This window comes from Lissotriton vulgaris, chromosome 9 (assembly GCF_964263255.1).
Source record: "Lissotriton vulgaris chromosome 9, aLisVul1.2, whole genome shotgun sequence".
NCBI classification, from domain to species: Eukaryota; Metazoa; Chordata; class Amphibia; order Caudata; family Salamandridae; genus Lissotriton; species Lissotriton vulgaris.
In genome coordinates, this window is record NC_141697.1 from 430,325,858 (window position 1) to 430,470,036 (window position 144,179).

At 45.2% G+C, this 144,179-nt stretch overlaps 1 protein-coding gene across 2 annotated transcripts; it reads left to right on the forward strand.

The window, feature by feature from the left end:
• The first annotated feature begins 38,700 nt into the window (after nt 1-38,700).
• On the forward strand, nt 38,701-104,386 carry EIF5 (eukaryotic translation initiation factor 5). 2 transcript variants are annotated; one of them, XM_086937852.1, is made up of 12 exons: nt 38,701-39,035; nt 39,232-39,428; nt 49,226-49,505; nt 49,585-49,666; nt 56,877-57,049; nt 62,022-62,133; nt 69,528-69,652; nt 70,435-70,593; nt 79,719-79,880; nt 80,396-80,560; nt 100,753-100,884; nt 104,000-104,386. In XM_086937852.1, exons 3-12 carry the CDS (start codon nt 49,434-49,436, stop codon nt 104,087-104,089), a joined length of 1,272 nt encoding a protein of 423 aa, XP_086793978.1. In that variant the 5' UTR covers nt 38,701-39,035; nt 39,232-39,428; nt 49,226-49,433; the 3' UTR covers nt 104,090-104,386. The 2 variants fall into 2 exon arrangements, with proteins under 2 accessions (XP_086793978.1, XP_086793979.1); XM_086937853.1 differs by lacking the exons at nt 38,701-39,035; nt 39,232-39,428 and adding an exon at nt 39,522-39,846.
• Nucleotides 104,387-144,179: the final 39,793 nt, after the last annotated feature.

Below are 144,179 nucleotides of genomic sequence, written 5' to 3' on the forward strand. Positions count from 1 at the left end.
GCAGTGTGCTTTGTTGTGCCATAGGCCTCACCCAGTCTGCCATGCTTTCATCTATTATGCCCAGGGGTACTCAGTGGTGCATGGGCCTAGTCTTTCTGTGGGGTGTCTTGAATTTGAACATGATTGAGGGCATGGATGGCATTGGATTGTGGTGATCTTTGTGTGTTTTTTGATTTTTGGGGGTGGTGATGGGGCCTGTCCATGTGGGTGGGGGCCATTTTGAGGACTGGTACAGGCAGGGCCTGGCCATGTGGTGGGGGTCTAGGGGCCATTTTGAAGCCAGGCAGTGTGCTTTGTTGTGCCATCGGCCTGCACCCAGTCTGCCATGCTTTCATCCATTATGCCCAGGGGTACTCAGTGGTGCATGGGCCTAGTCTTTCTGTGGGGTGTCTTGAATTTGAACATGATTGAGGGCATGGATGGCATTGGATTGTGGTGATTTTTGTGTGTTTTTCGATTTTTGGGCTGTTGTTAGGGCCTTTTGCCCAGGGGTACTCAGTGGTGCATGGGCCTAGTCTTTCTGTGGGGTGTCTTGAATTTGAACATGATTGAGGGCATGGATGGCATTGTATTGTGGTGATTTTTGTGTGTTTTTCGATTTTTGGGCTGTTGTTGGGGCCTTTTGCCAGGGGTACTCAGTGGTGCATGGGCCTATACTTTCTGTGGGATGTCTTGGATTTGAACACGATTGAGGGCATGGATGGCATTGGATTGTGGTGATTTGTGTGTGTTTTTTGACTTTTTGGGCTGTTGTTGGGGTCTTTTGCCCAGGGGTACTCAGTGGTGCATGGGCCTAGTCTTTCTGTGGGGTGTCTTGAATTTGAACATGATTGAGGGCATGGATGGCATTGGATTGTGGTGATTTTTGTGTGTTTTTCGATTTTTGGGCTGTTGTTGGGGCCTTTTGCCCAGGGGTACTCAGTGGTGCATGGGCCTATTCTTTTTGTGGGGTGTCTTGGATTTGAACATGATTGAGGGCATGGATGGCATTGGATTGTGGTGATTTTTGTGTGTTTTTCGACTTTTTGGGCTGTTGTTGGGGTCTTTTGCCCAGGGGTACTCAGTGGTGCATGGGCCTAGTCTTTCTGTGGGGTGTCTTGAATTTGAACATGATTGAGGGCATGGATGGCATTGGATTGTGGTGATTTTTGTGTGTTTTTTCGATTTTTGGGGGTGGTGATGGGGCCTGTCCGTGTGGGTGGGGTCCATTTTGAGGACTGGTACAGGCAGGGCCTGGCCATTTGGTGCGGGTCTAGGGGCCATTTTGAAGCCAGGCAGTGTGCTTTGTTGTGCCATAGGCCTGCACCCAGTCTGCCATGCTTTCATCCATTATGCCCAAGGGTACTCAGTGGTGCATGGGCCTAGTCTTTCTGTGGGGTGTCTTGAATTTGAACATGATTGAGGGCATGGATGGCTGGCATTGGATTGTGGTGATTTTTGTGTGTTTTTTGATTTTTGGGGGTGGTGATGGGGCCTGTCCATGTGGGTGAGGGCCATTTTGAGGACTGGTACAGGCAGGGCCTGGCCATGTGGTGGGGGTCTAGGGGTCATTTTGAAGCCAGGCAGTGTGCTTTGTTGTGCCATAGGCCTCACCCAGTCTGCCATGCTTTCATCTATTATGCCCAGGGGTACTCAGTGGTGCATGGGCCTAGTCTTTCTGTGGGGTGTCTTGAATTTGAACATGATTGAGGGCATGGATGGCATTGGATTGTGGTGATTTTTGTGTGTTTTTCGATTTTTGGGGGTGGTGATGGGGCCTGTCCATGTGGGTGGGGGCCATTTTGAGGACTGATACAGGCAGGGCCTGGCCATGTGGTGGGGGTCTAGGGGCCATTTTGAAGCCATGCAGTGTGCTTTGTTGTGCCATAGGCCTGCACCCAGTCTGCCATGCTTTCATCCATTATGCCCAGGGGTACTCAGTGGTGCATGGGCCTAGTCTTTCTGTGGGGTGTCTTGAATTTGAACATGATTGAGGGCATGGATAACATTGGATTGTGGTGATTTTTGATTTTTGTGTGTTTTTCGATTTTTGGGGGTGGTGATGGGGCCTGTCCATGTGGGTGGGGGCATTTTGAGGACTGGTACAGGCAGGGCCTGGCCATGTGGTGGGGGTCTAGGGGCCATTTTGAAGCCAGGCAGTGTGCTTTGTTGTGCCATAGGCCTGCACCCAGTCTGCCATGGTTTCATCCATTATGCCCAGGGGTACTCAGTGGTGCATGGTCCTAGTCTTTCTGTGGGGTGTCTTGAATTTGAACATGATTGAGGGCATGGATGGCATTGGATTGTGGTGATTTTTTTGTGTTTTTCGATTTTTGGGCTGTTGTTAGGGCCTTTTGCCCAGGGGTACTCAGTGGTGCATGGGCCTAGTCTTTCTGTGGGGTGTCATGAATTTGAACATGATTGAGGGCATGGATGGCATTGGATTGTGGTGATTTTTGTGTGTTTTTCCATTTTTGGGCTGTTGTTGGGGCCTTTTGCCCAGGGGTACTCGGTGGTGCATGGGCCTATTCTTTCTGTGGGGTGTCTTGGATTTGAACATGATTGAGGGCATGGATGGCATTGGATTGTGGTGATTTTTGTGTGTTTTTCGACTTTTTGGGCTGTTGTTGGGGTCTTTTGCCCAGGGGTACTCAGTGGTGCATGGGCCTATTCTTTCTGTGGGGTGTCTTGAATTTGAACATGATTGAGAGCATGGATGGCATTGGATTGTGGTGATTTTTGTGTGTTTTTCGATTTTTGGGGGTGGTGATGGGGCCTGTCCATGTGGGTGGGGGCCATTTTGAGGACTGGTACAGGCAGGGCCTGGCCATGTGGTGGGGGTCTAGGGGCCATTTTGAAGCCAGGCAGTGTGCTATGTTGTGCCATATGCCTGCACCCAGTCTGCCATGCTTTCATCCATTATGCCCAGGGGTACTCAGTGGTGCATAGGCCTAGTCTTTCTGTGGGGTGTCTTGAATTTGAACATGATTGAAGGTATGGATGGCATTGGACTGTGGTGATTTTTGTGTGTTTTTCAACTTTTTGGGCTGTTGTTGGGCCCTTTTGCCCAGGGGTACTCCGTGGTGCATGGACTGAGTCTTTCTGTGGGGTCTCTCTCTTTCATGTAAACATCATGGAGGGCATGGATGGCATGGGATTGTGCTGATTTTTGTGTGTTTTTCAACTTTTTGGGGTGGTGTTGGGGCCTTTTGCCCATGGGTACTGAGTGGTGCATGGACTGAGTCTTTCTGTGGGGTCTCTGTCTTTCATGTAAACATCATGGAGGGCATGGATGGCATGTGATTGTGCTGATTTTTGTGTGTTTTTCAATTTTTTGGGGTGTTGACGTGGACTGGCCACGTGGGTGAGGGTCATTTTGAGTGCTGGTACAGGCAGGCTCTGGCCATGTGCTGGGGGGCAAGGGGCCATTTTGAAGGCATGCAGTGTTCTCAGGCCTGCACCCATTTTGCCTAGCTTTCATCCTTTATGCCCAGGGGTAGTGAGTGGTGCATGATCCTATTCTTTCTGTGGGGTGTCTTGAATTTAAACATCATTGAGGGCATGGATGGCATGGGATTGTGCTGATGTTTGTGTGTTTTTCGACTTTTTGGGGTGTGTAACTGATGTTCCTCTGTCTTCCAATGCTTTTAGGTGCACAAGAGAACCACCAGTGCCAGGAAGAAATCCTGCAGCGGTGTGTGCAGCATAACGTCACGCGACGTCACGTGTGGCCACAGACAAGACAACTCTGCAACTCGTGCAACGGCGGCCTGCTGTTCTGAAATCTGAAGAAGATGGCCACAAAAAAAGTTCCCCGTAGCTCCTCTAGCAAGAAATTTGCCAGTAAGGAGCAGAAGAAGCAAGTGGCACCACTTACCAAGGAGACTGGTGTGCAGCCCGCCACGTTTTTTGGGATTAAAAAAAAAAGTACGCCTGCAGCAGCAGCGGGATCTGCTGGGGACCAAGCTGGGAGCAGCACCCCCGCTCCATTGGGCTCAGTGCCACCACCACCACGCCAACTTAAGTCCAAGCCCTTGAGTGCTTTAGAGGCAGCCAGTCTAGTTGTTCAATCACCATCGACCAGTGATGTTGGCTGATCGCAAGAAAGTACCAGCATCCCTCAATCAACACATGTTGTTGTAACTCATCTGACGAGTGTTCAACAACAACAGCCGCAACAACAACCACAAGTGCAAGTAAAAGCCCAAGTACATGTGGAAGGAGAGGCAGCGCAAGGAGATGCGCAAGCAGAGGTGCATGGAGCGGCACAAGTGCCCACAATAGTTAGACCACCTTCAGGAAAAGCTTAAAAACCCATCTGTTTTCCCTGTAATACCCTACATTGGTCTTTGACTTTTCTCCACAGCGCGGGGACACGCCGCGATGGCGTCACCAGGCGCTTTACAAGCTCCTTTGTTGTTGTTGTTGTTGTTGTAGTTGTTCCTCTCGAAGTAGGGGCACATCAGGAAATCGACATTCAAGCCGAGGTATCATTTGAGGAAGCCACTCCTCCTGATCATTCATTGTCTTCCAGATCCCTAGCAAGTAAAAGATCAAGGATGGTGTCTACATCTTCTTCAAGCCCCCTTCCTTCTGGTGATATGGATCTAAATTGGGAACCACCACAGCCGTCTGAGAGTGAGGCACACCATGATCTGACAAAGGTAGCTAAGCGTAAAAGGAAGGTCCCCGAAACTCTGGTACTTATGGGGTGTGATGATGACGCTGAAGAAGAAGTGGCGTATACTACTCCTGCTGATGAAGACTCTCACGACGACGACGCAGTCATCATAAACGTCAATACAGGCTCAGCGGGCATGCAGCAAACAGACATTTTTACCCTAGCCCGAAAAGCTGCTGAGCGTGATGTTGTCGACGAGGAGGCAATGGGACCACCACCATTGCAGTTAAGTAGTACACCACCACCTACCGCTTCCATATTTTCTCACCAGAAGGGACCTCCATCCACCTCGACCTCCATCTCCTCAATTAGTGGTGCTGCAAGTGCACAACGTAGTAAAGTTCGGCAACACACATCCTCCACTTCATCTGGCATTAGCAGCATGACCAGTATGGGACTTCTTTAGTGTTTGCACAACACGGGAAAATATAGACATTTGTACCATTTGTAAGCTTGCAGTTAGTCGTGGTAAGCTTGGTACCAACTATGGTACCGGAGGCCAGAGAGGTCATCTTGAGAGACAGCACACTGTCAAATGGCATGCGCACCTAAAGGAAATCAAGGAAGCCCAAATTGCAAGTCAACCAACTGTATCTGTTGATGTTTCATCTGATGATGACGAGGAGGAAGAAGCGTCAAACACTTCACTTACACCCAGTACCCCTGTCAGCAGCACACTCCCTGTGAGCCACACTAAGAGTGTGGGAGAGAGTGAGACACCAATGCGAAAAGGTTCATCATCACCGAGCGTAACTGGGTCGAAGAAGTCATCATCATCATCATCCTGTAAAATCATGGTCCAGCCCACCATTAGGAGCATGTTGTTTTCAGATGCGCCATTTGAACGCAACCACCCAACGGCGCGTCTGTATAACACTAAGCTGGCTAAAATGCTAGCGCTGGACCTTCTCCCTTTTTCTTTTGTGGAAGGGGTTGGTTTTCTTGAATTAGTGGCAACGCTCTGCCCTAAATGGAAGGTTCCTAGCCGGTTCTATTTTGCCAGAGTTGCGGTTCTAGCACTACATTAAGATGTGCTGGAGGGGATTGGGGCAGCTTTGCAGAAGAGTGCTGTTCACACTATACATCTGACAACAGACATGTGGACCAGTTGCGCAGCCACTGATTACATGTGCTTCACTGCACAATGGTTCTCTTTTTCAGGAGTTACAGCAAAGCTAAGGGCAGGTGTTGACCCGGACAACGTTTTTAAAGCTGCTCGGAAACATGCAACACTAGCCATGTTTGGCATGGAGACAAGTCATACAGGAGAAAACATTTTGCAGGAGTTTAACACAAAGGTCTTTCAATGGCTGTCCCCAAGAAAACGCAAGATTGGTTATGTTTCCACGGATAATGGCGCCAATGTAGTTAAGGCCATGGATATGGGTAACTATTTCCGAGTGCAGTGTTTGGCGCACTGTATAAACCTGGTTGTTAAAAATTTCTTGAGTGAAGAAAGTCCAGTGTGCAAGTTACTGACCACCTGCCGAAGAATGTGCACACATTTCAGCCATTCTTTTAAGGCCCGGAAGCATCTGAGGGGCCTGCTACATCAACATAAACTGCCAGTGAAAGCACTCATCCAGGAGGTGGCAACACGTTGGAACTCAACCTTCTACATGCTTGAGCGTCTGTATGAGCAGTGTGCGGTAGTCGATCAGTATTTCTTTAGACAGGGTGCAGCTATGAAGGACCTGAGGATACATGCGGAGCAATGGAAGCTAGTTCAAAGCCTGACAGACATGCTTCGTCCTTTTGAGGTCTTCACGCGTGCAGTCAGCAGGGAGGACTGTACTTTGGGAAAAGCTATCCCATTGTTGCGCATGCTAGAGCACCAACTGAAGGCGGTGTCTTCTACGTTTCAAAAAGATGAAGAAAAGCAAGAAGCTTTTGATTTGGCGGAGAAATTATTAGAGCGCCTACTTTGCGATGAACGTCTTCAAAAGATCCACACAGGACAGCATTACATTTGTGCTACTATTCTGGATCCACGCTACAAAAAGGCACTGGCAGGCAGAGTATTCTTTCCTTTTGGTGACGCAGAAGTTTCAAAGTACAAACGTTGGCTAGCTATGTCAGCCATGAGGTTTGAAAGAGAACGGCAGGAAATTGAAGGAAAAGGCAGTACATCAGCATCAGCAGCCCATCCGGTGTCAAAAGAATCCACTTCTGCACCTGTGGCTGTGGCAGAAGTGAGTGATTTTCCCTCTCAGCCGTTAAAGACACCAGCAACCGGATCATCTGCACCAGACACAACAGTAACATTGTGTGAAGAAGAGGACTGGCTAACTCAGCTTGGGTTTGCTTTTCAAAAGGTCCCAGCAAAAAGTAAACAAAGTGGAGGAACCGTGGAGAACCTTGAGTCGATGGTGCAGGACTATCTGAATGACTCAACAGAGGTCTATGTTCATGATGACCCATTGGCGTATTGGCATGGGAAAAAAGAATTGTTGCCAGAGATCTCCAACCTGGCTATAAATTACTTGTCTTGCCCACTCGCAAGCGTGTTTTCTGAACGTGTTTTCAGTGCTGCTGGTGGCATTGTAACTTGCAAAAGGACCCGCCTCTCGCCCAAAAATGTGGAGAGGTTAACAATGATCAAGATGAATCAGCACCTCATACCACCAGATTACAAAATACAAGAATACACGCAGGACGAAGACGAGGAGGACACCAACTTAGATGAGGGAAGTTCTTCTCTGTTAGGTGACCTACTCCCGCCTGAATTTGCAGAGTATGAGGACGAACTCTTCTTCCCTGACACCGAGCCCTGAAAATGAGCCAATGAATCAATAACTTTCTTTTCCGTCCTTATTCACTTTTATTCCTGTGTGTCTGTCTTTCTTTGTTTTGCAAAGTCTATATAAAAAAATGTAATCACCTAATCACAAAAACAAGCCCATCAGCAGAACTGTCTTCACTTATTTGCTTATTGATTTGAAGGTGCTGCAGTCTGCATTCCCCAGGTTCACAAATTCACAAGAACATGCTCCTCTATCCTCCAGACTCCTATTTCCCTCAAAGCAGATGGCTGGATTGCGCCCAATGAAGAAAGACTCTGCACTTGTGGGGGCGTTCTACTTCTTTGCGGGTGAGTTGACGGCTCTGGGGCCATTGCTGGGAAGCTCTAATACCGGATACAAGTGGTTTGGAGAAAATCCATGAGGAAAATGGTTTTGCCTTTTTGCTCACTATCGTGTTTTCGGGGGCCTGTTTGGGTGGGTTCCTGGTGTTTGGGGGTGGGTTTTGGGGTCTGGGAGCACTGCTGGCACAGTCTAATGTTGATTGCATTTGTTTCCAAGGACATACATGGTGGAAAAGTGGAGTTATGACCTAGCTGCACAGCGCGTTTGGACAGAAGGCCGAAAAATATTGTAAGTATGAGATTTTCCATTTTTGCTTTTTGCCTGTTTGGGGGTGTTGTGCTTTTTTGCGGGTGGGTTGGCGGGTCTTGGGGCATTGCTGGGAAGGTCTAATACCGGATAAAAGAGGTTTGGAGAAAATCCATGAGGAAAAAGTTTTTGCCTTTTTGCTCACTATCATGTTTTTCGGGGGCCTGTTTGGGGGCTTCCTGGTGTTTGTGGGTGGGTTTCAGGGTCTTGGAGCAATGCTGGGTATGGATACTTTTGATTGCAAGTGGTTTGAAGCAAATCGATGGTGGCAAAGGGGAGTTAGGGCCTAGCTGCAGAGCGCGCGTGGAGTGATTTTGGAAATGTGCCTGAAAATTTCTAAGTGCCCATTTTTGAAGTTTTGCTTTTTGGCTGTTTGGGGGTCTTCTACTTGTTTTCGGCTGGGTTGGCGGCTCTGGGGCCATTGCTGGGAAGGTCTAATACCGGATAAAAGTGGTTTGGAGAAAATCGGAGCGGAAAAAGATTTTGCGCTTTTGATCACTTGCCTGTCTTTGGGGTGCTGTTTGGAGGGCTTTTAGGTTGTTGTGAGTTGGTTTTGGGGTCTGGGAACACTGCTGGCACAGTCTAATGTGGATTGCATTTGTTTTTCAGGAAATCCATGGTAGAAAAGGGGAGTTAGGGCCTAGCTGTACAGCGCGTTTGGACAGAATTGAAAGAAGGCCGAAAATATTCAAAGTATGAGATTTTCCATTTTATTCTTTTTGCCTGTATGGGGTGTTCTGCTTTTTTGTGGGTGGGTTGGTAGGTCTTGGGGCATTGCTGGGAAGGTCTAATACTGGATAAAAGTGGTTTGGAGAAAATCCATGCTGAAAAGCGTTTTGGCACATTAACTTAGGGCTCGTAAGGGTTAGCACTAGCAGCAGGATTGCATGTGTTTCGGGGTGTTCTAGATTTTTGCAACTGAGTTCTGGGGTCTTGGAGCACTCGTGGGAATATGTAATTTTGGCTGCAAGTGGTTTGAAGAAAATCCATGGTGGGAAAGGGGGGATTTGGCCTAGTTAAAGAAAGCGTTTGCCACTATTCTTAACTTAGGGCTTGTTAGGGTTAGCAGTATTGTATTGCATGTGTTTGGGCGGGGGGCTGTTTGTGGGGGGGTGCGAGTCTTGGAGCGATGCTGGGTATGGATACTTTTGCTTGCTTGCAAGTGGTTTGAATACAATCCACTGTGGGTAAGGGGGGATTTGGGCCTACTTTACTTTCAAAGTACGTTTTGTCACCATTTTTCTACTAGGCCTCGTTTTTTGAGATCTGATTGGGGGTCTTCTACATTTTTGCGACTGGGTTTAGTAGGGGTCTGGGAGCACTGCTGGGATTGTCTAATTTTGTTCTAAAACACAGTTTACAGTACACCTAGCTTGAGGGGAAAGATCCGCTAAATTAATTCGCCCATACTTATTTATCCTTCAAAAGGAGACTCAGACAGAGTACGCACTTCCAAAAATATTGTACTGTCTATTAGGAAACTCAAAGTGTGACTTTTTGCACTACACAGCGTACATACCTTATATTTATTTGTCAGTGGTGTTCTAATATCACTTCCTGTTTTTCCATCAATAATTACAGGCCGGGTTTCAGTCTGTGCAATGGGAAAAAAAGGATAAAGTCAGGCTTCACATTAGCAAGCCGCAATTTAGCATCCGCCAGGCAGACAGTGGACAGGGTGTCTTCTGGTCACCAACATTGATGGACGGAGCGTCAGCTGGAATGGAGGAGTCCCGCTAATAAGAGGAAGGCTTGATGCATGCAACTTACCAAACCAACAGGACAACTACAACAACATACAGATACAGTATCCGTTCTTTTCTAATTATCTTTTAAGTAATGTTATTGCTGTGAACTTCTATGAGTGTGACTCTGCATTTCTTTGATGTCTGCTTCTAAATTCATCCCTACAGCCATTCTATAGGTTTTACTTGTGCTATTTTTTAAACCTAATTTAATGTAAGAAGTGTTTATCTGAGTGCAGAGATAGGCAAGTGAAAACGCATAATTATTACTGCAGCCCTGTACTGTCTCATTCTTTCATTCACGGTTGTCAAAAGTACTACTTACTTTTCAGTAACCATGCATGCAGTAGTGCATGCACTTCCTTTATGTCACTTAAAAGATTTATGGTTAGCTTTGCACCCAAAGATTTCTTTATCTTCAATTATTGTTTGTCCATGCTGTGCTTTTTTTCTTCTCTCAACAAAACTTTGCCAAAATCCCCCATTCCCATCCATTTTCCAAACCCTAACCCTTTTCCCCCGGGCTGTGTGGTTTTGATTGATGTGTGACTAAATGACAGCAATAATTCCACACACTTGCTGGGGAGTATAAGGTCATAGCAACAGGCTGGTGAAGGAATCCGAGGATATATTCTATTCTTACTCAGCTTGACACTCAGTCACTATTGGCAAATGAAAGCAGATTTTCATGTGCGCCATCAACTTGATTGGTCATCAAGAACATCCTCCTCCTAGATGTGGCAAATTATTACGCTGCTGTATCCTTCACCTTCGGTACTATTTCTTGTAGTAGTAGCCAATGTCAAAGAAATTCAACGCAAGTACTAGTTATACTTTCAATACTTTACCATTTGTTAGGCTACATTGTGACACTGTTCTAGTGTACTGTCACCTGCTATATTCTCTATCGTACCGTTCTAATGCTACGGTAAGGACAAACAAGGTTTAATTTTCTTTTTTTTCAGATGCTGCAACTGCCACTGTGTAACACCACAAGTACCACCGCAATGATGACATTTCATCCACCCAGGATTGCCAACCTTAATCGCCATTTCGCGTGCAGGCAGCCCTTTGCCTAGCCCTATTTCCAAACACAAATTACAGGTAAGATAAGCGTTTGGGGGGAGGTAGTATAATTGAGTATTAGGACTCGGAGAGACGAGAGACTGACGGTCCTAGGTCTATTGAATTCACTTACTCTGTGAGAGGCACTTAGTACTTACACAACTTGAATCAAGATGCCACTTAAGTTTCTGGACTGTTAAACCCCCACCCACCAGCCTCAAAAGCAGTAAAAAACACGTATGCTAAGATAAAGTTTAAAGTATATTTATATATCCCTAACATAAATAATCTCCCGCAAGACCCAACCCACCCCCCCTCCCGAACCCCAACGAATGTCCCTGAAAATGAAGTCCAAAAAAGTAGAAAACCCAACTCCCAATTCCCACCCCCCAGAAGTCTTTAAAAAAGGGGCAAGGGACAGTCTCCTCCTACTCCTGGCTGCTGTTGACTTTTCGGGCCACGTCGGCATGCTCCTTGCGGAGGGTCTCGAGCAGGGTTTTGGTGTTGAGGAGCTCCTGCTCGAAGTAGGAAACCCTCAGGGAAAGGCAGTGCATCCTTTTTTTGAAACTGCTGTGAGGGGCAGCGGATTTCTTTGCTGCTCGGCGGTGGCTGGTGACTGCGGTACCCCGGCTTGTACCGCTGGAGACCTGCTGCGCTGACTGGCTGACCCAGGGAGCGCAGAGGAGGATGCAGGTGTCGCCGTGGATGTTGTTGACGTACTAGTCTGCGTGTCCTCCTCCTCCTGGGCCACCAGCCGCCGATATTCGGCGACAGTGGCCTCCAGCCTCCGTTGCCGGGCCCTTTTAGCCAGCTCCTTCCGTGTTGGTTTGGAAGGAGCATCTATATGAAGAAAGAAAGACATAGTCTGTAACCAATGCTCTTTAAGATTAACACAAAATGATTCAGCAGAAAGTTGTGTCACAGTAGAACTAACAACTTGCAAGCGCAGTACATAACTATTGTGGCCAGTATCTATCTAACCTCCCACTTCTTTATCCTTTCTCTAACATTAGTGGGAGTTTAAGGAATCAATTCTACGAGCACTATGGACTCACTTCATTAGAGTCGACTATGACAGTACACCACTCTTATTCTTCTTCTTCTCTCTTGTTTAGCAAAATTGGTACGTTAACTTCTGCAAGCCTTCATAATGCCAGCGCAGTCAACTTACACCCGAGAAAAACAGACGCCCGCCATGATGAGTAAGACAGACTTGCGTTACTGTACCAGTCCAGTACATGCAGGTGGTGATGCTCTTACTTTTCTATTATGGGTGGCACTGAGAATACTCTGTTACAAGGGCTACTGCTTAATTAATTTAACTTTCACCCTACAGTGCCAATGAATACTAGAAAAGGAAAATGAAGAAGATAAATAATCTGATTATCTATCACTGCACATGGTATGTATTTGCTTACATATGGGATGACTTTAGGTGCTTTGGTTTTTATTGAGTGAACAGTGATACATCCACACATGAATGACCGAGTTCTACTAAACTTATTAACAGAGGTAGTGAGTGAGTGGCCATCGTAATAGCCGGATATATGTTATGTTATGTTAATTTCGATTTATATAGCGCCAAATCACCGACAGGTCTCTTAGCGCTTGCTTTGGGAACCCGTCCTGGCTTTCCCTGTGAGATAACCCCTACTGGGCATCCCCAAGGTGAAGACCAGGCATCCCATCGCGGTAGGGCCGTAGTGGAGATTAAGCAAGCTATTGCCCAGAGTTGCAGAGTGTGAACCCATGATTCGAGTAGGGACCGAGGCGAGAATTATCGAGTCTGTGGACATTTTGAGCTCAAGACCCTGCCGCGTCGGGAATTGAACCCTGGTCCCGGGTCTGACCTCTGCATCAGGGTCTGCCTTCTCTAACAAGTGAGCCACACTTCTCAATATGCTGTGCTTTCAATACAAACTACTGCTACTATTCATGGTAGTATTCGGACAAAATTACAACTTCTTTTCCTTGCCTTTCCTACACTGGGACGGACGTGCGGGTGCGGTGTTACATGCTCTTCAAAGTAACACTTAGTTCATCCAGTGACCGTCTACTCTCTCTAGATACACATATGCTATCTAAGAGTCAGATAGTACCATGATCCAGGCATCCATCCATTCAAACTATATGTCAATCATTCTTCTTCATGTCTCTCATCTGGACAAACCTTACGTTTTCTCACAGGGAGCACACTATGCAGTCTGCAATCTCAATAAGTAAGGAATATAAGAGCTTACCACTGCCCGCCACTACCGTGGCAACCCGCACAGCAGTTTGGTCCGGCACTTGCACCGCCTCCTCCCCAGAGCTTTCCTCCTCCACCTCCGCGCTGGGCCCAGCACCAGATGTTCCACCTACAAAGTACATTTAAGAATGTTAGATTTCATAGACATACACTACTCACTAGTATTTTGTCTAGGAATGAAGAAATGTGAATACAGAAAACAATCTAATAATTTGTCACTGTCTACCTAAAGTAAAAATGTCCCTTTTTCCAGGGAAGGGTGTTGTCTTGCTGCACTTTTTGGCACAACTGATGAATGCTTGCTTTTTAACACGCACCATTTTTCTCATAACAGACAGAAGCTTCACTTCTAAGAACAAATCATCATCATCACCACTAGGACAGAGGGACCAACGATTCAGCACCAAAAAGAAAAATTAAAGTTCAAACCAGGCGAGGGCTCGGCTCGCCCACAATAAATGTGTGAAATAAATCACTATAAGCACTTTTCCATTTTTAATAAACCGTTTATGTTTTATGACAAGCTTGATTTTAATAAATATGTTTACTTTTAATAAAGCTTTAAAACTTAAAAAGACTCTGTGGTTTTTGGTCAAGAGTGAATGAGCAAAAGGTTTTGCAATTTGCAAGCATGAGTCCGTGCCTCTGACACTTCTGGACTCTGACTCCGTACTCTTGTCCTGCGTTGGATAATCATCATTGGGGATCAATCATCAATGAATTTGGGAGCTAAATGACTCTGCCACACTATCTAGTCAGTAAGGAGATTGGGGGTTCTTCAAAGACTGATATCACTGAGGTATGTGAAAAGTCTGACTGCGCCTATTATAATTGATAAACAATGCACTATTTAGTGTCCATAGTTCAGTTTGTGCAGATTTGTCCCTGCAACAGTAGTAGTATGGATTGTCCTCCTATCCAAACCAAAAGTAAAGTAGTATCTTATTCCTTCTTTGTGGTCATTCACCTTTTTATTGTTGGTAATTATCAAAGCATAAACATTTAGAAGACTTGAAAAGACATTATGGACAATCCCAGAGGACTGCACTCAGTGCATAGAAAGGGATGTACGACGTTACAACGCATGGTTTTACCACGCGTACCTTTACAACGCGTTTTTACAACGCAAGTCGTTACCACCACGACTTGCGTTGGAGGGGTGCGGACTTAGGAATTTTTTTATTTACTATTCCAACACCAGCCTACATACAGTAGGGAAGGTGTTGGATAGTAAATTTAATTATTCCTTGTCCTGTAGCGCCCTCCAGCGCAAGTCGTGGTTACGACTTGCGTTGTAAAAGACGCGTTGTAAGGGTACTGCGGAGTAAAATCCGCGTCGTAAAGGATGTTCCCCATAGAGAGCTATTGCTGTCTAGAATGGGAGTTTCGTTTAACACCTTTTGCCAAATGTGCAATCTTAGTTAGCTACACAGACAGACTAATAAGAATAATCTAGTAATACCACAGGGAGTCATAGTCGAGGCAGGATAAGAATTTAGATACAGTCTACAAGAATATCAAAGACGATTTAGAAAAAATCGAATGAGGAACGCTAAGAAAAAATAGGTACTCTATATTAAAATTAAAACCTACCGGGGCCAGCAAAAGAGCCCTCGCCTGGCCGATCCTGGCCTTGTTCAGCAGCAGCAGCTTCCTCCAATGTCCTCTTGCCCCTGGGGGGAGCTGATGTACAACATGAAAGAAAGAAAGACCCAAAAACATGGATAATTGTGGTCAACCAAATCAAACATTACAAAAGAACAATAACAAAATATTTTGGCGAAATAGCAAATAGATAACTATTCCACGGGATATATTGACCTATCTCATGTGGTCTACTACGATATTAGTATTGCTTGATTTGCGGACCGTCGACTTGGAAAGTTATGTAACTCACTAAACAAACTACTAAAAAGGTTCGCCTAGGACTGGCAGGCAGCAGTCCGCAGCACGCGAAGTGACGGACAAACTCCATCGTGATTGCAGATCAGCGACAACACTAAAAAGTTTCCTACTACATTAACCAGTCATTAAAATACTCAAACTATCAATCCACCACCACTATTTCTTCTTATTGCCAGGTGTACAAAGGAAGGACTTGACTTGAGTCTGTAGGGGCAGATTTACAAGCCCCTTGCGGCTCTTTTGCTCCGTTGTTGCGTGACGCAGTGGCAGAACAAAAGAGGCGCCATGGTGCTGCGTATATTAACAACGTGACGCATATGGGAGATGCATCACGTTGTAAAGCCCTGCGCCATCAGGGGGCGTTCCGGCACAAGGGAGCATTGCAAATACGGCGCACCATGGGTGGTGGTGGCGTGGCGCACAATTACTGGCGCATCCCTGCTACTTTGCAGGGATGCGCCAGTAATTAAAAATCTGACCCTTAGTGTCTAGCATTACACAGTTCTTTAAACTACACTCATACATAATTTCTCAGGCCAATGAAATGAACACAAATTCGAAAACAAATAAGCATAGTAGCAACGCTATTGAGAAGGAGAGCAGTGCACCTGAAATGCACAGAAGATTTTTAAATATAATTTACCTACAATGTAATCAGCAGCATTATTGCAGGAGAAAACAGAGTAGTGAAGAAATAGCTACTACTACTCACCAAGCCCAGGGATCTCGAGGCCGAGCAGGTCGATCAAGTCGCGTTCCCGGTCCAGGAGATCCGTCCAACAGTGGGTGGCCTGGTTGTAGGTGCGCCGGACCCGAGAATGTTGGTAATGGCCCGGCACACCTTCTCCCACCGCTTCCGGTGCTCCCGGATCCCGTAGCCGCTAGCGATCTTGCCGCCTGACATGATGGTCCTGGGGAGGCATCGCTGGACATAAAAGACTAGTGCGGCCACCCCCTCCGCGCTAAAGATCTCCCGGGCTGGGACTGTCTCTAAGCATGAGCGGAAAATCCGTTCCGCTCGCGGATTTCGTGGATTTTCGGTAAATTCGCAATCCGCGAGATTCGCGAATTTCCCGCAAAATCCGCGAACGAAAATCCGTGAATGGAACGGATTGGGTCAAAAGTTCAAGCTGACTTTTGTAACTCTTTTAGAATGGCGCCAGCAAGCTGCCAGAGCCATTCTAAAATAGTTACAAAAGTCAGCTTCAATGGGAAGCTCTAATATATAAAGTAAAGCAGGTGCTGCTCAAATTCAGTTACACAATCATTAATCACCCCAAACTTGGGGTGATTAATGATTGTGTAACTTAATTTGACCTTCAACTGGAGCACCTGCTTTACTTTATCTATTAGTGCTTCCTGTTGAAGCTATTTCTAGCTATTTTAGAATGGCGCTGGCAGCTTGCCGGCGCCATTCTAAGTGGGGCTGAGGGCAGAAGGGCACAAAAGTAGGACAGAGGGCAGAAGGGGACAAAAAATGAGTGGGGCAGAGGGCAGAAGGGCACAGAAACAAGTGGTACAGAGGGCAGATGGGCATAAAAAACAAGAGGGTGGCAGTGATTAAGCAGGCAAAACCCCCCCCCGCGAAATTGCAAAGCGCCTCGCGAACACCCGCGAATACGCAAAGCGCCTCGCGAACACCCGCAAAAATAAAAAAATCTGCGAATTCACGAATTTTGCGGATTGCCAATTCGCAAATCCGCAAATTCGCGAATTGCCAATTCGTAAAATTCGCCCATGCTTAACTGTCTCCCCCCTCAAACGCCCGCACGGGAGCCGGGCACGGGGAGCGGGACCCTTGCCCTTCTCAGGCTGCTTCCCGGCTCCCTTTACCATGGTCTGGGCAGAAAGGAAGGTAAATAATAAAGAAAAAATAGAATAGGTAAGAAGAAAAGAAAAGAGTTTAAAAAAGTAGTTTAAAATTAACCAAAAGTAGCAGAAAACACAAAAATATAGAGCTAGAAAAATAGAGGGATGGATAATAAGTAAAATAGATTAAAAAAACTTCAAACAAGCAAAGGATGGCAGAGATTGACAGAGGATACAGAAAGCATGCCCAGAACCATAGCAATGAATGAAAAACAAGAAGGCCGCGCCCGTTCACGACCGCGTGGGTAAGTTTGCGCGAGATTTTCCTCGCGATCACGCGCAAACTTGTACTAGCGAGCCGCACACTTTGCGAGATTACACATAGCACCCGGAAACGGAAATACGTCACGCAAACAAAATGGCTGCGCCCGTGAACGACCGTGAGGGTAACTTCGCGCCGCTGCGCTACAAGCGGCTCGCTAAAACGCACAAAACCTTGCGAACTAACACCACGTAAAAAAACAAAATGCATATTTGCACAAATTCGCGGCTTCCGAATTCGATCTCGCGCAAATTCGCGCCCCGCGAATCCCGTGAAATTGCAGAAAACAATTTTTGCAAAACTGAAAGCACTCAGCAGGTGCGAAAGTTCAACCTCATCATTAGTAACCATTCCCTGTAGTGCTTCCTGAGGGCCCCCTCAAGAGTTCCGTTGCTTACTTGCAACTATTCTATGACCCTGCTCTGACCCTCACAGCAGGCTCAGAGAATAGCTACAAGTAGACCACAAAGGTCCTGTGAAAAAAAATTGCACTGCAACAGAAAGCAATTACAGATAAGGAAGCAGGTGCCAGACTCAGTGACACATTAATCAACCCCAAATTAATTCATGTCAGTTGAAGCAGGGCAGGTGTGATGCCTTTTCCCCCCATAATCTACAGTGATGAACCAGAGGATGGCAGTGATGTACCAGAGGGTGGAAGTGATGTACCAGAGGGTGGAATGGGTGAACCAGAGGGTGGCAGTGGTGAAACAGAGGGTGCTGTGATGAACCAGACGTAGAAACAACATAGTTGCGACCGTTGCGACCCGACAAGTAAGTTTGCGTTTGCGAACTGGTACAAAACGCTTGCGAACTGGCAGAAACCCTTGCGAACACAAAAAAAAGAAAGCATCCGCAAATTTGCGAGAGTTCGCTGATTTTGCGGATTGCAAATTCATGAATACGCAAATCCGCGAACCGCGAATTCGCAAAATTCGCCCAAGCTTAGAAACGAATTCAAATGGTCCTCTGTACCCGACCAGAAACAGAGGACGTCGTCAATATAACATTTCCATAACGAAATATTGCCTAAGTGTGGATTGGACGGGTGGTTGACCACATTCGCCATGAACTGGCCCACATAAATGCAGGCCAGACTCGGAGCAAATGTGGCCCCCATCGAAGTACCCGATGTTTGTAGGTACAGTTGGCCCCTGTGTAAAAAAAAGTTTCTTGTTAGTGCCAATTCAATGCACTGCAGTACAAATGTCTGTGGTGAGTCATAAAACCATTCCAGTTCCCCCAGGGCCCTCGCTGCTGCCACCAGCGTGGTATCCTGGGGGATACTGGTATACAATGACTCAATGTCAATTGTAACCAGAAATTGGCTTTCAGGGTCAAACACCGTATCTTTCAGGATGTTGAGTATGTCGGTGGTATCCTGCACGTATGATTCTTGTGTCACCACGGCCTCCCTCAAAAAGAAGTCCGCGAACTGGGAAAGGGGTTCGGGTATAGATTGAATACCAGAAACGATTGTGCATCCCGGGGAAGGGCTCTTGGGGCTTATGAATCTTTGGCAAGATGTATCTTTGTACAATTACATTTAAAAGTGGTTAACTCTTAGGTTAAAAGGACGTATTGAAGACAATACATTGTCTGTGCAATCCAATTCGAAGTGGTAAAGTGCTTGTGCTTCAGAGTGCTGGTCTTGATTCTAGACAGGCTGCCTCTGTGATTGACAAAGGGATTTTAGCTGCATGCTATACTTTCTGGACCTGTTTTATAAGTCTTTGAGTCTGCTAGCCACTATATTAAAGCACTTTGTTAATCGGCAGTTTAGTTGAGTTTCCTCTGGATTGAAACACAGCTTCACAGCTTGCCTGCAGCTTCTTATTCCCTTTTCGTTCCATTCTTATCGTAATAAGGCACACCTTAAGTCCACCAAGTTTGGGCAAATACAGATTATGTGTGTTATGTCCTCTTTACCTATCCCACAGAGGCGGCAGGGCTGTTCTCCATCTCTCCTTTTCCAGGGTGCAATATGAGGAAGGATTGGTAGAACACCGAAGCGCAATTTCAAGAAGTTTGCTTTTGTCTTCCATGTTAGTCCCATATTCAGATGTGCTTGGGATTTAAGCATTTTATAATTGTTCAATACTGCCCAACCGTGTGCCCTCTTGGCCAGAATGTTCTTGTCTTCTATTATTGATACAATTTTGGTTACTTTTGTTGCTATCTTTTTAAAGCTTTTATTATCTGCAGATGTCTCCCGGAGGTTTGTTAGTTGGTTATCCGGTCTAGTCTCTGCCCATCCAGGAATCATGAGGGTTTCTTTGTCCTGTTGCAATTCACTATCATTACTTTTGATTTGTTTAAATACATTTTTTGTGCATTACGTTGTGAAAATGTATTGGTGGTGTATAAAAGGTGTTGAAGTCCAATTGGTGACCGGCTTGTTAGAACCAAGTCGTCTGCGTATAAAAGATTGGATAACAAGATATTTCCCAGCCGTGGGGCATGAGATTTGATTATGTCCAGTTCCCCTGGCAGGTCTGCTTGAAAGAGGTTGAACAGCATGAGGCCAAGAACGCACCCTTGTTTTAAGCCTTTGGTGGTGTTGATTCGCCTTGAGAGGTGCGTCCCTGATCCCAGCTTGATTTTGACCCAGGTGTTAGTGTGCAGTTGAATCAGCTGTACCAGGAGAGGTTTTGGTATTCCCCACTTGTCCAGTTTTTGTCACAATTTGGCGCGATCTACAGGATCGAACCCAGCGCTATAGTCTATGAAACATAGGAATAGCGAGCTCTTTGCTGTTTTGCCCGCTTCTATCAATAGGGTTAGCGCCATGATGTTTTTTGTTGTACCCTGTCCTCTGCAAAAAACTGTTTGATTTGCGGGAATGATATTCTTTAAGGTAGCCCACAATATTAATTCCTCCAGGAGCAGCCCCGCATAATACTTTGCCTCTGTGTCGATTAGGGCAATAAGTCGATAGTTGCTAGGATTACTCCTATCACCTTGCTTATGAATTGGGCTGATTATTGAACCTGTCCAGGACAATGGACATTTTGCAGTTTCCTTGATTCTCTTAAAGACTGGTACCAATATTTTACTCCAAAAATCAACATCATGTTTGAAGACTATTGGAGGGATTCTGTTGGGACCGGGAGCTCCATACACTTTTCCTTTTGATATTCGTAGCGTATTCTTTTCCCTCCGGCTAGAAGTTGTTTCTGAGCCTTTTGTTCCTTCCTCCTCTTGGTTAGCATGTTGGGCTGGGTTCTCAACCTGGGTAATGCCTTCACATTTCACATGTTTGTTTCTTCCTGTGTTCTTATTACTTGAATTGTTCTTGATAAACACCTATGTAGAACACCTACTCGGGGAACTCTTTGGCAGAGAGGTATTTTCATCCATGTTTGCGGTTGAGAGGGCCCACAGAGCCCTTGGATAGAGACCAGAACCTGGCACTCCACCACGCTTGATCATCGCAAAACATCTTAATTATCATGACTGAGACACTGTTCTATATCTTGCCTGCAACAGGGAGCAAATACAACACCAGGGTATGACTGAATCCTTTTTACCTGATTACACCCCAATGGTGCAGGAAGCGCGTCGTACGTTTTCTGATATTAAGCCCACACAACAGCATAATTTTGGGTCCTTATCACCGAATGGTGGGGGATCCGCTTCTCCCCCCTCTTGTGATCCAGGCCTGTGATCCTTCTCTTTGCCTGCTTATGTTCACCAATAAACTACTAAGGGTTGGCTCTAATCAGTATGGCTGAGCCTGCATAGAACATAACAAAAGAAAAATTGCCAGTACTGATAACACCACAGTAACATAAATTCAAAACACAGTACTTGAGGAAAGATTCAAGACTGGATGCTAGTTAATAGCTTTTTATTCTTATTTATGATTTTATCAAAAGGTACTTTTTTATTTTTTGAAGACAAACATGTAAAGAACAATTCAATGACCAAACTCAAAACTGAAGGTAATCATTCATCATATCACTCATATCACAACCAAACGATAAACAATCATTCAATGGGAGAAGGGGAACACAGAATAGAGGAACTACAAAATTTATCAAAACATACAATATTTACAATATAATAAAATACTATACATGAGACAGGAGAAGCCAAGTGTCTGCAAAAACACTTAAATAAATTTTTTCAATAATCAATCACTTTTAACGTACATTCCTATAACTAAGTGTTTGAAAGTAATTCTTGGGTTTTTAGAAAAAGGATAATGTACAAGGATTAGTGATAAGCAACAGTTGTTATAGCATTTACGCTTATCACTAGAGCACTCATTTCCTCAAAACACAGAAGAGAACCCCAAAGGCCCTGAAGAGAATCCCTACAAACCATTGGGATTCGAAACGCGTAGGCCCCAGCCATCTTACTGTCTGCTCTAGTGATAAGCGTAAATGCTATAACAACTGTTGCTTATCACTAATCCTTGTACATTATCCTTTTTCTAAAAACCCAAGAATTACTTTCAAACACTTAGTTATAGGAATGTACGTTAAAAGTGATTGATTATTGAAAAAATGTATTTAAGTGTTTTTGCAGACACTTGGCTTCTCCTGTCTCATGTATAGTATTGTATTATATTGTAAATATTGTATGTTTTGATAAATTTTGTAGTTCCTCTATTCAGTGTTCCCCTTCTCCCATTGAATGATTGTTTATCGTTTGGTTGTGATATGAGTGATATGATGAATGATTACCTTCAGTTTTGAGTTTGGTCATTGAATTGTTCTTTACATGTTTGTCTTCAAAAAATAAAAAAGTACCTTTTGATAAAATCATAAATAAGAATAAAAAGCTATTAACTAGCATCCAGTCTTGAATCTTTCCTCAAGTACTGTGTTTTGAATTTATGTTACTGTGGTGTTATCAGTACTGGCAATTTTTCTTTTGTTATGCTTATGTTCACAGCCACACTGCTGCACCAGACTGATCACTACTGGTTTTGGTTGTGTAACTATCTACTGTGCTCAGCATCAGTGCTCCACCTGTCTTTATTACTCATGTTCTAGATAAGGCTGTTCATTTCCCTGTCAAGATCATGGGCATTTGGCGCTCTCCTCTGAGTGTTGCCTCCCCCATAGGAGTACTCCACTTGATTTTTTTTTCCTTGTTCCTTGGGTTATTATGGGGTTCATCGAATGCTGTTTGTTTGCTATCCGATGTGGGTGGGGGTATGTGTTTTGATATGTTCTGCTATATTACTCTGGCTATTTCATTCCTACAGTGGATTGATTCCGTTACATGCAGTGCACTATTTTACTACTCATATACCGGCATTTCCGCATTCGATACTCATGCCTGGATAACTCCACCTACTAGAGGAACTGGGGCACTAACACTGAGGTGCATGATGTGGAACGTAAGTGGACCGACTAATCAAAGGAAGTGACAGCAGGTGTTGTCCCACCTTACCAGACACAGTGCCCAGTTAGCTTTCCTACAAGAAACCACTGTGCTCTGAATTCCCCCAATCGCTATGCATCTAGCTGGGGCAGTAATCGCTTTTTTGCTAACTATAGCATCTACTCCAGGGGTGTCTATATCCTAATCCATAGGGCAATCCCTTTCAGGGTTCATGAGGTTATTGCGGACCATTCTAGTGCGGTATTTCATCTAGTGTTCTGAGATACACACATCAGCAGAGATGTTCTTTGTCAATTAGAGTCCAGCCGTGTACAGATTTAGTGTGAATGTTTTAGTGAGGGTGAAAATGTGGTAGTATGTTTGGTGTAAGAGTGGTGTGAATCCAAGGGGTGTATTCATAAACTGTTGTCTTGTATATTGTATATATGATGTTTTGCTTTTTTCTATTTATATGAATTATGTAATAATGTATTTTTGTAATGAAAAATGGTACTACTTTGTTGACACTAAATGTGAAATGAAATGAGATATTACGAAGGAAAAGAATGAAATATACTCTTTTTTTTTTTTTAAAGGAAAAAAGATTGGTATGGAACCTAAGAGGCCTTGAGAGAAGGACAAAAAATAAAAAAAATATTTTGAATAAATATAATATGAAATGATGTATCTTGGGTGTTTGTCATCATTGTACTTCTGAGATGTATTATAAACAAGCAGATGAAGTATCTCATGTTTGAATGAGTATGTCTAAGAGGGAAATCGTTTTGTGCTGTGTTTTTTTCATTCCCCTCCTTCCTGACCTTATTGAAATTTGAGGGGGTCCCACTAATTCTGCTATTAGCACTAACACTGAGGTGCATGATGTGGAACATAAGTGGACGGACTAATCCTCGGAAGTGACAGCAGGTGTTGTCCTACTTTACCAGACACAATGCCCAGTTAGCTTTCCTACAAGAAACCACTGTGCTCTGAATTCCCCCAATCGCTATGCATCTAGCTGGGGGAGTAATCGTTTTTTTGCTAACTATAGCATCTACTCCAGGGGTGTCTATATCCTAATCCATAGGGCAATCCCTTTCAGGGTTCATGAGGTTGTTGCGGACCCGGAGGGCCGCTATCTGTTAGTTTCAGGCACATCGGCCACCACTTCACTTTTACTGGACTATATCCCTGATTTCTTTTTTTTTATTTCTACGCATATCACCCGTTTGCATGCAGAATGCATATTAATGGGGGCCAACTTTAATGTAACTCTCTGGCATTCCCTGGACTCAACAGGTACCGGACATGTGACCAAGCCCCGATCTACACAGGCGCTTTCATCCCTTTTGTGGTCCCTTCACCTCGCTGATGCCTGGCGCCCCAGATATCCGCTCAATAAGGGCTATACTTTCTATACTTACCCCCACAGTACATGGTCACGTATTGACCATTGGTATCTTACCACTGACTTGTTACTTACGATTACTGATGTCGAGCATCTTCCCCCAGACCTTATTGGACCACTCTCCGGTACTCTTTTTTTTTTTGTTTCCTTTTATTGAAATATACAAACAAGCAAGGCATGAAACATGTTATACAAAGGGCCAGTTCAATTAAGGGAGGAAAAATACACTGAACAGCATTCGATATAAAGAAAGGGGATGGGGGGACAAGGGTCAAATGTAATAACAATACAATAAAATGGTCAAAATGCATGGGTCAGGGGGAAGTTGGAGCATCAATGTTATCGACTGCAGGCAGTATACTTATATTCCCACGATAACTATTCCAAGGTCCCCACACTCTACACCTCTTCCGGGGACGGCCCCTGGCTAGGTACACAGTCTTTTCCCTGAACATACACCAATCCATGTTTTCCTTCCATAAGTCCACAGTAGGAGGCCTCTGGGACCCCCACAACTGAGCAATATCTTGCTTAGCAATCATGGCCCCCAGGGATGCCCACTGAGTCTGAGCTACATTATAATCCGTAGGTTCCCAGATGTTCAACAAGCAGCGTCTGGCCTCCGGCAGGAGAGCAACACCAGTCACTTCCTTCATGACCTCATGGACCCCACTCCAAAAAGCAGCAATCTCGCGACATTCCCAAATAATATGAAGAAAGGTAGCAACCTGCCCACATCCTCGCTTACATAATCCCTCCTCAGAAAAGCCCATCTGGACCAAACGGGGGCCCGTGTTGTAAATTTTGTGGAGGATCTTAAGTTGTACCAGTCGGAGTCAAGCTGGAATCGCGACCTCCTTGGGAGAGGAGATCGCAGATTGCCAGTCCTCGTCATCCAATTCCAGGCCGTCATGGGTCCACAAATCCTGGAGATGTAGCAGGAAATCAGGCCTATTATTAATTATTTTCTTGTAAACAGGGGAAATGGTGCTGTCGGGGACATGGCCATGCAACAGTCTATCCTCAAGTGGGGACGACTCCGGAATCACCTCACCCAAAGGGATGACTGACGTTAAAGCATGGTGAACCTGGACGTAGCGAAAGTACGCTGTGTCACCCAATTCAAACTCTGTCTTTAACACCACAAATGATTTCACCTGACCCTTCACCCAGAGGTCGCCCACCTTACTAATACCGATAAGGTCCCATCTATCGAACCCCTTGGTTTTCCATAACTTCACAAGCCTGTCCAAACCGAAGAGCGGGGTCGCTAAGGTTAAACGATCTTTCCACCCCAGGGAAGTATTAGCGTCCTGCCACATACGCAATGCCGTCTTTGTAGGCCCGACAGAGTCTTGACCACCGATTTTGAGTAGTGCGCCCTATAATAATTACCCCCCGGCAGCAGCCATCTGTCCATAACGAAAGCAGGATGTACTGCAGGACCATACATACCATGGTTGATGGCACCCAATTAAGCAGCCCAGTAATAGCGTTTGATGTCAGGGAGAGCGATTCCCCCGTCATACCAGGGGAGCGTCAATTTGGCAAGAGCAATACGAGGTCTACCGTCCCATATCAACTTCCTCTGAAGGTCTTCGACAGCACAAAAGTAGCTAGCGGGGACAATATCAAGAGTTTTCTGGAGAGCGTACAAAAAACGAGGCAAAGACATCATTTTTAATAGGGCCGCATGGCCAAGCGGCGAAAGCGGAAGTTTACGCCAACCCGCAACGTCCTGTTTCCATCTAGCCAGAGGTGGGAGAAGGTTCTGTTCATAACGGGCCATCGGATCCAACGAGAGAAAGATACCGAGGTACTTAAATCCCGTCAGAGTCACCTGAATAGGGCAGGTACGTGGGAGAAGAGAGACATCACCAGAGAGAACGTATAAGTAGGATTTCGCCCAATTGATAATCAAACCAGAATTCCTACCAAGGGAGGCCAAGACATCGCACAGAACCATCAATGACTTCCGGGGTGAGGTCAGATACAGTAATATATCATCCGCGTAGAGCGAGATGCGATCCTCGAATTCAGGAGACCATTGAATACCCTTCATCGAGGGTTCCCATCGGATCCACGCAGCAAGGGGTTCTAGGGCTAGGGCAAACAATACCGGAGACAAGGGACAGCCCGGACGAGTGCCTCTTCCAAGACTAAACTAAGTAGAAACACGACCATTCACTACAATTTGCGCAAGGGGGTCTTCGTAGAGAAGCTGCACCCAGCCAATAAAACCAGGTCCAAACACGAACTTAGCCAACACGGCCCATAAGTATGGCCATTCCACGGTATCAAAAGCCATCGTGGCATCTAATGACGCCAAGACGGCCGGCTCACATAACGTCGCAGCTCTCGTGAGAACACCGTGTAGACCCCTGAGATTCAGAGCAGTATTCTTATGCGGAATGAAACCGGATTGATCCGGGTGTATCAATTCACTGATAACGGTGATCAAGCGGTTAGCCAGTAATTTTGCAAGGATCTTAGGTTCAGCGTTCAAAAGAGAAATCGGCCTGTACCATGTACACCCGTCTCTCGGTTTCCCTTCCTTATGGATCACCACAATGGTCGCAAGACGTTGATCGCTGGGTAGAGAACCGCACTCACAAGACTTCAAAAACATATCTCTTACATAGGGCGCTATCTTGTCAGGCCGCAATTTGTAAAGTTCAATAGGCAGGCAGTTAGGACCAATATGAAAAACAAAAAGAGAAAACCAGGTCGAAGGTAGTGTCTTGTCCTGAATAGTGAACGGCAATCACACGGGCACATATGTGTAAAGGAATAAAGAGTCTTACTGGGCTATACAAGTCCCATCAGATCACCCTCATGGCGGCGTTTCATCATATGGGGATAAGTAGTCGCTCCAGGCGTCGCCTGAACCATCTCATGGCGGTGCATAAGTGGAGAGCGGCAAATATAGCCACAGTAATGCTCAAAAAAATATAATGATAGGAAAGATTATAGAAGGTAGTGCAGTGCTATTGAAAATGTGCTAACTAAAAATGGCTACCTAGACTGAAGACATTACTACCAGTGATCAGTCTAGGTGTCAAGATTAAAAACACGCCTAGTAGTGGGTGAGTAAGACTACATTTAGGCGAAGTGCAAGTGGTCAACTAGTTTCAGCTAACAGGAGTATTGCTCCAGCTTTCGTCAGGACCTAGAAAAATTATATATAATAAGCTACTGCAACACAGGTAAGCGGGTGCATACACATGTAAAAGAGGATCAACTGTAACAATAACATGTAGTATACTCAAGGAAGTCATGGCTCCCCCTCACAACTTGGAACCCCAGTGTCCACTGTTCACAGGAAAAAAATCTTCTTCCTGTCAAAAGACAACAAAGAAAAAATTGTATTCATTCGCACACATGAATCCATATAACGCCACACACACCACCAAGACAGAGGACACATACAGAAACAATTTGCGTTCTGCACAACATATAAGCATATTAGCTTCGTCACTAAGAGGCATTTCCTCAAAGTGAAACTCACCCAGCTTTGTGTGGGTGAAGACCTCACCTCGCCCGGCAACTGCTCGGGAAATGGAGGCCCCGCTCTGGTGTGTAAAAGAAAAAGACACATTTAGCGCACATGACTTATGTGTCCAGCCGAATCGCTCTACACACACTAGCCCAGTACAAGTGTGAAAGACTCATATCCATCCCGTCAAAATAGCTCCCTACTTCGCTCTCCCAATGTAAGTTCATGGTAGAGTAATGCTCTATGACGGAAACTTAAGATGTTATCAATGCCTCCCAAGTTCTTAAACAGTGTTCAAGTCTGGATATCTGTAATGCATGGTTGCCCTGAAAGGGAAAACTGAAATCAGAGTTGTGCCATCAGCCACCATAGATTAACCAGTGGCCAATGCTAGATATGACTCAGGGTACTCTGTTGTATACTGATAGAAGAACAAAGTCAAAGGACTCTGATTACATGGTATTGCAAGCGCCAGTTAGGATTGCTGCAAAAGGATCCTGAGAAACCAATATGCCAACGCTACTATCAATGGTATCTAACACCCCTCGCTCTCGGTACTGTTCATCCAGGGGAGAAAGCGCACGCTGCAACATAGTAAAAGTTAGTTCTATGAGCTTACCTATCCGTCGGTACCTTGCGTCTAAATCCGAGCGGAAGGGGAGGCAGCGGCGAGTCCACCCGAGTCACTTTTAAATAAATGCTGAATCCCTCGTCAACCAGTAGGGGCGTGGAACGTGGCCACGTGGTGAAAACACGAATCTCAAGAGAAACGGCTATACGTGGGAGAGGTGCTCTCTTCTGTAAGTGAAGGCGGACGTTGTTGTTGTAAGTACGAACACTGGTCTTAGCACGCATGCGCGGGAGTGTCAGAAAGAACACTCTTACCTCGCGCATGCGCAGGACCACTTGAATACGTCTGTGGTTGTATTCAACTGTTTAAATAGTAGAGCACAATGAATGGTGCTCGAGATTATCTTTTATACCCATATTACAAGCGGGGGCATAAGCTCGTGTTTAGAGCCTGTGTTGTAGATGGGAGCACACTTATCCTTCTTCGTTTGATGGATGTTATTTAATCAACCAACAGTGTAATGACACTGTGTACGCTGTAAACAGTATCGGATCGATGTGGTTTGTGGGGCTGTCCAGAATACGATAAAATAAGGCTACTGATATGATACACATACAACTAATTTCAACAAGGTGTTAAAACCTGTAAAGTAACAGTAGAATTTTCTGTTACTTGAGCTCAAAAGGGTATTGCAATGTGGCACGACAATTTAGTGAAGTGCCACTGTACCAGACAAACCCGCCAGAGACAACTATTGAGGCGGAAGGGGCCGGGGGCAACAGGCGAAAAGAGTCAAACACACCTAGACTGGGAGAGCTCAATGATGCAAACCAGGATGGGTTTGCATCTGAAACATAGACCCGCAACAGGACGTTGCTCTAAATACTCAAAAACACATGTGCGGAGGGTCAATGGGGGAAATAATTTTACGACCTGTCAACTCATGCCCCTTGGAACAACATGAAAAACAAAAAGAGAAAACCAGGTCCAAGGTAGTGTCTTGTCCTGAATAGTGAACGGCAATCACACGGGCACATATGTGTAAAGGAATAAAGAGTCTTACTGGGCTATACAAGTCCCATCAGACCACCCTCATGGCGGCGTTTCATCATATGGGGATAAGTAGTCGCTCCAGGCGTCGCCTGAACCATCTCATGGCGGTGCATAAGTGGAGAGCGGCAAATATAGCCACAGTAATGCTCAAAAAAATATAATGATAGGAAAGATTATAGAAGGTAGTGCAGCTTGTGAGGGGGAGCCATGACTTCCTTGAGTATACTACATGTTATTGTTACAGTTGATCCTCTTTCACATGTGTATGCACCCCCTTACCTGTGTTGCAGTAGCTTATTATATATAATTTTTCTAGGTCCTGACGAAAGCTGGAGCAATACTCCTGTTAGCTGAAACTAGTTGACCACTTGCACTTCGCCTAAATGTAGTCTTACTCACCCACTACTAGGCGTGTTTTTAATCTTGACACCTAGACTGATCACTGGTAGTAATGTCTTCAGTCTAGGTAGCCATTTTTAGTTAGCACATTTTCAATAGCACTGCACTACCTTCTATAATCTTTCCTATCATTATATTTTTTTGAGCATTACTGTGGCTATATTTGCCGCTCTCCACTTATGCACCGCCATGAGATGGTTCAGGCGACGCCTGGAGCGACTACTTATCCCCATATGATGAAACGCCGCCATGAGGGTGGTCTGATGGGACTTGTATAGCCCAGTAAGACTCTTTATTCCTTTACACATATGTGCCCGTGTGATTGCCGTTCACTATTCAGGACAAGACACTACCTTCGACCTGGTTTTCTCTTTTTGTTTTTCATGTTGTTCCAAGGGGCATGAGTTGACAGGTCGTAAAATTATTTCCCCCATTGACCCTCCGCACATGTGTTTTTAAGTATTTAGAGCAACGTCCTGTTGCGGGTCTATGTTTCAGATGCAAACCCATCCTGGTTTGCATCATTGAGCTCTCCCAGTCTAGGTGTGTTTGACTCTTTTCGCCTGTTGCCCCCGGCCCCTTCCGTCTCAATAGTTGTCTCTGGCGGGTTTGTCTGGTACAGTGGCACTTCACTAAATTGTCGTGCCACATTGCAATACCCTTTTGAGCTCAAGTAACAGAAAATTCTACTATTACTTTACAGGTTTTAACACCTTGTTGAAATTAGTTGTATGTGTATCATATCAGTAGCCTTATTTTATCGTATTCTGGACAGCCCCACAAACCACATCGATCCGATACTGTTTACAGCGTACACAGTGTCATTACACTGTTGGTTGATTAAATAACATCCATCAAACGAAGAAGGATAAGTGTGCTCCCATCTACAACACAGGCTCTAAACACGAGCTTATGCCCCCGCTTGTAATATGGGTATAAAAGATAATCTCGAGCACCATTCATTGTGCTCTACTATTTAAACAGTTGAATACAACCACAGACGTATTCAAGTGGTCCTGCGCATGCGCGAGGTAAGAGTGTTCTTTCTGACACTCCCGCGCATGCGTGCTAAGACCAGTGTTCGTACTTACAACAACAACGTCCGCCTTCACTTACAGAAGAGAGCACCTCTCCCACGTATAGCCGTTTCTCTTGAGATTCGTGTTTTCACCACGTGGCCACGTTCCACGCCCCTACTGGTTGACGAGGGATTCAGCATTTATTTAAAAGTGACTCGGGTGGACTCGCCGCTGCCTCCCCTTCCGCTCGGATTTAGACGCAAGGTACCGACGGATAGGTAAGCTCATAGAACTAACTTTTACTATGTTGCAGCGTGCGCTTTCTCCCCTGGATGAACAGTACCGAGAGCGAGGGGTGTTAGATACCATTGATAGTAGCGTTGGCATATTGGTTTCTCAGGATCCTTTTGCAGCAATCCTAACTGGCGCTTGCAATACCATGTAATCAGAGTCCTTTGACTTTGTTCTTCTATCAGTATACAACAGAGTACCCTGAGTCATATCTAGCATTGGCCACTGGTTAATCTATGGTGGCTGATGGCACAACTCTGATTTCAGTTTTCCCTTTCAGGGCAACCATGCATTACAGATATCCAGACTTGAACACTGTTTAAGAACTTGGGAGGCATTGATAACATCTTAAGTTTCCGTCATAGAGCATTACTCTACCATGAACTTACATTGGGAGAGCGAAGTAGGGAGCTATTTTGACGGGATGGATATGAGTCTTTCACACTTGTACTGGGCTAGTGTGTGTAGAGCGATTCGGCTGGACACATAAGTCATGTGCGCTAAATGTGTCTTTTTCTTTTACACACCAGAGCGGGGCCTCCATTTCCCGAGCAGTTGCCGGGCGAGGTGAGGTCTTCACCCACACAAAGCTGGGTGAGTTTCACTTTGAGGAAATGCCTCTTAGTGACGAAGCTAATATGCTTATATGTTGTGCAGAACGCAAATTGTTTCTGTATGTGTCCTCTGTCTTGGTGGTGTGTGTGGCGTTATATGGATTCATGTGTGCGAATGAATACAATTTTTTCTTTGTTGTCTTTTGACAGGAAGAAGATTTTTTTCCTGTGAACAGTGGACACTGGGGTTCCAAGTTGTGAGGGGGAGCCATGACTTCCTTGAGTATACTACATGTTATTGTTACAGTTGATCCTCTTTCACATGTGTATGCACCCCCTTACCTGTGTTGCAGTAGCTTATTATATATAATTTTTCTAGGTCCTGACGAAAGCTGGAGCAATACTCCTGTTAGCTGAAACTAGTTGACCACTTGCACTTCGCCTAAATGTAGTCTTACTCACCCACTACTAGGCGTGTTTTTAATCTTGACACCTAGACTGATCACTGGTAGTAATGTCTTCAGTCTAGGTAGCCATTTTTAGTTAGCACATTTTCAATAGCACTGCACTACCTTCTATAATCTTTCCTATCATTATATTTTTTTGAGCATTACTGTGGCTATATTTGCCGCTCTCCACTTATGCACCGCCATGAGATGGTTCAGGCGACGCCTGGAGCGACTACTTATCCCCATATGATGAAACGCCGCCATGAGGGTGGTCTGATGGGACTTGTATAGCCCAGTAAGACTCTTTATTCCTTTACACATATGTGCCCGTGTGATTGCCGTTCACTATTCAGGACAAGACACTACCTTCGACCTGGTTTTCTCTTTTTGTTTTTCATGTTGTTCCAAGGGGCATGAGTTGACAGGTCGTAAAATTATTTCCCCCATTGACCCTCCGCACATGTGTTTTTGAGTATTTAGAGCAACGTCCTGTTGCGGGTCTATGTTTCAGATGCAAACCCATCCTGGTTTGCATCATTGAGCTCTCCCAGTCTAGGTGTGTTTGACTCTTTTCGCCTGTTGCCCCCGGCCCCTTCCGTCTCAATAGTTGTCTCTGGCGGGTTTGTCTGGTACAGTGGCACTTCACTAAATTGTCGTGCCACATTGCAATACCCTTTTGAGCTCAAGTAACAGAAAATTCTACTGTTACTTTACAGGTTTTAACACCTTGTTGAAATTAGTTGTATGTGTATCATATCAGTAGCCTTATTTTATCGTATTCTGGACAGCCCCACAAACCACATCGATCCGATACTGTTTACAGCGTACACAGTGTCATTACACTGTTGGTTGATTAAATAACATCCATCAAACGAAGAAGGATAAGTGTGCTCCCATCTACAACACAGGCTCTAAACACGAGCTTATGCCCCCGCTTGTAATATGGGTATAAAAGATAATCTCGAGCACCATTCATTGTGCTCTACTATTTAAACAGTTGAATACAACCACAGACGTATTCAAGTGGTCATGCGCGAGGTAAGAGTGTTCTTTCTGACACTCCCGCGCATGCGTGCTAAGACCAGTGTTCGTACTTACAACAACAACGTCCGCCTTCACTTACAGAAGAGAGCACCTCTCCCACGTATAGCCGTTTCTCTTGAGATTCGTGTTTTCACCACGTGGCCACGTTCCACGCCCCTACTGGTTGACGAGGGATTCAGCATTTATTTAAAAGTGACTCGGGTGGACTCGCCGCTGCCTCCCCTTCCGCTCGGATTTAGACGCAAGGTACCGACGGATAGGTAAGCTCATAGAACTAACTTTTACTATGTTGCAGCGTGCGCTTTCTCCCCTGGATGAACAGTACCGAGAGCGAGGGGTGTTAGATACCATTGATAGTAGCGTTGGCATATTGGTTTCTCAGGATCCTTTTGCAGCAATCCTAACTGGCGCTTGCAATACCATGTAATCAGAGTCCTTTGACTTTGTTCTTCTATCAGTATACAACAGAGTACCCTGAGTCATATCTAGCATTGGCCACTGGTTAATCTATGGTGGCTGATGGCACAACTCTGATTTCAGTTTTCCCTTTCAGGGCAACCATGCATTACAGATATCCAGACTTGAACACTGTTTAAGAACTTGGGAGGCATTGATAACATCTTAAATTTCCGTCATAGAGCATTACTCTACCATGAACTTACATTGGGAGAGCGAAGTAGGGAGCTATTTTGACGGGATGGATATGAGTCTTTCACACTTGTACTGGGCTAGTGTGTGTAGAGCGATTCGGCTGGACACATAAGTCATGTGCGCTAAATGTGTCTTTTTCTTTTACACACCAGAGCGGGGCCTCCATTTCCCGAGCAGTTGCCGGGCGAGGTGAGGTCTTCACCCACACAAAGCTGGGTGAGTTTCACTTTGAGGAAATGCCTCTTAGTGACGAAGCTAATATGCTTATATGTTGTGCAGAACGCAAATTGTTTCTGTATGTGTCCTCTGTCTTGGTGGTGTGTGTGGCGTTATATGGATTCATGTGTGCGAATGAATACAATTTTTTCTTTGTTGTCTTTTGACAGGAAGAAGATTTTTTTCCTGTGAACAGTGGACACTGGGGTTCCAAGTTGTGAGGGGGAGCCATGACTTCCTTGAGTATACTACATGTTATTGTTACAGTTGATCCTCTTTCACATGTGTATGCACCCCCTTACCTGTGTTGCAGTAGCTTATTATATATAATTTTTCTAGGTCCTGACGAAAGCTGGAGCAATACTCCTGTTAGCTGAAACTAGTTGACCACTTGCACTTCGCCTAAATGTAGTCTTACTCACCCACTACAAGGCGTGTTTTTAATCTTGACACCTAGACTGATCACTGGTAGTAATGTCTTCAGTCTAGGTAGCCATTTTTAGTTAGCACATTTTCAATAGCACTGCACTACCTTCTATAATCTTTCCTATCATTATATTTTTTTGAGCATTACTGTGGCTATATTTGCCGCTCTCCACTTATGCACCGCCATGAGATGGTTCAGGCGACGCCTGGAGCGACTACTTATCCCCATATGATGAAACGCCGCCATGAGGGTGGTCTGATGGGACTTGTATAGCCCAGTAAGACTCTTTATTCCTTTACACATATGTGCCCGTGTGATTGCCGTTCACTATTCAGGACAAGACACTACCTTCGACCTGGTTTTCTCTTTTTGTTTTTCATGTTGTTCCAAGGGGCATGAGTTGACAGGTCGTAAAATTATTTCCCCCATTGACCCTCCGCACATGTGTTTTTGAGTTAGGACCAATAGTCTTTCCCGAATGCAAGGAGCGAATCGCAATAGCCACCTCGTCTGCAGTTATTGGAGCATCCATATGTTCCCTATCCAAATCAGAAAGACGCGGTAAAGCAATATCACGCAACAATAGATGTGAATCTTCCTCCGGCCTATCCGACACAGAGGCATATACTGACTGAAAGTGATCTGTGAAACACTGAACAATCTCTTCAGGGTCAGTAACTCGACAACCACTCGCCGTCTCGATCACGGGCACCACACGACTAACCCTATCCTTCTTATCCAGCCACGCTATCAATTTGCCAGCTTTATCTCCTACGTCATAAAGCCGTCCCTGCTGTTCTCTACTCATTGCCTTAGCTGCGTCAGTAACCAGCGCCCTATACTCCAACTGCTTGAGCCGCAAAACATGCGTCCTAGCACACGTAACTTTCCGCTCCAGGCTAAGCTCAAGATCTGCTATCTCCGCCTCAATCTTAACCACCTCCTCATCTCTCCGTTTCTTAACACCTGCGATTAACGACAGGGCCTGGCCCCTAAGAACAGTTTTGAAAGCCTCCCAAAGGGACACCGCCGACTAAACCGAACCCTCATTCTCAAGAAAATAGTGGTCGAGAGATTTCACCAGATCCGCACGAGTTTTAGGGTTCCGAAGGTACCATGGGTTGATCGGGGCTGCCCGACCCTCCGTCCCAGGACTGGACCCCATACAGAGCCATAGTGGAGAGTGATCAGAGATCCCCCGAGCGAGATGCTTGACCTCAGTAACAGAAAGCGCCTGTGCAGCCGGGACCAAAAGATAATCAATTCTAGAAAGGCTACCATGTGCGCCCGAGTGAAAGGTATACTGCCGCTGAACAGGATGCAACAACCTCCAACAATCTACCAAGCTCAGAGTATCAGCGAAATCATGAAGCCAGTTCTGCGCCCCTTAAGATCTCTAGGTGGGTGCTGATCCACCATACCGGAAGCAACAGCGTTAAAATCACCACCCAATAGCAATGACCCCTCGGGGAGAGCGAGGACCACCCGTCCCAAGTCTGCGAAAGTAGTTGACTGTAGGCCAGGGGGGACATAAACGGAAACCAGGGAAAGAGTTCGACCCTCCCACCTACCCGTTAGAGCGACATAGCACCCCCTGTCATCTAGGACCGTTGCAACGATCTCCAATGGGAGAGAAGTCTTAATCAGAATACCAACCCCCCTTGAGCCTGAGGAAAACCCGGCATGGGCGACCAGACAATACCCCTTCCTATTCATGGCATGACAAGTATTACCAATCAAGTGAGTCTCCTGAAGAAGGACTACATCTGGGGAAAGGCGTTTCAACAATTGCAGCACTACCCCGCGTTTAATCCTATCCCCCATTCACATTCCAACTCATCAATTTCAGCCCCCTACCCCCATCCGAAAGTGAAAGTTCCAACCCCAACGAGAATCCAGCACTTCGGTCAGAAAGTCTGACAATACATTGCCTTGCAAGAAAAAAAACACACACCCCAACAAGAACCCCCCACTCCCCCCACCAACATCCCGTTACAAACCCCCCCACCCTGCACAAGACTAAAAAGCCACCCCAACTTGCAGTGTGCATGTCGCCCCCACATCAACTAAGCTATAAAAAAGTAAGTCAGAGGAGGAAAGAGACCCACCAATAGCCCTGCAACCCCCCCGGATGTCACAACCATTAATTTTACAATAGTAGCGAACCACATTTCGAGGCCAACTGGGGGACCCCAGAAACCAGGCAAAGGTGTCTATTCCTGTTCCATCGGTCCGCCTTCTGCCCCTCCAGATTGTTCCTCTGGTGCAGGATGGTTCGGTAGAGTGTCAAGCCAGTCGGCCACTGCATCAGGCCGATCGAAAAAATAAGTGCACTCAGCGTGTTCGATTCTCAACTTGGCCGGAAAAAGCATAGCGTACTTTAGGCCCATATCACGCAGTCTCCTCTTTACCCCCAGGAAACCAAGTCTCTGCCTTTGAACAGATTGGGTAAAGTCCGGGTAGAAGTTGATAGTAGTGTTCTCGAACTTAGTAGGTCCACTCACCCGCGAAGCCTGCAGGATAGCGTCTCTGTCACGAAAGTTGAAAATCCTTGTGATCATAGGCCGCAGTGGGGCACCCACCTTTGGCTTACCACCCGGGACTCTATGGGCCCGCTCGACCATGAAAAAATTACCTAGTCCCTTGGGTGCAAGATGGTTAACAACCAAGTTTTCGACGAAGAGGTCAGCTGCAGAGTCTTCCGCCTGCTCCGGGACACTGATAATGCGAACGTTGTTCCGCCGAGCCTTCCCTTCAAAATCCTCCAGACGACGAACAAAGAGAGCATTGGAGGCCCTCAGATTGCGGACCTCCGTCTGCAGGTCAGCAACATCGCTCGTCAAACTGGAGGCCTTAATGTCCAACGACTTGACTTTCTTGTTAGTTTTTGTCAGGGCCGTACGGATCAGATTAACATCGATCGCCACAGTGTCGAGTTTATGGGCGAGGGTCTCCATTTGTTGCCCAAGGGAGGACTCGATCCCATCTTTGGCGGCCATAATGTCTTGTAGGGTCGGTTACCGAAGTCGGAACATTTCTAGTGTCCTCCAGCGATCTGCCCGGTCCACTAGGAGATCCCTTAGTTTGGGCATAACGGTCCATATTGTTAGTCTGGGTATAGCCACCCCGCCTGGTTGTCTTGAGCTTCTGCTTTTCACCCTCTGGTTTCCCCGCCATTACGAAGTACAGACCGACGTGAGGCAGACAGACTAGGTAGGAAGATGGTGGTTCCAGGACCTAGGGCCGTGGCCCACCGTCACTCAGGAGGGCACATACCAGGTATCAAAACAAGAGTCTCAAAGAGGTGAGGAGGTACACTCGGATGTTGCAGAGAATAGCCGACCTCGGCACTAAGGGGCCGCTTGCTGTCGAATCTCCCTCAGGGAAAGGCCAAATCGAAAGTGAAAGTCAACCAGATCGGTCGACCCCACCACCTCAGGCCCATGTTGTTCAACTGCAGCTCGGGCACTGTGCCAACTCAACAGCCAGGCATCACGGAGGCGTAGGCCGCAGTCTTCAGAGCACCACAAATCTCGCCTCACCCGTGGTTCATCTTCACAGATATGTCAAGGAAGAACAGGATAAACGACAGGATAGATGTGGGAGGCTACGAGGGTCTCGGGAGCCCTGTGCTCACGCGGCCATCTTGGTCGCGCGCGAACCTCCTCCTCCTCCACTCTCCGGTACTCTTACCCTACACTTCCCCAACATTGAACCACCCTGTGCGACCAGGCGTTTGCCCACAAACGCAATACTGGATGACGTTTTTCGGACGGAGGTTCGAGGCTCAATTGTGGAATACTTTGCTCTTAATACTGGTACCGTATCGCAACATTCCCTACTCTGGGAGGCTTTTAAAGCTTATGTCAGGGGAATCTGCATTGCCAAGCACTCAAGAGTACTCTGGTCCATACATGGGGAACTAGCAGCTATTGAACAAATGTAGTAACCCACCTACCTATCTAAAGAAGATACAATTATGTGATCTGCATATTGCTCGATGTGCTTTGCAGTAAGCACATTACACCTATATGATACTGTGAATCAAAACTTTGAGTAGACAAATCACTGATCTCAGCAAGTACCATTATTTTAAATTGCTGGACACAAAAAGATGTCGGCAGCATGGGCCTCAATACTAAAATAATTAAAAATGCGGGCTCTTTGTGACTAATTTAGTAAGCCAGAAAGGATCTGCTTTCACGTCTGTCACTGTTTCCAATTTACTTGTTGCATAGTTAGCTTTAAAAAAAAAATGTTAGCCTAAATTGACTGTCAGACTGCGCTTTTTATGACTCCGAGCCCAGTGACGCCATCCCCTTCCCACTGTCATACCTAGACCTCTAATTTATGGGTTCCTGTAGTACATCTTTTCCAAACCCAGCACCGATTGTAACAAGGGTACGAAGAAAAACACGTGCTGTGCGCGATGCCATTACTGTGCTTGACAGTACAGAATTGAAAGAGAAAAAAGAGAAAATTGCTGGGGGTACGTTTTTTAGAAACCCACATAAATCTAAATAGGTGCTTTTCCCACACCTATAGGAGTTTGTACACAATACGTAACCCTTTGTGTTACGCAAGTAGTCCTCTCTCACTACAACCCTGTTATTATTCTACATTACGCAGGGACGTCCATGGTTTTGGGGGTGGGTCTTGCAGAGGCGTGCCCCTGTGTATTCGGTCTGTTCTGGAAGAGCATAGAGCGATGGCGGCGATTGACACCGACTCCGCCCACTCCACACAACTAAACCACGGGACCTGCACTTTCAGCTGGGGAGTAGGTTGTCGATTATTGGGCGCTGCTGGTTGTATTCTGACGGGCTTCTTCAACGGCCAATAGCAAAGCCGTAGCTGTCTGTCCTCCCCCAATAGGCGCATGCAGGCGGAGTCGCCTCTCGGAAGCGGGTGGGCTGTGCCTGACCTGGCTGCTCGTCTGGCATCGCCGAGCTATCGAGCGAGAACATTCTTGAGGTGAGTGCGATTAAGCGGCTGCTCGCGCCTTTTTGACGAATCAGAAGACGTCTTAATTTCGACCATAATGTTTTAATCAGTACTAACCAGTAAATATGGAGCTCAGATGTGTCTCTCACGGCGATTTGCACGAATAGCTATGTTGTCGTTTTTGTATTGACCTTTAATTAATTAACTTGTTTTCCCCTCTTTCCAGATTCCCTGGCTCGAGGGCATCTCATCCACCGAAGGATTATCAACACGTGCTGGATTAGAAGGCTTGAACATCCATACGGCACGGTGGTGTGCCGCTCCTAACCAAGTCTTTTTTAAAACGCCACACGACACAACCCTTCAGTTCATCACACTCCAGGGCGAGCAGTGTTGTGTTTATGTCTTTATTTGACGAAAACGGTGAGTGCTGATTTGGCGCGCCAGATGGGCCGAAGCACGGGGCAATGGGCAGCTGTTATGGGGATGCCAGGACGCGGGCGCCATTTTCCCTCCGGACTCTCCTGCGGCACTCACAGCTGCACGGCAGCTACACCGCTCTTAGGACGCCAGTGACGCGTCCTTTTGGGGGAAATGGCGGCTGCGCAATATGGCGGCCGCGCGCGTTCCTCGTGACGGGGTGTGTACGCTATGACGCACTTCTCCGTGCTTCGACCATAAGCGACCCTCTCCTCCCACTTTCCGGTTACAATTTCCGTGTTAAGCACACGAGAAACTCCATACTGGTCGGAAGAGGCATAACAAGGACATGGTGTTTGATGTCTGGGCTCTGGATGGTCACCGCACAGTGGATTGTAACCAACGCCTCGTCACCGACGTGGTAAACCGTGTGTTTAGGGGGACTACGGCGAATCCGATTGATCTCGGGTGGGCCGGGTTGTGTATAACCGTGGTGCGCATGCGTGTTGAAGAATTTCTTTTAATTGCTGCAGCGATGACTCACTGGTGATTGGGAGCGCGTGCAACCTGGGGGAGCTCTGGGAGGGGGGAAAGTGGAGCTCCGCGTTCATGCGGCGGTAAGGAGGGAGCGGGTTCGAGGCTGCCAGGGGTCCCAGTGGGCTAGGACATCAAAAGTTCGGCGTGGTATCGAAGAGCTGTATGAGAACCGTCAACGCAAACTCGTTCCCTGCATTTTTTAAGTAGAAACGGCATTCCAGCCGAAACTGTGATGACATGTGGGTGGTGTTCGGATGATGTTTCATCACCGAGGCACGTCATATACGCCCGAGTGCAACGTGCTGTGGTCTTAACAGAGAAACGACTCGTCCGTGATCTCCTCTTGGTTAGTTAGTGTTGGACTTTTTTTTTAGCTTTATTGTTTAGTTAATTAGAAGTCCTTGAAGCTGGCTGGAAACGTACTTATGCCAAGTTCAGTGCCTTTATAAAGAGTAGCGAGTGGGACTTGTATACATCTGGAATCCAAGATGACCGTCCTTTCAGTGGTAGCTAATAGTGTTGCTGCTCGTCTGCAGTGTTTCAGTTCCTTTGATGGGTTTTGTACAGATATCAGGCACTTGGGTTTATTTATTTAATGCATTTTTATATAGCTCGGACTTTACTCGGTACAATAGAACCAATTACGCTGTACAATAGAACCAATTACGTTACATGATATAAATGTTACAAATAGAACGTTACAAAAATGAACAGGAGACTAGGAGAGGTAGGGTAAAGCATAGAAGGAAAGAACACAATATCAAACGGCAAACAAGGGTGAGGAATGTACAGGAAAATATTACACATTTACAATGAACGATCGTATAAGCACAGTAACTCAAGAGCCTACGTGTCAGTGGTGACAGTTGCATTGCATCCTGTTTTAGGTGTGCTGAACAGTTCTGAACACGGGGCTTTTGTGGATGTGCTGCACTGGGTGTCCCTGTCATGGGTGTACCTTTGAGGCAAAGAATATCGGGTACCACTGCTTAGCCGCGCAACCAGTGTAACGGGAATTATTTCGCATATCGGTTAATTCTCCCCAATAACACATTTGTTGAAAAACACACCTAATGCAATCATCTGTCGAACTCGTCACGTGAACTTGTTTCTGGTTTAAAAAAGAAACCCTGCATAACAGACGGAATCCTACAGCAACATTTCTCGATTGGACATAAACAGGACCCCGTCCTTTTGGTGTCCGCTGGTGTTAATCGATTGAATTGGCTTTGCACCTAATCGTAAATGCCACCAGATGCTCCTTGGTGAACAGTTTTTGCAGTCTTGGGAAATGTTACTACTTGTAGTTGCTCTGGAAAGTATGAATTTCGTCATGGTTGCATCAGTTCAAGGTGGTCAATTTTGTTTGAGTGTAGTCCGATATTACTAGCAAAAAGTGGACTTGTGTCGATCCTACGGTCGTTAACCTGTATTATGGGCCACTTAAGCAGTTTGGAAGGCGATTTTTTTTTTTTTTTTGTATATACCCCGTTCATGAGTTTTTGTTCGTTGTGGTTCTCCTCGGGCTGTGCTGCAGCCTGCCATAACTGTTGGCTTGATTCAGTGTCGTTGATTCTGCAACTTTAGTGTTCTGGCAGCTTTAAGCTCGTCCGTGCAAAACAAATACCATGGCGATGCATGTTGCGCTCTAAAAGAAACACAGTGCAAACTACCAAGTGTTTGAAAAAAAAAACATACTAGTTAATGTTAAGAAGTAGCCAAGTGTTTGATAGGTAGAGATCCCTTTTCTTGCAGGAATAGGCTGCTTCTCTGGAGAAAGTTACTTCCTAGAGGATCAAGGCCACAGTGAGGCCAATGACATTGTTTTCTCTCATACATCGTATTACGAAAGAGACTGCATCACTTTGAGCAGAAAGATAAATAAATGCACGACCATCTTGGTTAATATTAATCTGATCCAGTTTTTATTATGTTGCCCACTGGAAACGGCCTTTGACACCCAAAACCCTAACAGCATCTCAGGTTAAAGGGGGACTCGTGTATGAATCTTTATCACTAATATTGGCGCATTTTGGCTGTTCAAACACCGTGCCAGCTTTTTGCTTTCTTTCTTAGACTAGAACTTTTGCCTGTTTTGTAGGATTGTTTGCCCCTTTCGTATTACAAGTAAAAGAATATTGCAGATAAAAGGGGGTTCTAGCTAATCTGGGAGTCAAATAACATTTGAGTCTTGAACCAAGGACCACCCGCTTTCCGTCCAGATCTGAATATTTGGACCTTGTCCTTTGCTTCAGCAACATCGCGGGAATCCTCTGTCGGTTGAATGTGATTTAGGGTCGGTCGTAGTGGTATCCGGCAACTCTTGGAATGTCAGTTATGTCTGTTGTACCCTTTTTTCAGGCGCTGGACTAGAAAGTATATTTTTGCTTTAATCATGCCAGTTGCATGATCCTCTTTAGCAGCGAAGGCCCCCCAGGAAGGGTTTTGCTGTTGTCGCTGTCTGAGCGAGATCAGCGTACTCTGCGATGTTGATTGGTTCAATCATATTTATCTGAACATAACGGAGAGGTGTAGCAAAGACTGCTTCATATCTTTTTATTCTACTTCCATTGCTCGTATCCTTGCTTCTCTTTAGCATGGCCCAAGTATTTCTTCCTTGCCTAGTGTCCTTTTCTCCTTTTGCAGCAATGCATATGTTTGCAGGCACTCTCCCCAGCGAACTCAATGTTATTGCTTGCCCTGTCGTTTTTTTGTTGCTTACCTTGTACTCCCCATCATCCCGCCCCGCTGTTGCTTCACTCTCCTTCCATAAAATACTCATTGGTAGAGCCAATAGGTCTTGCAAAAAGTGAGCGCCATGGGTGTTAATATATTTTTAGCCATATTGTACAGCAGCACAGCTACTATGCCCCCCTTTCCCTAATCCACATCACAGAAGCCTCACAAGCTCTGTAGTTGCTTTTCTGTTCTCAACACTCTTTATAGTGCGGTTAATTGCTTTCACTGATGTTAATGGTACCCCTTGTAACATAATTGGACACAATCTTTGGAAACGTTTGTATTTGCTGTATTCCTTTCTTGGCAATTCTTGTTTTGGCCCTATGATGGCCCTCAAGCCACTTTTTTTTTTTTTAATAGAATATTTTCGAAAGTTATCTGGCATTGCAGTGCTTTGTGCGACTGAAAACCATTGGTAGTCACATATCCCCACGTCTAAGTGGAGAAACTGCTCCATGTGATGTTTTTGCACATCTTTGTTACAGTAACACATAGTCTTAGTGTGCCTGTTACCTCAAAACATCAGTGCTATTTTTGGTTGATATCATTGTCACATAGTTCCACAATTGAATGTCCTTGACTTGTTTCCTGTTCTTTGAACAGCCTGAATTTCAACTAGGAAAGTAAGGGCACTTCTTTTTAGGTGGATGTGCACATGTGATGAGGAAACTGCCAAACCTCACATTGGAAAATAGCCAGTGGGTGAAGTAAGCATGTATTTCCAGTGTGGTTGTTTGACAGCTAAAGCAGTCTCATACAGACCTAAAAAAGTTAATTGCTGAAAGTTCTCTGTGCTCACAAACTTCTGGCAGAATTCAAACCCTTGCAACCCACCTAGCTTTAACAGACACAAGTTGGGGCAGTTATTTGATGTAATAGACTTGCTTTAAAATGCTGTGAATTACCATAACATACTCTTAACAATTATTGGTGCTCTAACGGCAATTGTTTGTAAATATCACAACCGTGACTACGTCCTCCCAAATTTTTCTATTGGGCTGTGTCCAAGATATTGATATGGGGGAAACGGAAGGCCAAGTCCCAACAGGCAACTTGAACAAGGCGTGCACAACTATAAAAGAAGTATATTGGCAACGTGACAATAGCTCAAGTAACAATTATTAAATAATTAATCACTTGTTCCTTTGATTCACATATTTTTTTAATAGGGAATATTTTTTCAATGTGCAGTGGTCAAATGCAATCGTACAAACTATATATATATATATATATATATATATATATATATATATATATATATATATATATATATATATATATATATATATATATATATATATATACTCTCATTACACTCCATAAACTAGAAAACATTCAAAGGTTGTGTGCCCAACGTATTTCGGGACCCCAAGTCCCTTCATCAGGGCAAAATTGCAGACGCGCAAAGTTGTCTGTTTAGCGCTGAGACGAGACTGGCTCGTACTAACATCTGGTGTTGCAATAAACCGTTCTTACGGAGAGACCTGTGAGTACCTCAAGTGGCACAAGGCTGCATTGTTTGACTGCAGAGTATGCCGTCTTGACCGATTCGAACCATACAGTGGTGTTATAGGAGGTCGCCATTTACACACCTTTTTAGGTCTCGTCTACGCAGCGCGTATGCCCTGCATAGGAGGAAACCTTTAGTAATCTATTCCGTTTTTGGCCCAAAAATGTGCATGCATTTCATTGGCAACACGTGCACGTTTGGCGATTCCCTTGCGGGAGTGAGCTTTGAAACCATCTGTTTGTAATTAACAGATGGTTCCTGCTTCTTCCTGCAAGGGAAACAGGCGCAGGCCCCCCCCACCACCACCACCACCACCTCCTCCACCACCACCACCACCACCACCACCACCACCACCACCTCCTCGCGGGGCGCGAGTGCACTTGTTTTTCTTGTGAGCAAACCAATTAAACAGTCCAGTGGGTGAGAGGGGAGAGAAAGCCTTTCATATGCTAATCAGATCGTCTGACTGTTGATGGGTTAAAATTGGCAATCCACGACAAACTGGCAAAAGGCACTCTTTACCTTCAACAGTTAACCATGTCTGAGAAGAAGTTAAAAGGTAAAATGGCGTCTGCACACCCAGCGCCTAGAAATCTACGCGCTGTGTTGAAGTGCAGAACGTGCTGCAGGTGAGGTCTTGCGGGGACCACCAGCGCTCCTACGCACTAGTGTTCTCTGCTGGCACAAGCACCTTAGCGCCTCAACGCGGGTAATAAAAGAAACTATAAAAACGCAATTACAATATACACTGCACCACAGAGCACATCGGCACCCCCGTTACTCCCTGGGACAGAATTGAGAGAAGCCACACATGTGGGACCCTTTCTCTCTCTCCCCCCCCCTCCTCTAGAGCCACATGAATGCTCAGGGGTACCCTACCCCCATGCTATGGAACACTGGAAAATATTCATAGCCCACTTACCCACTCCATGGGTCTCTAGGCGCTGATGGCCGATTTTTAACTATCACCCACTGTAGTTCTACTACTTTTATGCCAATCGGCAGGATGAAAGGACAAGCATCAGATAACGTAATATAACATATCAATACGTGTATTTGTTGCGCACGTTCACCCACAAGGGTATCTTGGCGCTGAGTAACATGTTTATTGCCTACAGTTGTTTATAAACCTACCTCTGGCAAGGGCAGTGTTCAGGCGAGAGCTTTGAAACATCCACATAAGATGAAGTTGCCTTATGAAACTCGTATACAAGGCCAGTGGTTATAGTAAAAATGACACGGATCCAGTCAACTTTCCTTGACCTACTCGCAATTGCGAACATGTAGGTGCGGTGGGCAGCAACCATCTCGCACTCGCGAGATTACAAAATTTGCAATTCTGCACAAGAAATCCACTAGCAAGCAACATAGACCTTCTGAAAATGATGACTTTTATCAGAATAACTCATCAGGTTGACATACCTAGGTGTGTTCAAGAATTCAAGAAACTGCGCCAGAAACCATCAGTCCGTGGCAGCTCCTCTGCGAAGATGGAAGGAGCGCCGCCCTACTGAACAATAGGAAAAATAAAATGATAATAATAAGCGTTATAATCTTCGTTTTCCTATTGCAGTCAGTGGCTCCTGGGGCAGGGCTTGCCACAGCAGGGGGAGGAGAGGTTTACACTCCCTAAGTGCGCATGACTGCTTGGCCGGCCGACTTGGGCCAGTCAAACAGTCATGCGCATTATGCATTTTCCCAACCAGGCTGCATTACACAGCCTGGTGAGGGACATGCAAAGCTTCCCAGTCACCGTCTGAGTGCCGTAGATTGGACGTTCAGACCAATCAGAACGCTGCATTGCAGCGTCGCGGTGGCCCAGGGGAGCCCGGGTGCTTCCTGCTGCTTACCGGAACTGCAGGAAGAAAGAAGATGACGACGTTCCAGGTAAGTGGGTGTTTATTTTTTCACCTCGTCCCCTCCCTGCCTCTCCACAGGGGTCCGGTAGTGGCCGCTACTGCCATTAGTACATGGTCAATTACTTTTCTCCAGGATACGCCACGGTTATCAAACAACTACAAAAAACAACCACTGGCAATCCAAAAGTTGTGGGACTGTCTTCCATAGTTTTGGCATTTTCAATGCATGTTTTTTGCAAATTTTTTTTGTTGTAAATCTTTATTTTCGTGGAGCAAATAAGCCCTCGTCAATATATAACCAGCATTGGCATAGCCAATAGGGCTCGCTTTTGGGACCTCATAAGTATTTAGTTATGCAGCACAATATCCTTGTTGCAACATCATCAACTGTTGCATGGCTAAACACTTATAAGGTCCCAAAAACAAGACCTATTGGCTATGCCAATGCTTGTTCGATATTGATATGTCACATAAAGGCAGATGGTACACTGCACTGAAGCTCTTTTCAGAGGAGGGCGCCGGCAGTGGCAGCTGTTCACTTAAATCACAAGCCTTCTGAAAAATCTTAATACCAGATTTTGCACATTTGAAAAATCTTGATACCAGATTTTGCACATTTGAAAAAAGGAGAACCTTCTGCGGCAGACCATGTGTAAAAGGCCTCATCCATTTTTCGGTTGAAACAAGAGACAGTAGTGAATTTTGGACTGTGGTAGCACTGCCCAAAGGCATTAGTGCACTTTACATGAGCACCACCGGTTTACATTGAACAAGGTCATTATTTTTATTTTAAACATGGTTAGGAGATTTTAGTGATTTACCCGGAGCGAACATTGGGGCTCAAACCTGGTTCCCCAGATCCCAAAATAAGTTTGTCAGAAGGTCCTGCACAAGTGGAATTGTGTATGAGTATGTATAGTAAGTGAGCAAGCAGTATGATGCACAATGTTTAATGTTCAATATGAGCCTGAATTCAAGCACTACTCTTTCTGCTGATTTATTTGGATGGCAGGAGGGGCGTTGTTAAAGGGCTTTGGGGATTCATTTCAATGGGATCAGCCAAGTGCTTTTCCAAAGCAGGAAGCACTAAGACTTGTTTTATTGCTAAGTTGCATGTCCGTCTTTAGGACTTGGAATGGTCAACAATTGTTTTATAATGCATACGAACAAGTAACGCTTATGTTTGGTCCAGTGAACAAAAATAAGATTTAATGTCCTTAAGTAATAAAGCTGGCATGCAGCAATTTAGACAAAAATAAGGATTTTACAAACAAAAACTAATTAACTTAAAAGTACATTTGTAGAATTATTTCACTCTAGGTAATTGCAGAATTCGCAGTTGAGTATTTTTCGTGTATTGCGTGCCTCTGTTTAAACAAGGACTAATAAAAAATGAATATTCCGATTTGATTCATCCTCCTAGTTGAGGAACCATTAGCCTTAAAGTGGCCTGTATCATGATATGATCTTTTTTTCTTTTTTTTAAATCGAGTGGCTTAATTTTTAAAACCATAATGTGAGCGGATCAAAGCTTTGGCCTAGAGTAAAGTATAAACGCTTGTTTGGTATATTTGAAGTTTGTAGCTGTATGGTTACGACTGTATTGTGCACTGCTTTTAGAAGAGGACCGTGAAACCTTCACCCCCACACCCCTTCCTCCATCCTCTAATCCTCCACTATTGCACCCACACCAGTCACTTAAAAATAATACAAGGAGTTGTCTGTTGAAAAGTGACATGATTAAGATTGATTTAAATGACTTATTCTGAAGAAAGCTTCCAAGAATTATGTATTGTAATCCATTTTATTTAAGGACGTTCAGCCAACCAGAGACGTAAATTACAGATTGTGAAGATGACTACACAATACCCTTTGGTGGTATCATTTAGCTAGAGCACTGTGTAGTCCACTAATTTTCAACTGGATGACTACTAACCAGTTTAAATAAATGGGGATAAAACTGAGGTCCTCTTACTGGGAAGAAACAAGGAACTCTGGAATCCCTCCCACTGGCCGCCTGAGCTGGGTAATTTTCCCTCTCCAGCTACACAGGTAAGAAACCTAGGGGTCCGCATAGACAATACTCTGTCTATGAAACAGCAGGCAAACAGTCGCAGGACTCTGCTTCACCATAATAAAATGGCTAAAGAAAATCATGGGGATGCTTCCCCCTGTCACGCAAAAAACCGTAGTCAACGCACTAGTAACATCGCGTATTGATTACGGAAACATCCTCTACCTTAGCTCGAACTTGACTCCAAATGATCCAAAACTCTGCCACAAGACTCTTGTGTAGGATTCCAAAGTCTGAAAGAGTATCAAAACACCTGAACAACTTACATTGGCTCAGGATTGAACATCGGAGCCGCTTCAAAACCCTGAGCTACATGTTCAAAACCAAAACGGCTCCCACCTATCTGCAAGCTTTAGCCTTCCCCTACCTGCCAACAAGAAACCTTCGCTCCCAAACAGCATCGAACTTCGCCGTCCCCAGATTTAAATTACAAAGAACTGGCGGGAGATCTTTCTCAGTCAGAGGACCAATTCTATGGAACTCACTCCCTCCACATATCCGGAAAGAGGAAAGCTACGCTAGTTTCCGGAAATACGTAAAAACCTGGCTGTTCCAAAAACAACTGTGCTAAAAATACAACTCAGCATTTTCCTTTGTCCAGCTTAATGTCAAAGGCGCTGGGAAACCCTTGTTGGGTAGCTGAGCGCCATACAAATGTAATTAATAAATAAATAATTTTAACTATGTATGTTAGTTACTGATCCAGTTTCATCTTATATGGGTCCTTTTAAATAGCAGATAAAGCAGTCTTTACACTGGGAGTCTGAAAAGTACTCTAATTTAGTCACTCGAACAGCATTTGGGGTGAGAAACTGTGATCCAAGGGCAAGTCACCTCAAGTTATTGGATGCTGTTGTATAATTATACTTCCAGTAGAGTGCTTATGCTGCACTTATGGGGAGATATTTTACATTGAATTAACTGCACAGGATCATCACAACTAGCTACTTCATAGTAGTTCTCTTAACCCGAAAAGAATAGCTTATAAAAATGCAAACCAGACTTCTTGACTTTGCCAAAGATTGTTTAAAGTTGTAGTAATTTGCAATTTGTAATATACACACTTCTCTTTCCCTTGTAGAGCTGTTGCGCAGCCATTGGTACCTGTATTGGGGGAACATAGCACACAAGCAGGAAAATATCTGCCTCTGTGGCGAAAACATTTTCATGTCAGAGACCGAGCACTCTTGCAATTGTTTATGTCATCCACTCTTCTCCAGACAGAAGATACCAAAAAGTTGCAATCAAAGATCTTTTCATCTTGCTGAAAAAGTTACTAATAAACCAAAATGTCTGTCAACGTCAACCGCAGCGTTTCCGATCAGTTTTATCGCTACAAGATGCCCCGTCTGATTGCTAAGGTAGGTTAATAGTTTTATAAAGTACAGAGTAACTCTATAATAGAATTATGCAAACTTTACCACTTACTTTTTCTTTTAGGTCGAGGGCAAAGGAAATGGAATAAAAACGGTGATAGTCAACATGGTTGACGTTGCAAAGGCGCTTAATCGGCCTCCAACATGTAAGTATAGTGTGTGTGTATATATATATTCATATTCAGCATTTTTGGTGAGGTTGTATATTTTCATTAATAGCAATTCAGAAAACATTATGCTAACTGGAAACATGTAATAAAACGCGCCCAACCTGTGTTGGATGTGTTTAGCTCCGCATACCTATCTTTTCCGGCATGAATGAAGATAAGAGTTTGATTTCTGGAGCATTATCTACAATTAATGTATGGCCAAATGGAACCTTTGTTTCTACGAGAATCGTGAGGTTTTCTCCCTCCAGCATAACTAATCTAAGCCCAGCAGAGAACCATCATTCTTCAGATTAAAATCACCCTGTTACTTGACACGTTTCCCAAAATATGATCCTCCTTGAATCCAGGAATTCACTAAAATGAATGCATGTCAAATTTTAGTACTTACCACAAAAAATAAAATCCCAGCAAGGATGCTTCTTTTACTGTCCCACCTAAATAGTCCCATTAAACAATAAATTACGTTTTGTGATTGGCTTCACCCTGATTATTAATTGCAATAAAAACCAAAGGAGTGGTCACTCTTTGTAATTCTTGAACGAGGTGGAGTGGGGCCCTTGCGTCAGTCTGTTAAACTCTTTCGTAATCTTGCTTAATTAAAATATCATGGGCAGTCTTAACTGCTTTTAGGTTACAACACTGGCTGTGACAAAAAAAATCGCACCTGGTTTACAAGCTTGTTAATAATCTAATTGTACTAACCACTTTTCAAACTTGATGTTTAGAGTATTTATAAAGAAGACAGTACCTTTTATGGATAACACCATGTTGCAGTAATACCCAAGTTATTAAAAATAATGTAGGAATATTTGTCAGTGTGCCATATCAGCTTAAAAACTTTTTTGAACATGGAGCATATATATATCAGTGTATGTTTTCATTACACATACGGTTACCTCTTCGTTCATTTTAAGTCATTTCACTTTCGGTATACAACAGCCACCACAAAAAAACAAACCTTGGGAATGCCAAGATGTGTCTTGTATTTTCATATCTATTGGCTTTGCCAGAGCTTGTTTGCCCTGCTCTTGATTCACTATAAATACTGACTGACATAGATGTTGTGGCGTTTCCTCCTAGTGGCACTAAAGTGCAACAAAGCTTAAGAACAGACATGCAGCCTTTTCTTGTAGGCCATTCATGGTCTGTGGTTACAGGGTAGTATCTATGTCACGAATCCTATTGCCCTCTCAGTTGGGTAACCAACATTGCCATTTGGAGCTGTTAAATACGACAGTCAGGTCATACTTTGGAAGACCGCATTACAAAATCATACGATAAACTAAATTGCAAGTTGGTGTTAGTAGGCACCCTTTAGAACTTGTAGTGTTGACCAATCTTTCCTCCTTCAACAGTTTGATTTAAAGTGCACACAACTCTGGACTATACTGGGTCCATACCAAAAGTGCATAAACTCAAAGTGTACAACCCTATATACATAAACAAAAGCAGTATACCTGAACGCTTGAAGGCCACGTGTGGGGAAGAAGACTGGGAAACAATCCCATATATGTATGTTCATAAGATGTATTTTCATCCTCCCAACCTCCACCCTCTTCAACATCTACATGAGCCCCCTCGCCGCCATCGCACGCCAACACAATCTCAACATCCTCTCCTACGCCGACGACACTCAGCTGATCCTCTCCCTCACCAACGACCCAGCCACCGCCAGAACTAACCTCCACGAAGGGATGAAAGACTTAGCCGAGTGGATGCAGCACAGCCGTCTGAAACTGAACTTAGACAAGACAGAAGTCCTCATCCTGGGACCATCTTCCTCCGCCTGGGACAACTCCTGGTGGATCCCCTGCCCTGGGGAGCGCACCCAAACCATCGGACCACGCACGCAACCTGGGCTTCATCCTGGACTCCTCCCTCTCAATGACCAGACAAGTAAACGCCGTCTCATCTTCATGCTTCAACATCCTACGCATGCTCCGTAAGATCTTCCGATGGATCACCACCGAAACCAGGAAAACTGTCATCCAGGCACTCGTCACCAGCCGACTGGACTACGGAAACACCCTCTACACCGGAACCACAGCCAAACTACAGAAGAGACTCCCAACGCATCCAGCACGCCTCCGCACGACTCATCCTGGACATCCCCAGTCACAGCCACATCTCCAGACACCTGAGACCTGCACTGGCTCCCCGTCAACAAGAGAATCACGTTCCGACTCCTCACCCACGCACAAAAGGCTCTCCACGACCTGGGCCCCAGGTACCTCAGCAACCGCCTGACCTTCTACACTCGCACCCGCCAGCTTCGATCGACCAGCCACGCCCTCGCCGCCGTTCCACGCATCCGAAGAACCACCATGGGAGGAAGATCCTTCTCCTACCTGGCAGCCAAGACATGGAACTCCCTCCCCATCCACCTCCGCCAGACCCAAGAACACCTCTCCTTCAGGAAGCAACTCAAGACCTGGTTGTTCGAGCAGTGGCAGTCGTGTCTCCTCCCCCCCCCCCCCCCCCCCCCCCCCCCGCCTTGAGACCCTCCGGGTGAGTAGCGCGCTATATACATTTCTTGATTGATTATTTTCCAAGAGGACCAAACACAGCAAAAATGTAGGTCCTAGTTTTCACTTGGATCTGATGTTTAAAAAAAACGTCAGCAACTATCCACTTCCCTTACTGAGATCTGTCCGACTTTTTGAAGTTTCTGGGTGCTGATCGTGGAAGATAGTCGATTGGCTGGCTTTCAAGAAAGTGGTCCTCAAACATTTGTCCCCCACCAGTATGCTGGACCATATATTTAAAGAGCCCCATGTCTGTTAAAGTAGCAGCACTGCTGACATTTAACAATTTATTCCTTCCTTTATTTGTGTGGGAGGTACGTGTAAAGATGACACCAGGTACTTCTTAAAGATGTCTCTTTATTATAAGTTACACGACACACCGGGTGGAGGGCCCGATCACCAGCTCAATCAAATGACAGATCCAACTGTCAACCGTCCCTACAACTGTCAGAAGCCGGATCAGCCTCTGACGTAATTTATGCAAATGAAGGACAGGAAGGGGACGGAAGCAGAAAAGGGACATAATAGCAAGGGGACGGTAGGGGAGGGGAGCGAGGGAAATGAAGGAAAGTTAACATCGTAACACATCTCCTTCCTATGGGAAGAAGAAAACAAAGAAGGTACAACAACAGTATAATCTTATAGACCAATAATGACAACTCGATCCAACCATGGTAAGGCCATGTACATATAAGAGTGTATTCTTATTCAAGAGTCACATTCAGAATAGCCTAAATAACTCCTAGTTATTATCAGCACTGGAATCTCTGGTGACATTGTAGAACAAGAGGTTCATACGTTCTGCAAGGGTCAAAGCAGTGACCGGTCCAACCTCCCACTTGGATGAACGACATTCATTAGTGGATGTTGCTGAGACCTTAGATTTCCGGGACACATCTTCTCCTGTAACGACATCACGCACCCCTTGAGCACCTTGGGGGTCGTCACGTGGTAAGAATAGCATTGAAATGTGGGCTACTTCAGTATCCACTACATTGCGTCTATGTCCTTTAATGCGACCGGTCACCTTTTCAATGTCATCTTCTGTATTTGGATTTGACCAACTTCTTGCTTCATTTCCTTGGTTTTGGACGTTATCACAGCCACTATCACTTTTCACTTCAGGCCGTTCTGCTACATTAGTACTAGCCTCAACTGTGAACAGTCCATCCTCCAGTTCCCTCAAATGACTTCCTTGGAAAAACTCCGTTGGGTCTACTGGACTGGATGACTCATGTTTCTTTAGGTACTCATCGAGCACATCCCTCCTCCCTGATGCAACTTTATTTGGAGGACATTTGAAGAGATCTTGTGCTTCCCTGCTCTTATCCTTCGGCATACCACGATTTAACCATTTAGAATAATTTGCTTTGTGTCTAGTCTTCAAGTATTCGAAACTCAAACCATCTTCCTTATCCTTAGTCATACAACCCCCATACACATCTCCTGTGTTTGACTTGAGTCCTGCGAATGCAGCACTTTGCCGCACTGCCCGGAAATTGAAAGGGTTACTCTCATATTTTCTTTCTGATTGTCCATTTTTGGATTGTTTAACATTTTGTTTTCCTGATTTCTCGCAATTTCCATTTTTCCCAAAATTCCCTTCACTGTCTATTCTTTCATACCACTTGCTTGAACTCAACTCAACTAGGCTCATAGATGGTGGCGTTCTTTCGTTCTCCTTTTCGCACTTTGTCAATTGTATGCTTTTGCAAAGCGCCAGATCATTTTGGTGTTCATTCCATTTTTGATCAAGAGATATTCTCAATTTCCTCTGATCATTCCACCCAAGCATGGAGAGTTGGTTATCTGAAATGTATATAGCACTCCTAGTGCTCCTCTCTTTGTAACATAAATCCATCACTTTGTACCCTATCAATATAATGTCTTCCCCCGTGAACGATTTCAGGGATACATTTGCCACCTTCAAATCGAACCCATGTATTTTTGCAAATTTCTTATTCCACATGCTCGCGCTGATAACCGTGTAGTGTGACCCTGAATCTGCGATGATTTTAATTTTTATTCCTCCTACTATGATGGCACACTTTGGGTTCATTTCACACATAAAGTTTTTTTCTTTGTGAACCTTTACACCTATGTACTTCTCATACCTTTGCACTTCCCCCGATGCCACCTGCTTAAAATGTTCATCAAGTACATGCATGATGTTTTCCAATATGTTTCGGTCAGTTCCTTTGTAGATTCCTTTTCCGATTTTATGATACATTTCACGTCCCCCAGCACCTAAACTGAACAGTAATATTTCCGCTTTTTCCTCGGGACTCAATGGTCTTCTCACTTCTTCAACAAGGGATATATAATTTTCAAAATACACTTTCCATTCACTCCACCCTACTTTACTTGCACCTTCCTCCTCCATGAACAACTCTGGTGGTGGTAAATTGTACATATCTTTTACATCCATTTATATTTATTCCAATAATTTCGCCTTTATTTGCCCCAGTATCTCCGTTTCTTACAGTTAGAATTTCCAATATTCCTAAACAAGGATTTCCAATGAAGTCAGAGCAACTACGATATCCTGTGCAGGATAAAACTAGGACGCACATATATATTACTGCTTTGTTTGTTTTAGGATGCGCAACAAAACAAATGTCGCTTCTCTTATCAAATTTTGAATTCACACACACAAACAGTTCTAGGCGCAAACTTATTATAGGATAATGTCGCTTCCCTTATCCCTTATCTCTTTGAATTCACACACAACAAGCAGTTCTTGGCGTTAACTTATTAAAGGATACAGATTTCTCTTCACGGTAAATTTCACTGTCAACACGTTGACCGCTTTGGATTCTGTGCGTGTTCCTTTTCCTTCCAATCGATAAAGTTCACTCACTATACATCGATTTCCGTGTCTTCTCTTAAAAAATATTGGTTTATTTTCCTTGACACTTTCCCGATGTTCTCCACAACTAGCGTTGCACGCAATGGATTAAGTGCGTGTTTCTTTAAATTTTCCGAGAATTCACTTAAGATGGCACCCAGCGCGATGACGTCACTCGCGCCGATGCGCAGTTCTCCTCCTCCTCACAAGGCTCCCATCAAGATTTCCTCACACGATAAAAATCGAAGTGAGTTTAAGGCCTATATTCTTTTTTTCTTTGTTTGTTTATTTTTTTTCTTGTTTACAATCACGATGTTTTACTCATATGCCATTAGTTATCCATGTGAAGCTACTTGCTTCCTGCTTAGTTCTTAAAAATCTTTTCAGTTCAATGCGCCAAGGACTTCAACCTAAATGACAGCACTCCGGTTAATGCCTACAGATAGCAACTCAGAATATAAAGTCACTTAATTATCTTGAACTTTTCTTTTCCTGTATAGCTTATTCTTTTAACACCGTGTTACACTCGCACCTCCGTTTCCAATTTATTTCATTCGATTGTCGAAAGTCTTCCCTCAATGACAGATGACTTACGAGGGGTGTAATCATTAACCAAGGCCACTAGATGGCAGTGCGTTATAACGCTTACATAAAGCTCAAAGGGATCTGAAGAGAATTACACTATCCGAAACTTTTACAGATCGCCGATTGATATCAACTTATAAATGCAGAACCAGGTACCCTCGTCCGCTGCTCCGCTCACATATTCTCAAATTCACCTCTTGAACTCTTATTAGGTTCCAGTCCAGTCCACCTGGGTCTTACTTTTCTTCAAATTGCAAATAACGAGAACGCCCAAGGTTGATACTGTTCTTGCCTGGTTTACTCAAATAGCTTAGTGTCCAAGGGATTTCACAATTTACTCACTCAATTTCATATCCTCAAATTCACCTCTTGAACTCTTATTAGGTTCCAGTCCAGTTCACTTGGGTCTTACTTTTCTTCAAATTTCAAATAGCGAGAACGCCCAAAGTCGATACTGTATTTTCCTGGTTTAATTCAAATAGCTCAATGTTCAAGGGATTTCACAATCAACTCACTCAATATCAGCATTGCTGGAATTACGAAGGCTCCTCCTTTTCCTCACTCGTATTCTTCATGTGAGAGACCTCAGCACCATAAAGATTAATTCTTATCAATTCTCATGTGGTGGGTTCGCCGGCGTGCCGTCCTCGTCGCCAATTTGTAAAGATGACACCAGGTACTTCTTAAAGATGTCTCTTTATTATAAGTTACACGACACACCGGGTGGAGGGCCCGATCACCAGCTCAATCAAATGACAGATCCAACTGTCAACCGTCCCTACAACTGTCAGAAGCCGGATCAGCCTCTGACGTAATTTATGCAAATGAAGGACAGGAAGGGGACGGAAGCAGAAAAGGGACATAATAGCAAGGGGACGGTAGGGGAGGGGAGCGAGGGAAATGAAGGAAAGTTAACATCGTAACAGTACGTTCTTTCTTAAACTGAACGGTTGATGTATATCTAAACTTTTCTGCTTTCTTTACTTTTCAAACATTTTAAAAAGGGTTTTTTCAACCAAAGAAATTTCCTGTGTTAACTACTGATATTTAATTATTTTTAAACTACATTTAAATATTAAACTGTATGTTGCTAGGTTTGCCTAGTAAAATGTGGTTATAGCTCCTACATCTGTGTTAGGCTGTTTATGAATTCAGATACCCATGTGAATTTGGGATTGCAGGTAACTTTCCCTTTCTTGTAATGTTTGCATTTTTTTTTCTCTTCAAGATCCCACCAAGTATTTTGGTTGTGAGCTGGGAGCTCAGACACAGTTTGATGTTAAGAACGACCGTTTCATTGTCAATGGATCTCATGAGTCGAACAAGCTGCAAGACATGTTGGATGGATTCATTAAGAAATTTGTTCTCTGTCCTGAATGTGATAATCCTGAAACTGATCTGGTAAGCAGCTGTTGAAAAGCAGAGGCTTAATTTGGGGTGGGGGGCATTTGATATAGTGGGTATAGCGTGGAAGGAAAGCACACCTGGGTGCAAGGTATTCAATGTAACATTGCGGTCTGACCAATAAGGGGGGGGGTGTAATCATGGCAAGCTTGCAGTGTTTCATTGGCTGAACTAGAGAGTTGCACATTTCTTAGAGCCTCAGATGATTTCGCAGGAACTGTGAACTGAAAATGACTTCACAAAACTTTTATTTTAATTATGACTTCCAGGAAGGAGAATAAATTTCTCTTTACCAAGTGTTCAACCAGTAACTGTTAACAAACATTTGGCCTTTAACAAAACGCGGGTGTTAATTCACACGGGAAAAAACGGCGCTAGTCGAATACCGTAATGTAAATCGACAAATAATTCTTACGGTGCCACAGGTGAGGGAAAACCCCTAAACCTTAGAGTGGGACCCAAGGGTCTGAAAGGAATAATGTCCATTCCTATGCACACGCCTTAAAGTAGTATGAAGGTTCGAGTAATCATAGGTGAATAGACTGAGGCAAGTAATGTCGCTTAGTGTATTTTCTTTATTAAAGATAAAACTAGGTCTAGCCAACACATGTTCCATCGTTGGGGTGTTAACCCTCGATGACTTCATTGCTGTGACGAAATGGATACGATATTCCAATCCCATCACCGGTTATAATTCCGACCCGGCTAGTCATAATGAATCCAATCCAAATTTATTATGCCGTGAGTCATTAAGGTATGGCATCAGAAGTAAATCTTAAGCGCTAATCAATGTAATAAAGGAGGAATCTAAGCTGGAGGCCGGTGTGAGCCGCGAACGCCCTGAAGCGAGTAATCTGTGATGGCCACACACTGCCGGGAATTTGTTCTGAACCAGAGGCAGCCTCTTGCCAGTAGGATGCCTAGGTATCGTATAGTCTCTGTTGCCTACGCAAAGGAGACCTGTGCTTGCAGTGTGGCTATGCCGGGCGGGGCGGTCAATCGGTTCAAGATCTGAGATTTTTGAAGATTGACTTTGAATCCCGATACTTCCCTGAACGCCCGCAATTCCTCAAGTAGGGACCTGAGCGAGATGGACTGGTTTGTCAGGGACAGGATAAGATCATCCACATAGAGGCTAATCGTTTGGGTGTCCGCTCTGAGGCCGATCCCTGTGACCCGCCCCCTTACTCTCTGCGCCATGGGCTCCATGTAGAGGTGAAAAGGAGAGGGCACCCCATGCGGGTTCCCGTTGCTATAAGGACCATTGAGGAGGAAGTCGTGTTGACCCGAGGCGCTGCGAGCGCTATAAAGACAGCGTATAGATGCTATTGATCTGTCCCCAAATCCAAAATCCACACTGGCGCCACGTGGCAAATAAGGCCAGTGGATGCTGTCGGGCGTCTTTTCAGCGTTGATAGTTTCTCCTTGATTACGAGTAGGTTGGTCGGTCACAGTGCTGAATCCGTTCTTGATCAGTTTAGAATGATTTAAGGCACGTTACAGCTTGGTCATTGGGGTTAGACCAGTGACGGTTGAAATCGCCAAGGAAGATTTGGGACACGGCTGATTCAACATTGCCAGAGATTATTTCCATTAGTTGCTCGATGAAGGGGAGATCGTTTCCTGGGGGTGATAAAGAGTGAAGTTTGCAAACCGGTAGGTTATTAATTGAGATGCTGAGACCGGTATTTACAGGAGGAAGGCGAAGAGGACTCCATGTGCAGGATGCCTGAAGTTCTCTGGGCGTGTCCTGTCCCCCTCCCCGCTTTTATTTTTTGTGGACGGGTACAAAGAGTAAGACTCTTCAGCCATCTGGTACAGAGACACCAAGAATTTGATTAAGACTGGAGAAGTGCCTTATGGCTGCGGGGATGCCATTAAACTTTAGTGCGCCATTGGCTCGCTTTCAGTTAACCTCCATTTCTACTTGGCTCTTAACTATTTCCAGTGTGTTCGTGCAATTTTATGAGCTGGACTAGATCATTAAATCTGCATCCAGTCTATCACTGTTTTTAACCATAACAAGGAGACTGGGATTAAAATGTGTCTTGTACCCCATAGTTAATTTTAATTCACACCACACCAACTACCCTGATTCACATTTGAAGACCTGCCACTCATACTCAACGTACAGCATCTAAATCAAAAGCGCTCTGGTGAGGAGCACCCATGAGGAAGCCCGCTGGGCTGCATCATGACACCCTTTTAAGTGTGTGAGGGCCATTGCCCCAGAGCTAGGAACTGCATTCCCTTTAGATTAAAAGTCAACTTTTGGAGCTTGTATGCTGGACCTGAATGTGCGCCTAGTCACCCTCTTTTTGTAGTCCCTTAATGGAAGGATCTGTGAAGGAATTTAAACTGAAACTGTCCAACGATAGGCATATTTAATGTGAGTTTATAAGCTCACACAGGCATGGCTTACTGTAGAAAAGGGTGATTTAAGCTTTCCATCTGATAGCCCCACCTGTACTTGTATCGTAATTATAAATGCAGGAATCGTGGGCCCCCCAGTGCAGCACCGTTTGCAAGATGTATAATAAACGGGGCAACTAGAATTATGCTGATGGGTAGGGCCAAAATATGCTCTAGGGTTGAGTACATTGTGTCAAAAACCAAATAATGCTGCATAATTCAACACATTTAGTGATGGTACTACATTTTGTCATTTTTAACGCTCTCGCCCTTCAACCAGCCGCCCTGCCCCCTCCAAAAGCTGCACACTGTCCATGCCAATCAAAATTATATTTTGTGCAACTCTAGATTGACCCAGCAATAATCAATAGTCTGCTTCGATCGAGTGCAGAGATCAGAGGTAACCATGACAAATTATTTGGCCTGTATACATTGCAACGCGATTGTGATTAGAAGAGTAATACGTGTGATTGTGTTTGCAACAAAGTGACTTAGTGTTCCACCTCTGGAAATCAGCTGGGTCAACTTGGTGTGATGAAGCATTAACTAACGAGTTTCTTACTCCCAAAAGGAGTTCAAAAACCTCTTAGCCCCAAATCCGTTCACTGAAACAAAGTCCTGGCACTTGGGGCTTTCAGTGGTTCTTTCCGAACTCTGTGTCCTTGTTCCATTTTTAAAAATGCTTAATAAATGTACCATCCCAGGAACATACTTTTTCCCTTGCAAACTCGTCAAAATAAAGGAGGGCTATAAGACCAAATTTACAGAGAATGTAAAAATAAAAACCTGGAAATAAAAGGAAAACTAAGTCTTGCACATAGTTGTAAGCATTGTAAAAATAGCATATCCCCCTTCAGGGTCCTGAGGTCACATCTTCCATCATTCCAGGTTAGGCACTCGGGCTTCCTGAAAATGATACCTTGAGAAGAGCAGTTAAATTACAAACCTGGTCGTGACTGAAAAATCCAAACTCTAGTGTTTGTTATGGTTTTTTTGTTGTATTTTTGTAGTGCTGACCTTTGTATGATAGTGAGTGGCCTAGCGCGAAAGTGGAGGGGATAAGGGCGTAGGGCTAGTTTATCCGCAGTCTATAACCATGTGTGCCTGAGGGACCGCATTCTGTCCTCTACCTCTTGCTTGGGCCCACGAAGCCTTCCCCTCACAGGTGTACTAGATTGACACATGGCATTGGTGTCAAGTCTACCTTTTTGATGCTTTGCTACTACTTACCCAAGAGTCTAATCTGCGGTGACATAGCAACAGTGGGAAACAACTTTTATGTCCTAAAGGAATACCAGGCTGCTCTGACTACGTTCTCGGAGCCTGTTGCAGCTCTGCAAAGCAGAGAACAGATTTTTGGACTAGATTCTTGTAATTTTATTTGCACTGGGACAGAGGCAATGTTGGGTTCTCTCATTACTCACCCACCTAACAGTTGGAAGCTGGATCAGGTGGTTTTGGTGGCTCTGCAGAGCATACAATTAAAAACGGCAAAATGTTAAAATGTAGAGAATTGGCTCTTAGAGTTCTGAGTGACATTAAAGCACTCTAGCTTTTCTCTTGTTGTCCAGTTGATGTCAATCTGAACCACTGATAAAAAAAAGCATCCCTGTTCTGCACAGTTACCCTTCTAGAGTTCATATGTGATTTGTTGTATTGAATGTGTGCTAAAAGATAGCAAAAAAGTAAATTGAACAGGAGTTCTGAACATGTCAGCACAAGAAAGAAACAAAGGAAGGTCACTAGATGTCCTAGCATTTCTAAAAGAAGGCTATTGACGTTGATCACGGTTGCAGTAATTCAAACGTCAGGCGTGTCTAATGGTCAACAATTTGAATTTTACTTTTGAGTTTAGTAAATTTGCATGCATTAGGATATTGATGAATATGATAGGACTGTCTTGATCGGCTTCCATGCGGAGTCTGGAGAGGAAAGGTTGGGCAGGTTATTAATAGGAAGCATATGGATTTTTTGTTACTTGTAAGACCAATGTGATATATAAGACTAGTATTTTGTTATGGGTGATTTAGAGAGTATAGCTTTGTGGTTTGTTTGGAGGGGCGGGAGTGGTTGCGCCAAACTAGTGAGTTTGGTGATTAAAATTTTAGAATTCGTCACGAGTCATTGAAGATATAGCAGCGGATCACCACTGATATTTTAGTTGCTGTGTATTTGCTAAGTGATGGTGGTTAACCTGTGCCTGTTCTGTCAACCCAGGTTGAGACATTTTAAGATTACCTCTGAAAGGGGGGCGGATGTAGTTTTACGGCTAGAGCGGTCTACCCCGCAGCTGGGGGAACCGGGTTAGTCTCGGCAACGACGCTCAACATCCTGTGATTCTGGGCAAATCACTTAAACGCCCCGTGCCTAACAAAAATGAATGTGTCCTTCTGTAGGGAAACTGGTGGTATGTAAATCACTCGGCTAGTTTTTTTGTGATGTTTCTGTGTAGTTAATCCATAACTCTTTATGGGTGTACGTAAAAAAAAGTGTTTGCATATGGCATGTTAAAACAGATTAATATGAGCTAATCTCAAATTGTCTTCATCTTTAACAGCATGTGAATCCTAAGAAGCAAACAATTGGTAACTCCTGCAAAGCCTGTGGTTACCGGGGTATGCTTGACACGAAACACAAACTCTGCACTTTCATCCTCAAAAACCCACCTGGTGAGTTGTCAAAATGTTTTTTTTTTCCTATTACTCGGGTAGTTAAGTTGAAACTATCACTGGGTATTTTTGCGCGATTAAATCGCCATGTTTGCAACATGTAGATCGCATACTGTGCACTCCTAACATCGAGAGGCATTTTTTTGTTCTATCCATATTGAGGGCGGGGATATAATGTCTTAAGATAGACAATGCGCTTGGACACGGGCCACCTTTATTTTATCTGCCATCTGAGTCTGACATTAAGACTACTACGGTAGTGCTCGCGTCTGCCGTTGGCCGACGGGCGTACTTTACGGGTTAATAGCATTTTCTCTACTTTTTGACTACTTCTAAGGAGAGTTCAGTACTTTGCAGTCTATTCTCAGCATGTGATCTCCACATCATGCTGCAAATGGAATGTTACTGGAACACTTGGTTTGCAGCATGTAGTGTTGCACATTAATGTGCTTGTCCGCCTCAAAGGTTGCAGGGCTGCTAAAGAACGTGTACTACATTTGTTACACTTTCAATTCCCCCACACACTAACTTCTATCAGTGATGGTGAAAAATGCAAACTGTCTGGGGTGGAGTTGGAGTTTTGGTGCATTGTAGGTTTTGGGGCTGGGATGAGTTATTTGCTACGAGTCTTCTATTTCAAAATCAACACAACATGGCAGGAAATGGTACAGCAGGTCTTTCTGCACACTGCAAGCCAGGTGTAATATACTTTCTATATGCAAGCAACACTCTGTGCTAGGTGTTTTATTACCTTTCGCAATTTTCGCTTGCTAGAGCAATTGGAAATCTAAAGAGCGTCTAATCTTATAGTAGATGCTGTTCTGATTTCAACATTAAGTTTCATATGAAATTTGTTTTCTGAAAAGTCATGTACATTTTTCGTTTAAAGGTCAAAATCTGCTTCCTGAGCAACCTACTAGTTAAGGAAACACAAGTGTTTGTATCCGCAGTCCTTTTTGTCTGCTGCACTAGCCATCCTCAAGGAGGTTGACCAGACCTTATCTGGCACAATGGACACCAGTGGGCATACCAACCATTGGACTTGGACACCCCCACTTTTTTGTTGACTGATACTGGTGGTAACTGACTCTGAGCTCTGCCTAACCAGGGCCAGGCCAATGCTATGCTGAAGACACTTAGAATACAGTGAAAACACCTACATACACTATGGGTTAGGGTATCCCTAGGATGGGCATGACCTCTCCTATAAGACCCTAGTACCTAATATGGCAGGGGTATTGAAACTATCTTTACGTCCCTAGTATATAATAGGGCATTGCAGTTTAGAGGCCAGCAACCCTTTCGGCACTTCCGAAGCCTGGGGTTAGTTTTAAAGAAAGCGTGTTTGCAGGACTGCTTTTAAAATACAAATTGTGCCCAAACTCGACAATTGCTGTTTGAGGCACTTAAAAATGTATTAACTACAATGTATGGGCATTTCAGATACCCCCAGGGTCTCCACTAGGCCCCCCGGGAGAGGGGGGGGGGGGCAGGTATTCTGTAGGAATGACCTTATTAAAGGAGCTTTACAGCGTGAATCTTTTCACTATGCTGTGCATTATTGCGCCATCTAGTGCTTGGGTCCTGAAATGTAGTACGTCTGGGGTTTTTTTCCCTTTATTTTTTTGTGATTGTGACATACCGCCATTTAGCGTCCTTCTGTGTACCATTGAGTTGGGTAGCATCTAACATCTGTTATTCAGTGCCAAGATACCCGTAGGGGTGAACATGCACTTTACAAATACACATGTTTTTTGGTGGTGTCCTTATGTGACTTCAACGTGCTTCCTCCGGAAGTTCCCACCTTGGATGCCATCTCTAGGTTTTTTTTTTTCCCCCGCCGTTGGGTCTTTATCAATACGGAAGGCGCTCCTGAAGTTTGGAGAGAAGAATCTACAAAATAACAAATTCCTAACTACTTTATTGACGTACCGGCGTTCAAGTCGGAACCTGGACGTATCGAAGATGAAAAGACCAAAACTTCAACGTCCTACGGAGAATGCGCATACAGGGGGCTCCATGTGCGCTGTAATGGGCAAGACTCGTTCAAGTTCTGCGGCAATTGGTATAAGTACACACAGATGGATCCGCATTAGGTCTGTCACCTTTGCCTGCCGCTGGACCACTGAAGCGAAGATTGCAACGCATGCTCTGCGTTCGCTCCGAAGACTTTAAGGATGAGAGAGGCAGAGGAGCAAATGACAGCATGCAGGGTCATGGACCTGGGCCTCTTCAGCGAAGAGCACCACGTCGCCGTAGGGCCTGAATGCGTAGAGGGCGTGCATGTCCGAGTCATCTTGGTTGAAAAGAAAACGGAAGGAGGTAAGAGAATCATCTACCCAAACAGTCAGCCGAGCCACGAAAGAGTGACTCTAAGTCCTTGAAAGGAGCCTTGGCGTCAACCGTTGATGGCTGCAATTGCGTCCAAGGACAAACAGTCTGTCAGTTCCTTTGTCAAGGATTCCTAGACAGCTAAAACCCTAGAAAAGACAAACGTCAAAGCCCAGTCACGAAAAGGACAGTTAAAAGTCGAAAAAAGTGTTTAACAAGCTTCAACGTCGACAAGCTTATAGCCGAAATAGCCAGCATCTTGCAACACTGAGTCAAAAGACCTACAGGGGCAAGATCTCTATGCTGAATCACCAGAAGGGGTAGACACATATCCCTCAAGGCCCTCACCACCAGATGACATTGGAATGTACAATCTGGTGATAAAGAAAGCAGTAGACGCTTATGGAGTGCAATTAGAGGAAGAAATGACACAATTGTGTTTTCTTCTAGAGACCTTGCTGCCTACACAGACGAGGAGTCCACTCCTTCCCATGCTACCTAGTGTACTGGACCAGGGCAAGGAAGCCTTTAAAGAACTGGCTACATGCAAGGCAGTCACACCAAGTGGTGAGGAAAAATACAAACATGCCTCAAAGGATCCTACGTACATCAGAGGATCAGTGCTATCTCACTCAATGATCCCTTCCACAGCTAGGAAGAGAGCAAATGTACCCACTAATGTGCGGCCGCCACCAGACAAAGAGCAAAAGAATTGAGCTCATGGGAAGAAAGGTGCAACGAAGTGCGGCAATTCAGTAGCGCATCGCAAATTTGAATGCATTAATCAACAGACCTGCATATCAACACTGGGAGGAAGTAGGGGAGCTACTAAAACACCTGCCAGACCAATTTCAAAGAAGGGTAAGCCACTTGGCTGAAGAGGGTAAGAACATGGCGAACACATTTTAAGTCGGCCCTATATGCGGCAAACATCGAGAAGACTGATAATAATCGGGGTCACAAAGAAAACACGCCAGACTACGAATTTCAGGTTTCAAACCAGAAGTACAAAATAACCTATTAATCTCCCCCATTCAATGGTGAACAGCTATTCGGAACAGCTGTGGACGACAAATTAAACCAATTGATAAAGGAGAATGAGACTGCAAGGTCCATGGGGGCACTAAAAGTCAGAGGCATACGTAGGGCCGCACCCTCACGGAGACCAACAGGCAGGCAGGGGTAACCACCAACCTGTAGCCTTGCATCAAACTTTTCAGCAAGGTTACCAAGGAGTAAGCTGGGGCCAACAACCAGGCCAGCAACAAGGGTGGCAATACCAACACAAAAGGCAATCCTTTCGAGGAAGAGGCCAAACACAGAGCGGGACAGCAACCCACCTCCAAGTGACTTCACTGCAATATTTATGCACACTCGAAAAACTCCTCAGAGGGTGCAACAGAGAAACCTACGGCAAGAACCTGTCCCAAAGAACAACAAATCCTTCAACATGTAACACCAGCGGGAGGCGGAATAAAAAACTTCTTCTACAAATGGGGGGAGCGTTTAGGTCCTGTAGATATAGGTAGGGTCCTTTATAAAAGATGTTTTGTAAGCCAGGTGGTGGACAAATTGCCCTGTTTTTAATTTCCTCATTGCATATCACCAACATAGGTTAACATGGCAAGAAGTTATTTATTAAGAAATCAAGGACTCAGTAGAAAGGTATCGCTAAAACCAACAATATGCTATTGTTGAATTTATCCTAAAATGTATTGACGGGAAGTTGTAAGACTTTGACTGTAAGCCAAAATTCAGCCTTCTAGTGCTCTGACCTGGTTGGCCAGAGTAATTGCATTAGCCAGGCTGCTTTGAGGAGGTGTTAATTGACCCCTGGGGGTTAGGTAGCCCTTCTGGGAGGAGAAGGCGCTGGGCATAGGGATTCCAGAGGGGTCGTAAACAGTATTCTGTGATAGGCGACTGGCAGGGGAGGACAGTTTCATTTTCACACCTGCTCTCTGAACCAAGCCAGATGGTAGGATTAAGGAAGGAATGAGCAGATGAGGGGCGCAGGGGAGACTATGGAGATTACCCATCCTGGAGGTGTGTTTAGCCAGCTCTTCTCCCTCTGCTGAAAATTCTGACACATTCAATTTTGGAGAAATTGTGCTTTCTAGGAGACCATTGACACTTTTAGAGGAAGTGGTCATACTCTCGAGTGTTGCCCTGCACCTCATTGGAAAGGAGAGCCCTCCTGCTTGACCCCCCAAGAACACCAAATTAGTATCGGAGAGGGGCAGTGCCTCTCATCAGCTTGAAGCTTTAGAAAGAAGGGTCCAAGCTAGAGGTTTGATTTGCACCAACCAGGCCCTGCATTGAGTACTGTGCGTGTCGTATTATTTGAAACTACAGCACGTTAGATGTACCTTACTTCAAGAGGAATGAAGTGGGGACGCCAAGCTGGAAACGTCAGGCGCTGTATTCTGATGGACTGCGTCAGCTTTGTACATGGGACTACAGCCCCCTGGATGTAATTTGTTTCAAGAGGAGTAAAGAGTGCGCTCCCTGCATAAACTCCACCAAGAGTCCCCTGCCTGGAGTGTATCCAGGGGACTTTTAAGGGTGTTGTGCAAGTTCCTTGTGGGAATTGTCGTCCCCACTTTCAAGGACCATCTTGGAGATTCCAGACCCTTGGATTGTGTTCTATAGTTTGTACTCGCAGAAGGAGCTCCTCACTGAATCCGGCCTGCTGCAGGAGGCTCTACGACGACTGGTGAGAAATCCTCCCGAAAAGTTTCCAAGTGTGAAGGTAAAATCTTGAGCAGGGCCTCCCGCTTCGTGTTTAGCCTCAAACTTTGTCCCGGTCAGAAGCAGAGCACTAGAAAGTGTTTAATCTTTCAAAAAGACCATCTCGGGTTCCCTACAGTGTCATTTCCCCCCCCTTTTGGTGTCATTTTAAAGATGGTCATTTTTATAACTTGTTGCATTTTTGTGTACTTCGTAATTTACTGATGTTTTTAAATGCTTTACATACCTCTTTGAAGTTGAGCCTGCCTGCTCTCAGCCAACCTACCAAGGATTGAGCATGGGAATATTTTCTAAAACCTATTCCAAACCCTATATTGGCAGTATTATTGCCAGTGGTAAATTTACATCTGCCACTACTAATCTACTTTCAAACAATAATGATGCAGCAAACACTGTTCTTGAGTGGGCTTGAGCGCTTGGGTGGGTGGGTGTGTTCCATTCTTTTATTCTGCCCAGGTATGTAGGTGAACAGTCGAACTATCTTTTTGAATAAGAACCTTAATAGGAAAGCCTGTATATGGGGCATTTAAAGACTTGTAGGACTCCTGAAGTACCAAAGACGTTCCCAGTCCATACACCAGCAGTCTTGTACAGGATGAGGCTTTTGATTTCATGTGGTTTAGTATCATTACAATCGCCAGTCCTTGATTACCAGTCAACCTACCCAATCAGTTTCTGCCATAGTCCACATATAAAGGTGCTGAAAGTTGTTGACCTTACTCCTGCAAGATGCTGTGGAGATGGTTCACAAAGTAATAGTATTCTATTTAATTTCAATTTTTTGTACAGAAAGGCAGATGCATGACCATGCTAAAACCTTACATACTCAACAAACATGAGAAAAAAACTGCAGTGACTTTGCTTGTTCACTGAACCCCAATCCCTGACTCTTTCAGATTAAGAGGACTTTTGCTTGGATCTTCTCATGGTGTATTTTTTTTTTTTCAGATCCACACTGCACTTGCCTCCAAATTATTTACCCCCTTAAAACCCTCTGGTCATAAAGATGTAGTGTTTATTTGAAAGAAAATAAAGTGGCTACCCTTTCTTGAGCGCTGGGCAAATCTATAAAGCATCCTTTCGGGTGACTTTGCTAACCAATGACTTAAAGTGCATACGAACGGGAAAGACCATTTGGCGTTCTGAAAAAAGCTTGTTTTCCCCCTAGCAAAGCATGGATTGCATTGGAAATTCCAGCGCTTTATGGTAGACCGCCACCAGATCAAAGCACCGCCTTTCAGCCTCTCGTTAACACCAGTAACTTGAAAAACTTTGCTATGGTTGTTCACTTAAGTCGTCCCATACCTCGACAATTGGCACATAGGTGCAAGGACCTTCTGGCTATGTAGTCTTGCTGATCCCACAGATTAACTCTTACAAGGAGGGCTAGACATGCATTGAAAGCAAGTCTCGGGCCACTGACCACTACGTTGAAAGAATATGGCCGATACGAGCTGGAGTCTGGTAGACTATATTTATGACCGGACAATTTTGAGATCAAACCCCAACTTCATATGACCAGACATCTCATTGAAGGGCCGACGAGCACATAACACACCCTAGAGCAGCATTTTGGGGATCAGTAGCAGAAGAAATAAAACATAAACACTGAGAGCAGTCAGGCTAGATTTGAAGGCTTCCCTACGTATTCTGCAACACGATTAAACCCCCACATTACAGTCCTAGCAGTGTAAAGACGAATTGTTAGGCAATACGTTCTGTTACACAGTGCATTCTGTAACTGCCGCTATACTGATATCCTGCATCCTTAATGGGGTATTTCATGTGTACATTTGACTGAAAACCTGTGCATTTAGGATAGAAGTTGCAGAAAACAGGATCACTATTTCAAGCACATGAATCTGAAGGATTTAACTGTTGTATAACTGTAGTTACAGGTAAGTAACGTAACTCCTTGCATGTACTTCAAACTTCTCTTTAGAAAATGTATTTTACAAGAAGCGTCGCTTGTCAGCAAATTGTTTACATTGTACCGTAATGTTTTACAGCACCCACTGAACAATTGAGAATTAGATCCAAGCTGAAATAGAAGTAGTGTAGTGCTGTAAGTTGCACAACTGACTTCAGCAATTGAAATCCCCTTTGAAATGTATGGGCTATCTTCTATTTTTTTTAAACCATTAATTCCTCAGGTTAATTTACATCTAAAGAGTGTTCATGTCTAATGTTGACAACTTCTGTAGAGGTTTGAAATGACTACACCATAACTAATTGAAAATTGGTATGTTATTAGGAGTAAATGACTTGCTTTTTGCCCATGCTTTAATGTGTATCTTGACATTTACTTATTGTAGAGAACAGTGATGGCGGTACTGGAAAAAAGGAAAAGGACAAGAAAAATCGTAAGGGTAAAGAGAAGGAGAATGGTTCTTCATCCAGCAATGATAATCCATTAGATGAGATCAGCCCTCCCCGTGTGGTAAGAAAATAATGAGAAAGTAGGCTCTCTAAAATGTGAGCTGTTTTTTGACTAGTTTGTACTTTTAGTTTGCATATAGACTAGGTGGAGTATCTGTTCATCTTCAGGCGCTACACCAGTGGTCTCTAACCTTTTCTGTAGTAAGGGCTACTTCTGATCAGTGAAAATCATTGTGTGGTACTAAAAGCCTAGCAACTTATGCAGTGTTATCAGACACCCTCACACCCAGCTTCATTGACTTTAAGTCTTAATGTCCATAGAAACACTTAATTGACTGGGCACTGATAGGGCTGCGTAGCCTGTGAGGATGTATGAACATGTGTATGAATTGAACATGTGTATAGGTAACTAAAACCTGTTGTATGTACTTGAGGCACAGGGCATACATTTTGCCACTGTTGCATGTACAACACAAACCTACATACATATATACACCGGGGGGTTCGCTGTTCCTTGAAATCTGAAGTAAACAAGAAAATCTTCCTTATCGGAAGACGGAGCCCTCTTGCACCTGAATGGATGTCATGCTTCATCATAGGGCTTTGCTCCTCGTGTGAAGTTGGGTCAAAAAGTGAGTCTACTTGTAAATGGAGGTTTTCAATGTTAGTTGCTGTGTTGTACACTGCTTTTAAAATTGCCTACCAAGGGTTTCCTGCCTAATGCATGCACGTGACCCTGTAGTTGCGGGTATGTAACTTTTTCTTGCGCAAGTTTACATTTTTCTAACTGCTGCAACATGTTTGTGATCCTAGCCGAATAGTAATTTTTAATTGTACACACAGGAAGATGAAGACGATGAAGATTGGGGCGAAGATACAACAGCAGAAGCGCAACAAAAGAGAATGGCTGAAATAAGTGACCATGCAAAGAATTTGACCCTAAGCGAAGAACTGGAGAAACCTATAGAAGATAGAGTGAATACATTATTTAACTTTGTTAAGGTAATTGAATTTTGTTTGCTCACTTGTTGCTAGTGTTGATCGAAAAATTGGCTTTTTTGGCTAATACCTTTTCAGTGCAGATATTTTGAGCACGACTGAGCCCATCATAGGTGGTATAGTAGGATATTCTTTTTGTATTTACTGTTTTGCATGCTTTTTAATAAGGTGGAAGTTATTCATTGTAATATTACTCTGATTTGAGTAGTTTTCAGGCTGGTATTCACAAAATTCCCAATGGATCTAGATTTTCTTCCCGCATAAAATATTTGTGCACGCTTGTGCCACTAATTTTGGTAGTTGTGATGGTTTTGTGATTACAGCCACAGCTAGACCATGCACTTTAGAACAGCATGTCAGTGTCCTTACTGTAAAACCTATCGCAGTTGAAAAGCTGCTTGCAAAGTTTTCCATAGTATTAAATATAAAGTGGTAATGTAGATCCAGGAAATGGTATTTGAGCCAGCAGTGTTTTACTTTTGTTTTTTCTCACCAAAGTTGCATTTGTGTGTTGCTATAAAGCTAAAGCAGTGAGTGCACTCTCCTCCCATCTAGTAATATTACAGCTTGTTTTTCTTCGAAGCATTCAGAAATTAGTCGTTACATACCTCAAAAACTTCCGTACAGAAATGGCACAGACACTAGTGGTTCAAGGCATGTGGGCTGCTGAATTCATATCTTAGCATAGATCGCCTAGATTGCACCTTGTTGTCCTGGAAGAGTCTTTGAAGTATCACGAACTAGGTGACTCCTTCCCTGGACTACAGTGCGCATGGGCATCTTCTCCATCCTCAGATTGTTTTTTTCCGCCATTGGGTTTGGATGTTATTCCTCTACTCCAACTTCGGACTTCGACAGTATTGTTCTCGTTCGGTACTTTTTGACTCAGCCAAACTTTCCATCTCGATCCGGTCGTCGACGCCACGTGGGCCTGCTGTCGCTGGAAAGGAGCCCGTTTAAAAGGTGCCCAAAATACCACTCCAAATTCCTGCATACTGACAAACCTACATTATGAAACAAGTGCTTATCACCGGAGCACAACGAAGAAAATTGCCCCGTGTGTGCCCAATTCAGTTCGAAGAAGACCATCCGGATTCGACGGGCGGCTAGGCAAGAGATGCAGCGGGCGGCACCGGAGAACATCTTCGATGATGAACACTGCCTCCCAGAAGCGGCAGACTAGGATCTAGAAATAGTCACCGTTGAGGACCAGTCAGACTCCGATGACCAGATCACGCCGAGGCAAAATGTGAGTACCCAGCCCCCAACTCCGCTTATCCCAAAAGATAAGGCTCCAGTCGAAACATCGCCTAAAGGCCTTAGCAGAGTCCGACAAGCTCCTTCAGAAGCCCCGCCTTCCGGCTCTGCTCCAAAGTCCAAAACCAGGCCTTCTGATAGCCCAGGACAGAGTACCCTTCTCCCCAAGAAGGTTGTCTACCCCAAAAGGGTTGTCGAACCAAAGGTCTCCCAACCCAAAAAGGTTATCGAGTCAAGCTATCGAGCCAAAGAAAAGCCTCTAACCAAAACGGGTCGTCGATCCAAAACCCAAGACCGTCGATCCTAAAAAGAGTGTCACTCAACAAACCGGATCACACCACAAAGCCTGTCAAGCCGAAAAAATCCATTGACTCTACCGAAAACAGCAGTCTAGCATAAAAATCTCATCTAACCAAAAGCTCCGGTCGATCCGAAACAGGTCGTCGAGCCAAACAAGGTCGCCGAACCAAAAAAGACTGTTGAACCAGCAAAGGACGTCGAACCGAAAAAGGTTACTGACCCCAAAGCAACAGTCAAACCGAATAAAACTCCACAACCAAAGGCCCTCGAGCCGAAAGGTCACAAACAAGTCACTAAGCCAACAACATCGGTGCCAAAGCCACGGACAGTTGAGGAAGAACTCTTTGTTCCTGATCCAGTAACTGAGGAACAACCTAAACTGTATATAGACCCTGAAACTGGACACGTTACAGTTTATCACCGAAAAAAGAGACCATTAGACACGGACACTCCTTCCCCTGCTCCTCCTAAGAAAAAAGACTTCGGGACATCCCCCTCAAGGCCTTTTACTCTTCCTCCTTTCTATCCTAATATGCCTTTTGTGCCCTAATCTCCTACAAATTCAGATTATGATGGGATAACATTAGGGAAGATCCTCTGGATGATTTTTAATGAACCAGAGGATCCTCATGCACAGGATGACACATGGGAGGACCAGATTGATCCATATGACACACAACCCATCCCAGACATCTCCCTGTACCCTACAAGGCAGGCGCCTACTGACAACACCATTGTTTTTAACCAACTTCTAAATAGGGCAGCAAAATACCACAAGGTCGTCGTGCACACTGACCCAATCCATTTTTTATTTGACACTTTTCCTACCTCTGAGAAGTGTCAGGACACTTCCTATGTTAAAAAGGGTACTAAAACACGCGCCAGACATATTCAAAGATCCAGCCAGAGCACGTGTACTCAATCCCAGGATTGGGAAAAAATATATGGCGGCCCCTACAGACCCTACTTATATTAATCCCAGTTGCCTTTAGACTCACTAGTAGTAGCAAACGCTCGAAAGAGAGCTAACTCACAAACAGGAGATGCTCCCCCTCCTGACAGTCTAAAATATTAGAAGCCTCAGGCAAAAGAGTAGCCTCACAGGCTGCTAATTCATGGAGGGTTGCGAACACACAAGCTCTACTAGCACGCTACGATAGAGCACATTACGATCAACTTGAAGGTTTACGGCAACACCTGCCAGAACCTTTTGAAGCTCAGGCTAACGACCTCATACAGGAAGGCAAATTTATAACTAATGCTTCCATTAAATGTGCGCTTGACGCAGCTGACACATCAGCCAGGTCCATTAATACTAGCGTATTACTACGCAGACACACGTGGTTACTCATCTCTTGTTTTAAAAACCAGGTGCAATCCACCATCCTCAACCAACCAGTTAACCAAGTCTTCCTGTTTAGCCCTGCAGTAGATACCATTTTAGACAAAAGGAAAAAAGATACTGAAACTGCTAAATCTATAGGCGCACTGCAGTTTCAACAACAGAGGTTCCTTTCGTCGCTCCTCCTACAGAGGCTCCGCAAGAGGCAACACATCAGACTTCCTCTACATACAAAAGCAACACCCAAAGTTCCTTTAACTCCATGGCTGCTATGCGTTTTCCCCATCTGTGCTGCAAATTGTTGTTTTACATTGTTTTATGACGAGCTGGGCTCGTCATGAGTGTACGAGGAGGCTACACCATGACGAGCCCAGCTCGTCATGAGTGTGGAAGGGGTTAATAAAGGCTCCAACAGAGGAGGTTATAGGGGCAACAATAACAAGGGCAGAGGACGTTGCGGCAAGAACACCAGTGCCTCCACTGCTGCCAAACAGTGACTTCATCACACTCCCTCCAGACCATCTAACACCAGTCGGAGGCAGTCAAACAATTCCTACCAGTCTGGTACTCCATTACCGCAGACAGGTGGGTGAGACAAAATATCCAGTATGGTTATTGCCTGGAACTCACTTCTACTCCTCCCAACATACCACTCAAACACCGTCCTATGTCCAAAGAACACATCACATTGTTACAACAAGAGCGTCCATGCTACAAAAAGGTGCAATAGAACAAGTCCCCTTTCAACACCAAGGAACAGTGGTATACTCTCTCTACTTCCTAATTCCCAAAAAGGATGGATCCCTCAGACCCATACTGGACCTCAGACTGCTAAATCAATACATACTCAGCATTTTCCTATGATTACTGTACAACAAGTACTCCAGTTACTCCAGCAAGGCGACTTCCTTGCTACATTAGACCTCAAAGATGCATATTTTCACATACCTATACATCTAGCTTACAGGAAATACTTCAGGTTCACAATAGGTCAACATTATCAATTCAAAGTTCTCCCCTTCGAGGTGACTACAGCCCCAAGAGTTTTCACAAAATGTTTAGCGGTAGTAGCAGCACACCTCAGAAAGCGACACATCCACGTGTTTCCATACCTGGACGATTGGCTCATAAAACTCGTACGCGCAGTGTGCAAGCCATATGTCTCAGACACTCCAGCTGCTACACAGTCTGGGGTCTTCCATAAATTACCCAAAATCACATCTACAGCCCTCCCACATACAGCAATATCTGGGGGCTACAATAGATACCTCCGTAGCAAAGGCATATCCAAATCTAGCCAGGATAGCCAACATGCAGACTCATTCAAAAGTTTCAGCCACAACACTCTTTGCCAGCTCGAGTGTTCGTGCAACTCATAGGCATGATGGCCTCCTGCATATTCGTTGTCCCTCATTCCCGACTTCAAATGCGTCCACTGCAAGAATGCCTAGCACGGCAGTGGGACCAAGTTCAAGGACAACTAAAAGACCCAGTGTTAGTAGACAGTCGCGCTTACAACTCTCTGCAGTGTTGGAACCCACAAAACCTTTCCAAGGGGCGACTGTTCCAAGAGCCGTTTCCACAAGTAGTACTAACAGCGGACGCAACACTGACAGGTTAGGGAGCCTACTTACTTCAACACAGTCCAAGGGCTCTGGTCTGTCAAACAAAAGACTCTGCATATCAACCACTTTGAGTTGCTAGCAATATTTCTGGCACTAAAAGCATTCCAGAAATACTTGTACAACAAGGCTGTGTAGATCCGGACGGACAACATGACAGCCATGTATTACATCCAGAAACAAGGAGGGGACCCACACTACACAGCTGTCTCACCTAGCACAGAGCATATGGAGGTGGGCAATTCCCCAAAACATTTTTCTCCTAGCCGAACACCTGCCAGGGAAAGACAATCAAATAGCAGATCTGTTAAGCAGACACAGCCAACAGCTACACGAGATTCACCCTCAAGTTCTCCAACCATTCTTCCTAAAGTGGAGGCATCCAGAGATAGATCTGTTTGCCACAAACAAACTCAAAATGCCAGTACTTTGCAGCCAGGTTCCCACATCTGTTGTCACAGGGCAATGCGAAATGGATGAACTGGTCAGGCAGATTTGCGTACGCTTTTCCACCAGCCCCACTGATTCCGCTGGCGGCACGCAAACTACGCCAGCAGTCATTCACAATGATCCTGGTTGCTCCCGCATGGGCAAGACAGCCATGGTACACAACGTTCCTAGAACTTTCAGTAGTTCCCCACCAAAGACTGCGCCTCTCGCCCCATCTTTTAACCCAGAACCATGGAGAAATCAGGCATCCCAATCAGATTAACCTAGCGATCTGGCTCCTGAAGTCTTAGAGTTCGGATACCTTAACTTGCCTCCTGATTGCATGAACATTATCAAGGAGGCAAGACGGCCAACTACTAGAGCATGCTATGCAGCTAAATGGAAAAGATTTGTAATTTATTGCAATAATAACCAAATCAATCCATTAGATGCTTCCATCCAAAACCTTATCTGTTACCTCTTTCATCTTCAAAGATGCAATCTAGCATACTCTTCTGTAAGGCTACATCTTGCTACTATAGCAGCATATCTCTAGAACAGACAACCTTTCCCTGTTTTAAAGTACCCCAATCAAAGCTTTTATGGAAGGTCTTACAAGGATAATACTTCCAAAGCACCCACCTTCACCAGTCTGGAACTTAAATGTAGTACTTACCAGACTTATGGGACCTCTTTTCAAACCACTCCATTCATGTGAATAACAATTTCTAACATGGAAGGTGGCATTCTTGATTGCAATTACCTCCCTCAGGCGAGTGAGCTACAGGCACTAACCATTCAAGAACCTTTCATGAAGATGCATGCACATAAGGTAGTACTTCGGACTAACCCGAAGTTTGCCAAAGGTCATATCCACTTTCCAAATCAATCAATAGAATTGCCAGTTTTCTTCAAAAACCCAGTCAGTAGCTGAAGGAGCCCTACACACACTAGATGTAAGGAGAGCTCTGCTATATTATGTTGACAAGACTAAATCATTTAGGAAAACAAAGCAACTGTTTGTTGCTTTTTCCCAACAACATAAAGGTAATCCCATCTCAAAATCAGGAATAGCGAGGTGGATAGTTAAATGCATTCAAATATGCTATCAAAAAGCTAAACGCACTCTGTTCCCCCAAAAGCACACTCTACGCGTAAAATGGGGGCTTCCATGGCTTTCCTAGGAAATATTCCTCTTGAAGACATGTAGGGCAGCTACATGGTCTACCATACACTTTCACTAAACACTATTGTGTAGAGGTGCAAACAAAGCAGCAAGCTGCTGTAGGCCAGGCTGTCCTTTAAAACTTTTTTCAGACTGCTGCAGCTGGTACAGGTGACCACCTCTAGAGGAGATACTGCTATACAGTCTATGCTAAGATATGAATTCAGCAGCCCACATGCCTCGAAAGGAAAATACTACTTACCAGTATGCCTCTGTTGTTGGCATGTAGGGCTGCTGACATTCATATCGCCCACCCTCCTCCCCGATGCCTGTTGCAGCTGCAGGATTCTCTTTTGCATGGCCATCTCTTACTTTACTCCATCTTTGCCACAATGGCGAAAAACAATCTGAGGATGGAGAAGATGCCCATGCGCACTGTAGTCCAGGAGAGGAGTTACCTATCTTGATATACTTCGAAGACTCTTCCAGGACAACAAGGTGCAATCATCCGGACCCAACACTAGGCGGCGATCTATGCACAGATATGAATGTCAGCAGCCCTACGTGCCAAGAACAGATGCATACTGGTAAGTAGCATTTTCCTTATGCCCTCACACACCTCTTGCCCACCCCCTTTCTTTTGGGCTGTGACTTAATTTGGCCTTTTCAGTGGATGCAGGGGTTACCAAGCAATTTTCTTATTGGAGGTAGGACTTTTACCACTGTACAAGCAGTACCCGCGCACCAGTTGATTGTTACTTCCTTTTTTGCACTATGTACTTTAGGATAGCATCATCTAGCAAGCTCTTTTAAAGCCGAATATCCAATAATTCCATTTGTAGAACACTGCGGATGAAAGGGAAAAAATAATTTACAAGTCTAAGTGCTCAAATTATTACAACATTTTTCAAGTTTTGTAGTGTGGATTTTCTCTGGTGAATGGGCCTGGAGTGTTTGGACATTAAGTACTTGGGTATAATCATTCCTTGTGACATCAGACGTTCACCAGTGCGTGGTTACCTTCTTCAGACTAATTTCCAGCCAAACAAGGGTTTGCTACCTTACAAAATGGAAACGTTTTGTTCACGACTGTGCATTCTTGCATCTCAACCCTCAACAGAACAAGTAGTCTGTTACTTGTTACACTTAAAGTCATATACTTCAATACGCTTGCATTTAGCAGCCGTTGCAGCATACTTAAATCACAGGAAGCACCAATTTATTTCCCTGTATGCTTGTCATCAAAGCCTTCATGGAAGGATTAGTCCTTTTACCACTTACACACATCCAGTACCCGTTTGAAAACTTAACTTTGTCCTAATATGCATTATGGGGCCACCATGTGATCTGCTTCATAATTGTCAAATACAAATTATTGCTACAAGGAAAGCCACCTTCCATGTTATAACATCTCCTCAAAGGGTTGCAGAAATATGCGCTCACAGTGGAGGAACCATACTTTCCAGTGTTCCCAGACAAGGCGCATTTAAATACAGACCTAAAGTTCTATCTCCGTTCCATTTAAATTAAACTGTAAAGTTACTGGTTGTCTTTCCAAAACTGGAGACGGTCACAGAGCGTGCTTTACATACACTTGCTGTTAAACTGGAACTTCTGTACTACTTGGAACGTAGAAAACCCTTCAGGAAAACACAACTATTTGTTTTGCTTTCAAATCCTCACAAAGGAAAGGCTATTTCAAAAGCAGGAATAGCAAGCAAGATGGATTGTCAAATTTCCAAATTTGTTATTCTAAAGCAGAATTAAACTATGCCAAATCATTCAATCTGGAAGAAAAGAGCAACCATGGCTTTTTTGGGGAAATAGCTCTTGGTGACATCCGCATAGCAGCAACATGAATGAACCCACATAAATTTACAAAACTGTGTGGATGTTCAAGACCACAAGCTCCAGTTCGACAAACAGTCCTTCAAACACTATTTTAAACAAACAGACCATCTCCGGCCTAAAGCCACTAAGGAGGGTACTGCTTTACAGTCTATGCATAGCATGTGCATCTGCACCAAACATGGGCTACGAATGGAGTATGTTAGCCCATAAGCATCTATTCATAGCATTAGTGCTGCAGATTCACACGTACCCTCCTGCCTCCCCGGCATGTATTGTATGGTGAGAAGTATACATGCGAATACAGAAAGTTCAAACGCAAATGCTAACTTAAAACTCACTCCGTATTTGGCAGGAAGAATAAATATTAACAAAGGAGCAATTAAACATGCGCAATACCTTGAGATGAAGGAGAAAATTAACAGTGCCGATCATAAACCTTTCTCGAGAAAACAAAATGCAGAGTATGGGCCCAACTCTAGATGGCAGGAGTATGCATATCATGTGAATCTGTAGCACTACATGCTAAAAATAGATGCTTACAGGGTAATCTACTCTTTCATGCCAGTGTTGCTTAATGTGGCTTATCGCATGCTAACTGAATACTGCTTGCTATTCTGATTCAAACAATTGAATCGGTAAAATATCCAATCCTGGATAAGTAGCAAGTTACCTGTAACGGCAGTTCCCAAGCCATCTCATAGATTCCCATGCAGCTTGCTCTGCTCCCCCAAATAAGAGGCTGTTAACTTTATCCCTTCACGTCTGATGCTTTTAAAAATCTGAAGGATTATTGCTTCGGGGGTAATAGATGAATTTCCCATAACCTTGTTGTTTGACCATTTGGACATTTCTAATGAAGCGAAAGGGCAACTAAAATGTTCCCAATGTATTTCTTATGAAATTTTACCTTGCAAGTTACTCTGGGGGACTCTGCTCGACAATGGGTAATCGGGCATCTGAATCTGAAAGATGCCAAAGACTTAGAACTGGAGGTACAGGTAAGTTTTAACATAAAGCAGGTGAGCCGTGTAGCAGGCTTTTAGATTTATTTGAAGCCATGCTTACCATAGACGGGCATGTAAAGGGTGAGCTAAAAAAAAGCCTGGTTAAGTCTGAAATTCGTTAAATTATTAAATACTTTTTTTTTTAATCCCCCCATCAGAAACGCAAGGAAGAGGGTGTTATTGATACGTCTGACAAAGATATCTTGGCAGAAGCTGAAAGGCTGGATGTCAAAGCAATGGGTCCACTGGTCTTGACTGAAGTTCTTTTTGATGACCGAATCCGAGAGCAGATAAAGAAATACAGACGCCATTTTCTCAGAGTAAGCTTTTCATTGCTAGTAAAACATCTGTGGTTGCTTTGTACCTTAACTGATTTATTTACCTTTTTTTATTTTATTTTTTTCGGAGGTTGGTACCCTGGAACTCAACCCTAGTAGAATATTCTTACCCGAGTCATGGTCACATGCACCCCATGTACCTTTGCTGATGCACCACCTCTGTCTGTGCGCTCTGGTATTTCATGCCTGTGGAGTACTCAGTTGGGGGCAAAATGATACTTTTAAAAGTATTGCTGCGTTACCTATTCTCTTTTAACGTGCTCTGCATCTTGGTATGCTGAATTAATTCCTAGAATGCATCCCACAATTTGAATGTGAATTTGAAAGCTGATTGCTGCTAGACTTCTGTCACTGTGACAAGGATGTTTCGTGTGAAGTGATAAAGGTATGACTGATGCAAAACGTTGCATATGTTGGTTGATAGTATTGGATGGTTTGGAGGGGGCAGGGAGGGACACTGTAATTTGTTTCTTAACACCGTTTCTTTTCTTTTACAGTTTTGTCATAACAACAAAAAAGCACAGAAGTACTTACTGCATGGATTTGAGTGTGTAGTGGATATACATCAAGCGCAACTTCTGCCTAAAATTCCCCGCACCCTTAAAGAGATGTATGATGCAGATCTTTTAGAGGAGGAGGTCATCATCAGCTGGGCAGAAAAGGTATATTATTTTTCGTTATTGTGTATTTATAAAGCACAGCACACCACATTTCTTCTGCCTTGGAGCATTTGAGGTGGAAGATTCACTGGCAGATTGCATTTAGTTCGTATTATCCGTTGGCCGGTCCGTCATTTTTAAAAAAAATTATTTGCACTCCAACCCCAAAGTTGGACAGAAGGCATTTGTCCTGGTTGCTGTGCAGAAACACCAATTTGATTAAATTCTCAATGTTTAGCCCGCAATGTCGGACAGATGTACAATTGCTATTGTGCTGCTTGTCAGGCCACCATGTATCCAGCGCCAGTGATTTGCTTTGATCTGACACTATTACAGTGTGGTTGTTGGTGTAGCCTTGTTGCTTCTCTTGATTCAAATTGACTGGACACCTTTTGATTTGTGGTACTGAAGCCCAGTGCTTGAATTTATGCTATTTGGGCAATATAAATCTATATAATAAAATATGTACTATAAAAATGAACCTACTAAATAAAACGTTGGAAAATTGCCCAGTAGCTTATGAAAACCTGTTAAAGGTATGTGAGCTCTAGATCACATGCTTTGCAGACTCCTGCCATATAGTGTTGGGTCTGGATGTTTGCAAGTTATTTTTCTTTGAAGTCTTTCCAGTCAGAGGCAGGTGACTCCTCCTTTCGGTGATGGTGCGCTTGGGTATCGGCCCCATTGTTCGGTTTTTTTCCGCCATCTGGTTTGGGCGTGTCTTGCTGTGATCTGGTTCTAAAGCATCCCTCTGTTTCCCCAATGTCTTGCTATGAAGGCACGCCACAATTTAAGGGTTTAAACCCGAAGTACAGGCTTCTATCTTAAACTTACCTTTTGCAGGGATGTGGAATTCCTATAGCCCGACGCCCAGGACATATTGTTTGAGGTCAAGGGCAACAAGTTTCATTGTGTATTTTGTCCTTGGGGCAAGTAGGCCCAACCCTTCAGCACAAACCCTTTGGCTACCAGTTTGCAGTACCACATTAAAGGTCAGGGAAGGGCACTGCCTGCAGTTAAGTTAATATTTGTTTGCATATGTTAATGCTGTTCAAATTTGTATTTATGGTTAATTAATTTAAAACCTTTATTATTAGGGTGAGCGCTCTAAGTAAATGTAAATTCTGACTGCACTACTGGCAGTGGTTCCAGTAAAAAAAATTATACACACGGTTTCAAACTTTAGCAATATGAGGCTATACATAATGCTCCCAGAATGCTCTATGATTAGATGCAAATATTTGCAGAAGCTTGAAAGCAAGATTAATGATTCTTAGCTTTCAATGTAAAATGTTCCTAAATGAAAGTAGGGAAAAAAACATTTTGCTTAACTACTGTGAACTTTCAGGTACCATTTCTTTGCAGCATCATTTAGTAAAATGTGTTGATGCTTGCTAGTATTTCCCAAAGATATTCATATTAGAAAATCAGAGTAACCAGTATCAATAAGATTATGGAAAACATAAAAATAAACAAACATTGTCTAAGCCAGTAGGTCTGAAATTGCTGGTCAGTGTTTTAGTTTTAGCAATACGGGACTTGTTTTGGCATGGCTTTTGTAAAACCTTATTGATGTGAGAGCTGCAGGGCCCTCACCATTATAACAAACATTGCCAAAGGCAAACATTGTTTTTGGTCTCAAAAAGCACACACTGCAAAATTAGTTATTGGCACTGAACAAAACTATGCTGTGTGCTCCTTGTGAAAGAGCAGAATGCTGTCACTCACAGTTAAGCCAGCCAATACAGAGAGAGAGAGAGGGAATTTTAATAAACCCAAAAGGTCATGGTTAAGGCCAGACAAAATTAGGGGCCCAATTATTAAAGAAAGTCTCAAAAGTACACCCGTGGTATATGTACTTGCATTAAGTTTAGCCATCTGGTTTTCGTGAATTCACAAGAATTTACAGAAGTAGGAAATTGTACTCCTAGAAAATATTTGTGAACTGCATTTTAGCATGAGCAATATATGCATGTGTAGATTTGCTCATGCGAAAACCTGAGTGTTTGCAAGTTAATTTTTCCTCCAACCACTTTTTTCCTAACTCTGGAAGAAGGTTTGCGTCTGCCACATCAGCAGTACATTTCCAAAATTTCTCAGTGTGGGAAAATATTAGAGCAGAGTTGTTGAAAACCCTTAAACATGCAGGTTAGTAGGTTTGCACAGACTCAAAAGGGCATTCCAACCCTGAAACTATTGCTTACGACTACTTTCAGTCCCAGTATGTAGATCTGCCAAAACATGGCGACATAAAGGGATTGCGAGTATTCAAACACTACCATGGTATGAGCCCTGGCATAATCAAAGAGGCTATATAAGAGCTCTTATATAATGAGATTGCTGCCATAATTTGTCGCAGCACTACATGGCACCAAAGGGACAAGTGGATTTTGTTACAGGACAAGTAGATTTATGAAGCAACCTGCCCCATGGACAAGAAGATATTTTAATAAATTCCACACCCCTGCCTTTTGATAAAGAGCATCTCTTTGATCTTGTTATAGACACTTCCTTAGAGAAGATTAGGAACACAGATGTTGCAAAATCTATGGGAGCCTTACAATCCCCATCCAATCTGGGTTCTTTTCGTCGCTCCTTCTACAGAGGAGGTTCTTTTCGTCGCTCCTTCTACAGAGGGGGCTTAAAAAACATCTACAGACAACATCTCTACATCCCATAAAGGTAAGTCGGTCCTCTTCAATAGGTTACTTTCGAGGCGGATTTAGAGGCAATAATGGCAAGGGAAGTCAAGTCAAGTCAGGAGATTTGTATAGCGCGCTACATACCCGGAGGCGCTCAAGGCGCTGGGAGAAGAGAGGGGAGTTACTTGTCAAATATCCAAGTTTTAAGTTGCTTTCTGAATGCTAGGTGGTTCTGAGTGAGACGAAGGTGAGTGGGGAGTGAGTTCCAGGTTTTGGCTGCGAGGTAGGAGAAGGATATACCTCCCATGGTGGTTTTATTGATGCGAGGAACGGTAGCAAGGGCTTGGTTGGAAGATCGTAGTTGGCGAGAGGGGGTGTAGAAGGAAAGTCGTGTGTTGAGGCATTCGGGTCCAAGTTCGTAGAGTGCTTTGTGAGCGTTGGTTAGGAGTCGGAAAGTAATCCTCTTATTGACGGGGAGCAAGTGGAGGTTTTTCAGGTGGCTAGAGATGTGGTCTTTACGCGGGATGTCTAGTATGAGTCTGGCTGATGCGTTCTGGATGTGTTGGAGTTTTTTCTGGAGTTTTGTGGTGATACCGGCGTATAGGGTGTTTCCGTAGTCCAGGCGACTTGTAACCAGTGCATGAGTGACTGTTTTTCTGGTTTCGGTGGGGATCCAGCGAAATGTTTTTTTGAGCATGCGGAGAATGTTGAAGCATGATGATGAAACGGCGTTGACTTGTCTGTTCATAGAGAGTGAGGAGTCCAGGATGACGCCCAGGTTCCGTGCGTGGTCCGTCAGGTTGGGTGCTTTTCCAAGGGCCTCTGGCCACCAGGAGTCATCCCAAGCGGAGGGGGAGGTACCTAAGGACTTCTGTTTTGTCTGAGTTCAGTTTCAGACGGCTGTGCTTCATCCACTTGGCTACTTCTTTCATTCCTTCATGTAGGTTGGTTTTGGCGGTGTTAGGGTCTTTGGTGAGTGATAGGATCAGTTGAGTGTCGTCAGCGTAGGAGTTAACGGTTCCGCACCCCCGCCTCAACAAGCAGTGACGTGTCTCAATTCCTTCCCGTCTGGCATACAATACTTCAGACAGCTGGATTCTAGGAATTATCCAACCTGATTATTGCCTGGAGCTTACCAACAATGCCCCAAACATTCCTCCACGTTCACACAAAATGACACTAGTTTTTACACCTCAAACGAGTCTTGTTCACTCTTTTCTCCAAAAAGGAGTTATAGAGCCCATACCATTACAATATCCAGCGTGTACTCCATATAATTTCTCGTACCCAAAAATAACTGCTCTCTCAGGCCTATATTAGACTTCAGAAAGCTAAATCAATATATTCAATTAGATCACCTTCATATGGTCACGCTTAAAGTGCTCCCACAGCAATGCGACCTTATGCCCACTTTAGACTTAAAAGGACGCATACTTGCATATTGCAATACATCCCGCTCATCACAAATCTCATGTTTGTGGTAGCACTACCCGTTCAAAGTGCTTCCATTCAGAGTCTCACCACTGCTCCCAGAGTATTCACTAAATGCCTGGCATTTGTCACTGCTCATCTGCGAAGACCGCATATTCATGTCTTCCTATACTTGGACGACTGGCTCATCAAAGCCAGCGCTTACCCAAAGTGTCTCCAGCACACTCAAATAGCACTGCAATTACTGCATGAAGTCCCTTCTCCAACACACAGACCTATTTGGGAGCCATTCACAATACTCATAGCTCTAGCCTGCTCAATTGCAGCCAGAATCTGCAATATTCAGGCTATATATGGGAATGATGACCTCTTTCATCATGATAGTTCCTCATTCAGGACTTCAAATGTGTCCCCTTCAAGAATGCTTTTATTTTATTTATGCTTTTTTATATAGTGCGGACTTTACCCGAAGGTGTCAAAGCGCTTCACAATAGGAACAGTACTGATACATGAGGAGAAAATTACAAGTGAACAAATTACAAAAGCAAACGTTAAGTTACATGAGGCAAAAGTGACAATTGTGAGCAAACAAAATAAGAGGTAGCAAAGGTACATTACAGGAGGAAAGTGACGTGTGCAAGTTACAAAAGCGTACAAAGTACAAGTAGAGGAATAATACTGCAATAAATGGCAGGCACTCAAGCACAAGAACAAACGTTACGTAGGCAATGGTGGCACTTGTGCAAGTATCTAAAGCAAACTAAATGTAAGAGGTAGCAAACAGTGCTACAAGAGAAAAGTGACGTGCGCATGTTACAAAAGAGTAACAAACACTGGTAGAAGGGTAATACTGCAATAAATGGCAGAATCTCAAACCACAAGAACCCACTGGGAAGGCACTTCCATAGTCATGGAGAATCGAATTTTCTATAATGAAAGGTCTTCCTTCAGATAATAGAGAGGGCGTGAATTAAATTTTAAGTGTCTTTGAAGGAGGAGAACTTTGAGGTCAGTTATGAAGGCGTGGGAGGAATAGGTGGTCCGGAGCTGAGGCGGATGTCAGTTCCAGATTCTCACCACATTGTCTGAAAAGGATTGGGCCATCGATCGTTCCTTCTTGAAAATGGGAGGTTTAAGCAGTAAATTTTCCGCATTACGTGATGGTCTAGAGCCTCCAGAGAGTTTGTTCATTCGCCAGGTAGCGAGGAGAGGAGGAGTGCAAGGCTTTGTGGGTTATGCAGGCAGTCTTGTAGATGGCTCTTGCCTCGATGGGAAGCCAGCGGAGGGTGGATAACATGGGTTTTATGTGGTCACTTCGTTTGGCCTCATAAATGAAGCGAAATGCTGAATGGAGAAAAGATTTAAGGAGGGACAGATGGGATTTGAGGAGGCCAGTGAGAGAATTACAGTAGTCTGGAGAGAACCAGCAATTGGACCAGGGTTTTAAGGTCATGCTCCGGGAAGAAGCGACGAATCCCCCAATGACGACGCAGTTGGTATCGAGCAGACTTTGCGATTGAAATAATGTGGGAGAGTAGATTGAGTTGTCGCGTATGGGATTTTGTGCTGTCGACAATGATTGGTTTATTTTTCAGTAGATTCATCTGGTCCATCCATGATTGAACCGGGGGGAGGAGAAAGTGAGTAGGAGGAGTAGGAGGAATTCAGTTTTGGAGGGATTCAGAATCAGTTGATAAGTTGACATCCAGTTTTGAATAGAGTCTAGAGTAGAGCGAAGGATGGAGAGATCGTGAGTGGAGGCAACCTTGAGGTAGATTTGAGTGTCGTCTGCATAGAGATAATAGTGGATCTCGGATTTACTTAGATTTCCCAGTGGTTCTAAATAGAGATTGAACAGTGTGGGTGCAAGTATAGAGCCTTGAGAAACACCTTGACCTACCGCCAAAGGAGATGAAAGACTTCGCTATTTTGGTCATTTAGGATCCATCAGAGGAAAGAAGCAAACCATTTAGGCACAGTGCCCTCCATGCCCATTCTCTGTTAAAGAGTGTTGAGGAGAGTTTTGTGACTGGCCGTGTCAAAGGCTGCAGAAAGGTCAAGGAGAATTTAAAAAAAGAACCCCCCGAATATCCGCAGTGTGTCATCAATCAATTGCAGCAGGGCTGTTTTAGTACTGCAGTTTTGGATGAAGTCTGACTGAAAATTGTCAAGAAGATCATTGTCCTTGATATGACGAGAGTTGTTTCGCTACACATCTTTCTGTGATCTTCGCAAGAAAGGGTAGGTTAGTGATGGGGCGGAAGTTGTTGAGGTCATTCGCATCAGCAGTGGGGTTTTTAAGCAGAGGGGTGACCTGCCCAGTTTTGAAGGGGACAAGAAGGGAACCATGACAGAGTGGTCCAATAGGGAAGAGAATGGGTATATAAGGCAATGGCACTAGGGATAGGGGCCAAGAGAATGGTTGGAGGGCTTTGTTTCGGGGATGCAGTTGAGGGCATCTTCAGAGATGTGGTCAAAGTTCTGCCAAATGGCTAAAGATTTGCGCTCCTTGAGGGGTAAGATAAACAACCTGATCAACAAGTGATTTCACTTTTTCGTCGACTATAGCGAAATCCGCTGCATTCTTTGTGGAATCCTCCAACTTGGTGGTTGGGGGAGAGGAGTTAGGATTCTTAATGAGATAGAATAGTTTTTTGGCAGAGTCAAGGAGGGTTCTGAAGTGAGACGCTTTCCCAAGGAAGATGTGCTTGTGGTACTTGGATCTTGCTGAACGAAGCTTGGCCAAATAATCGGTGGAGGGCGCTTGCCTCCATTGTTTCTCCAGGAATTGTAGGTGCTTACTTTCTTCATAGAGGGATTTGTTGAACTAAGGTGCTGAGGGAGTGGGCCTTTTCTTTTTGGTTTGGAGAGGAGCGACATTATTGATTTCGACTGCAAGGACTGTGACGCATTGGGAGGTGAGTTCGTCAACATCTAGGTTCGGGTCTAGCCTTGGAAGTGATAGCAAAGCTGATTCACAGAGGGAACCGATGTCAATATTTTTAGTGTCACAGAACCAGGAGGTAGCCCTCTTAGGTTGGCCAAGAGTTATAGTGTGATAGGTGAAGAGAGAATGGGATGAGGAGGTGGTCAGACCAGTCTACATGAATAGGGGTAGCGATAGAAAAAAATGCCTGCTTTAGAAATAACAAGGTCCAGGATTGAGCCCTTGGAGTGTGTTGATTCTGTGCAGTGTTGGAAAAGATCGTTTGCAGAGAGGAAGGTGGCCAGCAAATTCGCAGAAGTCTTGCGGTGAGCCCTAGTGGAGATTGAAGTCACCCACGAAGGTCTGATTGTCACTTTGCGAGTATTGGTCACTAATGAAGTCAGTGAGTTCCTCCATAAATGAAGGGCCGCTACAAGGCGGGCGGTAGATGGCATGGAATCTGAGGGGTGAGCGGTGGTGTAATTGAAGCTCAAGAGAGGCATTCAAAAGTGCGTAAGGAGCTGATAGAAAAAGCCTTAAGTTGAAGGGAGTTTCTAAAGATGGCTGCAACACCTCCCCCAACTTTGTCAGTTCTGTCATTCCTGAATATAGAATAGCCTGTGGGTAATAGGAGATCAAACCTAGTGAGAGGTATAGTTGAACCAGGTCTCTAAGAGCATGTCAATCTTGTGAACAGTGTTGGTATCGGAGATTTCAAGTTTATGTTTTATTGCAGATCTGCCGTTGTGGAGCAGACAGCTCAGCTCTGTCAAGACTGTTTTGGTGACTGGGGCACTTGGGCTATGAAGGGTGATGGGGATATTGTAATTATACGGGGGTGCTCTGAAGGGTTGGGGTGGATGCCTGGTTCTGACAGAGGAGATGGTCGGAATAGTGAAGATAGCGTTACTAGGAAGATGCAAGTTGAAGTGTGGCGTTCAAGGGCTTTTGCGAGTTAACGATGTTTGCAGACGACACGTTATGCTTGGCTATGATGGGGTGAGGGGGCGAGGTGCATCTCGTGGGACAGTGAGTTTTACAAAGTAGGTGAGGTGAATGGAAAAGTGGTAATCTTGGGGCTTAAAAGTGAAATGGTAGCTACAAGCTGGGCGATAGAGGTGATAAGAGCCTAGCTTATTTTCAAGAGAGTAGGGCAGAGCACGAAAGGTTGGGTGTCTCGATCGCAACAGGAGGGGGTGAAGTTGGTGGGGGAACCGGAGGAGAGTTGGGGGTATAGAGTTCATAGGTGGGGAATGGTGGAGGTTGAGAGTGGGAGTTGGTGTATCTGAGGTGAAGGGAGAGTTTTCTTTGTTGGCGTTGCACAAAGGAAAGGAATTAAGTACGTTTCGGGGGAGATGGGTGCAGATCAAGGCGGGGTAGAAGGAGAGGAGGAGGACTGTGGAGTCATAGGAATATAGGAGGTTTGGGAGGAGAGGTCCTGTCGGTTAGGAGAGATGGATGTGAGGGAACGGGCATCTGGCAGAGTGAGGGGGGGTTGGGAGAAAGGGAAGTTAAAGAGAAATTGTTCTGCTGGGCCCGAGGGAGGGAGGGAGGGAAATGAAAGGGTTACCAATTGGGTGAAGGAGGTAGCACAGCCTTGCTGGAGGAGTGGTTGGGGGGGTGCAATGGGTTTGTGGAGAAATCGGGGTAAAAAGCGGGGGGAGAGGGAGGAGGGAGGAATGAGTGGAGACTAAGGAAAGTTAACTGGGCGAGAAGGTTGGAGGAGAGGTGGACAAAAAAAGGGGAGCGACGGGTAGGAATAGGGGGGAAGAGATGAGATTGGAGTACCGGGACGGTGCAGATTGGACGAGGAGCATATTAGCTAGTGGTAAGGCTGAAGGGGTGGGGGGGGGGCATACTGTGAACTGGGAGGAAAGGGAGAAGGGGGCACAAGGGAGGGGGAGGGACCTGTGCTTATTGGAGCGTACGGGGTCAGGGGAGGAGAAAGGGAGTAATGGGTGGAGCTAGATGGAAAGTCAGGGGATAACCCAGTCGCAGGGGAGTAGGGCGGGGAAGAGGTGGTCAAAGAGACAGGTGTCTTTGCCTTGGATCATGACAGTTCTGTTATAGAATGAGATAGTGAGGGAGCCGTTGAAACACGCAGAGGAAAGTTTGTTTCCCATGAGGGATAGAGGAGGAGGTGACGTTAAGAGAATTATAAAAGTTGGTGGACCAAGAGTGGGTGTCGTGAGTGAAGAAAATGGTACAAAAGGGGGTGGTGGTGGACGGAGCATCTGAACCAATCAAACGCTCACACCCAGTCAACAGATATGGGTTTAATCCATCACCGTTCTTTAGCCCACTCTGCCACCCCAGTTCAGACATGGTCATATGCAAATCAGTTTGACCCTGTGCCTCATGGGAACAGTCCAGCCCGAACTGCCAAGCCATGCCTTCCCTGGACCAGAAACCAGCTTCCTAGGACCGGTTTCTGGCATTACAGCCGTCTTCAGCATGTGAGTGAAGAAAATTAAATAGTTTTTGAGCCTCCCAAAACGACCATTGTAAAATTGATCAACAAAAAGGGAATCGGGGAAACGTTCAATAGTGTTATGCTTCAATCGTTTTACTGAAGCTTTAGTCTGGTTTGGAGGATAAATGATTTTGTAGCAATTCCAGCCTTAACTCGAGTGGTGGCCATGTTGGGGAAAATGAGGAGGAGGAGGGAGGGGGGATATGAGAAGGGTGTTGCTAGGAAAGCAGTGGTGAAGAGCAGTATAAGGACAAAAAGGGGGCACATTCCAGACATCGGGTGAGGATATCTAAACTAATGTGCCGTCCGGTGTGTGCGAGGTGGGTATTTGTTGGGCCCTTCATCTAGGTATACATAATGCCAACTGGCACTGGGTAATATTTACAAGGGAATTGTGTACATATGATAGGACCAACTGGGCCACTGTCGGAACCATCACAAAGCAAATTTAGTCAAAGTAAAACAGATCATAAACTAACACCCAGTGACCACTGGTGATCACTGTACTTGGCATCAGCCTGTAACTGCACCAACCGCATTGTATGCCCATGATCTCAAAAGACTACTATTGGACCCTAATCTCCTGAGAATTAATAACATTAGGGGCAAAGAGCATAGGGTGGAACAAAATCTGACTAGCAAAATTAAAATATGCACGTCGACCTCGTCGTCATAAGGCCACCTTTAGAGGTACTCGGAACAGGGTGCGTAAATCCTAAAACATGAATAACATTTCCTAGCAACACATACGTAAAAGGGCCTGGCGCCCCACAAACCTCGCAGTCTCCCTGGCCAACTGGCCATCTCCGAGGGGGACTCCAATGCCCTGAATCCAAAATGTCAAGGCTTAGCTTAGCACTTCCGTGGAATCAGTCATGGTCAATTGTCTGATCTAGAGTTGGTAGACTGCCGCACTCATCGCTCTCTACAGTGGTGGAACCCACAACTTATCCAAAGGGTGTTCCTTTATCCACAGACTGCTAACAGACTCATCACTTATGGTTAGGAAGCTCTTCTACTTGCGTAGTTGAAGGTTTTGGCAGGTGGGGGGGGGGGGGGGGAGAGACTTTCCAGCTGTCATGCCTTGCACAAGCCATTTGAAGGTGGGCCATACGTCAACATTTTTCTCCTGGCAGAACACTTCCCAGGAGTAAACAATCCAATTGCAGACCTTCTGAACATGTAGAGATAACAGATTCACAAGTGGGAACTGCACCCTCAAGTTCTTCTTGCATTCTTTCAAATGTAGGGTTTTCCACAGTTCTCTTCCAGGGGATCCTCATTAAAGTCATAAGCATTAGAATATTCCCGCCCATGCGCGGGACCCCGGAAACAATATATTATATGTGCCCCATATATATATATATATATATATATATATATATATATATATATATATATATATATATATATATATATATATATATATATATATATATATATATATATATATATATACAATTGCAGCCAAATAAAACCGTAGAGCTCGAATATGCTGTGAAGAATTTCCACCATACATGTGTATTTGCATTAGAAACATAAGAAACACCAATGCTTGTTTAGAAACAGTTTTAATGCTTAGAAAGCAGTAGAAATTCTTATAACACACTGTAAGCATATACAGCTCCCAGGCTGCATTGCAAATACCCAGTCTAAAAAGACTGAAAAGCTAACCTGTAGCTGAATGTACTAAAACTGACGCTGTGCCTTTAAGGCACCTCTGCCCCTAGCTTCCCATCATGCCTCAGGGGTTAGTTAGGTCAGTTGTTCTTTCCGGCTCCTTCAGGAAGGACCCTGGATACACAGCTCCACACTTCTCTGCCTTTTTCAGTCAGAAAATCTTCTAAAGAACAATTTTTTGATTTACTTTGACTTTTAACATCAGTGTCAAGTAAATAACTGCTTAGCAGTCGATTTTTTTGTGAGGTTTTCCTGTCAGGATGCCCACATTATTTGATAATTGCCCTTCTTGTGGCCACAAGAAGGCAAAAACAGACTCATGAGGTCTGTATTTTATGCTTGCCAGAGGATCATGATCCTAAAGACTGTTCACATTGTAAAAATCTGTCTGACAGGACTCTTAAAGACAGAGAGGAACAGGCTCTATGGTCTGGCCCAGATATCCATCAGGGGAAGATCTACAGAGAGGAAGAGTTCAAAGAGACCCAGAACTCCCTCCAAAGGCAAGTCGGAGCGTCCATCAACCTCAGCGCCGGGCTCGGCGCTGAAAAAACATCTGATGGACAGTTCTAGAGAGAGAACTCCGTCGACGTCGGGACCGGCGTCGATGAAGAAATCGTCGTCGAAAAGAAGTTCACCGACGACTAAGAAAGCTCCGCCGTCGTCAACTAGGCGACGATCGGCGTCGAGAGAAGCCACGAGATCGCCGTCGACGAGGAGATCGGCGTCAAGACATAAATCACCTCCGCCGTCGTCAACCAGGCGACGATCGGCGTCGAGAGACAGATCACACTCGCCGTCGTCTCAACGTCGACAGGCTGTGACACCTCCGCCGACGTCTCCACGGAGGCGTCGAGGAGCAAGAGCCCCCTAAGATCCTCCACCGTTGCCACGTGTCCGGTCGACGTCGAGGGCATAGTAGACGACAGGACACCGCCGATTGCAATCGCCGGCAGACCAACGTCGGTCGACGTCGAGACCTCCGTCGACGGCAGGGGAACGCCGTTCAACATCGAGACCTCCGTCGAAGGCAGGGTAACGCCGTTCGACATAGAGGGAGAAGACTCCGTCGTCGGCTCAACATCGCCGGTCGACGTCGAGGGACCACGGGTCATCGTCGAGGCGTTCGACGTCGAAAGTTATCACTCCGTCGACGCCGCAGAGGCGTTCGACGTCGAGACTTTTGAGACGTCCTCCAACACCGGTGAGACGAAGATCTCCTTCAGTGCCTTCAACTGTTCAAGTGACGCAATCGGCTTCTCACCATTCCTCCTTAAGTACCTCTGGCTCATCGAGGTCCTCTTCTAGGAGTAGGAGTCCGTTGCCCCAACGAAGGTATGTCACACAGACAAGACTCTCGCCAAGATGGAATGCTCCATTGAGCCAGTGGAAGGATTCTGGAGCGACGGAGAAGCTACGAAGATATGTAAGCCCACTCCACAGGTCACCTCTTCAGAGACTGATAGAAGAGGCAGACAGACAGAGTCCTATCAGGCACCGATCACGCTCTCGGGAGAGGAGAGCGGAAAGGTCGCATACCCCCAGGGTCTCCCGATCACCACGGAGGGAGCAGCCCAGATCTCGAACACCGAGAAGGGAGGAACGGTCGGAGAGGTCGAGATCTCCCCGAAGGGAGCATCAGAGGAAATCACGTTCTCCTCGAAGGGAAGAACGACCGAGAAGATCACCAGTGAGGAAGGAGAAATCTCACCACAGGAGAAGGAGAACTCCATCTTCCTCTTCTTCATCTAGATCTTCTAAAGGGGATTACTCTCCAACGCTGGCAGACAGCCCTCGCTCCAGAGCTTCCCCGCTTGACGACATCAATACGTATCTGGACGTCTTACAAAGGGGGGCTCACAAACTTAATATAGAGATGGCTGTTCCAGAGGTGTCCACTACTGTGATTTTTGAGACCCTTCGTCACAAATCATATACCCGGCCCTTACTCCCATTGGTTCCAGGGATAATGGACCCAATCAAATAGGTTTTCCTCACGCCAGCAACGATCAGGGCGGTACCGGCACGTATCCAGAAGAAATATAGGCCGGCCGACTCAGATCCTATCTTTGTTATGGGAGAGCCTGCGGCGGACTCAGTCATAGTAGCCTCAGCTAAAAAGAATCACACAGTCGCTCCTTCTTCTTCGGTCCCTCCTGACAGACAGCAAGAGGCTAGATTCTTGGGGACGCAGGGTATGCAGCACAGCAGCTTCATCCCTGAAAGTCTCTAGTGCATCAGCCCTTCTGGGAAGGTACGATAGAGCCCTATGGGACTCCATGGAACGATTCAAGGAGAAATTGCCCAAGGAGGACCAGAAGGACTTTGAGGAGACAGTGACGGAGGGCTGTTTGGTGGCGAACCAAATGATTAGTTCGTCAGCAGATAACGCCCTTCTAGCAGGACATGCCTACTCACATGGGGTATGTGCGAGGATCATCTTGGCTGCGTTTAACTGGTCTCAAACCAGATGCCCAGCAGCGCATCCTCAATCTACCTTTTTCCGGATCTTCACTCTTCGGGGAGCATGGCGATCAGGAAATGACCCGCATGAAGACAGAGTTGGACACAGTGAAGGCGGTTGGTCTGGAGAAAAGGAAAGAGCCGTTCAAACGACGCTTCAAGACCAACAAGAACCGGGGAGGCCAACAGAGGGTTCAAACCCCTCAATGGTCTCAAAACAAGCCACAAGGGAAGGCGCAATACAGAGGAGGAAAATCGGGCAGAGGCGGACATCATCAGTCCTCTACCATGCCTAGAAGGAGGCAAGGCCTGAGCAGTGGCTTCCTCTGGCGCCGTTACCCACTCCAGTGGGAGGAAGTGCTTCGCAACACCTGGCAGAGTGGGTCAGCATCACAAAAGATCAGTGGGTGCTGAATATACTGCGCAATGGATATGCGCTACATTTCCGGAAGAGGCCACAACCGATTCCTCCAAAAAAGACTCGCTCGTACCATCTAAAACTCCTCAAGAGGGAGGTGAACGTCCTCTTAAAGAAAAACGCAATCGAAGAGGTACCCCCATCCCAAAGGGGGAGAGGAGTGTATTCAAGATATTTTCTAGTCCCCAAAAGAGACCAAGAGGACAAGTTCAGGCCGATTTTGGATCTTCGAACCCTCAACAAGGTGGTGGTCAAAGAGAAGTTTTGCATGCTGGCACTTCATCAGATATGTCCTCATCTACAAATTGGAGATTGGATGTGTTCGGTGGATTTACAAGACGCGTACTTCCACATTCCTATAACACCAGGTCATCGAAGTACTTGAGATTCCTGGTAGGGAACAAGCATTACCAGTACAAAGTGCTTCCCTTCGGACTCAAATCCGCACCAAGGGTATTCACCAAATGCATGGCAGTGGTAGCGGCATGTCTACACAAAAAAGGTCTCTTTGTGTACCCATATCTAGACTGGCTCTTGAAGAGTCCGTCCCCTCGTCAAGCCACCAAAGACTGTCACCTGTGTCTCCAACAACTACACATGCTCGGCCTCCACATGAACACAGAAAAGTCGGACCTGCAGCCCACGCAAACTATCCACTATCTAGGAGCAGTTCTAGACACAAAGTTAGGAAGAGCGTTTCCTTCGCAGGAGAGACTATCTTCCATGGGGCTGAAATGCAAAAAGTTACTTCAGTTTCCTCGTCCAAAGGTGCGGGAAGTAGCATCTCTATTGGGCTCCATGGCGTCCTGCATCTTCCTAATACCGAACGCCAGGTTGAGGATGCGACCTCTACAAGAGTCTGTGGAAGATCAGTGGGACCAAGCGACAGGAGATTGGGAGGATCGAATCATCCTGTCTCAAGCAGCATTGACCTCCATACAGTGGTGTACTCGCCCTCGGAATGTCCTGCAGGGAGTCCCTTTTCAGCAACCTCTTCCTTCGCTGTCTGTGGTAACGGACGCATCTCTAGAAGGCTGGGGTGCTCACATGGGTCATCTTCAGATTCAAGGTCGTTGGTCGACCAACCTCCAGACATACCACATCAACATGCTAGAGCTTCGAGCAGTTCATCTGGCGCTCAAAGCGTTCCTTCCAGCAATAACAACGGACAAAATCCTGGTTCAGACGGACAACACTACAACTATGTTCTATCTGAACAAGCAGGGAGGAACTCTATCTCGCCCTCTGTCTCTGGAGGCCCAGACAATCTGGCACTGGCTTCTGGCTCGGGGACTGTCTGTGGTGGCAGTGCACCTCCCAGGCGAGCTAAACACAAAAGCAGACGCGCTCAGCAGACACTTCGAAGATCAGCCAGACTGGGTGCTAAACGACGAAGTAGTCGAACTCTTCCGTTGCTGGGGTCGTCCAGACATAGACTTATTTGCGGACGCCAAATGCCTCGCCTTCGCGTCCAGGTTCCACCCGCCAGGGACGCAAGGGAACGCTCTCCTGCTATAGTGGACAGGAATGTTCGCCTATGCGTTTCCTCCTCTGGCACTGATTCCGAAGGTGCTGGCCAAGCTCATCAGATCGAGCATGGACATGATCCTGATTGCTCCGGATTGGCCGCGACAATGGTGGTATCCAGACCTGTTACATCTGTCGCTGTGTCCACACAGACGCCTGCCGTGCAGACCAGACCTGTTGAGCAAAATGAACGGGAGGATCCTGCATCCCAACCTTCCGTCACTGAACCTGACTGCATGGCTCCTGAGGTCTTGCAATATGGACACTAAAATCTGCCTCCGGAATGTATGCATATTTTAAGAGAGGCAAAGAGACCTTCCAGAAAGGCGTCTTATGCGTTCAAGTGGAAAAGATTTTTCATTTGGTGTAAGGACCATGGCTTTGATCCCACCAAAGGACAAGAAGAGGTAGTCCTTCCATGCCTCCTTTACTTGGCTACATCAGGGTTGAAATACGCTTCTATTAGGGTTCATCTATCCGCCATAGTAGCGTACAGGAAATCACCTACACAAACATCGTTTTTTCAAGTCCCAGTGGTTAAGGATTTCCTTCAGGGGTTAAACGAGGTCTATCCCCCTGTGAGAAATCCTTCTCCTCCCTGGGAGTTTAACCTGGTGTTCTCCAGGCTGATGTCTACACCGTTTGAGCCTATACACAAGGCCTCCTTACAGCATCTCACTTGGAAGGCGGCCTTCTTGGTGGCAATAACCTCTGCTCGCAGGGTTAGCGAGATACAAGCACTCTGCACCAAGGAACCTTACACTGTGTTTCACCACAACAGAGTGGTAATGAGGGCTCATCCATCTTTCCTTCCAAAGTTGGTCTCGGATTTTCATATAAATCAAACGATTACCCTTCCTTCGTTCTTTCCTAACCCATCGACCCCAGCTGAGAGGTCGTTGCACTCGTTAGATCTTAAACGGGTACTAAAGTTTTACCTAGAAAGGACGAAGGACACCAGAAAGACAGACCAACTCTTTGTCAATTATGTTTCAATGAGGACGGGGTTTGCAGCAAACAAAAGATCCATCTCCAGATGGATTGTCTCCTGTATCAGGGTAGCATACCAGCTGGCTGGCAAACCTTTGTTAGTCACCCAAAGCTCATTCCACTAGAGGAAAAGCAGCCACAATAGCGTTTTCTGACATTCCTATGTCAGAAATATGCAAGGCTGCAACATGGAAATCAGTACATACCTTTACAAGGCATTATTGCCTAGAGTCTGATTCCAGAGCGGAGTCTCAAGTAGGGCAAGCCTCCTTGAGAAACCTATTTGGGTAGAATAAGGCCTACTGTTTGGGCCTACTAATATGAATGTTATCTGTTGATTCCTTTGCCCGCAGGGATGAGGTGAGGCTCGCTACTCTATTCTAATGCTTATGACTATTGATGAGGATCCCCTGGAAGAGAAGGATTAGTTACTTACCTGTAATCCTAGTTCTCTTCCAGGGGTATCCTCATCAAAGTCATAAGCAACCCTCCCGCCTCCCCGGGCAAAGGAATTTGTTTATTAAGGAGATGTTTTAACCTGTTATTACCATGGTTTGGTTTTCAGTCTCCGAAAAGAACTGACCTAACTGTAACCCCTGAGGCATGATGGGAAGCTAGGGGCAGAGGTGCCTTAAAGGCACAGCGTCAGTTTTAGTACATTCAGCTACAGGTTAGCTTTTCAGTCTTTTTAGACTAGTTATTTGCAATGCAGCCTGGGAGCTGTATATGCTTACAGTGTGTTATAAGAATTTCTACTGCTTTCTAAGCATTAAAACAGTTTCTAAACAAGCATTGGTGTTGTTTCTTATGTTTCTAATGCAAATACACATGTATGGTGGAAATTCTTCACAGCATATTCCAGCTCTACTGTTTTATTTGGCTGCAATTGCTTATTTTTATTTTTATATATATATATATATATATATGTGGGGCACATATAATATATTGTTTCCGGGGTCCCGCGTATGGGTGGGAATATTCTAATGCTTATGACTTTGATGAGGATACCCCTGGAAGAGAACTAGGATTACAGGTAAGTAACTAATCCATCTGTTCGCCACACATCAAAACGCAAAATGCCCAAACTTCGACTCCAGTTATCCACACCCATTGTCCAAAGGCAATACACTATATGGACGAACTGTTCAGGGATATTTGCCTACGCTTTTCCACCTCTCTCATTCGTTCCACTAGTGGTTAGGAAGCTCAGACAAACATCCCTCACACTGATCTCAGTAGCTCACACATTGGCCAGTCAACTTGGAGCTCATCAAAACCTACATCTCACACCGCCATGGAGACGTGAGACCTCCAGATCCCAAAGAACTCAACCTAGCGATATGGCACCTTAAGCCTTAGTTTGGTTATCTCAACCTTCCACCAGACTGTATGAACCTCATTAAGGATGCCAGAAGGCCTACTAAAAGGGCTTGCTACGCAGCTTAAGTGATTATATATTGTAATAACCATATCCACCCATTAGATGCTTCCATTCAAAATATCATGTTACTACACTTACAGCAGTCTGCATTGGCTTACACATCCAAACGCCTGCATCTCGCTGCAATAGCTGCATACCTTCAACATAGACACCATCTATCCCTTTTCAGAGTACCTGTTAAGGCTTTTATGGACTTAAATGTTATTCCACCAAGACTTCCACCTGGCCAGTGTGAAATCTTAACATTGTCCTTACCAGACTAAAGTGTCCACCCTTCAAGCCATGTGAACTGCAATTTCTCACTTGGAAAGTTGCTTTCCTCATTGCTATTACATCACTGAGAACTTGGAGAGTGGGTGAGCTTCAGGTACTAACCGTAGAGGAACAGCTTTTCCATCTCCACAAAGTGGTTCTTCGCACCCCATCCCCCCCCCAAGTCCTACCCAAAGTGGTATCTGCCTTTCACATCCATCTGAGTTGCTTGTGTTATTTCCTCAACCAGATTCAGTGGCAGAGCGGACTATACACACCTAAGATGGTAGACAAGCCTTAATGTATTACATAGAGAACAACCATTTCGTCAAACTTTAACTACTTTGTGGCTTTTGTTCCACCACACAAAGGCAATCCTGTTTCTAAATTGGATATTGCTCGGTTTGTTAAATGTGTCCAAACATGTTTTGCAAAAGCAAAGCGGACTTTACCAATACCCCCTAGAGGGCATTCCACCTGCAAACTAGGGGCTACTATGGCTTTCTTAGGAAACCTCCTCATAGCTGACATCTGTAAAGCTGCAACATGGTCTACACCGCACACATTCACCAAGTACTATTGTGTAGATGTGTTAGCGAGACAACTAGCTAATGTAGGTCAGGCAGTACTTTAAACATTTTTTCAGACCACTGCAACAGCTACAGGTTAGCTACCGCTTTGGGAGAATACTTCTGTATAGTCCATGCTGAGCATGTGATCTACAGTTCACATGCCTCGAACGGATGTTACTTAGCTAGTAAATATCCGCTCTTGGCATGTACAGCTGTAGATTCACATTTGCCCACCCGCCTCCCCAGTTGCAGTTCTTCTTGCATACATACGCTTGGACATCTCTATTCTACCTTTACTAACTCGTTCTCACCCTCTACGGGAAAACAATCTAACAATGGAGTGGCCTGGAGTATTCTTCGGGGGGAAAACAACTTGCAAACATCCGGACCCAACACTAGATGGCAGGAGTATGGAAAGCATGTGATTATACAGCTCTACATGCCAAAGGGTAAGATACATTATCCTTTTCAAACTGCAAACTTTTTAGTACACTTCATTTTCAACGCAATCGCTAATATTATTTTCAGACTTCTGCATGTATTTGCATATAGTCTGAGCATTCTGGGAGCATTACAAGCCAGTTCAAATGATATTTGTAACAGGTGTACACATTTATAGACTGAAACCACTGTCACCGAGGCAAGCTGAACTCCTTTCCTCTTCCTAGAGCAATCCTCCCTTTAGGAAAGGTGTTACATTAATGAACCATGTATAGATGTTTGAACAACGAAAATGTTTCTGATCTTGTGAATGTTCCTATCCTTTTTCATAGACCGCGTAATGTTATGTAAACTGGTAACCAAAAGGTTTGTACTAGAATAGTTGGGGTGCACTTAAGTAATAAATGTGAAAACCAGTTATTGATCTCCAAACAATGCTGTGAGTGATGGGAATCCGACACCCCAGAGTTCAGTGCTTACGAATGTGCGTATTTCCCTGGGGAAGAGTTAAGATTCTAGATAAGCAACCTAATTTACCACTTAACTTGCTCATTTCACAAAAGAATGTTGGTCTAGCTAGAATCTTTCTAGATTAAAATGCTGTCAGAACGTGCTACATAATTTGCCTTTTTTGCTGCTTATTTGAATAATCCTGCTGTGCAAGCTAGTGGTCCTCATAGTAAAGATATGCGAAGTAGTTTAATGGCCATCATAAAATCCAGATTTCAAAGGAACCATAAAATGTTGCCGTTATTTCAATTTGCTGTGAATTATCATTTTGTGCAATAAAGGCAGAGGATAGATAATTGTATGTGTATATATTATAAAAATTTACAGAAGCAGAAATGTTTCTTGTGACCAAAGGCATGTTTATGACTTGTCAAATTCTAGAATGAATAATTCTAGAATGAATAACCTTAATTGTCTCTCCACTTACAGCCGTCAAAAAAATATGTCTCCAAGGAACTTGCCAAAGAGATTCGTGTCAAAGCTGAGCCCTTCATTAAGTGGTTGAAAGAAGCAGAAGAGGAGTCCTCTGGCAATGACGATGAAGATGATGAAAACATTGAGGTACATGGGTGAACATTACTAACTGTTGTGCATCTTGGGGTTGGACACAGTTGAGCCCCTCTGTGCCTCAAAGTGGTCAAACTTTTTAATGAAATGGACATGGTCCTCTGTTATGTCATCAATGAACATGGATAACTCCAGATGCAGAAATGTCTACTAACTATGATGACGTGTGGCAATTCTAAAAAGAAGCTTCCCTTCACAGTGCTGCCTGAACTTGTTGAATTCATTCTTGCTACCGATTTCTTTTTTTTTCTTTTTTTAACGTTCTATTGAACATAACAAATGCCATATTTTCTACAGTTTTACACCTTAACTTCTACAGTTGCCTAATTGCACGTGGCAAATGAATGCTACAGTTGTCTAGTATTATCCCTTTACTGATTGGGTCTACTTGCACAAAGTATCTGCCCTACCTTTTTACTGGTTACAATCTGCATTATTTCAGGGGATACTCATAAAGTCATAAGCACTGAATAGTCCCGCCCACGTGTGCGATCCCAGAGCAAAAGCCAATAATATGCATATATATCCATATTTATAGATAATATGCATCTACATATGCAGCCTGAAGAACATCATATTAGGCTCCAACTGCCATAATTGCATGTAAAACTTTAAAAATAAAGACCTAAAAGTCACCATATATAAAAATGTGTAAAGAAGAAAACTGCCCTGAGTTTCTTTGAAATACACAACCTTTATTTTCAAAGGTAAAAACAGGCAGGATCATAGAGGCAGATTTAGCCTAGACGGGCTACATAGAAAACAATTGGATAAATTGATTTCCAGCGGTGTCAGGTTTTCAGCAGGGATTCTTTCGCTCTGCGTTTAAATCAGATTTCTGCAAATTCGAAACCTGTTGCATTCAGCAGTTGGGGTATAAGTAGGACTCTGAATTAAGCCCTTTGGTGGAAGGCTTACAATATCGAGGGCCATTTTCGATTGTCTTCGCTTTTAAGCACCATTGTCAAAATGCTCTGTAAACAGCTAAAGGTACAGTTTTTCAAAAGTCGAAATGGAAGAATTGGCTGTGTCACAATGACTTACTATCAGGTTGTTCACGTTTTTTAGGCACAGCGATCCTGCTTTCCCCCATATAAATAATTTTTCAACAATGGAGACCCAAATATCACTGGGGTAATACCTAACAAAAAACACTGATCCCTAGTAACAATACTTTGGATGCAAAGAACCAAATGAATAAAACTTGTTCAAAGGAGTTTATGGAAACATTTCAATACACAACGGCGCTGTGAATAACAGTGCAAAATAAACGTGCTCTGTGCTCTTTATAGGTGATAGTTGATCAATCGTGTATAATCATTCATGATCTGCCCGGTCTGTTGCACTAAGTTCACAACAATCTTGTAGGGTCTGTGTTTATTGTAGGAAGCTTGCATTTTATGTAGTAGTGCCAATGTAAGGACACACTATGCAAAAAGTCCAGATGACCCTTATTGGTTTACAGGGCTTACTTTATTAATTCCAAGTACTCGAATTGTGGTAGTGTTCTCAAGCAGCTTAGGCTTATTGGAGTATTAAGCATTTATTGTACACAGTCAATAAATGAGACATGCACTCGAATAAATCCAAGACCAGTTTAGAAACACAAGATTTTTATATGGATTTAGACACAAATTTTCGAAATACTGAAAGTACTTTTGGAGTTTTCGAATTTAGAAGAATGCAGTAAAAAAAAAATGCTCAAATTGCAGTTTTTGAGGTATGAACCTAGAACGTGGTGATGTTATCCTATGGAAGATAAAACCTACACAGCAAGCATACTTGCAGTCTATGTACGAAGGTGCCCTTCAGGACTTGAGGTGCTTACAGACCAAGGTCCAAAGATTGACTAGCAGTTTGGGTTTACCTGCCAAGTCCAGGTGCAACACTAGATGGCAGGCTATGCACAGCATGTGACTCTACAGCTCTACATGCCAAGAACAGATGCATACTGGGTAAGTAGCATTCTCCTTTCGATACTCCGTGGCCATCATCACTGGGTAATATAGGTTAAGCAAATGCTGTGCATACTCCTGCCATCTAGCGGTGTGGGGGGAGGGAGAGATAAATCTATCCACCTCCTGTTTCAAAGCAACCTCAGCCAACCAGATCATATGTTCAAACTGCCATTCTATGAAAATATTTGCCATAGTATTGGTACAAATCCACCATTGTATACCACTGCACAATCGATCACTAATTGGAGAACACATCACACAAGCGTGTACTACCAGTCACTTAAACCTTTTCAATACCACCATACAACCAAACACACATAGATCATATATAAGCCTACCATTAGGTCCACAAACAATCATACATTAACGTAACCAATATAAAGTGCTGGCTGTCAATTGCCATAATGATCAAGAGCATTACCAATCTGGTCATAGTGCTGTACAACACAAGCTATAACTTGTAAAGGTTCAGTTACTAAAACAAGCCCACTCTTAGCTCAACATAAATCATATGGCCACAATCTACAGTACACACACCCTCAACATTAGATGATCATACTCAAACAGCCAAACCTCCACCATTAGCCTGCTGAACACCATTATACATAATGCATCTGGTGTAAATATGCTCTTTAACTGGATCCCCATGTCCAATCTGCCAGAATTTGAAAAGTTTGCGTAATCTTCGAATCAAGATAGGTGAATCACAAAGCATTTTCAACTGGACAAACTCCCAACATTTTGCAGCCTTCTCAATACTTTGCAAAGCACTGAATGAATTTTCACCAACCCACAAAAAAGCACTTTGTGTAAAGTTTACCATACATGCCATTTCAAATGGGAGCTTTATTCGCACCCTTCTACACAACATATGTGCAGAGTTAGCTGGATATGGTAAGTCAGTGCCCAGTTGTGAATTAATTCCTCAAACATAAACCTTCCAATGGAAAGCGCATTTGACCATTATCACTATGACAACTTGCACATTAAGTGCTTGTCTTGTTAAAAAAAATCTACTGTAACAGAATTTGGATTACAGGTAAATAACTTTTCCTTTTAAATCGGGGGATTTGACTCCGTTTAACTTTGTCAAATGTTTTTCTCAGTTCATTTAGTGTTATACTTTTGCTAATCCTACTTTTTTTCTTCAGGTCGTATATTCCAACACTGCCAGTGTTCCTAAAATTGAAACTTTGAAAACTGCAACAAAAGAGGACGAGATTGATATTGATGCCATTTAAAAGCAACGCAAGCCAATGGGGAAAGAACTGCATTACTCATTTTATTCCAGAGGTGCAACGTAAATGTGAATAAGCTGCAAGAGCATAACATTGTGCTGCACTTAAAATCTGCAGATGTGTTTTTACTACTATTTACTACAATTGGTTTCGTTTAAGCTGCTTAACTAAGTCAATACACTCGTTATTTTTGCCCTGACACAGCATGTGGATTCTTTTTAAATCTTGGTATTGGACATAAACACTTGGTGCATATTTTTACAGTTGTGCAAATAAAACTTATTTTTCTTTGGGTCACAATCTATCTTTACTTTCCTTGTGTAGTGTCATGTTACTTTTCATTGTAGCAATGCAATCAACTTATCTTTAGGAGGGTAAACTGAACTTGAGGAAATAACACCAATATTAAAAGCAAGACCATTCACTACAGACCAGTGAACATTAAGAACCTGTTTTAGTTAAGTCAAACTATACCCACTGGTTGTTAGAACTATTCACAAAGCAGTAAAATTGCTTGACAAACTAGTGTTCACCTGTTGTGAGCCCCTCCCAAAATGCTACGCTTTTTTGGCTATTTAGGGTAGTTTGTGCTTGATCTTCCATAGCACCCCCACCGCCTCATAATGTATTCATGCCTAATTGGTTTCCAACATCCTGGGAGTTCTTAATGTACTTATGGTTTGGAGGGGACTGGATACTGGAGGGGACTGAGAAACTGGGTGTTCGAGGCATATGAACTGCAGATCACACACTGCATAGATCGCCATCTGGTATTGGGCCCGGATGTTTGCACTTTGTTGTAGTCTTGGAAAAGTCTCTGGAAGTCACAAGATGAGTGACTCCTCCTTTGGACCATAGTGCGCATGGGCATCGGCTCCATCTTCAGATTGTTTATTATTTTTTTTGCCATCAGGCTCTGATGTGTTTATCGCACTCCAGTGCCGTTACTGATCCAACTTTCGACGTGCAATCCTTCACCCTTTTTCTCCGGTATTGTTTTGATTGCGATCCCTAGTCGATGTGTATCTCTTCAATCTCAGTCTTCGATTCCGGTTGTCGACTAAGACCGGGCCTACCTAGGCCATTACATCTGGCTCATGGAAAGGACTCCTTTTTAAAAAGTGTCCTCCAATGTGGATCGAAATTTGCACACGCAAATATTCATGAGGTGTGTAACCTCTGCCTTTCGCCTGAGCAGGAGGCCAGAGACGTCCAGCTTGTGCCTCCTTCCGCTCCTAGAAAAATATTCTGGATTGTCGAGCTCCAAGTATAGCTCGCTTGTCGACAGCCATTCTGAACGACATCTTCCAGGAGGGAGTCTATGTTCCAGAGCAGGAGCGAGTTGAAGGCCTCCGAGGCCAAGGACTCCAATGTCGAAGACATCACTCCAAGGCAGCGGGTCGTAAGTAGTGACATCGACCCCCCCCAACCCACTCCACCTAACCCTGAAAATGGCTTTGTGAACACATCACCTCCGGGCCTAGGTGCACACCGGCACAATACTTCTCATGCCCTGCCTTTGGGCCTGGCAAAGAAGTCCACAAATGATTCTTCAGGCCACTCTGGATCGAGTCAACCTGCTGTTGGTCCTGAAACACAAACCCCGGCACCCAAAAAGAAACACTCCTCTGTGCCACCCACTGGCTCCACATCGAAGCACTCGGCACCTAAACCTGCTGGCACCGACCCCTCCACTCCGAAAAAGTAATCGGAACCAAGTAAAAAGCCACTTCCAAGGAATAGAGATTCTCAGACTTCGGAACCGGAAAAATCCTCGGAACAGAAAAAACAACCGGTCATGCAGGCTCCTTCAGAGACTAAAAAAAATCTCAAGTTTCCAAGCCAAAGGAGCACACATCCAATCAAGATTCAGTGCCACGCAAGCCTTCGGAACCAAAAAAATGGGCGCTGAAAGACCAACCTCAACCAAAACAACTCTTCTAAAATACCCAGACAGGCCAACTTACACTCCGCTCCAAAAAGAGACCAATGGACATGCCTCTACCGGCTCCATCTCCACCAAGTCAGTATCCTCCTGAAGGTCGGCAGGTCTTCGGTCTGTCGTATGCTTAGTGGGAGGGTGTTCCATGTCTTGGCGGCGAGGTGTGAGAATGATCTCCCACCGATGGTGGTTCTTCGGATGTGCCGGACGGTGGCGAGTAAGTGGTCGGCAGAGCGTAGCTGGGGGTTGGGGATATAGGAGAGCAGTCTGTTGAGGTAGGCTGGGCCACTCTTGTGTGGAGTGCCTTGTGTGATAAGCTTGAAGGATATCCTCTTGTTGACAGGGAGCCAGTGCAGGTTTCTCAGGTGGGGGGGTGATGTGGCGTGGTACATTGATCATCCGTGCCGAGGAGTTTTGGATGCGTTGTATTCGCTTGAGCTTAGTCGGGCCTCCAGTGTAGAGGGCGTTTCCGTAGTCTGCTGCTGACAAGGGCCTGGGTGACGGTTTTTCTTGTATTTGTCGGGATCCATCTGTAGATCTTGCGGAGGGTGTTGAAGCAGGAGACGTCGTTGACTTGCTTGGTCATTGAGGGTGCGAGGATGATTCCCAGGTTGCATGCCTGGTCAGTGGGTGTGAGGGCTGCCCCCAGTGCCGTTGGCCACCAGGAGTCTTCCCAGGCTGAAGGGTTGGAGCAGTTTGTCAGAGTTCAGCTTCAGGCGGCTGGTCTTCATCCAGTTGGCGACAGCCTTCATTCCTTTGTGGAGGTTGGCTTTGGCTGTGATGGGGTCCTTGGTGGGGGAGAGTATCAGCTGAGTGTCGGCGTAGGAGATTGTTGAGGTCGGGCTACATGTGTGAGCGGGTCTATGTAAATGTTGAACAGCGTCTGGCTGAGGGACGATCCCTGGGGTACGCCGCAGATCTCCGAGGCTTTGGAGCGGAATGGGTGGGGGGGGGGGGGGGGGGGGGTGGCCGCTCTGGGTTCTGCCAGAGAGGAAGGAGGTGGTCCAATCCAGAGCCTAGTCTCTGATCCCTGCGGCGTAGATGCGTGCACGTAGTGTGCGGTGGCAGACTGTCGAAGGTGGCAGAGAGGTCTAGGAGGATGAGTGCTGCGGTCTTACCGTTGTCCAGCAGGGTCCTGATGTTGGTGGCGGCGATGAGGGCAGTCTTGGTGCTGTGGTTGCTGCGGAACCCTGACTGGGAAGGGTCCAGGATTCTGTTTTCGGGTTAGCTGTCTTGACGGTTTTCTTGACCTTGGCTGGGAAGGGGACAGGGATGGGCCGGAAGTTCGTGGGGTCTCTTGGGTTTGCCTTAGGTTTTTTGAGTAGAGAGATTGATGACGTTGCACAGGTGTGGTGCGATGGAGCTGCTTGCTCTGTTGAAGACTTGGTACGGGAATTGGTCCGACTGAGAGCTGGAGTAGATTGAGCACATGGTCTTGATGGTGTCATCGATGCTCATGCTGGCGCAGGCTAGCAGGGGGTCATGGTTGATTGTGTTTTGAGGATCTGTTGTGTTACTGCCTGTTGGGGGTTGAAGCTGTTGTGGATGTCTACTATCTTGCAGTGGAAGAAGGTGGCGAGGGAGTCGCACAGGGCTTGCGACGGCAGGTTGGTGTTGGGGGAGTTCCTTCACGATGTTAAAGAGCTCCTCGCTATTGTGTGCGTTGTTGTTGAGGCGGTCTTTGAAGGAGGTCCTCTCGGCTGCCCTGATGAGGTGGTGGTGGTTGCGGATGGCATCCTTGTGTGCTGCGTGGCTGTCTGGAGTTTGTTCACTGTGGCCATTTCTTCTCTAGTTTCCGGCAGGCTTGCTTGGAGACTAGCAGTTCTGGGGTGAACCAGCTGGCCCTCTTGCTGGTGTCTCTGGGGGTTGGGCCTCTTGCTGGTGTCTGGGGGGTTCTTCAGCTGGTCGAGGGTGTTGCCGCTGTCCTCAATGCAGCATCGAAGGCTGTGGGCAGCGTCGTCTGTGTTAGAGGGTTCGGTGGGTGGGCTGAGAGCGTGTAGTTGGTCTACAGTGATTTTGCTCCAGCAGCGGCGGGGGATCTGTTGGGTGCGGTGGTGGGTTTCTGTAAGGCGAAGTGGATGCAGCGGTGGTTACTCCAGAGGAGTTTGGTGGTGTGGCTGATGGAGACGTACGGGATTGAGGAGAAGACTGGGTGGGCGTTGTGACGAGTTGCTTCAGTCGGAGGTTGGCGAGTTTATCGATCAGGGTTGTGTAGTCGTCGTGGTTCCCAAGGTGAAAGTTCAGGTCTTCAAGGAGTATGTCTGTGGAGGCGGGGTCTGTGTTGTCGGTAGACTAGGGTGCCTCTAAGGGTGGAATTCGGGTCTGTGTGGATCTGGAAATGCATGTGTTTGCTGGTGCTGGGTGCGTCTTCTGTGCTAGTCGAGACCCTGATGCTGTTCTTGTTGACGATGGCGATTCCTCAGACTCCATTTGTGCAGTCTCTGCAGGTGATCTTGTAGCAGTCTGGGATGGCTATGGTGATGTTTTGCGCTGAGTCGTTAAACCAGGTCTCTGTCAGGATGTTGTCGAGCAGGTCTCAGAGCTAGACTGCATGCTTGTGTGCGGAGCCGGTGTTCAGTAGTATGCATTGGAGGTGGTTGGGGGCTTTATTGGCGGGTGGTTCATCAGCTCTGAGGCTGGTGTAGCTGCAGGTTCGAGGCATGTGGGCTGCTGAATTCATATCTGTGCATAGATCGCCGCCTAGTGTTGGGTCCGGATGATTGCACATTGTTGTCCTGGAAGAGTCTTCGAAGTATCACGAGATAGGTGGCTCCTCCTCTGGACTACAGTGCGCATGAACATCCTCAGATTGTTTTTTCCCGCCATTGGGTTCGGATGTACTTTTGTTACTCTGAGTTCGGAAATAGATTTATAACTTTCTAAAGGCCTTCGGGGTGTCGGTATTGTATCTTAGAACAGGAATAAGTTGTTGGTACTGATCGTTCTACTCAGAATGTCGAATCGGGCCGCGTGGCCTTCTCGACACCAGGGCCAACCGTCGATGGAACGAAGTCCTTTCAAGCGATGCCCCAACTGTGACTCTAAATACCCACACATTGATAAACACCCAGTCTGTAATAAGTGTTTTATCTCCTGAACACAACGAAGCTGACTGCTTAGCTTGTGCTCAATTTCGGTCAAAAAAGACTTCGGTTTCGACGTGAGGCGAGGCTGACGATGCAGAGGTCAGCGCCTGAGCCAGAGAACATCTTTGAAGACAACGAAGAGGTCGTCGAGCCTGAAGACTCTGATCAGCAGTCTGAGCAGGGGTCTGAACAAGACTCCAACTACTACGTCGATGACTAGGAAGAAATCATCGAGGTAGGGGACGACGAACCAGGCATAGGAGCCGTCTAGGACGACTCCGGCAAGGACACTGGGCCGACCGGTAGTACGGAGCCCAATATATTTGCAGGTTCAGATCCAGAGGCTCAGGTCGAGGCATCGCCGGAAGGCCTTAGCCAAGATCAGAACGCCAATTCTATAGCCCCGCGGTTAAGCCCGCCTAAGAATATAATACAAGAGCCATCGGTGCGACATTACCAAACTTTGGAAAAATCAAAACCGAAAGTGACAGCAACCAAACCGAACCTGATCGACATCCCATTCTTCGGACTGAAATCGGCGGATCCGTCTAAGCTGACCAAACAGGTCGTCGACCCGTCTAGGTCGCATGCAAAGGTTGTCTAGGCCAGAGTCACTACTCCTATGTCTGCGATTAAGCTGAAGGCCGTTGAGCAGATGACGTCTACGCCTAGCAACACAAAGAAAGGACTCGAACGGACAACAGTTGTCGATCCCAAACTACGAGTCGAACAACCGAAGCAAGTGCACACAAAGACACTTGAGCCAAAATCAAGACTCGAGCCGAAGTGCTCCGTTGAATCGAGGGAACAAAACATCGCTCCGAAGCAGCAAGCTCTGAAGTCTACACCAGGTCAAAGGATGGTTATCAAACAACCAAAAACAGTCGGATCGATTACCATGGCTCCAAAAAATATACAGTCAACTAAAACGGTCCAACAACCAAAGTCTCTTGGACCAATAAAATTCGGACTTCCTCCGCATGTCAAGCTGAGGATGGTCGAACAAGATAGCGGATTCAAAACTACCCAGCCAAAAAGGCCTAGATTGGGGGGAAAGAGCTACAGTACCTGAAGAACAGGATCCGTCAGCTGAAGAACAGTCCAAACTGTATGTTGACCCCAGTACTGGAAGGTTACCCTATTAAAAACATAGATCAGGCCTGAAACTAACGAGTCCTACAAAATACCTCTAGAGGAAAAGACACCTCAACATCTCCAGTTCTCTTTGAAACTATCACCATATGTGCAGGAGAATTGTATGTACTCGCACAGATGACTATGGGGAGTATGAGGTCAATGACCAGTATAATTATCCGGATAATGACCAGGACACACAAACTCAGCCATGGACTGAACCTGTAGATCCTGGAGACTCAGACAATTCCTGACAATACTGCATACCCTGTTAAAACATCGCCTACAGAGGACACAGCTGCCTTCCAATGCACTAATAGAAAGGGCAGCATATTATCACCATGTGGAGATGCATGCAGATCCCATTGATGAAGACTTCCTCTTTGACACTTTCAGTACCTCTTAGATAAATGTCAAAACATTGCCAATGCTAAAAGGGGTGCTTAAACGTGCAGGGGATATATTTAAAGACACAACCAGGGTGCGGGTCATTAACCCTAGGATAGAGAGAAAATACAAGCCAGCCCCGGTTGACCCTACATACATTAAGGGACAACTGCCTTTGGTCTCTTTAGTTGTCTCCAATGCACATAAACGTGCTAATTCTCAAACCTCTGGCGAAGCTCCACCTCAGACAAAGAGTCCAAAATTCTGGAGGCCTCAGGCTAAAGGGTGGCTGCTCAAGTAGCTAACATATGGAGAATTGCAAACACGCAAGCCCTGTTAGCCAGATATGACAGGGCGCACTGTGACACACTGGAGCAAATCTTCCAACATCTACCAGACCTTTATAAGGAACAGGCAGAATTCCTGATACAAGAGGGAAAGCTCATATCTAGCTCATCCATCAAATGCGCCTTAGATGCAGCAGACACAGCAGCCAGGGCTATCAACACCAGTGTCCTGCTCAGAAGTCATGCGTGGCTACGCATCTCTGGGTTTAAAAATGAAGTTCAAACCACTTAATCAACCTGTTAACCCAGACTATTTGGTCCTGATGTGGACACAATACTGGACAAAATGAAAAAGGACACCGAGACAGCCAAGTGTATGGGTGCCTTGCAGTCACAGCAATATAGAGGTGGTTTCTTTCGTCGCTCCGGCAACAGAGGAGCCTCAACACAGCAAACCTCTTACAATAAAGGAGACACGCAAAACATCTACAACAAGAACAGAAGAGGTGGATACCGTGGCAATAACACCAAGGGTAGAGGACGAGGAAATAACAGCTCCAGATCCTCCATCAAAACACCAAACAGCGACTTCTTGTCACTGCCCCCAGACCATTTAACACCAGTCGGGGGAAGACTACAGCAGTTCCTGCCAGTCTGGATAAACTTAACTACAGACAGGTGGGTGAGGCAAATTATAAAGCATGGCTATTGCCTAGAGTTAATCTCCACACCGCCCAACATACCCCCAAGACAACGTATTATGTCCGCAGAACACCTACACTTATTGCAGCAGGAAGTCATCAGCATGCTACAAAAGGGGGTCATAGAACTAGTACCCTTAGAACACCAAGGTACAGGGGTGTACTCTCTGTACTTTCTAATCCCCCAAAAAGGACTGGTCTCTCAGACCAATTTTAGACCTCACGCCCCTAAACTAATACATCTTATCAGAGCATTTCCACATAATCATTCTGCAGCAGGTGTTGCCACTGTTACGTCAAGGAGACTTCCTCGCAACATTGGACCTCAAAGACTCATATTTCCATATACCTATACACCCGGCACACAGGAAATATCTCGGGTTTACAATTCTAAACCAGCACTACCAATTCAAGGTCCTCCCTTTTGGGGTGACAACAGCCCCAAGGGTGTTCACCAAGTGCCTAGCGACAGTAGCTGCACACCTCAGAAGACAGCATATACATGTCTATCCATATCTGGACGACTGGCTAAAACAAGCACAGTCAGCCCAGCAATGTGCCAGCCACATGTCGCGCACGATTCACCTCCTGCACAGTCTAGGTTTCTCGCTGAACTACAACAAATCCCATCTCCAGCCTGCCCACGTGCAGCAGTATCTGGGAGCAACAATAGACACTCAGGCAGAAATAGCACAACCAAATCCTGCCAGGATAAACCGCATCCAAACGCTCATCCAGAAGTTCAGGCCACAACACTCACTCCCAGCCCGAGTGTTTATGCAACTAAAAGGCATGATGGCCTTCATAGTCCCTCATGCAAGACTTCACATGCGTCCGCTGCAGGAGTGCCTAGCACGGCAGTGGAACCAGGCTCAGGAACAATTAAACGACCTAGTGTTGGTGACCAGTCGTGCATACAACTCTCTGCATTGGTGGAAACCACAAAACCTTTGCCAGGGGAGCCTGTACCACAAATTGTGCTAACGGACGCATCCCTGATAGGGTGGGGAGCCCATGTTCTCCACCACACCGAATAGGGCCTATGGACCACGCAGCAGAAGAAACTGCACATCAATCTGCTAGAGCTCATGGCAATTTTTATGGCAATCAAAGCTTTCAAAGTACATCTCTGCAACAAAGCCGTGTTGATCCGGACGGACAACATGACTGCGATGTACTACCTACAGAAACAGGGAGGAACACACTCTCCACAGCTGTTGCATCTGGCACAAAGAGTGTGGAAGTGGGCCATCCAGAGAAACATTTTTCTCATGGCGGAACACCTCCCAGGCAAGGACAATCCGATAGCGGATCTGCTCAGTAGACATAGCCAGCAAGTGCACGAGTGGGAGATTCACCCCTCAGTGCTTCAACCATTCTTCCAACAGTGTGGACAGCCAGAAATAGACCTGTTAGCCACTAAAGAAAACGCAAAATGCCGGTCCTTCGCCGCAAGGTTCCCGCAGTCTCAGTCTCAGGGCAATGCAATATGGATGAACTGGTCAGGCAAATTTGCATACGCTTTTCCACCAGCACCGTTGATACCGCTGGTGGCAAGCAAAGTGCGCCAGCATTCCATGACGCTAATCCTAGTTGCTCCAACATGGGCAAGGCAACCATGGTACACCACGTTCCTAGAACTTTCAGTGGTGCCCCATCAAAGACTACGTCTAACACCCAGCCTCTTAACGCAGAGCCATGGAGACATTCAGCACCCAGATCCGCAGCAGCTGAACCTTGCAATCTGGCTCCTGAGGTCCTAGAGTTCGGCTACCTCAACTTACCTCCTGACTGCATGAACATTATCAGGGAAGCAAGAAAGCCTACAACAAGAGCTTGCTATGCGTCAAAGTGGAAACGTTTTGTCATTTATTGTAACAATGACATAAACCCACTAGACTCGTCCATTCAAAATATCATATGCTATCTTTTGCACTTACACCGCTGCAATCTAGCCTATACATCCATACGGATACACTTAGCAGCCATAGACGCTTACCTTCAAAACAGGCAGCACCTTTCATTGTTCAGAGTGCCTGCAATTAAGGCATTCATGGAGGGCCTCAAACGAGTGATTTCCCCCAAGACACCCACCTTCACCTGTCTGGAACCTAAACGTTGTTTTAACCAGACTGATGGGACCACCTTTTGAGCCATTACAATCCTGTGAAATACAATTTTTAACATGGAAGGTGGCTTTTCTCGTAGCCATTACTTCGCTTAGAAGAGTTAGCGAGCTGCAAGCCCTAACTATTCAAGAGCCATTCATTCAAATTCACGCAAATAGGGTCGTGCTGCGGACAAACCCTAAATTCATGCCAAAAGTGGTATCACACTTCCACATCAATCAAACAATAGAACTGCCAGTGTTCTTCCCAAATCCAGTCAGTACCTGAAAGAGCCCTGCACACACTGGATGTTAAGAGAGCTCTCCTATATTACATAGACAGGACAAAAGATTTCAGGAAGATTAAACAGTTGTTCGTTGCCTTTTCACCACAGAACAAAGGTAACCCTATTTCAAAAAATGGTTTAGCTAGATGGATAGTTAAATGCATCCAAATATGTTACATTAAAGCGAAACGTCCTTTAACAGTGCCCCCAAGAGTGCATTCCACACGCAAAATGGGAGCATCCATGGCTTTCCTAGGGAACATTCCTCTAGAGGAAATATGTAGAGCAGCCACATGGACAACCATACATACATTTACCAAACACTACTGCGTACATGTACACTCCAAGCAGCTGTAGGACAGGCTGTTCTCAAAACTCTTTTTCAGACTCCTGCAGCTGGCACAGGTAGCCACTGCTAAGGGAGAGACTGCTATACATTCTATTCACCGATATGTATTCAGCTGCCCACATGCCTCGAACGGAATATGCTACTTACCAGTATGCATCTGTTCTTGGCATGTAGGGCTGCTGACATTCATATCGCCCACCCTCCTCCCCGGTGCCTGTCGCAGCTGTAGCATTCTTTCTTACTCTTACTTTCTTGCATGGACATCTCTTAATGTATCACACTCCATCTCTGCCACAATGGCAAAAAAACAATCTGAGGATGGAGAGGATGCCCATTTGCACTGTAGTCCAGAGGAGGAGCCACCTATCTCGTGATACTTCAAAGACTCTTCCAGGACAACAGTGTGCAATCATCCAGACCAACACTAGGTGGCGATCTATGCACAGATATGAATGTCAGCAGCACTACATGCCAAGAACTGATGCATACTGGTAAGTAGCATATTCCTTCCGGCAGGTGAAGAGCCAGTGTGTGTTTCGGGGCGGCCTTGAAGCAGGTGTGCCTCCGTCTGTAGTTGAGTGTGCAGAGTGCTGGCGGTCGTCGTGGCGGGGGCCAGGAGCATGTTCCCATTTATTATCCTAGAACCACAAGGAACCTCCAATCCGATTCCCTCAGGCTGCACTGCCACACAAGTTTGAATCAAATGAATCAATTTAGTTATTTTTACTCATTTTCTTCGTAGTTTAACAGTCCATTTTACACTTTTACTCTGTCATGCTCAGTTAATTTTACTTAATATTATTCAAGGCGTGCATTTGTTCACAAAAGCTCAGAAGTCTGAGTTGGGTTCCACGTGCCATGATTTTATTTTGGCAGCCCAATGCATTTCTGGAAGTTAAATTCCCTTCATCAGGGGCATCTACAAACACAAGATACATTTTTTTTTAGCTAACATGGTTCACTGTGTGAAATACGCAAAAATATTTCAAGAAACTGGATTAATCAGTTGTGCAACAAAGGTATTTACAAGCCTTTTGGAAAATAGTTTAACCCATGTTTAGAAACATTTACGTTTCCTCCTTTTTAACAATCTTCTAAGCCTAAACTACTCTGCGCTTACCATTTATTATCAGCCATAGATTATTCAGGCTGTCCTAGAACACAAGTAACAGTTATGTTCAAGGCATATGAGCTGCAGATACTACACATCTTTGAGGAGGTTCCGCTCTTTCCCGAAGAAGATTCTGATGATCTCCAAATAGTATCTGAGGCAGATGACTCCATACCATCGGGTCAGCGCGTGAATACTACTGCCCCTGCACCACACACAGCACCCAGATCGAAGGCAAAGGTCAACACTCTGCCTCCGGGGCTCAGTTGCAACCGAAAAACCACTTTGAAAGCCCCGCCATCGAGCCCGGCTCCGAAAAAAGTAATTAAGCCTTCGGGTAGCTCTGTACCGAGCAAGCCGCACGGCCGATCCCATAAGCACCCTACGCACTGAAACCGCAAGAAGTCTCGACTCCGAAACCGTCGACTAGACCAGCTTCCACTCTGAAGCAATCGTCTTCGGTACCAAAAACGACCAGGCCTGATTCTGATGCGTCCAAGCCCTCGAAACAGCCTACGACAAAGACAACACCGTCGGTGCCTAACTACGCCAAAGGACATTGTAATACCTCCTAAGGCTAAAGACAGACCGCAACCTCTCCTGGAACCGAAAAAAATAGGCACTGACAGGTTTAACAAGGGGAAGACCTTTTCCAACCAGATCCTCTGCAAAAGATCTACATTGACCAAAAGACAGGTCATGTATCCACTACACCACACAAGAAGAGGAAGGCAGATGCAACATCCACACCTGAAGTACCTGCCAAGAAGGACTCTGCCACATCTCCTATGCACCCTTCTCCTTCATCCCCTCTTCCTCTTAACCATTCACCAGATTTCTTCTCCACATTCTCCTCTTCTGTCTTCACACTCACCTCAAAATGATGAGTATAGTTTAGGGAGAGGGATGGACCCAGATGAGCCTTTCCCATACCCTGTAGATGATAGACTGGGAGTACCCAAACCCACAGGATGTGCCAGATATCCCTGACCCACAGTCCTATCCATCAAAACCATCTCCCCCAGAAGATAATATTGGTTTTGGTTACCTGCTGAACAGAGCTGCCATTTACCATGGAGTCCCTATGCATTCTGATGAGGCAAAGGAAGATTTTCTGTTAGACAAATCGCAAAGGTCTGTTCAAATTCTTCCCTCGATTAAAGGGGTCATCAAACATGCTCCAGAGATATTTAAAGACCTTGTACGTACTAGGATCCTGAACCCTAGAATTGAGAAAAAGTATAGGCCTGCACCTGCAGATCCAGCGTACATTAAAGGACAACTACCATTAGATTCACTAGTTGTCAGATGCTAGGAAAAGGGCAAACTCTCAAATGTCAGGTGAGGCACGCCCACCTGACAAAGAATCCAAAGTAATAGATGCTTTAGGCAAAAGAATAGCTGCGTAAGCTGCCAACATATGGCGAATAGCTAATGCACAAGCCCTCCTTTCAAGATATGATAGGGCTCATTACGATCAGTTAGAGAAACTACCAAAACATCTACCTGACCAATATAAGGAGCAGGCAAACAACCTTATACAAGAGGGCAAGCTAATTTCTAATGCCTCGATCAAGTGCGCACTAGATGTGGCAGATACTGCATCTAGAGCTCTAAACACTAGTGTCCTACTTAGAAGACGTGTGGCTACGCATTTCAGGATTTAAACAGGAAGTGCAAACTACCATTTTAAATCAACCATTTAATCAAAATCAACTGTTTGGACCAGAGATAGACACAGCACTTAAAAAGATGAAGGATACAGATACTGCCAAATCTATGGGAGCTTTACAGTCCACACAAGCTAAACGTTCCTTTCGGTGCTCCTTTTACAGAGGAGGCTCCATTCAGACTGGAGCAGACAATACAACATCCTTCAAATCTAACACACAAACATCCTCTAACAAGGGCTATTTTAGAGGAGGATATAGAGGAAACGAAAATAAAGGAAGAGGTTGGGGTAACAACAATAATCTAACCTCTTCCACTACAAAACAGTCTGGAATTCCATCACAACAGACCAGTGGGTAAGACAAATTATCTAGTGTGGCTACTGCCTCGAACTTATAGCAACCCCTCCAAACATACCACCAAGGCAGCGTCCAATGTCTGCAGAACACCTTACTCTGCTCGAACTGTGGTAAATAAATGATTACCCCATACGAAATTTCTATACATTAACAAGAAGCATATATCTAATGAGAGGCAGAGTCCGTGGCGTCCGTTTCAGAAGGGCTTTATTACATTCGCTGCAGCCAATGGAGAGTTGGGTTCCATCACCACTAAGGTTCAGGAAGGATCTAAATCTAACGTTTATTCACAGAGTACATCATTTATAGTACAAATGTACATTAACTTGCATGGAGAAGGTGGAGCAAGCGAAAGAGAGAGAGATAAGAACACATAGGCGTGAAAAAGGGCGTACATGTAGGCGTTCCCTTGGTGAGTCACAAGTGTGTCATAGGTGGGTGGATACCTGGAGGGGTCTGAATGGCTTGGATGGGGTCATGGAAGGGGTCTGAATGTCCAGCTGGAACCTTTACCCTACTTGAGTGCGTAACCTAGTCATGACGTGTAATAGACGTGTAGCTGGAAGAGACAGGAGGGGGTTGACTTTTGTGCTAGTAGAGGAGTCTTGGATGTCAGAACGATCTGTACCTCGAGTAGTATCTTTAGTATCGGAGAATATATTATCTAACTTAAAGGTCGCTCGGGCAAAGGCTATTCATCACTGAATGCTAGTATGGGCCTATATTTCTCCATGCATAGCATGGGGGCTGGGGCTTTCTATGGATGCGAGCTCTGTAAATCACTTGAATGGAGACAGGAAGGCTAAGGCCCTATCTTCTGCAGGCTGAATATGTTTATCCTTTTCATTAAGCAGGAATGCGTTTCTGTGGAGCAGAGCAGATAACTGTAGGCAAAATACTGTCTTGGCAGGCCAGACCGGGCACCTCTCGCTGAGTAGGAAGTAAGGGAGATGTCAGGAATGAATAACTAAACTGCATCTTTCAGAGCATTCAGGAGGCTGAATTCGGGTCCTAGCTCGACTAGGCCACAAAAACGGGTGCATCTTATAAAGACGTTGGCAACATAGGCTTAAAAGCAGAATTGTCGTTTCTAACATGGAGGGCCTAGTAACTGACATGTTAACGTTGGACGCAAATGCATATGCGTCTTCATTTCGGCCATAGAGGGAAAATGCATGGATGTCATGCACATACATTGAACGTTGGGGTACACAATAGGGGACATACTTGGCCATATAAAATTCAATTTTCCTCATTCCCTCCTTGTCCCCTACGTTCCCTTCAAGTCACATCTATTTGCATAAGACCTTGTATATGGTCATACTGCATCATTAGCTCATCTTTTCTCTTCTGGATACGTGGATGGGGAATACAGGCAGTGGCGCACAAGCCGCAAATCGCTGGGCCACATTGTAGACGGAGGCAGCAACTGAACAGAATGAGCAGCGCTATTCCTATGAATGATAGTACTTTCCATCCCCATGCTGCTATTACATTCCAGAGCCAACCGGACCAAGTCCATGTGCCTGGGTTCTGATGTATCTCGTGAGCTATCTTATGTAGTCTGGTTATTGCTGCATACACGGAAGGCGCGTTATTTGGAATAAACACGCAACAACTGGATCCGATGACTCTACAAGCTCCGCCCCTATCTGCCAGGATGACGTCAAGAACAAGGCGGTTCTGAAGAACGACAAGTCTCATAGCAGACTGCTCCTCCGTTAAGTTTGCTAAAGCAGATGCAGTTTCATTTTCATTTATTACTGCTTCAAGGGTTCTTGTCAACCTACGTATTAATTTACTGTTTTGAAAGGGACCTATGAAGAAAAAGAATCCTTTATTAAAATCTGTATATTGCTCCAAAGTTGTTTCAGTCTGATCGACAATCAGGGAATCTGTCTCTCTCTTAGTTCTAACGTGTACTAGTCGGGAATCTCGATGATAATGGGACAGAGCTAGAAAAACTGGTGGCAAAAGGAACGCTATATAACATGTTCCACCCCAGTCCAAAGGCAGGCGAATATATGCTGTCTGACCACAAATGAAATAGGAATGGCGGGAGGCTTTGAAAGTAGACTTTCCTTTATCATTAAACTCGACTACTGTTTTACAATCACTGTGTCCTAAATGTACTGATCCTTGTTTTCTAATACAGAATTCACCTTTTACGGGTAGAACTGATATGAAGGGCGAACCTGTGTTATTCTCAGACTGGACATTTAAAATCATAAAGTTAAGGGAAGCTTTTCCTTGTTCATATACCTCGTTTTCTAGATCTGTTCCTTTCCTTTGGGGAAGACCCTCTGTGTCTGGGTAACATGCCTCATTCATTACTTTGTTCAAATCACCCCATACCCAATTGCTAGGGGGATCCGTAAATTTTTTGTCTAGTGAGGACATTAGAGCAAACCATGCTCCACATGAACCATTATGCGTAAACGGGAAAGGAAAGAGAGGCAAAACTCCTTTAGTTTTCTGGTACGGTGGGAATCGGCCACATACCCAGCAATTCGTTACATTGCTGGCCTGATGTGAATGGTGCAACATTCGAATAAAAGTATTATTACGTAGTGCTAGTCGATATGACAGTTCATGAGGTGGCAGATCACTGAACATGTGCTCTGTGGTGTCATTGGAAAAAGAATGTGTATGCGAAGCAAGAGGTGGAAAGAAAACATGTAGCGTTAAACTGATACATATAACTGATATGCTTAGAAGAAACATAATAATCAGGGTTGTTATACATCTACTGCGAAGGGACTTGCAGTATTTCACTCTCTTATCTCTCTGTCTAGTACTATTCTGATCTACAGTCTCATACATGTCAGGAACCTGTCTAACCGCTTCACCCGAGAGGGACTTAAACAATTAAACTGTCTGACTTACTAGACCGTAATTTTAATGTATACTCCTGTTGCGGAGTTTTTTCTAGCAAAGGGGGTTTTGAGTCACTGGTTTCGAGGCAGTCTTTGGTTTAATTACAGTCTCTGTTTTCCCATGGAATTTTTTAACATGCTGGGCATGGATCCAGCCCTTCCTTCCCTCGACCTTCACTGCAGTCCTTGTTGTTAGAAGTACCTGCTTGGGCGTCTTCCAGCGGGGCTCGAGAGGGCTTGATCGGTCGAAGTTTCGTACAAGGACTGTATCCCCAGGGACGACAGCGTGCTCTTTCACTTGGGTGTTGTCGGGGAAGGCGGCTGCAACCTGTGAACGACCAGATAGGAGTGCAGACATCAAGGAAGCCAGGTAATCTGTCAGCATATTACTGTCAACATCCGTTATTTTCTTGGGCATCGGCGTACCCCACATATTTGGTGGTCTCCCAAAAATAACTTCATAAGGGGACAATCCTGTTCTGGAATGAGCTACCATACGCATATAAAAGAGGGCAACTGGCAAGGCTACCATCCAATCTACGCCTTTTTCTACACAGACTTTCGCTAACTTGGTCTTGAGGGTCTGATTGTGTCTCTCTACAAGTCCGGCTGCCTCGGGATGTCGTACACAATGGAACTTCCACTGGTACCCTAAGAGAAGGGATACTTGTTTCATTAACTCGGAGGAGAATGGCTGACCATTATCTGAATACACGACACGTGGCAATCCGTATCGCGGGAAATACTCTCGGACCAACTGCCTGGCAGTTGTTACAGCAGTGTAATCTGGGACTGGATATGCTTTTGTCCACCGGGATAGTGCACATACAATTACTAAGACGTACTTGTATCCTCGACATCTGTCCATCTGGATATAATCCATCTGGAGGACTTCAAAAGGGTGGTCAGGGGGATGGAATCCACCTTGATCCACCGGAAGGCCTTTACCTGGATTGAACTGGCAACAGATCATACAGGTGCGTACTTTCTGTTTCGCTGCTGCTCGCAGGTGTTTGTTAAACCAAATGTTCTGTAAACTGTCTAGCATAGCCTTTTCTCCTAAGTGTGCTGGACTATGTGCTGTGTTTACCATTATTTGAACCATGGAATCTGGGAGAAACCATGTAGCTTTGCCTTTTGTCATCCAACCCTGGTCAGTCTGGACCCCTCCTTGTTCGGTCCATTTCTTTATCTCAAACTGGAGTGGCATGTGTCTGTATGTCGAGCACATCTTGTGAGGGATCCCTAACTGTCATGTTATTCGTCAGTGATGGTACTTCTGTCTTTGTCGTGTCCGTTGGAGTCTGGGCTGTCGATTTAGCTGTTCGGTCTGCCAGGTCGTTACCCTGGGAAATGGTATCTGTGACTTTCGTATGTGCTTTACATTTCATGATGGCTATGGCTGTAGGCAAGTGTATTGCTTCTAACAGGGCTTGAATAAGGGGGCCATGCTGAATTCTGGTCCCGTGAGAGGTCAAGAAACCTCTTTCCTGCCACAGCACACCGAAGTCGTGAACGACTCCGAAAGCGTACTGTGAATCTGTATAAACATTTACTTTCAGGTTCTTGGCTCGTTTGCAGGCTTGTGTCAGAGCGATGAGCTCTGCTGCTTGTGCTGACAGTGTGTCTATTCTGTGTGTCTCAATGACTTCCGTATCAGTGGTCACGGCATACGCGGCCACTAACTCTCCTGTGCTTGTTCTCATGCATGAACCATCAACGTAAAGTGTCAGGTCAGGGTCGGGCAGTGCAATGTCTGTCAGATCTTGTCTTGGTTTCGTCACTGTATCAATTACTACCACACAGTCATGTGGTGTTGTCTCTACTGTACTTGAGGGCAAGAGTGTAGCCGGGTTTAGTATATTACATCGTCTGATCTCTATGTGTGGCTGAAATAATGTCAGTTCGTATCCTGTCAGTCTTGCTATAGTCAGGTGTTGTGTCTGTGTTCAGTTCAAGAGAACTTCGACTGCATGCGGGACTTGTACTGTCAGGGGATGGCCTAACACAATAGAGTCACTTTGTCTGATAGCCAGTGCTGTTGCTGCAACGGATTTCAGGCACGCAGGCAGAGCCTGGGCCACTGGATCGAGTGTACTAGAAAAATAAGCACACGGCTTGTGTTTTCCTGCTTGATCTTGTGTAAGGACAGATAATGCTGTTCCCTCTCGCTCAGTGACAAAAAGCGTGAAAGGCTTGCTGTAACAAGGAGTCGCTAAAACTGGTGCTTGACATAAGGCTTTTTTCAGTTCCTCAAATGCAAGTGTATGTTCTTGTGTCCAAGGGAGGACAGTCGAAGAGGCTGCCTCCTGTGTTGTCAACTGTATGAGTGGTTTGGCTAGATATGCATACTGGGGAATCCATTGTCTGCAGTAAGAAGTGAGGCCAATAAAGGCCCGTACTTCCTTTTGTGTCTTGGGCTGGGAAAGATTGGCTATTAACTGGATACGGTCTTGTGTCAGCTGTCTACCCCTCTTGGACAGCAAGTGACCTAGGTAGACCACTTGCTGGGCACAGAATTTTAACTTCGAAGGGGACACCTTGTGTCCTTTGTCTGCTAGAAAGTGTAAGACTGTCAATGATGCATGTTCACAGTCAAGTTCTGTATGAGCGGTTATCAGAATGTCATCGACATACTGGAGCAGTGCGGTATTGTCAGGCATGTGAATACTGTCTAGTTGTCTTTTTAATGCTTGGCTGTAAATACTAGGACTCTCAGTGAACCCTTGAGGAGCCCTCGTAAATTTAAAGCTTCGTCCATTTAAACAGAATCCGAAAAGGTACTGGCTATCTGGATGTATCGGGACACTGAAGAAGGCGTTCTTGAGGTCTATTACAGTGAAGAACGTCGCTTCGGAATCAATCGCAGTTAGTAAGGAAGAAATGTCTGGGACCACTGGGTATTGCGGAATTATACACTTGTTTAATTCCCGAAGATCAATCACTAGTCTGTAGACTGGTGGTGCATTAGGGTCTGTTCGTTTGAGAATGGGGATGACAGGAGAATTACATATGTTCGAGTCTGTTTCTACTACCACTCCTTGTGCAATGAGCTCGTCAACAATTTTCAGTAATTCTACTATGGCATCTGGTGGCAACTTATATTGTCTGATTCGTGGCAGTACTATTCCTGATTTTAGCGTGACGCGATATGGTGTAATGTGCATGCAACCTACATCAGTCGGACCTTGTGCCCACAAATGCGGTGGTACATTCTGGAGTCTGGGATCAAAATCTCTCATCACATAATGTCCTTTAAAATCACGTAAAAACAATCTCACTCCTTCCGGAGAACAACAAATAACAGCTCCTAGTTCTTTCAATGTCTTAATACCAAGCAAATTTTCTGGGCATGACTTAGTCAGCAACAAGTCTGTAGTACGGGACAATGGACCAACTCCTAAGGGAACTGGCTTTGACACTTCGTTAACAATAGGCTTTCCAGAAAAACCCAGGGAAACATTCTGTGAGCCTGAGAGGGGTGCCCCTGGAACCTCGTCATGACTGATGGTAGTTCTGCTTGCCCCTGTATCAATCAAAAACTTTCTGTCTTTTCCCAATACACGACTATGTACATAAGGACCTTCTTGATCTACAGGAATCTCGATAAGAGGCAAGCCAACCTCCCTCTCTAGGCTGTTTCATGAGTACTGCTGAAATTCTGGATAATCTGACTGTGCGTACTGGTACATCTGTTGTGTGACCTGTTGAGTGGCAGCTATCGGTTGTGGTAGGGCTACTGTCTGTTGCGTGTTCTGTGGGGTGCTGTTCTGTCTAGGAGGATGCGGTCTTTCTTTTGTCTTGCCTGTAGCTATATTGTGTTTCAGGACTGCGCATTCATTAACATAGTGACCTGGCTGTTTGCAATAGTTGCAATTTCCTTTAACTGGGGGAGTGCTTTGAGTGCCTTTTCTATTTCCATTAGCTGGTACTGATTGTGCAACTAGCATTTTCATTTTTGTATCTTTCAAACGTTTCTTTTCGTGTTCCTGTTCTTCTCTAATTCTGTTCTGGTGGTACTGTAACATTTGTAACATTTGGGAAGGACTATTTGCTTGCCAAGTACTCTCAACCTTCAGTACTCTATTCTTGATCTGGGATTAAGAATTCTCTACCAGTTTGCTCACAAAAGGATGTGGATATGATTCACTACTTGGCTTAAGGCCACTATTAATAGAAAAACATTTCTCGAATCTGGAATAAAAATCACTAGTGTCTTCATCTGGTTTCTGTTTACAGGCTGAAATAGCATCCCAATCTTCCTTTTTAGTAATCAATAATCTCGGCAGGACCTGTATCAAGAGTTCAGGTAATGCTTTAGCTTGGTCCCCCAGACCTGTGCCAGGGAGCCGTCCTTCGTCCTCTGTTTCCAATAATGCCCAATCTATCTTTTTCTCTCCTAATTCCCAGTCTTTTTCTTTAAGCTTTTCATAAATGCCTGCAGGTAACAGTACTTTCAATAACTTAATAATATCAGCATACGTGTAATCCCCTATGCGGAGAATGTCCTTTAATTCACGATGGAATCCCCCTGGATCTTTATCATGCAGGGAAGCATCTTTTTCATTTCTAATATTTCCATTTTCGTCAAGGGTGTGTAAACATATACACGTTGGAGTGTACCGTCATTATCTTTAACGGGATGCACTTCTCGAAGGGGGTTCTGTCTGTCAAAATGTAAACCATGTCTGTCGTGGTGTGGGACAGGAATCATGCTCGTGGACAGAAAAGTTACATACTTATGTCGTTGGTCCAGAATAACATTAATTAATTCAGTACCAGTACTTGTCCATCTATCTAAAAGTACGTCGTCTAGTAATTTGTACAAGGGACCGGGATCAGCATGTTGGCTTTCATACAACGTGATCAGATGTTGAACCATGTAAATACCAGCTAAACGCTGTTCATTTGGAGAAAGACTCAAAAAGGTCTGAGCCACTATGTCACCATTATATATATTAGAGTTAGACACCCATTGAACTGCTGACCGGGCCAATTCTTGTTCATGTGGGGTGTGGGGTCTGTCACATTCTACTCTTTTTCTCAGTGCGTTCTCAGTAGCTTGGAACAGATTTTCGAGAGAAAATCGTTCTTTTATAAGGGGTCCCTTTTTGCGGTAATCAAGACATATGGGCCTGTCGAATGGTCTTGCTCTACCTACATAAGCAATTCTATCGGGGTTCTCGGTGTCATCCTCTTCCGAGGTTGAATCCTCTTTCTCTTCAGACTCTTTCTGGTGTATCTTTAAAATCTCTTTTCGTATTTTCCTATACATGCATTCTGTCTTTCCTACTGTATCATGTTTACCAGCAGATATGTTGTCACTCCAATCAATCATACCTCTAGTTACTCCTTTTCCTGGCTGGTCTTGTTCTCTGATCAGACAATTAATAAAAAAACGTAGAACCATGTTTTTAACCTCTACCTTTCTGTGTTTCATGGCATTTTCTATACTCTCTGGTCCTTCTCCTGTTCGAATGAAACGGTATATATTGTCTAAGTGTTCCTTCATGTCTGGTAATGAAGATAGATATTCTGTAGCTCGTCTTAGTCGGAGCGAGTTCACTAACAGGGAACCTGCACCTGGTACTGGATCGTATACACATTGCGATATGGGTACGGCAGTAGTCCTATAGGGAGATGACATTGTCGGGGGTGTCCGTAGTCCTACGTCCTGCAAAGACCTTGTTGGTGGCGGTGTTCGGGGTGCTGTTGCCCCTCCCACTGCCCCTTGTCCTGAATCATCTCTCACTGTCGCTACAGTCGGTGGAGGTAGCGTTTGTATAGGCTGAATCGGTGTAGGCTGAGTCTGTGATGCGGGTGGAGGGAGGGAAAAAGGATTGTTCGGATTATTGACGGGACGAGGAGGTGGGGATGCTGCGTTTACATAGTCCGGAGCAGGCTCCGCTAGATAGGAAGAAATAAAAGCTTCAGCTTCTGTCTGTCTATGCATACGTACTTTGGTCGGGATCAGAGGTGGCGGTAAATGACTAGATTCTTCCGTGAAGACATGATACATGCCCATATTGAGGGCATTTCTCCCTCGGTCCACTTGTTCTCTCTGGACCCGCTCCCCCTCTTAAAGTTAGTTCTTTTTCTCTGGCTTTTTCCCCAGCTTGTCTGGCTCTATCTGCTTTATTCATTTCTTTTTCGGTTCTCCTATGCGCTTCTTTACGCCATAATTCAATGGCATCTTTCTGTGACTGTCTCGATTTCTTTTTCCATAGCGCTTCCTCTATTCTCATAATGCATTCAGGATCCCATGTTCCTGAGGCAGGCCATCTATACTTCTGATCCAAATCTTTAGTGTAATCCACCCACAAATCCAAAAACAGTATGGCATCTAGCCCGTGTTTCTGGTACATAAAATGATCAGGAGTATCTCTAGGTGGGACTGGTACTGATTCCTCGAGTATCCCTTTTCTTGTCCCTATCTGACGTAATTTCGAAAACAATGGCATGTTGGAACTACCTTTAACGAAAACACAGTGTACAAAAAAACAGACTGAGAACAACCATTCATACCACAACACTAGAACATTGAGAACAGATACATCTTAACTAGTACATAAGAATAACTCGATCTTGGCAATTATTTACTTTATGCACTGCGAAGCAGCACAGTCATACCGGTCTCATAAAGAGACACGTCTTTACCGCGCCCCCCAAAGGTGGCACGTCTTTACCGGATCTGTGTACCCAGACCCGTCTTTACCGGACTCAAATAAATGAATCCGTCTTTATGCGTTCCCAATAATGGTACTCACCGGGAAGCAGAACTTTAACTTGAAGGCCTCAGACACTCGATACTGCTACTGCGGTTGCTGCTACGCATGCGCCTTGGAACAGGTGGGCCTCCGGATACCTTGGACCTTGCTCTCTCGTCTTGGGCTCTGGTTGGGATGGTCCGCAATCCTCACTGCCTCGTGTGGATGCCTGGTCGCAGTCTCCGTCACCTCCGTGGGCCTGAGGGAGTAAGCAGGAAATCCCGCGTCGTGTACACTAGAGATCCGTCACGGCTGTAGAAGGGTGGGGGGGCTCGACCTACATCGCCGGCGAGTGGGGAAGGGGACTGGTCCCTGTTCTGGCGCCAGATTAATGTGGTAAATAAATTATTACCCCATACGAAATTTCTATACATTAACAAGAAGCATATATCTAATGAGAGGCAGAGTCCGTGGCGTCCGTTTCAGAAGGGCTTTATTACATTCGCTGCAGCCAATGGAGAATCGGGTTCCATCACCACTAAGGTTCAGGAAGGATCGAAATCTAACGTTTATTCATAGAGTACATCATTTATAGTACAAATGTACATTAACTTGCATGGAGAAGGTGGAGCAAGCGAAAGAGAGAGAGATAAGAGCACATAGGCGTGAAAAAGGGCGTACATGTAGGCGTTCCCTTGGTGAGTCACAAGTGTGTCATAGGTGGGTGGATACCTGGAGGGGTCTGAATGGCTTGGATGGGGTCACGGAAGGGGTCTGAATGTCCAGCTGGAACCTTTACTCTACTTGAGTGCGTAACCTAGTCATGACGTGTAATAGACGTGTAGCTGGAGGAGACAGGAGGGGGTTGACTTTTGTGCTAGTAGAGGAGTCTTGGATGTCAGAACGACCTGTACCTCGAGTACTATCTAGTATCTTTAGTTTCTTTAGTATCTTTAGTTTCGGAGAATATATTATCTAACTTAAAGGTCGCTCCGGCAAAGGCTATTCATCACTGAATGCTAGTATGGGCCTATATTTCTCCATGCATAGCATGGGGGCTGGGGCTTTCTATGGATGCGAGCTCTGTAAATCACTTGAATGGAGACAGGAAGGCTAGGCCCTATCTTCTGCAGGCTGAATATGTTTATCCTTTTCATTAAGCAGGAATGCGTTTCTGTGGAGCAGAGCAGATAACTGTAGGCAAAATACTGTCTTGGCAGGCCAGACCGGGCACCTCTCGCTGAGTAGGAAGTAAGGGAGAGGTCAGGAATCAATAACTAAACTGCATCTTTCAGAGCATTCAGGAGGCTGAACTCGGGTCCTAGCTCGACTAGGCCACAAAAACGGGTGCATCTTATAAAGACGTTGGCAACATAGGCTTAAAAGCAGAATTGTCGTTTCTAACATGGAGGGCCTAGTAACTGACATGTTAACGTTGGACGCAAATGCATATGCGTCTTCATTTCGGCCATAGAGGGAAAATGCATGGATGTCATGCACATACATTGAACGTTGGGGTACACGATAGGGGACATACTTGGCCATATAAAATTCAATTTTCCTCAGAACAAGAAGTTCTGTCGCTTCTTCAAAATGGCGCAATAGAAATAGTTCCAGCAAGGAACAGGGGCTGTCGCATCACTCACCGTACACTCACATGGGCACTCCTGTCACCCACAAAGTGCAGAGGGTTAATGTGCCTGCTCCATAGAATGTGTACCATGCAGATCACAGAACTGAGTGTGAGTAAACAATGAGTAGCTGTTGGAAAAAGAGGCAGCATCTGTGAGGCCTGCACAAATAACATGACACATTTGTCTTTCACTGGGAACCAAACACCCTAGGGCAGTGCCTGACTCTCAGAGGGTAACGTTGCAGAGCATTCTGAAGCTTACTCAAGGGAGGTGGTGTGGGCTAGTAATCTCCATTTGCAGGTGCGCAAAAATAACACTCAATAATTGATTGTCCAGTCTGTACTTTGCTTTATAAAAGTAAGAGTACATTTATTAAACACACCACTCAATACTATACACCAGATTACAAATATATATAAGCTGATGGAATTACTTTGTGACCTTGCATAACATCTCCTCCCCTCCCGCAGGGGGGGGGGGGGGGTCTAGTATCAACACTCCCATGTATGCACATCATATTGCCCCCAATGCAGTGAATTGGTCTTCACCTGGAGCGAGGGCCCTGCGCACTGGTACCATCCCAGTTGCGACCCTGCCCCATTACCTCAACAAGCATTAAACAGGCTACACCTGCCTTGGTGACACATGACCCTGACTGAGCATCTCCTACTGACCATACAGTATGCACCTCTACATCTTCAGGGCTAATAGTCTGGGGTCTTCACCTAAGCGCAGCAGCAAGAATAAATGCATTGCAATTACACCCCCTAAAGGCATCACAGATGATCGCACGATTAAGTTATAAATACAGTCAGACACCCTAGCAGGAGTGTCTAGCCACTTAAATCCACTTTGCTTATGACATCACCTTACACCAATACTTTACATTGAAGTCAGTCCCTCTAAAAGAATAATATTAGTAAAAGCACTTGTGGTGCAATTATACCTCTTCATCTCCAGGGGATGCCTTCTTCCAGATATCCACCACCTCAGCCTTTCACTTCCAGAAACACTTTTCAATCACCCTCAGCTGAAGAACTAGAGTTCCAGCCCAGAAGGTTTAAAATGCATGCTGAGCCCTTGAGGGGTTATTCTCTCCAATTCCCCAAGACAATTGGGGTGGGACTTTTCTTCTCTGGGCTGGGGGAGGCTGTGTTGCTCCTGCAGCTCCCCCTGCCCCTCTTTCAACAAATGAGGGTGACACCCCCCCCCCCTTTTCCCCTCTGGGGGCCACCAGCATCCAAAACAGCCGTGATCCTAATGCCTTGAAAGGCATTCTGGGGCGCTTCATACCGATTTCTTGCATATTAAATGAGCGGCTCCCCCGCTGTGCTGGGGAGAGCCGCGATGTGTGCCCCACGCAGCTTTGGATGTCTGTGGGAGGGTCCGGTCCCACCCAGACCCCCAGGTGAGTCATTCGGCTCGGGAAGCCCACCCCTGGCTGATCTGCTGATTTTTGGGGGCCCAGTCCCACCCAGGCCCCTGGTACTTCTCTGGTTCGTCTTGGGGGTCCCGGTCTCCTGGGACCCACACATGCCCATGCGTTGGAGGGCAGCCTGGGGAGCTGGCCCCGCTGGCTCCCCGCACGGTCAGCACCCTTGCGTGCTGCTGCAGGAGCCGGCCCTGCAGTTGTGGTCTGCCGCGGGCAGACACTGAAGCTTGTGCCTGCCTCTCCCCCCTCCTCTGGCCACACTCCGGGGATGGGGTCCTAGGCCCTTATGCCACTTCCGGGGGGGGGGGACGCGACTGCGCTCCCCCCCCCCAACGTCCGCATTCTTGTTGGGGTCCCGGGCCCCACCTCCTCTTCGCCGGGGGCCAGGGTGGGCTCCTGGCCCCCAACCCCCGTAGGGGTGAATCTTCACGGGGCGCGCGACGGCGCTCCCTGGCTTCGCTTCGGGGATGGGGTCCCGAGCCCTTTGTTGCGGGTGGTGTTCCTCTGTCTCCTCGTCCTTCAGCATCTCTTCGCAGGGAGCTCCCCAGCCTCAGGTTTGGTGGGCTCCTGGCACGCTGCTGGAGACACTTCACAGGGTGCGTGATGGCGCGCCCCGACTTTGTTTCTCCTGGGGGCAGCCCCCGGGACCCCCACAAGAATAGTCATCTGTCTTTTCAGCGGTCAAAGGTCGCCTACCTTCTGGGGGCCATATCTCAGCCCCTGGGGGTCCGATCTGCCCCATGTTTGCATCATCTTGCTCCTGGTGGCGTCCCCCAGTCACTGGGAGCACTCTGATTCACTTTCCAGGTCTCCAAGAGGGTGCATTCTGCAGGGAGCGGTCTTCTCTGGCTCCCTACGCCAGTCTTTCGCCTGGCTCTCCTCCTGGGCCTCTCTTCTTGCGCAGAGGCCACGGTCCTGGGATCTTCTGGTTCTGTTAGGGCCCTGGGGGGCAGTCAGGGGGTACCTCCTTCCAACTGCCCATTGCACCAGGCTCCAGCACCTTTCGCCTCCGCAGGCCACACCCCAGAGAGAGCTTCTCTTCCTGTGCAAGTACTTTTAAAAGTTGAGTAGGGGGCTGGCAGGAAGTCCCTGTGCGTCCTATCAAACAGTGACACATCACTTCCCTGCCCCTGCGCCCCCCTCCTGGTCCAGCCTCTGGGTTTGTTCAAAATGGCGTCGTCCAGTGTCTCTGGCCACATGGCCTCTGAAACCCAACTCCTTCCCCCCTCACTGCCTTCACGTGGTGCCGCCTGGCACCCAGCTACAGCAGTTGATGGATTGGCTTTTAGCTCCACCTATCTTTCTCCTTGGAGGGATGTTCTTCACTCTGGGAAGAAAGGTCATTAATCTAACCTGCCATGGCCAGACCCCAGCCAGGGACTCGGAGAAATATGACATTTCCGGACGAACCAAAAGCAGTACAAATATGACTTTTGACTCTGCAGAAAACTCATTTTCACATCTGCTACACTGGACATTAGTGCATGTCTGGAATCTGTAGGCTTTGTGGAAGTCATTTTAGCCATGGGCCCCACATCCCCATAGGGAAATAATGAAGTGAAAACAGTGACACACTGACTTTCCCTGGCATGTTCCTTTCCAGTGTATAAAGCCTATTCCATGTCACCACCCAATTCTGCATAAGTCCTGCCACACCATTCACTCTGCAGCTGCTCCTGGACTGCGCAAGCTAGGAATCTCCCCTGCGCAGCCCCTACACGTGTGCCCATGCATGTACACCCGTGTCTGGATGTAACCAGCACGGTGTCCCATACTCCAGCTGCTGCGCAGCGACCTAGTCAAGCCAGGGGTACACCAGTAAAATCTCCATGCAGTCTCCTTCATTATGAGCTCACTGTGGGTGAGTCCCAGATTATGAGGCTCCCCCACAGTAAAAGCTCAACAATTAGGTGCGGAAAAAGCGAAAAATCAGGGCGGCCCATAGTGTCAGAACCACCTTCTAACAGTAGCGCTATAACAAAATGAAGAGATGAGGTGCATAGTTGGTGAGTGGTAGTGAGGGAATTCATGGAGAAGGAGAAAATGTGGGAGGAATATCAAAAAAGACTGTTGCACACAGGGCAACAAGTGCTTGGGCCAGCCCTGGCTGGGCGGGTTATCCCACACCCGAAGTTTGGGTCTAGTTGCGCCTCTGTACACGAGTATGGGCATGTTGTGTCCCATCAAGGTTTTCGTCCTAATTTACAAAAGGACACATTTACATGCACTGCAATCCAACCCTGATGGCCTGGAATAATTCCTAAACAGATTCTTGTAAATACCTGTACGAGGCATATGAGCTGCAGATCTTATACTGTCCATTAGATCACCACCTGGTGTTGGGCTCGGATGATTGCATGTTGTTGTGGTCTTGGAAGAAGTCTTTGTAGTCACGAGATAGGTGACTCCTCCCTTGGACGATAGTGCGCATGGGCATCGGCTCTATCCTTAGATTGTTTTTTTCCGCCACTGGGTTCGGTTGAAAATGTTTCGCTCTGGTTCAAAATCTACTTTTAAAGTACTTTGACGCGAAAAAACGTATTCAAACTTCACCAAACTACTTTTGATCTCGACTCCATCAGCTCGATTCTGGTCGTCGACGCGGGCCGTTGGGCCTATACCTCATGGAAACTACGTCATTCCAAAGATGCCCCAACTGTGGAGCAAAGTTCCCACGCAGTGACCATCACGAGGTGTGTAACCTGTGCTTATCGCCAAAACACGACGAATCCAGCTGCACAGGCTGTGCGTCCTTTCGATCCAAGAAAACCATTCGAGATCGGAGGGCCCGTTGACACGACATGCAAAGATCAGCCCCGGAAACGGTGGATATCTTCGATGAAGAAGTTCTGCTTGTTTCTGAAGAAGATTCAGACGATCTCCAAATCGTATCGGAGGCAGACGACTGAGATGACTCCATACCATCGGGTCAGAGAGTGAGTACTACTGCCCCTGCCCCATACCCACCAAATCTAAGGCAAAGGCGACACTCCGCCTCCGGGGCCCAGCCGCGACCGAAAACACACTACGAAAGCCCTGCCATCGAGCCCGGCTACGAAGAAAATACTCAAGCCTTCCGGTAGCTCCTTACCGAGCAAGCTGCAAGTGGCGATCCCACCAGCTCCCTCTGTACTGAAACCGAAAGGTCTCGGCTCCGAAACAGTCGACTTCTAAAGACAAAACTATGAAGCCAGCGCCTGACGCCTCGAAGCAGACGAGACCAGCTTCCACCCTGAAGCCAATATCTTCGGTACCGAAACCTACAAGGCCTGATTCCGATGCGCCAAGCCCTCGAAACAGCCTATGACTCAGAAAACAACACCTTCGGTGTCGAAATATATGCCAAAGGACACAGTTACAACTCCTAAGGCTAAAGACCAGCAGCAACCACGCCCGGAACCGAAAAAATCTGCACCAGCAAAGGTTCCGTAAGGAGAATAACTTTTCTAACCAATCCTCTACAAAAGAAGATCTACATTGACCCAAACACAAATCATGTATCCACTACACCACACAGGAAAAGAAAATTAGACACAGCACCTAAACCTGCAGTGCCTGTCAAGAAGGACTCTGCCACATCTCCTATGCACCCTTCTTCTCCTTTACTTTCTTCTCCTTCATCTCCTGTTCCTCATAACAATTCACCTCAGAATTTTCCTGAACACTCGCCTCCTCATTCTTCACCACATTCACCTCAAAATGATGAGTATAGCATAGGGGGAGGGGTAGGACCATATGAGCCTTTTCCCTACCCTGTTGATGATCAAGATTGAGAGTACCCAAACCCACAGGATGTGCCAGATATTCCTGACCCACAGGCATACCCATCAAAACCTTCTCCCCCAGAAGACAATATTGGTTTTAGGCATTTACTGAATAGGGCTGCCATTTATCATGGGGTCACCATCCATTCAGATGAGGCAGAGGAAGATTTTTTATTAGATACGTTTGAACAATCACAAAGGTCTGTTCAAATTCTTCCTATGATCAAAGGGGTCATCAAACATGCTCCAGAGGTATTTAAAGATCCTGTATGTGCTAGGATCCTAAACCCTAGAATTGAGAAAGTATAGACCTGCTCCTGGCGATCCAGCCTATATGAAAGGACAGCTACCCTTAGATTCCCTAGTTGTATCAAACGCTAGAAAAAGAGCAAACTCACAAACATCAGGTGAAGCACCACCCCCTGATAAAGAATCTAAGGTGATAGATGCTTCAGGCAAAAGAATAGCTGCACAAGCTACTAATACATGCGTATAGCTAACACGCAAGCCCTCCTTGCAAGATATGACAGGGCTCATTATGATCAGTTAGAAAAATTAATGCAACATCTACCTGACCAATATAATGCACAGGCAAACGACCTTATACAAGAAGGCAAGCTAATTTCAAATGCCTCAATCAAGTGTGCACTTGATGTAGCAGACACTGCATCTAGAGCTGTAAACACTAGTGTCCTACTTAGACGTCATGCGTGGGTAAGCATTTCAGGATTTAAGCAGGAAGTGCAAACTACCATCTTAAATCAACCATTCAACCAACATCAATTGTTTGGACCAGAGGTAGACACAGCACTTGAGAAAATGAAAAAAGATACAGATACAGCCAAATCTATGGGAGCTTTGCAATCCGCACAAGCCAGAGGCTCCTTTCGTCGCTCCTTCTATAGAGGAGGCTCCAAACAAACTGGAGCAGACAATTAAGCTTCCTTCAAATTCAATACACAAGCAACCTCCAGTAAAGCTATTTTAGAGGAGGCTATAGAGGCAACAATAAAGGAAGAGGTCGAGGTAACAACAATAATCGAACCTCTTCCACCACAAAACAGTGACTTCCCTCTGCTCCCCCAACAGCACCCCACTCCTGTGGGGGGTGCGGCTAACACAGTTCCTACCTGTCAGGAATACCATCACAACAGACAAGTGGGAAAGACAAATTATCCAGTATGGCTATTGCCTCGAACTTACAGCGACACTTCAACACATACCACCCAGGCAGCGTCCAATGTCTGCAGAACATCGTACGCTGCTCAAACAAGAAGTCCTATCACTTCTTCAAAAGAACGCAATAGAAATAGTTCCTTTACAACATCAAGGAACAGGGGTTTACTCGCTGTATTTTCTAATACCCATAAAAGGAGGGACACTAAGACCAATTCTCGACCTCAGGCCCCTCAATCACTATATACACTCAGATCATTTTCATATGATCACTTTACAACAAGTGTCCCATTGCTGCAAGAAGGCGACTTCCTTACAACACTAGATCTAAAAGACACCTACTTCCACATTCCTATACATCCTTCTCACAGGAGTATCTAAGGTTTGTACTGGAAGGACAGCATTATCAATTCAAAGTCCTTCCATTCTGGGTAACAACTGCACCAAGAGTGTTCACAAAGTGCCTAGTAGTAGCAGCAACACATCTCAGAAGACAACAGATACATGTCTTCCCTTATCTAGACGATTGGCTCATAAAAGCAAAGTCATTCAATCAGTGTGTCCAACACACACATCAGACAATTCAAACATTGCACGACTTAGAGTTCACAATCAACTACATCAAGTCGCACCTACAGCCCTCTCATGTACATCAATATTTAGGGGCTACAATAAACACGTCTACAGCTCTAGTGTATCCCAGTCCAGCAAGGATGCAGAACATTCAAGCCTTAGTGACAAAGTTCCAACATCAACACTCTCTCCCAGCCAGAGTTTTCATGAGACTAATAGGCATGATGGCATCCTGCATCTTCATTGTACCATATGGAAGACTGCAAATGCGTCCGTTACAGGAATGTCTTGCACAACAGTGGAATCAGGCTCAAGGACAACTAACAGACCTGGTGTTGGTACAGCCGCACACATCGCTCTCTGCAGTGGTGGAACACCAAAAACTTGACAAGAGGGCGGCCGTTCCTCAAACCTTTTCCACAAATAGTACTTACAGCAGACATCTCTCACAGGATGGGGAGCCCATCTTCTACATCATACAACTCGGGGGGCAATGGACCAATCAACAAAAATCGTTCCATATCAATCACCTAGAGCTGCTAGCAATATTCTTAGCACTCAAAACATTCCAAGTACTAGTACAAAACAAAGCTGTCTTAATCCGGACGGACAACATGACAACTATGTACTATATACAAAAACAGGGGGGACACACTTTACAGTTGTCCCAGCATGCACAGAACATTTGGAGATGGGCCATTCCTCAAAACATATATCTGTTAGCAGAACACCTTCCAGGAGTTCACAATCAGATAGCAGATCTGTTAAGTCGAGAGACACAACAGATTCATGAATGGGAACTACATACGCAAGTTCTTCAACCATTCTTTCACAACTGGGGTCATCCAGACATAGATCTCTTTGCCACACACGAAAACGCAAAATGCCCAACCTTCGCCGCCAGGTTTCCACACCCGCTGTCTAAGGGCAATGCGATATGGATGAACTGATCAGGCAGATTTGCGTACGCTTTTCCGCCCCTACCACTAATAGTGCGCAAGCTACGACAACAGTTGCTCAAACTGATTTTAGTAGCTCCCACATGGGCACGCCAACCGAGGTATACAACTCTGCTAGAACTATCCCTAGTTCCAACCCAAAATCTATGTCTGACACCATCCCTGCTAACGTAGAACCATGGAGACATCAGACCTCCAGACCCAAGTCAACTGAATTTGGCAATCTGGCTCCTGAGGTCTTGGAGTTTGGTTATCTTAACTTATCACCAGACTGTATGAATATCATTAAAGAAGCCAGGAGACCTACTACTAGAGCTTGCTATGCTGCTAAATGGAAAAGATTTGCCATTTACTGCAACAATACCCAAATTGATCCCCTAGATGCTTCCATCCAAAATATCATTTGTTACCTTCTACATTTACAAAGATGTAATTTGGCATATTCATCTATACACCTACATCTGGCAGCAATTGCAGCATATTTACAAAGTGGACATCTGTCTCTGTTTAGAGTGCCTGCTATTAAAGCATTCATGGAAGGATTAAAAAGAATCCTTCCTCCAAGTTTACCACCCTCTCCAGGGTGGAACCTAAACATTGTTCTTACAAGGCTCATGGGACCAACTTTTGAACCTCTACAAAAATGTGAACTGCAATTCCTCACATGGAAAACAGCTTTTCTAGTAGCTATTACCTCTCTTAGTGAGATTCAGGCTTTCACTATACAAGAACCATTTTTACAATTACACCGTAATAAAGTGGTTCTCAGAACAAATCCAAAAGTCATTACTCCGTTTCATTTAAAACAATCTGTAGAGTTACCAGTTTTTTTCCCAAAACCCAGACTCTGTAGCAGAAAGAGCTCTATACACTAGATGTTAAAAGAGCTCTCTATTCTATAGATAGGACTAAATCCTTTCGCAAAACAAAGCAATTGTTTGTAGCTTTCTCTCCACCACACAAAGGCAACCCCATTTCTAAAGCTGGAATTGCAAGGTGGATTGTAAAATGTATACAAATATGCTATCAAAAAGAAAAACGTACATTAACAGTTCCTCCTAGTGCGCACTCCACACACAAACTAGGAGCCTCATGGCTTTCTTAGGGAACATTCCCCTAGAAGATATTGGCAAGGCAGCAATATGGTCTCCAACACACACCTTCACTAAACACTATTGTGTTGATGTGCAAGCTAAGCAGCAAGCTGCAGTAGGCCAAGCTGTCCTCAAAACCCTCTTTCAAACTACTGCAAAGATACAGGTGACCACCGCTAAGGGGAGACATTGCTGAACAATCTATGCACAGTGTAAGATCTGCAGCTCATATGCCTCGAACGGAAACTGCTACTTACCAGTATGCATCTGTTCTTGGCATGTAGAGCTGCAGATTCTTAAACACCCTCCCGCCTCCCCGGGGCCTGTGTCTGTTCCAGTTCTATCTTAATTAGATATACACACATGGACATCCTTTCTACAAACTCCATCATTTCCCATCATGGCGAAAAACAATCCAAGGATGGAGCCGATGCCCCTGCAAGGGAGGAATCACCTATCTCGTGACAAAGACTTCTTCCAAGACGACAACAACATGCATCATCTGAGCCCAAGACCAGGTGGCAATCTAATGCACAGTGTAAGAATCTGCAGCTCTACATGCCAAGAACAGATGCATACTGGTAAGTAGCATTTTCCTTTTTGTTTCCTTTCTATTGTGATTGATGTAAGGCGTCTATTACTATTTGCAGAGAAATGTTTGTTTCGAGCAACAACCATAAAGTTTATTTTAGATCTAAGCGGGTCCTCATGAGAAATTGGAGGATATCAAAGATATTATTTGCTGTAAAATTAGTGGGATGCTGCTTTGTTACAACAGTGAAAACACACATCACTATCTATGAATATTAGATGTAAATGTTTTAAAATTTCAACCATAGTGCCAGTGCACCGTTAGTAGCCTGGCTAAAGAGGGTATGGCAGAGCTGAAAGTAAATCATTTAGACTCCAAGCTGTACTGAACAGGGGCCACCAAAATAGTTTTGGCCATGGACACCCAAAATCCTTAACATGTCCCTGCCACCACACAGTCTGTCAGACAACATTGCTCTGAAGTAAAATAGACCAAATCATTCATTTATTATTAGTTCTATATTTTTTTTAACATAAGCCCGATGTGTCCCTAACCCCAACTGCTTCAGGCAAGCAACTTATCGTACTACTAAGCAATTCTCAATTAGGTGTTCATTCAACACCCTCTCTGTGGACTTTCAACTTTGTCTTCGGGTCCATAACCCGTTGGTGGGCAATTATCTCATTATAATGCTGCCTAAAACGTTTGTAAATGATTTCTAGAGATTTGTTTCTCGTGTACCAGCTCTGCGGAAGGGAGTGCTCGAAAAATCTGACAACACTGTCTCCCTTACAGTCCCTGTTTTGGCTGAAAATGTCTGCAGAATATTCAGCTTTGAGAGAAACTGCTATCAAAACTCTCTTGCCTTTCAGCTCGTCCTATTTATGTTAATGTTAATGTTAATATGAATTTATTAAGCGCTCGTACGCCCGGGGGCTTCATGGCGCTATAGAAAGGAACACAACGCACCAATTAAAAGTAGAAATGAGGCAGCTCAGCAGTACGCCTGGGTGGGAGAAAAGCCAAGTTTTAAGGGAATGTCTGAAACTGAGGATGTTGTCACTCAGTTTTAATTGAAGGGGAAGAGAGTTCCAGAAGGTAGCTGCAAGATGGTCAAAGCAGCAGCCTCCGAGGCGCTTCCTCTTGTAAGAAGGGACGATCAGAAGGGATTTGTAAATGGACCGAAGATTGCGAGATGGGTTATATCTGTTGAATAGGTCTCTGATAAATGAAGGGCCGGAATCATGTAAGGATTTGAATAAAATGCACCCGGTTTTAAAAGCCACTCGCTGCTCAACAGGCAACCAGTGTAGCTGTTTTAACCCTGATCTAACAGACTGCCTTTTAGATAGATTCAGAATAAGTCTGGCTGCCTGATTCTGAACCAGCTGGAGGCGTTTTAGCTCTCCGGCTTGGAGCCCGAGATAGAGGCTGTTGGAAAAGTCTAATCCAGACAGGACCAGGGAAATGACAATCTGTGTAAGGGCGGCCAGAGAGAAAAAACAGGCAATTTTCCTAATTTTCTTCAGTTGGAAAAAGCTAGATGACACAACTGCGCCTACCTGTCTTTTCAGGGAGAGATCCTCGCTGATAAAGATTCCTAAGCTCTTAACTGAAGATGACTTAGACGGAGGGGCTCCCATGCTAGATGGCCAGAAGCTACGGTTCCAACTAAGAGCACTCTGCCCAGGCAAGACCAATTCAGTCTTGCCTGGGTTGAGTTTCAAATGACTGCAGCTCATCCAACTCAGGATGTGAGACATGGTGTTTTGAAAATCTTCCACTGAGTCCTTGGTGTTTAAGGGGAAGATGAGCTGCAAATCATCTGCATAGTTGAAGATGGTAACTTTCGCTTTCCTAAGAGAATATAGAAGAGGGCGTAGGTATAAGTTGAAGAGCAAAGGTGACAAAGATGAGCCCTGAGGCACTCCACAGATGGTAGGTATGATGGGAGCTGTGAAAGAGCCCAATCTAACAGATTGAGTGCGGCCAGTAATGAATGAGTGAATCCAACTCAGCGCAGGGCCCCTGAGACCTGCCTGCTCGACACGGTTGACCAAGATGGTATAGTCAACCGTGTCGAACGCAGCCGAGAGGTCCAGCAGCACCAGAGCCTGGTGGATCCCGTTATCTGCATTCCGCCTCAAGGTATTCTGCACCGAAAGAATAACTGCTTCAGTTGAGTGACAAGGGCGGAAACTCGCCTGGTTGGGTGCAAGATACTCTGATTCTTCCACAAATTTAAAAATACTGTCACAGACATGAGCCTCTAGTAGTTTGGCACAATAAGGCAATGATATAGGTCTGTAATTAAGCGGGTCCAGCGGGTTAGCTCCGGCTTTTTTTATCAGGGGAATAAGGAGGGCTTTTTTGAAGTTGTCGGGGACTTTACCCTGTGAGAGAGATCCATTCAGCATGGAAAGCATGCCCTCAGAAATGGTAGTTCCCACTTCTCTCAAAATATGTGGGGGGCAGATATCATCAGGGGAGCCTGATTTAACCTTGGTAAGGAGTTTAGATAGAGTGGCACCGTCAATGAGGGGAAGAGATTCCAGAGTTGAAGGGTTGTAATAGGTATCAGCCAGGAGGGAAGGGGATGGAGTGGTGAGGATACTTTGTTTTATGGTGCGAATTTTATTAAAGAAAAAGGAATTCAATGAGTTACAGAGGTCCTGAGTGGGGGCCACAGGTTGGGAAGTTCTGTTGCTGCCACTAAGACTTTCCACGATGTTAAACAGTTCTCTTGATTTGTTGTGGGAGTTTAGAATTTTTTCCGAGAAATAATCGGTTTTGTGTTTCTGGATAAGTTTCTGATAATCCTTTCGGGCCCTACAATAATTGGTCTTATCTAGTTCTGAGTACTCTGTTCGCCACTTCCGCTCCTTTTGACGGTCTTCGAGTTTTAAAGCTTTCAGGTTTATGTGAGATTGTGTTCTCAGCACTTGCGGTATTGAAGACTAGGGGGCTGATTTACAAGCGCCCTGCGCCACCAGTACATCACTTTTTGTGACGTACTGGTGGCGCAGGGGGCTCCTCCATATTTACAAGGACAGGAAAAGCCACCCTGCATGACTTTTCCTCTCCTTGTAAATACTGCCCTTTCACACGCACCACTTTGTGTTGAAGGGTTGTTCCATGGGTATTGCTGTGGGTGTTCCCACGCAACACCCATGGAACAAGACATCTCCAGATTTACAGGTAATCTAGAGGTGGCTTAGCGAGGCGCAACAAGGAGAAATGTTTTAGTTTCTCCTCGTTTTCCCTCTTCCAATCCGTGCTGCATCTACAGCATGCATTGAAAGAGGGAAATGTCTGTAGTGATTGTTTATGTGCAGGAAGGTGCCCCTTCCTGCACAAAACCAATCTCCCCACGACGCAGGCATCCTTGCATCATGGTGCTAGGATGCCTATGCCAGCGCATGGCTGCAGTTTGTGTGCCAGCGCAGGGGAAAGCACAGAGATGCGTCATATTCTTGTAAATATGTCGCATCCCTGTGCTTCGGAAGTGCCGCAGCGTGGCGCAGCCAAAGGGCTTGCGGTGCCACGCTGCGGCACTGTAACGACCGGATTCTCAGACCAAGCAGCCTACCAACCGTAGCTAACCCAGTCGTCACGTAACCACACTCTTCTCAGGCCACTATTTACAAGATATCTAGAATACTCACCTGAGAAGATGAAAAAGAGCTATTTACAAGCCTATACAGTCAAAGATACCACTAACATCTAATGGATTCCATATCTTATCCTATAATTACCTCATCTTATATTCTTTAACGTCACCCAACGATATCTTTAACGTCACCCGACGATTCTTTATAGTCTCACGACTGTCTCTTTAACGTCACCCGAAGATATCTTTAACGTCGCCTGACGATTCTTTATAGTCTCACGACTGTCTCTTTAACGTCACCCGACGATCTACACTAATGGGGATTCACCTTTAAAAGTTATTTCCTAAATGAAGTTCACACTCTCCCTCAATCATCAGTTACCTTTTCAGAAGGGCATATTCCATCCTTCTGTATGTCAGCACGTGGTTAAAAGGAAAGGTTAATCCCATCCATAAAAACAACATTCAAAGATATTTAACATTAAATCTTTATTCTACAATTCAGCATAACAGAATGAGCAAAAGAAACATGAGTTAAGTTAGTCTCTACCTGTAACCTAAAAAGGGAATAAGAATGAATGATTATATATGTTCTACTCTAAGCTCAGAACGCCTCACCTTAGACGTGTGTCTTTACATCTCAGCAGCGGAGCTGATCCCTCTCTCGCTTTGTCTTCAATGTTCGGGACACGTCTGCACCGCTACGCCTCATCTACGCTGCCTTGGTTCCGAAATACTCGAACCCTCTTCTGGACTCCGTCTCTGCCACTCCTGTATGATGCTACTACAGGACCCTTAGTCACTTTCCTCCTTTGCTTCAGGATTTCAAATAGCAGATGGTATCAATCTCTCTGCACCAGCCTTTGGCCCAACTTCTTCGGTCTACTTCACACGTTACTTTCTCCTCTCTTTCTCTTCGCTCCTTGATAATATAGAGCTCCCTTTCTCTATGGAAAATTCCGGTATTAGATCGACTCCCACCAAATTCCTGAACCAGTCCCCGGCTCATCTCGCCTTCCACAGTGGCCACCTGCGTATTGCGTCTAGAGCCGGGGAGACAAACACATTCCTTTGAATGACGACTCCCCCCCCCCCCCCCCCCCGACATCTTGGCAGCCATTCCACCGGGTTATTACATCCTCCAAGCCAACCGGCCGGCTGGTAAACCAGGAGGCAGCGTAGCCGCTATCATCAAATTCCCCCTCAGGTTCAGCTCCCTTTCACTACTTACCATCCCCCAGGTTGACTGCCTGGCAATCAGATTTGAATCCTCAGTGTCCCCTTTTATGTGTTTTGGCATACTGCCCCCCTCAACCCATGCCCAACTTTTCCTCCCTCTTTGGTGATCTACTCTCTCAGCTCACAATTAATAATTCCAAAATCCTGGTTCTAGGTGATTTAAATTACTGGCCGTCAGATGCAAACGAAAGCCCCCATTCCCTGGCTTTCACTGACCTATTAAGTGGGCTCAATGGCTCTCAACATATTCATACAGCCACTCACTCTAAAGGCCACATCTTAGATCAGGTGTGGACCTATAATCTGGAAATCAAATCGCTCTCGATTTCACCTTGCCACTGGTCGGACCACTTTTTAATCTCTTTTTGTCTTCTGGTCCCTCCACAGCCCTCCTTCAGCCGAGGCCCTAGCCTTCTGGCTCGCAATTGGAATAAAGCAGACCTCGACCTCTTCCTCACCTCTTTAACATCCTCGGCTCCGCCCTGCCTAGGCTCCATAGACTCTCAAGAAGCCGCATTAATTGAATGGTTAGAGTCCGCCAGCGACAAGGTCGCTCCCCTCAAACTAATTAGAGCCAAGCGTCCCCATGACGCACATCGGTGGTTCTCAGATAGCCTCAAATCCCTAAAACTGGGACTTCGCCAAGCTGAGCGTCATTGGCGTAGAAACTACGACCCTTTAGAGAAACTTCACTTTCTAAAACTTTCTGGAGAATACAAACAGGCTATTTTAGCAGCTAAAACCGCCTACTTCTCCTCAAAAATTCTTACCTCTGCGCAAAAATCCAAAGACATTTTTGCCATTGTGGAGGAGCTCTCACATCCGGATAGGGTGACTATTAAACCCCTTCCGTCCCAGGCACTCTGCGACTCCCTCAACTGTTTTTTTATAGAAAAAATCAGCAAAATCAAAAACAGTATTTCCTCCGGATCTCCGGCGACGCCCCTCTCCGAGGTCACCTCCTCTTTTAACCCCCATTCCCTCACTCAGCTCCCCCCCATACTAGAGGAAGATTTTCTCTCCCTACTCAATAAAGTTTCATCTGGTTCCCCCACAGACTGTTGCCCTCCTGTGAT

Coding starts and splice junctions, on each gene's coding strand:
- EIF5 (XM_086937852.1), top strand. CDS start 49,434: ATGTCTGTCAACGTCAACCGCAGCGTTTCCGATCAGTTTTATCGCTAC. Junction 49,667..56,876: donor GCTTAATCGGCCTCCAACAT/GTAAGTATAGTG, acceptor TTTCTCTTCAAG/ATCCCACCAAGTATTTTGGT. Junction 70,594..79,718: donor CATTATTTAACTTTGTTAAG/GTAATTGAATTT, acceptor TCCCCCCATCAG/AAACGCAAGGAAGAGGGTGT.